This window comes from Nyctereutes procyonoides, unplaced genomic scaffold (assembly GCF_905146905.1).
Source record: "Nyctereutes procyonoides isolate TBG_1078 unplaced genomic scaffold, NYPRO_anot_genome, whole genome shotgun sequence".
Classification (NCBI taxonomy): Eukaryota; Metazoa; Chordata; class Mammalia; order Carnivora; family Canidae; genus Nyctereutes; species Nyctereutes procyonoides.
This window is the reverse complement of record NW_026575136.1, coordinates 16,586,148-16,730,326: the sequence shown is the minus strand read 5'-3', so window position 1 is coordinate 16,730,326 and position 144,179 is coordinate 16,586,148. Positions and strand designations below refer to the sequence as shown.

The window sequence follows — 144,179 nt, the reverse complement described above, 5'->3', positions numbered from 1 at the left end:
TGAGGAAGCGACATTTAGTCCTTCCAGGTTCAGCCTCTCGTGACAGCACAGACCAACTGAAGAAAATGCTGTTTTCACCACCTCCCAATAACGGGACCTGCACCACGTATCATTGGATTTTTAGAGCCCATTCATCTCGTTGTGGCAAGATTTTAGTCGATTCTGGCTGAGGAGTTGTCCCACCACTGTACTTGCAACTAAGAGAAGAATAAGGGGAATTTGACGTCCATCATCCTAAAAATATATATTGAATGGGGACTCTGTCGGGCGCAGGGCCGGGCACAGCCATGAGCAAGCCGGACTGCTTGCAGTCTGTAGTCTGGAGAGGAGACAAGCAGGAGACAAGCAGCAGGAATATGAATGTCAGGGAAGAAAAGCACAAGATGTACAGGGAAACATTTTGAAAGATGAATAATGTTCATCTACCTTTTGCTGTCCCATTTGTGCTAAAAGAAAGGGGAAAAAAAGATAAAAGGAAGGAAGGAAGAAGGATGGATTTAAAGCTAAGCATCAGGGTAAGTGGCAACTGGCTCCTGGCCTTAGGGACAGGGAGGTGATAGGGAGCGGTGAGGACTGTGGTCAACCGGGAGCGCGCCCCAGATCTAAAGAAAACTCCTCCAGCTCATTGCTTCCAAGTAATTGCAAGGCCGCTGTTTCCAAATCTTCTACTTCTTAAAGAGAAGCAAAAAAAAAAAAAAAAAAAATTCTGATGTGTTTTAAACTTTCCTGATTTTTAAATATTCAATCATATAAAAAATTAATGAATTCTATACTGGCCAAACCTGGCAGGTGGGAGACAACCCTTGAGGAGGCAATTTGCAGCCTGTGCTTTGGACGGTCTCATAAAAGGTCATAGACCTTCGGGGCAGGCCCAGACGGCCCCATTCCATCAGGCCAGGGGCTCTCGGCCAGCATGGCAGATGCCGCACCCCAACTTCACAGTCCTCCTGCGCTTCCGCCTCCGCAGGTACAGCATTTTACCGCAGCTTTCTGTAGGCCGAGGGCTGTCCTTCCAGCAGGACGCTGGACGGCGTGTCCTCACAGGTCACCCCTGACTCGAATTGACAACCCGCATCTTGAAATTATGGGAATGATGGCAGCACGCGGATGCTGCAGCCAACGATGCGTGAGCAGCTCATCTCCGGGGAGGGCCCCGAGCTGGCCTCAGGCTGCTGGAGCGGCCAGCCGGCCCCTGTGCAGGAGGCGTCGCCGCAGCAGGTGTTGTGAGAGGACGGAGCAGCCGCTAGGCCCGTCTGCCCACTGCCACCTGTGCGGGGACCGGGGCCATGTGCTGCGGGTAGGCTGGGACGCAGCTGAGGGCTTTCCACGCTTGCCAGACCCACTGCAGCCAGACCCCCCACATCGCGGGGGAGCAGGTGCAGGGGGCCCGGAGGAGGGGGACAGGTGCCGAGGGAGCCAGAACAGCATGGCTAGCAGAGGGACGTGGGGTTGGCCCCGGGGAGCAGGGTCATGCCAGAAAGCTCCGGGAGAAGGAGAAGGAGGCCACGCGAGCCAGTCCCCTCCTGGGGCCCACGGGTGGCCATGCAGGAAAGCAGAGCTGCCCGTGCCCACGGGGCCGTGGCGCCCTTGGGTGGGCCCAGGTGCAGAGCCCGGGTGCAGAGCCTTGGGGCCCACCCCCACCTCCGGCTCCGGGCTCCCCATGGCCCACCCAGGCTCCCCGGGCCCAGGCAGGAGCAGCAGCCAGAGCAGGGCTCCGAGGCCCGGAGGGAGACACCTGCACACCCGGGCCTAGAGGGGAGCGCGGGCCGAGGGGCCAGGGTGGTCGTCGCGGGTGGGGGCAGCGCGGGGCCAGGAGGCGGGAGGCAGTGGGGAAGGAAGACAAGGGGGAATCCTGCTTGGAAATCGGGAGAAGGAAGCCTACGACCTCGTAGACTTCCCCACCTGAGGCGAAGCCCCCGCTAGAGCAGCCCCAGCTGGGCGCCCGCGTCTGCCAAGAAAGGCCAGGGCTGGGATGGCAGCTCCTGTCCCAATGCCTTCACCCCAAGGGTCTGCTGGCCTCTGTTCCTAATCAGCTAGGCCCTCCCTCCCCCAACCTCCTCTTCCCCCTCACATCCCCTGTGGCTGCTGAGACATTCGCCATAATAACTCCCTTCCAGAGGTCTCTAAGGAACCCTCTGGAAGAAGTCTGCGTTTGGCCTTCCCCCTCCTCCATCTCGCCCCTTCTGGGCGGGGTGACAGCCCCTGGCTAATGGGGTTTGGGATCGGCCCATTCCCCAGGGGCCTTTGCAGTATCTGGCCCTCCTGGCCCCGCTGCCCTCCATCAACACAACATCTGTTCTCCCCTCGGTGAGACTCGAGGGGGCAGCAAGGGGGGGACGTGGGACAGGGCATCAGAAAGGAACGTCCCCATCAGCTCCATCATAACGGCTGATGTCATCCTCCTATGTGCCCATGGGCTGGAAATCACCGCAGTAACAGAAACATGGACACACGGCCCACAGAAAGTGTGGAGGACTCCTTTCCAACAATTACATTATTCATATCAATAATAGTGATAATAATATCATTTATTCTAGATACAAGAACATGAATGTCACCATGTGTGGCACGTACTGGGCGTTTTATTTATTTATTTTTTTGAAGACATGGACACAGCTTTGTCACCTACTTTATAAATGTTGTCTCTCAGGAAAACAAGCCATAAGAGATTCTTAATTTTTAAAAATATTTTATTTATTAGAGAGAAAGCGCACAAGCAGGAGGGAGGAGCAGAGGGAGACAGAGAAGCAGACTCCCCATGGAGCAGGGAGCCTGATTTGGGGCTCAATGTGGGGCTCAACCCCAGAACTCTGGGATCATGATCTGAGCTCAAGGCAGATACTTAACCAGCTGAGCCACCCGGGCAACCACCATAAAAGACTCTTAATGATAGAGAAAAACTGAGGATTGATGGAGGGAGGTGGGTGGGGGATCGGCCAGATGGGCGATGGGCATTAAGAAGGGCCCTATTAGGATGAGCACTGGGTGCTGTAGGTAAATGACAAACCACTGGATTCTACTCCTGAAACCAATACTGCACTGTATGTTAACTGCCCAAAATTTACGTAATAAATAAATAAATTTAAAAAAAAATAGAAGCCTCAATATCAGAGCACTCATGAGAGGCAGCTAGCATCCCCACCATTTTTTAAAAGATTTTATTTATTTATCAGACAGAGAGCACAAGGAAGGGAGTGGCAGGCAGAGGGAGAGGGAGAAGCAGGCTCTCCACCGAGCACGGAGCTCAACGTGGGGCTCGACCCCAGGACCCCGGGATGATGGCCTGAGCCGAAGGCAGACGCTTCCCACCCAGGTGCTCCTGTCACCTCCACTTTAAAGTCAAGGAAAATGAAGCGCAGAATGACCGAGTCACCTGCTCAAGGCCTCACAGGCAGTATGACACAAGGGCAGGATTTGAACACAGACCCCCGTAGCTGAGGCTGTGGCCTTCCACCGTGCGATGTTGCCGGGCCACGTCTGGGTGACACGTTACTCAGTCCCTATGGTCTACGGCGTCCTCAACAGACTGACCCCAGTTACGGCTCGAGCTTAAAGCCTCAGGGCAGATGCCCATTGATGTAAGAATCTTTCATTAGCAGGAATCACATTTTCTTTAATTCTGTACCATGGCTGTTTTTCACAAATATCAGTGAATACCTGTTGAATTGCTACGTCACAAGTAATGCTCCTGAGACTCGAAGATGGAACTCAGAGGCCCTACAGCCACAGACGCTAAGGACCACAGTCCGATGTCGAGCTTTGACTGTGAGTCCAGGGACCTGGGCACAAACACACCCGCCGCTGAGCTCCGCGGTACATCATCTCCTGCTGTATAACGACTGACGTTCCATGATTGTGGTTATTTCCATTTTTTTTTCTCTGACAGCTTAATATATATACTACCAACTAATAATCATAAACTTGAGTTATTTCAGTCTTTACTATAATCAAAGTAATGCAAGCTTATTATAGAATATTAGAAGAGAACAAAGAGAAAGGAGTGAAATCAGTAATTCCAGAACATTTAAAATGAATATTTTATCCCAATATGTTTATGCCTTTTTACGTAATCGAGATTATAGTCTTTATATAACTTGCAATTCTGGTTGTTTTAAATTTAATATTATAATATAAACATTTCCCTACTTAGTTCGGTAATTTCCCTGTTTACTATTTAAATGACTTAATATTGTCATTTTATATGCTCGATAATCATTTTTTAATGACTAAAAATGATCCATTGTAGAGACTATCAACTAAACATTCCCTCAATCCTGGATAACTTTTCACTATTAAAAAATATTAGTACGGTGAACCTTTTTTTTTTCCTTTCTGAATTTCAGAACAATTTTTAGTGTAGCTTTGAACATTTTCAAGCCTCTTGACATAGATTGCCAAATTGCTCTCCAAATGAGTTGTGCTAATTTTTTCCCATACTAACAGGGATTTGGATTTCCCCATCATTTTAAATTTAATAATTTCTTTAAAACACACACATGCAACCATAATGTTCTGAACTGAGATATGAAAGAAATGTTGGAAACGGTTTAGTTAGGCACCCCTCCTCCCTCTTTCATACATTAGGAAACAGGTGTGGCAAATTCCATGGCCTGCACCCAAATCAAGGCAATGTGGGGGGACGAGCTGGGCTGGAGCCAGGTCCGCTGCCCCCACCTCCTCACACTGTCTCCCAGGGATCTAAAAACAATTCTATGACGTGTTTATCTGTTCAACGGCAGCGTTGCACAGTTGCCATCCCTTGACAACTTAATCTTGCTTCTACCTTCAAGGGAAGGACCTTTGGAAATATCTGGTCCTGGCAAGTAACAAATTTCGCTCTATGGTGAGAAGAGGGTATTTCCTGACAACACTCTTCTACCTGCCAGGGTTCTACAGGGATCCTTGTATCTACTTATCACTTCCTCCTGGCTCAGGCTTCTGGAACTCAGTTAGTTCATCCTGCCTGATGTGCCCCTTGGCAGCTTTCACCGCATCCTTCCCGCGGGTCTCTGCTTTCCCATCCCTGCTCAGCATGAGGGCAGCCTACCTCATTGTCAACCTCGGGCCAAGCACAAGTGTTGCTCCTGCCCATCTGCCACGTTGGCCAAATTTCCCTGATTGCTAAACAATTCCAGGCTCTTCCCAGGAGGGCTGAGCGAGCTGCAAGTTAAAATTTCCCTCCAAGTCTCTGCCTGGCTCTCTGTCACTCCTGGAGCTACAGTGGGGTATGCACATGCACCTCTTCCACCAGGGCCCAGAAGGCCCATCTCTGGGCCCATCCGTCACTCAAGGGTGTGGCCTGTGCTGTGCTGTGGGAGGCAGAAGGTCCGTCCCCACCAAAGTCTCCGAGGTGACATCCCAAGTCCAGCCTCTTCCCTCCAATTCGTGTTGCATGATCACGGCCAGACTGCGATCTCCATTCCTCCGGTCATTCTGCAATACGTGCTTCTCTGCCCCGAAACCTTCCTGCGACCAAGAGCTGAAAGCGCTGGGCCCTCAAGCCCTTCCCTAGGCTCCAACAGCTAACCTCCTCTAGTTACTCGCTCAAGTTCACCGTATGCCAGCCTAGCTAGGAAAGGATTGGGAAGGAAGAGGAACAGCCGACGGAGGCAAGCCAGCTATGGGTGAAGTGAAGACATGATTGGGCCCCGATAGGAGAGTAGGGGGCTTGTCCTGTCTGCCCTGCCTGGAATATTCCTTCCCATTTTCTCTCCCTGGTGGACCACTCATCTTCCACACTCCAGTTTTCCATAACCTGCCTTGTCTCCAAACTCCAATCCCTTTTCATACCTCTGCTCTGCCATTTTTCACGCTGAACTAACATCTTAAAAAAAAAAAAAAAGCCTGACTCCCTCATGACTAAATGCAGATGGCATTTTTTTAAAGGGCCTTCATCTGTACATCTTTTTTTTTTATCCTCAATCTCCGATATTCCCCTCACACTTGATGCATGATCAAAATATCTGTTGAAAGAATGCATACAGTGTGTAAGATAGAATTAATGCTGAATGGGATGAATGAATGAATCATGGAAATGTGCCTGGAAAAGAACTGCTAAGCTCCCCGGCTGATTGTAATAACCATAATACCTGAGACAGGTGTGAGAGCATGCACTCACACATACACACACATTTGCGACACAACCTGGCACCTTTAAAATCAGGATGTAGGCATGCAGCCATCTAACCGGGTGTCCTGCACAACACAGAACACGGGACGTTAGCAACAAATATTGATCGATAATGAGCTCGGTAGTTTTTCTCAGAATAGCCTCAAGACTACAACTGCAAGGCCAAGCTCTATAGTCAGAATGTGGCCAGCCAGAAGCAATCCTACGTTTTTTTCCCATGGCAACACATACATCACGGGCCGCAGGTGATCGCTGCTGGGCACCCATGACATCCTCGCAACAGTCTCCTATCTATTAAGGAGAGGAAGGCTTGAGTGCAGAGTAAGCGTTTGGTGGCCCAGAGGAAATGCAAAGCTTAACTTCCCACACATCTCTTGATCACCAAATAATACGCCAACACTAAAAACATGCATGGAAGAATAATGTCTGGTTGGGCATCTGAAGAAGCCCCTGCACATTCTACTTTCAGGATATTTGGGAAAATGTGATGGTGTCGTTTACCCACAGTTCTTACTTAAATCAGATGGAGCATTCTTGCCAAGTAGCCTAAGAGCTGCTGGTGGAACATCAGTCACTTTTTCCCTTTCTCTTCTTCTCTATGCATGTCTGTGCTTTATAATTGAATCTAAATATGGCAGCGGGGTATTTTTAAAATCTAGAGATTGGAAATACTTATTGGAAGAGGCTGGTTTACAGGTTGGAGGCTTGGCATTGGCAGCAGCCAAGGGGCCTGGAGAATACGGTGGGATCGAGCTGGCCAGAAGCTGGGGGGTGGGGGGGAATGTGGAAAAGCTCAGGTTTGGCATAAGAGACTTAGTGTCAGCTGTTATAACCTGGCAAATGGTTAAGTAATTTTTTTCACAGCCAGCAGTAAAATGAAACTTATGGAAACAATAAAGTAAACGCTCTGTCTAGCCAGTGAGTCAAATTAGGGAAGAGTAGAGTTTTCCAACCAGGACTGAAAATCAGTGTGCCTTGGTGGTCTGAGGACGGCCAAGAACCTAATGGCATCTCAGATTCCGAGTTAATGATATAGAGTGCAGGTCGACAAAGCAGCCCACTGCCTGTTTTGGTAGGCTTACCAGAGAGGAAGAGTTTTTACATGCTTTATTGGATGGAGAAAAAATTCAAAAGAAGGATAATATTTCACGACACATGAACATCATATAACATTTGAATTTCAGGATCCATAAATAGACTTTTATTTACCCTGCCCTACTCATTCATTTACATGGTGTCTAAGGCTGCTTTCCTGCTACAACTGAACACAGAGTTGGGTCATAGCGGAAGAGACCACATAGCCTGCAAAGCCTAAAATATTTATTTCCTATGTGGCCCTTTTCAAAAGCTTTCTGACTTCTAATATGCATAGACAGGGAAAATTAACTCCAGGCCCGTTCCTCTCAAGACAGAGGCAACACATAGTACAGTACAAGGGTTGAAGTTGGAAGAGACTACGGAAGATTTATGGCCCAGCCTCCACCCCATTGACTGGCCTACGGAAGCCATCCAGGTATGAGGACCCATGATGTCCAAGAACCCAGCTGAATAAAGTTCAACATCACAAATTTACCAATTATGTTTTTGATGTTAAGATAAAACAATCCCCATCCCCACCCCAATATAGGCTTTCTTATCTATAAACTTTTTCTACAGGGAGAGGAAATTAGCCACAATCTTTCTTGATCAAAGAGTAGACTCCTACCACCCTCCACAGGCTAGGACTTTGTATGTCTTAGGGGATTTTCACATATATAGCCCTGTTTTACCTTCACAACATCTCCTAGAGAAACTATTTGTCTCTACACAGAAACCAGTGTAGAGGAAGTTTTTAGAGAGAAATCTAGAATTAAAGTTATGGACTGAATTGTGTGCTCCGCCAAGATGCATCTATTGAAGCCCTAAGGCCCAGTGTGACCGTATATAGAGATATCTTTAAGACAGGTAATTAAAGTTAAATAAGGTCATAAGAAGAGAGCTCTAATCCAAACAGATGGATGTCCTTATAAGAAGAGATACCAGAGATCTCCTCTTCTCCCTCACGTGCACAAACACCATGTAAGGACGCAGAAAGAAGGTGGCTGTCTGCAAGCCAGGAGGAGAGCCCTCACTAGAAACCAGCTTTGACAGCATCTTGATCTTAGACTCTCAGTCTCCACAACTGTGAGAAACGAAGTATCTGTTGTTTAAACCCCCTAGTCTGTGGAATGTTTTTATAGTAGCTCAACCAGATTAAGAAACTTAATAAGGTTAAATGACAGGTTCAAAATGAGGCAGCTTACCAGTGGCAGTGGTGACAGTGACAATGAACTTGTCACTCATTGCACAAATTTTTTATTAAGCACTTACCAAGCGTAAGGAGTCTTATGGAGGAGACAGGTATTCATCTAAGCATCACACCAATGCAAATACAACCACAACTATGAAAATAAGATAAAATAAATAAAATAATATAAAATAATATAAAATAAATAAATAAAATAAAAATTAAATTAAATTACCCACAACTATGATAAGTGCTACCATGGAAAGACGACTGTGCTATGAAGTACAAATAAGATGAGCTGACTTCTGGTGGCCAAAGGAGGCCAGCCCGAGACACAGCTGACATGAGAACTGAAAGGTGAGGAAGGGAGTGAACTTCCTGAGGGATGGCATGTGGTAAGACCCTGTGGTAACAGGAAGCATATGGTGTTCCAAGAAATGAGAGAAGGCCAATGTGGCTGGATCTGAAAAGTGGGGAATGACAGGAGATGAGACTAAAGAGGCAAGAACTGGTCAGACTTCTCATGGCCCTCTTGGCCATTTCAAGTAACTGAGGCTTTAGGAAGCATTACAGTACTTTGAACACGAGGATGTTTCTGTAGGTTTTCCAATTAGAAAGGATTACTCTGGCTGCAGTCTGAGATATGGATTGGAGAGAGTCAAGGGAGCAGCAGGAAGACTGCAGTTTAGAGACTGTTGGGGTCGGCACGGTGAGAGACGACTGTGACCCCGACACAGAGGTTGCTTTGACGGTATAGAGTAGGAGAGGGTTGTGAGCGCTATTACAAGGTAAAGTCATCAGGATCTATGGCTGATGCAGTATGGGGTTGAGAGGGAGATGGCGAGTGTGACTTCATGGTCCCTGTACACTGAGGTTAATGGATGAAATGAGGATGATGCTTACTGAGACATGAAATAGTGCAAGATGATGTCGATGCCCTTTAGCTAAAGACCGCCTGGAACACATCTGCAACTGAACCAAGTTGGGGTACAGAGTTGTTGCAACAAAAGAGAATTCACCCAATGGGGAGTAGTAGAATGGCTCAGTAAGAGGGCGTTGAAGGGGCATATGAAATTTGGGCTTCTCGTAGGTGATGTGCTGGTTTTACAGGAAAATGTCTATTCTACTTTGGATGCTGTCAGGAAGTGGGGTAATTCTATGATTGGGTAACTATCATTCTTCCCTAGAAAGATGCAGTGAGGTTGGGTCGGGTACCAGTAAAGACAAATCAGGCTTCTGTGATCCAGGATGGGATGAAGTCAGATCATTTTGTGGTAGAGACAATGTTTATGATTTTGTCTGTGTTCTGACGTGGTACAGAATGATCTTATTTGTGTCTTTTCTAAGTGGTCTTGCCTGGTGTTGGTGTTCTTTGAAATCATCTATTGTCAGAAGGGACACACCAAAGCCTCGCTCTAACTGACAGGAAGCACCTCACAACACTACTGCCCCCACTGACAAGGCCAAGTGAGCTCCTGGCTCTCAGGGTCACTTTCCTCCCTCAGTTACCCCTTTTGGCCAAGGACAGACAAAGCTGGACTGCAGTACATTCATCTAAGATATTCAGATGGCCACCATTGCTGAGCTTTTGCTCATTAAGAGGTTGAACAGACTATGGGAACTAGTCCACAGTGGGAATAGGGTTTGCGGCTGCTGTTCCTTTTGTTGCAGGACAAGTAACTTAACATCTGACAAGATAACGGCTGCACGGTGGCATTTATAACTCTGGACAGGATGCATCAGCCAACTGCAACACAGGCAATTTTACCAGGAACAGAAACAAAAATGGGTTTTAGTTCTTGTAATAGACCCTGAAGACAGGGACCTAGATTATCAAATCCAGGCAATGAAAACATGTCCCAAATTCCAAATGGTCTCTTCTTGAAATCCAAATGGTGCTTTCTTTTCTAGACTAATTATAGGCTTCTATTTAGGTGCAAAAAAAAAAAAAAAAAAAAGTGAAAGTGTTTGCTATAGCATAAATGTCCCCTTGACTAGTTAAGAAAAAATAAGGGTTATTTGATTAGCTATGAGAAACTTTAGCTAATGAATTTAAATTTAAGTTGGCTTGTTGGGTTTCCAAAGCAGAAGTTGTATCACTTATGATATCTGATAGGGTCAGAGGTAAGTTCCAGATCACCTTTTCTACTTGTGCGATTCTTGCCCTGGAAATTGCAGCTTGCATAGCAATGAAATGAGAGAGAGTCACTTCTTCCTCCTGGGAATTCTCCTGAGTGGACTGTATTTGTCTCTTTACCAAGGTTTCTGGGGATTCTTCTTATAAATCCATAGCCCAGCACCTCATCTCCTCTGGCTGGAAAGGAGGATGGGGAGAGTGTGGAGAGGGAATTGTCAGTGCCAAGAAGAGCAAGCAGTGACCCTCTCGTCAGAGAAGGGCTGACTGAAGCAGTTCCAATTCGGGGTGAATTTTGCTAAAATTATCCCCTTCAGAATTATGTATTCGAGTTTAATGTTTCAAATCCCTGATTGATTGCTCAAGTTAGAGCTGTGATAACAGTGGTTGGTGTTCTTCAAGAGGCTGAAAATGCCAGCTCTTGGGAAAATGACAGTTCTTTGAGAAATAATCAGGTTCACTGCACATCTCTCCTCAATAGGAGGATTATCACTGGGTTCACAAAATTGCCTGTGATGGTCTTCCCCTAGCTCTGAAGGTCCCTTACTCCTACCTAGAGACCCTGTGAGAAAAGAGGAGACATTTCCTTTTAATGCCCTGTTGATATCCATTATCCTTCCTGTAGTCATCTTATCACAGTCTGTTGCTTGAAAATAAATTCCTTCCATATAATTTGAACATGTCTTTGGAAAAGCAGAGGATTGGGTTGTATGACCTCCAGATGTCCCTTTGTGTCCTTGGAATTCTAGGATTCCTGACCTGGAAATAGTCAAAAATATATAATCTGATGCCATTTGGGCTACATATGAAATTAATTAATATCGATGGTAATAACCACAGAGCAGGAAGGCCAGGGAGATAAGGGAGATGTTGCTGATAACCGTGACGGTGAAGAAGTCTACATCGGCGGGGAGGCCACAGGGTAAAAGAATCATTTTAATTCAATTTCCAAAGAACTTGATGAACTTTGTTTCTTCCTAATAGATGTTGGAAATGAAAAATCACAAATTCGCAGGGGGAGCAGAGATAGCTTAATACAAGAACACTATGTGTCAATAGTTGTAAGGCAGAGATTACAGTCAGGACCTCTGGGCCTAAGATAAAGATAACATATTTGAAATCAATTAAAGGACCAATAATTTTTGGCCTTCAGAAAGGCTCACAGTATCCTCAGGAAAATGGTTCATAGGAGCCTAAAAGCTCAGAAGCCTACCATTTTCTCTAGGATAAGGTGAACATTCACTCCTTCCAAACATGAAAGCTGCATCTGTGTGACTGAGTTGACAATTACACATGGGACCATATGGATATATTTATAATTGGTATAATGAACAGCTCCTTGTTTCAGATATTAAAAGCAAGATGATTTGAGCACATGATAAGCAAGCACAAGGATATAGACCCTATCTAGCCAAACGATGGAAATAAACTTAATAATAAAACCCACCAGAAGAAGCAACTGCTCATCTGAATTTAAAGGAAATTTTCCTGCCATCTGCTGTTGTTAGCATTTTATATCACCATATTTGCCTGTTCTCTTCCAGAGCCCAGCTCTGCTAAGCTCTTCATACGGAATAAGCTACTAGGCAGGAGAACAGAGCGATCTGGAAGCATGCAAGTGAATACAAAAGGCACTTCACCATTTCCAGACCCACAGTGACATGTTTACCAGCAGCACAGGAATCAGTGTTGGATTTCTTCAGGAAAGCTTTCGTCACAGAAGGACAGAAAAGGGACCAAAGAAGTTGTGGGTTGGGTGGCTCAGAGATCACAAAGGATATCAGATTGAGCTGCCTGGCCACACCAGCATCTCACTGCCCTGCTCTGCATCCTGCTCCCCCTCCAGGACCACACAACATGAAATCCAGAGGTAATCAGCTCTGAGGATTGAGACAGAGAATGCTCAGAGGAAGAACACATGCAAGCATCACCAGAAAATAACCTGAGCCATTTATAGTACTTCCAAAGCCCAGGATAATGTCAAAGGCCATTAGAGGGGAAACAAGATTCTCATAAATGGCAAATTAGGCATTGGTGGCAATGGTAGTAGTAAAGAGATGATATTTGATGTTTCTCTATTAAGAGAAGAACTTAGGAGACAAGGTGCCTAAATGAATACTGATCCAGGTAGGTCTTACCCCACAAGCTTAGGGTAGAGAAAATGGAATTAAAGAGACAATGGGTACAAGCAGAGAGCAAGCTCTCCCTCCTCCCCCACCGCCCCCCGCCCCCTGCCCCAGGAACTGACTTGCTTGGACTGTGTTCTCAGGTAAGGAGAAAGGGAAGCCTTACCTTGGGTTAGGCTCAGTGCCCAATGGAGCTTCAGTGTGGCCAGGTTCCTCAGAGAGAATAGCCAGGTTGACACAGGGACTCAGACCTTCCCCAGTGTAGATGGTTTGGACCCCCGTAGAGACACCCCACGAGCAACCTGTGAAAATAGAACTCCTAACAGGGGACCTTGGCAGACAATTTTTCAATGTAAAGAAGGCCTGATGTGCTGCCTTCGTTGGGCACCCAGTAGGGCCCACACGGGGGCCATCACAGGGTTTCACTAAGACTTGTGCTCGGTAGCAGTGTAAACCAATTGGAGAGCCATTGAAGATAGGCCAGATAAGCCACATCTGCATGCTCTGCTCCTGCACATGGCATGCAACTGTGCCTAGCAAGGAAGAACCACCTGTTGGCCATAAAAAGCAATAGGTTCTGGTATGAGATCACTCCTGGAGGGGATGGGCTAACTGTTGGCACAGCTGCATCCAGTGGGGCTATTCTGGAGATAGGCAGACCCTGAGGGCTAGACGGAAGATGCCTGGAATGTGGAGATCTGGCTCTTAAGTGTTTTGTTTTGTTTTCTTTTGTTTTTGGTGAGATGGAGCTGTGGGTTAGAGTGTTTATGAACGTATATAAAATGAAAGCTAAAGTCAAACATCTCCCCAAACAAATGTATTTACATGCGACTTGCCTTCAATTTCAGGGAGCTGACAGGGGCCCTAAACTCTACGTATGCACCCCTGCCTTTTTGGATAGCACAGATGAGGAGTTTATTTCTAGGACCTAGAAACTTCACTAGCAATTTCTCAAAGTGTATTTCCTTCAGCATTTGCATGGGAATCACCTGGTGCCATCACTCAGTGCATGCTGAAAATGCAGATTCCTGAGCCCTTCTTGGCATTAAGGAATCAGGATCATCCAGGCTGGGGTCCTGGAATTTGCACTCTTCCTCAGCACTCGGGTAGTATTTATCACTATACACCTCAAGAACTGCTTAGAGTTGAGAATGGCCATGAAAGAGGTCTTGGGAGTCCAGCCAAAATCTAAGACTGATACAAAAAGCTCTTGGACACTGATCACTCATTTGGGCTGTCAAGTGATTAGGACACAGGGAGGTGGGTAGAACTCAAGGTTGTCTGATTGACCAACAGGAGGGGGTCCACTGACACTGGTTACGAGCCAACATTTGTCCAGAACCCACTATAGTCCAGGAACTTGAGTGTGTGCTTTATGCCATTTAGTTCCTCTCAATAATCTATTATTGAGAGGAAGAAATCAAGGTTCAGAGAGTTTAGAGAACTTACATTGTGTCACAGAGCAAAATAAGGGGAGCCAGACCTTCAACACAATCTGACCTCTTTTTTAATGATGATATCCATCTATTTATTTATTTATTTCCCAGAGGAAAGGGCAGAGGGAGAAGGGGAGTAAGAATCTTAAGCAGGCTCCATGCTCCACCCAGAGCCTAACTCAGGGTTCAATCCCACGACCCTGAGATCATGACCTGAGCAGGAATCAAGGATCGGACCCTTAACCGACTGAGCCACCCAGGTACCCCTGGATGATTATTTTAAAATGACTCCACCCAGTTTGCCCTTTGTATGCCAGACTTGGATTTCAAAAGAAAAATAAACTCACTCACTATATTCTTTAAAATGCTGAGCATATGCTGTCTTCAATTATCTGGGAATATGCTTCAGAACAAAAATTTACCCAGATGAAACAAGAGAAGGAAATGCAAAGTGTGATGTCAGCCAACTTGGAACATGTGAAGTTTGGGCCGCATGTGCAACGGGCAACCAGGAGTGGGACTCGGTATACAAGTGGCTGGAGAGGCTCCCTAGAGGAAATGGTGTTTTGAATCAACCCTAAGGAGTCAGTAGACTTTTGAATGAATTCACCCTTATATAGAGCTTGGATTTAAACAGACTAGAGTCTCCTAAAAATCCACCTTGAATTTTACTTTTGATAAACAAGAATATTTTATGGAAGATAGTGACAGGAATTCAAAGAAAAGTTTCTCACTTTATAACCACAGTTCCTTAATAGCTTTCAAAAGATAAAGCTAACCGGTTGGGTGCTTACTCTGTGCCAGGCACTGTATTAACTCTCTTAATCCTTATAAACACTTTTGGGATTAGGTGTTCCTATGACCCCACACAGTTTTCAAAGGACACACCCTTGGCCGAAGTGTAACAGGTGGGAAATGGTGGAAACAAGATTCAGTCTGATAGTTTAGGACCAGCCTGCTCCCTTTAACCAGAGGCTGCCCTGTTGAGCGGGCACCATTGCAGATTTGGGGAATCTGGCTCAGTCCACCGTGCTGAAAGGGAAACGTTGGAAAGATCATATGTGGCAGGGCCTTGGTATTCACTGGGGGGCATAAATGATTATGTTTTGAAAGGAAAGGACACGAGGTTATCAGGCTATGCCAACTATGAGATTGAAGGAGGAGGGATAAATGTTTATCTGTCTCTTTCTGTCTGGCAAACCACCTCATTCCCTGAGGAGAGTTTCTCCCACTTGGAAACATGTTTATTTTAGCTCTGAGCAGGGTTTTGTTCCCTTAGAGTCTAAGGAATAGTCCTGAAGAGCACTGGCCTTGTCTCCAGTGCTTTCTCCTTTTTGCCACTATCCCAGACTTTGATCCTACAACTTAGCCTTTGAGCACACATCTTTTTAAAAGTTGGTTTGACTGATGGCCAAAAAACGAAGGGGAGGAGGATTTATAAGGTGTGTAGCTGCCTACCCACGGGTTCACTGACAATCCATCTTGTCAGAGAATGGTGTACACCTCCAGTCCCCTAAAAGGGCAGGGGACACTTGGCTAGCCTGCTCAGATGGGGGCTCCGTGATTCAGCAAGATGTACCCCAAAACTGATGGTAAATGTTCAGCTGCCCTTATAAGCTCATCCCTTAGAGCATCATGACTCGAACCCATTCCCTCCAGATGTGTCTACCTGTTTCCCGATGGAAGGACTTCTCAACTGAAGCTTTCTCATGAACATTTTTCAGTGACTTTCTTTTGCTCATCTCCTTAGCCCAGTTTATCTGAGAGAGTTTCTCAGTGTTGTCTCAGATACTCTGGTTGGCATGGGAATGCTGGGGCCTCTGTCTTCATATAATGACGTGCTCAGTGATAATCATAAGGGCTAAACTAACATTATTAAGCACTATGTGCCAGGTAATAGTCTAAGCAATTACATGTATTTACTTGTTCAAATCTTTAGAACAAATCAATGAGTTAGGGCTGTTTTGTAGATAAAGAAATGGGAATGCAGCACATTCCAGCCCTTGGCTGAAGATCACAAAACTAATATGTGGCCCAGAAAAATTTTAAGGCATTCACTTTAGCTTTCAGAACCTGTGTGCTCAACTAGTTGCTCTTTGCCACCAGTATGTCTATGTTTCAACCCTACTGTTACCTCTTGTAGATTGACTTATCCACACTCCCAACTCGCGCATACATTTTTTTTAACAAGCTCTGGCCAGTTTTCTTAAAGAAAAATTTTGCATGATTTACTTTTCACCCGTCTGTTCTGGCAGGCTTCTCATGATATCAGAATCACCTGACCCAATGACAGCCAGTGTACATACTCTATAGTGTTTCCCACCTGCTGTGCCCAGTTCAATATTATTGCCACTGTAGTGATGGCCACTGTGGCGTAGTACTCTATTTCAGATTCCCTCCAGGCTGGGCAGTTGTTGGCCAGGATTGACCAATTTCGCTTTGCCATGTCTGACCATTTTCAAAGTCTGATTGTACCCCACTCCTCATAATGAATTGGAGCTTATAATTGTTAGACTCCAGCAACTTTTTCGTCTTCTTTGTAGCCTGCATCTTCCTGCCTTAGGTGTGGGACAGCCCCAACCAAGAGCAGCCTTTTAATGAGGCTTGCTTTCTCCAAGCGAGAAAGGAAAGAAAGCTCAGGCACATATGCTGGAGCAGGAAAGTATCCCTAAAGATCAAAAACATTATTCAGGCAATAATAATAGGTACCATTTATTGAGCTAATTTTACATTCTCAATGATTTTAAAAGCATCCCTGCAAAGTGATATGATTGACCCTAGGAGTCAAGACAGGTCAAGACTAAGATCATCAGCAGGTCTATGGAGATTTGAACTCAAATCTGCTAAATTCAGAGGCCCGTGATCTTTCAGCTACTACTTGAAGGCTTCTAACCTAACCCTTAGGCCCAAAAAGCCTAGTGTAGTCAAATAAATACTCATATAAAGTGACTATTGTGGAACTATTAACACCCAAAGAATGAAGAAAGTGGTGGAGTCCAAGAGGTCCGAGTGACCCCAAGATAGGCCACTGTAGCATGAAGATTGTTTTGAGTTAAAAAGCAGCCAAACCCAGCAGATTGAGGAAGAGCTCTTTACTTCTTCCTCATTTGCCTAAATAGAATTTACAGGAAGAGAATTACACCATAGACAACCATACTATGATATAAACTAGGTATGGTAGACAGAGAAGAACCTAACAAGGCCTGTTTGGTTAAAGTCCTCTATGTCCCATTGTTTCCAAGGGGCCCAGAAAATATTTGTCTACCAAACATTTATTTCTTATCTTCCCATGAACTACATTCCTTCCTTCAAAAGAAGTTCCAGACCCTTATCCCTTCTCCTTAGTCCAGAATGACACATACACCTTATTTTGCTTGCCTTTGGGATTTCCATGTCTGTGTGGATTCCCTGTATGAACACTATTAAATTTTATTTTCTCCTGTTAATCTGCCTCATGTCAATTTGATTCTCAGTCTGGCTAGAAGGATCATGAAAGGGACAGGACATTCTTGCTCCCCAACAGAAGCACTGGCCATAATGAGACATGAAAGCTAGATTTTAGGGGGGAAATAATTTGCAAAAGTTCAGAGAGAAGGTAGGTATGACCCTTGGCAAAGTTAGAGTGGCTAAAAAAAGAAAGAAGTTTCACAGGAAAGATTCCTACCTGAACAATAACAAATATCTTCATGCATTTGAGCTGCTGTAACAACGCGTCAGGGACTAGGTGGCTTGTAAACAACAGAAACCTCCTCCTCACAGTTCCAGAGGCTGGAAGTCAGAGGTCAGGGCACCAGCATTGTCTGGGTGGGCTTTTGGGGAAATCCCTGTTCTGAGCTGCAGATTGTCAGCTTCTCCTTGCATCCTTGGGTGGCACAGAGAGAGTGAGTGAGCTAACCACCCAGGTGATTTGGTCCCAAATCACCTCCCAAAGGCTGCATCTCCAAATTTGGGAATTAGATTTCAGCATATGAATTTTAAGGAAACACACATATCCAGTCCATAATAACAAATGACATCGCTCAAGAAGAAAAAGGGGAAGCATCCTTTAAAAAGCAAACCAAAAGCAAACAAACAACAACAAACCATGCAGACAGCTCTCTAATTATCCCAGATTTTAAAAGTAATTCCTGAAATATGAAAAGAAGCACTTATAACCAAGGAAGATTAGCCAGTCCTAATGGTCCCAGAGAAACAGAGGCCAAATTGGCCTGAGGCTTAAAATGGGTGTAAGGGGGCTTTGGACCGGGGTCAGAGCAGAAGGAATGAAGGGCCTGTTGCAGGCAAATGATGTCATGGTGAAAGCTAACAGAGAAACCAGGGCAATTTACCTCCTATATTGCTTTCTCTATCAAGGAATGTGATCTTCAAACTGGGAAGGCTGGAACAAATACCGTTAGTACGAAATTGAAACATGAGGGAAGTGAGGAGGCAGGAAAACATCTGGCCGCTCAGATGCATTCAGGCGAATGGCATCCCATTTCACAGAGGCAAGTGTGGGGTACAAGCAGCCATGTTTTGGAGAACAGGAACATGCTCCATTAAAAAAAAGAAATGGGTGGATTACAGAAAGGTGAAAGTTAAAATATCCAGACCACTAATATTTCTTTACAGATATATAGAGTTTTATTACTGCAAGTATTTACATAGCCATAAAGATCTCCTTAAAACAAAGAGATGTCCAAGTATCTTTGTTAAGTTGTGATTTAAATGAAGTTGAAAAAATAAAAGAAAAGGAAAATGAAGTTGAAACACCTCAGTAGCTCAGTTGGTTGAGAATCTGACTCTTGATTTCAGGTCAGGTCATGGTCTCAAGGTCATAGGATGGAGCCCCACATCTGGCTCAGCAGGGAGCCTGCTTGAGATTCCCTCTCTCCCTTTCCCCCTCCCCTTCCTGCCAACCCTTCCTCCCACTTTCTCTCTCTCTCTCTTTCTCTAAATACATAAACTTAAAAAAATAAAAATAAAATGAAGTAAAATAGGGAAATTAATTATAAATGAACACACTTCAGCATACGAACCAATACGTCTTCTAAAGTTTTTTAATACCAAGACCTAATTACATTATTTTCCAAGTTAGAATGACTAATAATTAATATGAAAACCATAACTAGTACAGATGGCACAGGTAATACTGTACTTTTCCAAAGTAAAGAAATATATTTGATCTAAATTTTTGTGAGTCTTATTTGGTATCACAAAATAAACTTAACTGGGCAAAGAAATTGTTTAAAAATACCAGAAAAACAGACATGATGAAAAGATAGACATTGTGTGCAAATAAGGTTAAAATATTGTCACAAGCATGGAAATGTGACATCATCATTTGAATATAATAAAATGTTATAAGGCAAAGGGTTGTCAAAATACAGAAGAAGAGATATTCTGAAACAAAAGAAAAATCAAGATCATGCAGTAGTGATAACAATTTCGAACAGATACGCAAATGTCATAGGGGAAATGAACAGAACTATCTCCTGAAGCGGTGCTGACAAAAGACAGAGGTGTCTTCCAAAAATGCAAGGGACGTAGTTAATTAACTTACCACCTCCTCGAAATAAAAGTGAGAATCTCTTGGGAGAACCGAACCCCCTAAAAGACACATTTTAGAGCAGTTAATGAAATGCTTCATATTTCAGTAGCAGACTATTTTAACGGTGAGGTGACATAGGAATCCGAAGAATCTTCTGCTGTAACACTTCGTAGTTGACATTTTCCCAAACAGCCACCATGAGTCTGAGGTTCTCATGAAACTGATGTCTCCCAGCTACACGACTATCCACACTCATTGCACCAAAGAACATGAGCTCTGCTGGTTGCTCCATATTCCGGGCAGAGAACATCAGTTGGTTTTATGTGTCTTCAATCTAAAGGGCAGCAACTTCCCTCTTACATGTGTCACCCCGCGGAGCTGGCCCGTCAGGTTTCATCTGGAAAATAACCAGTTCATGGACTCCTTTGGAGGCTTTTCTGTTTTGGACAATGGTACCACATAAGTAATCTCAAACTCTTGGTTAGCGAGGAGAGCCAAATTTGGGATGAGAAATTGTTCTGGGCATTCCTTATTTTTGATCAAGCCTTTCTGAACTTCAGTTTCATGAGCAAAACTATCACACTTCCAAACATGAAACACTTCATTTACTCTGCCTCCAAATTTTGCACTCCTGAAACCAACCAATGCAGAGTCAGCTGTTCAAAGATGAATGATTTTTGTAACATTTTCTGGAAACTCATTTATCTTTTAAAAGTTTAAGGCCATAAGTATGAAACTCACAGAGTATTCCATCATATTGTCTTCCTCCCCCCACCCCACCATAGCAAAGGCGGACACATCTGAGGGTGAATGGCTATGTGGCCAGACCCATCAGGAGACTATCATGCTGGCAGCTTCAAGTGTTGAGAACGGCAGCCGGTCAGCGGTCTTTCAAGGGTCCCTCTCTTACGGTTTCCCTATTAGAAACTAGGACCTGACCAATTTTTTTAAATGTTGATATCTTTTAATATTTAAATGAGAATGATTGAAATAATTATTTGTGCCACCATGATTTTTATGAAACAAGCTTTACCAAACTAACCTTGTTTCTGTGCTTAGAAGCTATAAGGGAAGCTAATATTTTCCTGGGTTGAGATTTCAAGAAGTTACTGTCAGACTCTCGCTGTGGACAATGTGGGTAAACGTGGACTGAATGAGTTACATGAAGAAGAGTTTTCTTAACTAGTTGAATTACTGAACATAAGTGCTCTTGATAAACTCAATTCTGTCCATCTGAAAAGTAGTGCATGATGATGGAAGGGATCCTCTTCTTGCAAAAAACCCATATTTTTGGCACATTTTTATGACTCAAATGTACATATAGAAATCAGATACATGATATTTTGATGCAACTGCTTTGAAGATATTTTGACATTTGTGTAAAGCAATTTAAAGAAATTTTTCTAAAAAAAATAGAAATTTTTCTAAAGTGCCACTAATATAATTATAACCACACTGACTTCCTGCTGTTCATCTTCATCTTCCATTTCTGAGTGAATTTTAGAGGTGCAGTAAGGTCAAACCCAAGAATAGGATGAGGCTTTGAGATGTTCATGGTTCACATTTCTAGGAGATGAAAAAGCTATTTTTATATTTTGATGTGCCCATTTTGATATGACCAAATCACAGTCATCACATAAAAGTGGTTTTTCCGGACCTGATTCCCATACACTCATTTGTATCACAGATTTTGAAACTGCATAGCAATCAAAATAGGTCCCTTCAGCACACCAAGAGGAGCTTACTTGCCAGGTTGGCAGTAATTCACTGTGCTTCCAATATTGTGAAGACACAAACATAGAGGGATAGCTGGTGTGCTGGCTTTAGAGTCAATATTTGATAGATTACCACCAAGCCAGGTGGTTTCCTCTCACTTTTAAGAAATACAGGTAAAGACTGCACATTGTTTTTTGGTTGTATGCAATTGAAATAGACCTTAGGTAACCTGAGCAAGAAAGGACTTTATGGGAGGGATTCTGGGAAGTGCTTGCAATAATAGTAAAAAGAGGAGGGTGAACAGCAGGGTCTTGGAAAACCCCAGAATCAGAGCAGCTGCAGGGATGTCAGCGGAGAACCTGAACACTGCCTCTGTAGGGAAGGGCCATCATCGGAGTCAGTTCCAGCAACCACGTGTCCCTCAGCAACTCTGCCCAAGTCGCCAATTTGTCTGATGTGCCCCCCTCTGGGAAAGGGGCTGTTGGGGTCATGGCACTGTCGGCCCAGCCACATGCATGCAGGAGGGCAATTTCCCAAGGAAAATAAGAAGAGCACAATCACCAGAGCAAAGGGGCAGCCTTCTGGGAAATGAGAGAGAGAGAGAAGAGAAGGAAGAAAGGAAGGAAGGAAGGAAGGAAGGAAGGAAGGAAGGAAGGAAGGAAGGAAGGAGAAAGAAAGAAAGAAAGAAAGAAAGAAAGAAAGAAAGAAAGAAAGAAAGAAAGAAAGAAAGAAAGAAGAAATAAAGAAGGAAAAGAAAGAAAGAAAAAAAAAGAAAAGAAAGAAAGAAGGAAGGAAGGAAGGAGAAGAAAGAAAGAAAGAAAGAAAGAAAGAAGAAAACAGAAAAAAGGAAAGAAGAAAGAAGAGAAAAAAGAAAGAGAAAGAAAGAAAAAAGGAAGGAAGAAACAAAGAAAGAAGACAGAAAAGAAAGAAGAAAGAAAAAAGGAAAACAAAAAAGGAAAGAAAGAAGAAAGAAAGAAAGAAAAACAGAAAGAAAGAAACAACGAAGGAAAGAAGGAAAGAAGGAAGGAAGGAAGAAGAAAGAAGAAAGAAAGAAAGAAAAGAAAAAGAAAGAAAGAAAGAAAGAAAGAAAGAAAGAAAGAAAGAAAGAAAGAAAGAAAGAAATCCACCCAACCCAGATCCCCTGGGGACCCGACTTCAGGCAAACACTCCTCTTCATTCACAGGCTCGGCCTCGCCTGCTTCCTGCACCAGGGGCCTGGGGAGCTCCCCGGGAGCGTGGGGTCCCGCAGCAGGCAGCGCCCCTCAGTGCCTGGCCCGTCCGGGGCCTCCCGTGGCTCTGGGCCCGGGGACACCCCTGCCCTTGGGGGCTGTGGCTGCTCCCTCACCTCGCCTCCCCCCCCCCCAGCTATGCAAGCACTCCTGAGTGGGGGGCGCCTGGGGGCTCAGGGGTGGAGCACCTGCCCTCGGCCCAGGCCGTGACCCCGGGTCCCGGGATCGAGTCCTGCACCGGGTCCCCACAGGGAGCCTGCTTCTCCCTCAGCCTGGGTCTCTGCCTCTGTCTCTCTCTCATGAATAAATAAATAAAATCTTAAAAAAAAAAAATAGCTCCTGGATGAAGCTGTTGTCCCGGCAGCGTGGCAAGGGTTCCTGCCTTCCTTGCGGGGTCCTTGGCGGCCGAGCTGAGGCCCCAGGGATGGGAGGCACTCCTCGCCAGCCCTGCTTGCGGTGGGGCCCCAGGTGATGGAGGCCTTGGGGACTGTGATAAGCACCCCCCACCCCCGGGCTGTCATCTGCAGAGGGGACGGGCAGTGTCCGTGCAGTTCCAGGGGGCAGGGCCAGAGCGGGGTCAGGTCAGGGAGGCAGTGCTCCGTTCAGAGCTAGGAGCGGTGCCCCACCCCGGGGCTGTCCACACCAGAGGGGCCAAGCCGGGATCCATCTCCCGGGCACCGGCTGGACACCCACCACAGAGATCAGCGCTCCAGGCCCCCAAGCCCCCGCAGGAGCCGCGGGCTCCAATTAAGGACTTGGCAGTTTTCTTTTTCCTTTTTTTTTTTTTTTTTGAGATTTTATTTATTTATTCATGAAAGACATAGATAGACACAGAGAGAGGCAGAGACCCAGGCAGAGGGGAAGCAGGCTCCATGCAGGGACCCCGTCACAGGACTCGATCCCAGGACCCCGGGTCCCGGCCTGGGCTGAGCCCCCCGCATGCCCCCGTCTTGTTCTCCCCGCGGCTCCCATGCCCTTGTGCACCTCTGCGCGGTCCCCCTTCTGAAGCCCGGGTTGTGGGGCCGGAGTCTGGGAAGGGCTGCCCCCCACTTGGCCACCCCTGAGCCAACAGCCTTGGGGAGAGGACGGAGGAAGCCGTCCCCTCTGAGCCCTGCTGACCCCAATGCAGAAAGCAAACCCCTAACTTCTGATGCCCCCAGAGACCTGGGGGAAAAAGGCAGCGCTGCCCTTGCCTCCCAGGGGAACCCGGCCCAGCCCCGAGCCCGCGGCCCTCCGACGGCTGCAACAGGCCCGAAGCCAAACCCCATGGCCTTCTGACCCAGGGACGCCCCCCGACGCTCCACAATCCCACTGCTTCAAACAGTCCTGCTCCACAAGGGGGGAGCCCATGGGACTCAGTGTCCCCGTGGCTCCACTCGGGTTCCTGGGAAGCGGGGTCCACGCTGGCGGCGCACTTCGGCGGGAGCGAGCGCCCTTCGCCAGCACGACCCCTCGAGGAGGATCCCACCTTCCGTGCAGCTTCCCCGTGGCTTTTGCCCAGGGCTCCTCCCGTTGGCCTCCTGTCACCACCGACCCCCAGACCAGGCCGGGATCATGCTGAGAAGGGGAGGGCGCCTGACACCTGCCACGGTTTGGGGGCCCCAGGGAGCTGGACACCTGCCGACACGGACCCACCTGCAGGCGTGACTTGGAGGCTGTCCCCAGTAGGGGAGCTCTGAGGCCCTGTTCTCCAGGGCAGGGGGTGTCGCCGGTCACTGGGCGGGAAGCACAGGGCAGGAGCATGGGGCACCCTGGGGAGCACAGGGGGTTCCCTCGGGCTGGGCCCCCGGTGGGAGCAGGGAGCTACTCCCCTGCTGCAGGTTAGGGACCCAGCTCCTCCGCCCGCCCGGGCCTCTGCACGGCGGCTCACACTCTGCGGGCTGCATCCTCCCTCTGCCGCCCTCGGACCCCGGTGCCTTGGTGCCCCTCGCCCCCCCACCCGCTTCCAGAGTGCGGCGGCCACCTGGGGACCCTGCGGTCCAATAACGAGCCGAGCAGCTGCTCGGAGCCCCGGGGACTCGCAGCTGGGGGAGCGGAGTCCTGCCTGGGGTCGGGAGCACAGGGTGGGGGGGCGGCCAGATGCGGCCTAATTAGGGCCCCGCTCGGGAGGCCTCAGCAGATGGCAAGGCCCGGAGCCTCAGGAGCCAGCAGGCCTCCGTGGGGACCTGCGGTGGTTCCTCTCCGGCTGCCCCCGAGCCCTGGGGCAAGGGGGGGGCTCTGGTCTGGGGCCTGGCTTTCCCTGCCAGGAGGGGAGAGGCTCTGCTCCCCGGGCCGCACCCCGACCCTGCACCCCCTGCAGCCCGCCTCTGGGCCCTGCTGGTGCCGACTGAAGAGGACTTTCTGTGAACCGTGCACCAGAGGGGTTGGCCTGGGGACGCTCTCCCAGGTGTAGGCGACACCGTGATACCCGGAGGGCAGGACAGGTGGGGGGGGTGGCAAGGCCACCGCCTCCCGGGATGGGCCACCACCTGGCCACCTGGCCACGGGCCACCGCTGGCCGGACAGGGCCCAGCGTGTGTGGAGACAAAGGTCCTGAGGGCTCGGCCAGAGCGGGAGCGGGGCCCCGTCCCCCGAGGCCCTGTCATCAGAGAGAAGTGTGCCCCGGGCGTAGCGGGGCGGCTGGTGACGAGGGCCGCACACCTGGGAGTGCAGGAAGCAGAGCGCAGTGCCCCGGGGACACGTGGGCCTCGCGGTGGAGGGACAGACCCCGGGGGCTCCCGGAGGCCGAGGAGCCCCCCACCACCTGCCTCCGCGACCCTGGGCCCTGTTCACCGGCCCCCCAAGCACCACAGGGATTTGGAGTGTGACCCACACGTGTGCAGCCTGTGGTGGCCCCTGCGACGTGGTGGGGACGCGAAGTCACCCCGGCCCGGCGGCGCCCGGTCCCGCTGCAGCCCCGCAGCCACCGCCCTCTGCTCCCTGGGCGAAGCCCTGCGAAACACGGTCATACGGCTGAGAGAGCGGCGTCCAAATCCACGACTGGGACGGATCCCACTAACCCTCTTAGGGTGCCTTGGTGTGGGACCAAGCAGCGGGGGGGACGGGCCATGCGCACACGACATTTTCGGCCAGGGGAGGACCGGGTGGCAGCGGAGTGTCTGAGCCACCTCCGGGCCCCAGGGCTGCTGGGGGATGACACATCCTCCGCCGGTCGCGGCCGGTACCGTGGACATTAATGGCTCAGCTCCTCCAGCAGCCTCTGCTGAGGGAGGCTCCCTGGAAATCTGGGGCAACAGTGCCATCTAGCCGTCCCTGCTCCAAGGTCTTCAAAGCCAGGTTTCCCTGTCCCTGACCGGCCGGGGAAAAGGCCACCATTGTTTTAAGGTTGACCAAGCTGGGGAGATGCTCCCCAGGGACCCACCTCGGCTATCAATGAGCACGATCGGTTTGCAGCAGCTTGGAGTCGAGTTGGCTTTAGAAAAAGAGCTCAGGGGGCGCCTGGGGGGCTCAGCCGTCGAGCGGCTGCCTTCAGCCCAGGGCGTGACCCCGGGGTCCTGGGATCGAGTGCTGCATCGGGCTCCCAGCATGGACCTTGCTTCTCCCTCTGCCTTCTCCTTCTGCCTCTGCCTCTCTCTCATGAATAATAATTTTTTTTTTTTTAAGTAGCTCAGCTTTGCATTCTGGGGGGACAAGCCAGGTTTCAGTAGAATTGCATTAGCGTGGAGCAGTTCCGGACACACGATGGGGACAAGGCAGTGTCTTCAATAAACGGTGCTGGGGAGACCAGACGGCCACATGCAAAATAATGAGCCTGGACCACTTTCTCATCTGATGCCCCACACGAAAGTAAAGTCGAAATGAATAAAGAGCTTCCTGTGAGATGCAAAATTATAGAACATTTCACCCAGAAGACACTTCGGGGCTGAGCCTTTAAAAGGTAAGGAAACAGAGAAGGAGGGGGGCCCAGGGAGAAGACGACGCCGGGGGAGCTTGTGGTTGCTTCAGGCTCAAGAACCACAACAAATATCCCGCTCGCGGGATAGGAGCAACTCTTTCGCAAAGGCTACCGGAGCCGAAGATAAGAACGCGACACGGAGGAGAGCGCCCCGAGGAAGCAGATCCGCATCGCAGCGTTGGGACGGCGAGGCCCGTATTAAACACAAGGACAGATGTGGGCCTGTGTCTAGGACACAGGCAGACGCAGTGGACGCGTCGTTGATCAGCCCTCCAAAATGTCATCGAAACGGCTGGGACAGATAGTCGAGCTAGTCCCTAGACCGACGTCTCCGTAGCCTGGCCAGTCAGACGTCTCCCTCAACACGGGAACGTTGCAGATTTTAATTTGGGGAGTAGGGGTTTTCAGGTTTCGTTCCTCCAAAGGCCCTTCGGAGCTTTTTTATTTATTTTATTTTATTTTATTTTATTTTATTTTATTATTTTATTTTATTTTATTTTATTTTATTTTATTTATTTATTTATTCGTGATAGACACACACACACACACACACACACAGAGGCAGAGACCCAGGCAGAGGGAGAAGCAGGCTCCATGCCAGGCCCGACGCAGGATTCAATTCCAGGACTCCAGGGTCATGCCCTGGGCCAAAAGCAGGTGCTAAACTGCTGAGCCACCCAGGGATCCCCCCCTTCAGAACTTTGACTTCAAATGTGTCAGAGCCTCTTTCTATCCCGGGGTGAGGAACATCGTGGGGAGGCTCGGCTGCTCGGCTGCTCGGAGCTGGTAAGAAGCTTCTGGATGCGCATTTGAACTGCCCGAGGATGTGTCAAAAACAACAGACGCCCCGAACCCGAAACGATTAAATCAAAATCTCTAGTGGAAAGCCTAGGTTATGAGCAATGTTGAGGTCCCCGGAGCGACTCCAACATGCAGCCAAGATTGAGAATCCCCGGCCTCCAGCCCAAAGTTTCTTCTGGAGGTTGAGAAAACCAAGGCTCAGAAGGACACAGCGACTTGTCCAGCAACGCACACGCAAGTCATGGCAAAACCGGGACCCGTTCCCTCCTCCCCGTCCTTCCCGGTCTGCTGCAGCACACGTGTCATGCTCAGCTCTGCAGCGTGCTCGGCTTCGTGAGCCACCAGCTAGGCAGCCAGAGTGGTCGCCCCCTGCAGACACCGCCCTGAGACACAGCCATCTGGGAGCGGCCTCTAGGTATTGGCGGTGCTCTGAGCGCTGGGTAAAATCAGCATTTAGGAACCTGAAAAAAAGAGATGCTTTTACCATCTAACCAATATGGGGTGCTGCTACTTGGTGATATATTTTTCTACAACTACGGTCTTTAGATTTGCAGAAATAACCACAGAGTGGGTCAGGGGGGACCCCCAGGGACAAACTCCATTGATCACCTGATTGGTGGACCATCGTGGCACTTTGTGTCTCCAGTGTTCACTACTTTCCAAAAGTCTGGGTCCATCCTTCTCCTCACATGTGCGATCACCCTGATGAGCTCTTGAGAAGTTAGGAGGAAGGCTGACAATGTAAACTGTTGGCTTCGCAGCAGATTTCCTCAATGGGACTTCTCTGCCCTATCATTCAAGGGCCTCCGGGTCTAAGAACTAGCTCAAGTCCAGATATCGTCTTAGGGCCCACGACCTTCTACCAACCTTCACCGCACCCAGAGCTTTTCCATCCATGCAAATCAGGTAAGCCTTTAGTAGCCTGCCCATCTGTTTCAGTTTTCGAGGAATATCCGGATCACCTCGCCGATGCCATGTCCTGGTGGCCATGCTATTCTGATTTCTACTTTGGCTCTACTAACCCTTTCAGGAGCCACACCCACCCGCCTTGTCTTTGACAGTTAAATACCACCTCCTGCTCCCAGGTTCCATCACCCCCACTTAAGTCAGGGAGCCCGGGTGATGATAGCAGTCCCCACTGTCACTCCCGGTGCAGAAACAAGAGCCACCATGGAGCTTTCCACGGAGGTTGGGCCTCCCCCCCACAAATGCATCTTGCCCAAGCTTGGTGAAGGGAGTGTCCCCCGGGCCCTTCGGGGCGGACACAGTCAGGAGATGGGTGAGCTGGTGTCATATGATGAATCTGCCCCAGCACATTCCCATTTCCTGAAGGCTTCAGATCCCTTCTTCCTCCGTCTCACTGAGGACACCCAAAATAGGTCATCCTGCCCCATCCCACTTGTCCGAAATGTCTGGCCAGGACTCATTACCTTTTTTCTTCATGACAAATCAAAAACCCCAGTGATTCCAACATCCACATTTTGCTTCCAAACATCTCCCAAGCTGATTCTCAATTCTTAAAATAGAAAAAAAAAATCCTGTTAAACAAAGTGCCCCTGGTTTTACAGAAATAGCAGATCGTGAACCATGAAATGAACAACTGCGGCAACACCAGAAGTTTAGGAGAGAAAAATGACTCAGGAAATCTTAGCAGAAGATTCTCTAGGCGAGGTTTGCCGTGACCAGGAATTTACCAGCAGGGCATTGGCGTGAAGGTCCTAGGCTGAGCTTCCCTGGCCCACGTCCGAGGCTCACCCTCTTCCTTCAAGCAGAGATGCAAAAGTGGGGGTGAAGAACCTTGACCTGGTGAAGCCAAAATTGTTCCTCTACTGCTCCTTTAGCATCGGCCTGGAGGCGGTTGGTCTTTAGCATTCCCAAGGTGAAACCCCGAGGCTTTAAAGGGTGGTGGCCCTTAGCAACATGCATAGGGACTCGCATCAGGTTCCCAGCTACACCTGAGGATGACTTGATCTCCAAGCCCCTCTTTTTGGATTCTGATGTTGTGACTAACATAACGTAGGCTGTCAAAGAACCCGGTTCAGGATTCCTTTCGCACTGTGGGCACGTCTTGTCACTCCTCAGTGAAACCCGGACTTCGGCTTTCACTCTGAACAAAGCACAAAGGTCCTTCCAAAGGGCACAGGCCCTGGGAGACAGGATCCCCCTTTCCTTTCCGACTCCCTCCCTAGCTCACTGTGGTCCAGATACAGCGATTTCCCTGCCGTTCTTCAAACATGCTTAGGGCCCCCACTGGCCGTTCTCTCTGCTCTGCAGGCCCCTCCACTAGCTAGCCCTCTGACCTCCTTTAATCTTTGTGCAAATGTCACCCAAGAACGACCCCGACAACCCCATTTTCCACGGCATCCTCCATCTCCCTGTTCTGCCTTTTTTTTTAATTTTTTTTAACCACAGTACGTGTTGTTTTCTGACATACCATATACTTTATTTGGCATTGCCTGTCTCCCCCACAAGAATGAAAGCTCCATGAAGGCAGACGTGTTTTTCTCTTTCGCCACTGCTAAATCCCCGAGAGAAGCTTGGCACGTGGTAGGTGCTCAGGAAGTATTTTGATGGCAATTGAATGAGCCCGACGTGCTTGGCTCTGTGGTTAAGCCAATCACAGCTTCATAAATGGGATCCATGAAAGAGCTAGACGTGGCCGGTTTGCCTGCTTTTTCTTTCCACCAAAGTGGAACAATCTCCCAATTCAATTAGTTAGAAATCGCCTAAGCCTGATAAGGCAAACAGACACAACAATTAATATTTCTACAGAATTTCTTTTTTAAGTTCCTTAAAACATACATGGGTGGTTAAAGCAAAAGGTTTCCACTCTACCTGAGCTTGCCCTGTGCCTGTAGTTTAAAAAGTGAATCCTGTCCCACTAATAGTGATCTTCATCATTTTGTTTGGAGAAGGAGGTTTCAAGTAGAAGGGAAATCATAACTTCAATTTCTTTCACACTAGATTAATCACTTTACAAAACAGCAGGCTGTATGTAACCCCACAGATATGGAGGATGTGAGAGGAAATCCTCAAACACCTGAAATAAATAGCATCAGTTCACGACAAGAGGCCACTCTTGTCGGGCCTCATCTGAGTATTATTCCTTTTGGCCAAATGAAACTTCGGCCAATGGATTGCTTGGTTATTACAGTTTATTCTTGTGGGGTTTTTGTTGTCGTTTTTATGGGGGAAGGGGGCAGAGGGAGAGAGAGAGAAAGAGAATCCTAAGCAGACTCCACACCAAGTGCAGAGCCTGATGTGAGGCTTGATCTCACAACCCCAAGATCATGACCTGAGACAAAAATCGAGAGTCAGATGCTCAACTGACTGAGCCGTCCAGCTGGCCCCTATTATGATTCATTCTGAACCCCGGTAGCTGTCGTATATCCTAGAAATTGATCGCCAATAAGATACATTTAGGAGTTGGGGAACTCCTGGTAAAATATTCTTTTTTTTTTGATTTGTCACATACTAACCTAGCGTCTCATAGGCTTGTTGAATATGCCAAGTAGAACACTTGGAGATAATATTACAACATAAGTAGAGAGAGGGGCTCCGGGATGGCCTCCCAGATAACGTGTCCTTTGGACAAGCGCTGAACGAAGCGAGGAAGAAGCCGTGGAGATTTAGGAGGGGGAACATTCCAAGGAGAGAACATGCAAAGTCTCTCAGATGGAAATGAGTCTGACATAGCAGGACACAGAAGATTCTGCTTTCGGCCTTTCTCCTTCCTCTCCTTGGGGAGAATCCCAACCCTTCATCCCGCCCCAGGGGACAGCCTCCCCTTCTCCGGTAGATCCAAGGCCTTCCCAGCCCTTAGTTTGAATCAGACATCTCGGAGTAACTGTGCCCTGGAACTTCTGTTGCCAGAGGCCCTAAGACTAGTTCTCCCAGGTAAACAAAACCCCTTTGTCCACCCAAGGACAGGAAGCTACAGATTCTTGGCCTTTCCACACGGGTTTTCCATTGCTGACAAACCCCATAATCAAGGAGAAGGGTTGGCAAGACTCCACCTTTCCCTGAGCAGTGCCCCCTCCCACCCCACTCCACATTCCCACAACGGAGCTCAAAACATGAGAAGTAAGACAGAGCTGAGCGGCATGAAGGGCAGGCGGACGGTGTGCTCATCCTGCCCCATTTCTCACAGGCCGGATATATGTCATCATCGTGGGTGAGCTGGATTCCCCACTTCCACCCAGACCCTCCAGCAAGGGGAGTCAGCAGTGAGGAAGAGGAGGAGGGAGCCACCCCCACCAGAGCCAGGCTGGGGTTACAGTTAGGGACACGCAGTCCGGATCAGACCCTGCTCCTGGAGGGAAATCACAACATGTAGAGGAAGAAAACACCCTGGCCATGGGTTCAAAGCTCCTCCAACCTGAGTGAATGGGGCCGCAAACAGTGTGCAGGCTGCAGGCTTTGCTAAGATGGGTCCCGGTTATAGAGGTATTAATGTTCCCACTCTTGTTTTCCATTTGTCTCAGCCTCATTTCCAGCAGTTCCCATTTCCAAGCTCAGAGGCAAGATGGGCCATTCATTTGAACAGAAATGTACACAGAATGAATTGCAAGGATTATAGAAAGACATGGGGAGCCAAGGTATCGTTGACCGTCTACTGCCTGCTTGCAACCATAGTTTTCTGCTGTGAAGTCCTTATGGTAGGTGCCTTCTGCACGTCACCCCATTGAACTACCCACTCAAAAATGTGAGATAGGTCCCCATGTTGCAGATGTCCCCCTTCTGAGTTGCAGATATCCCCTTTCTGAGGCTCAGAAAGGTAGAGATACCTGCCTAAGCTCACGCAGCTAGAAAAGAACCAGAGTGAGACAGAAATGTCCATGGTTCTAGAGTCCAAGGACACTGCTCCTCCTACAACTCCATGCAAAGACACTTGGAAGAGAAATAACTTTATGCTGAATACTTGTGAATACATTAATTTTTCTAACTCACCTTCACAGAATGAGAAAACAGGGCATCAGGATTCCATTAAGTTGCTGGTAGGAGGAGTGAGAGTAGAGGGGTAAGGCATAGAAAAGATGCAAAGCCAGAAGAGAGCATTGCTGACTTCGTGTTTGTTTGCTGCGTGGCTCGAGCTAGCCTTTCTTCCCAGGGGTAAAGGGAGAGAAGCCGGCAGTAGTCATCACCTGCCTGCAGTCCAGCTTCCCACCCTGCCTGGCAACAGGCTCCTCAGATACATGAACGAAGCAGCCAGCTGCCCAAGCGATGTGGAAGGGAGGGACCCAAGAGGCCTGTCACTGAAAATCTCCCTACCCCCCTTGGCCTGACATTTCCCTTCATCTCGCAAATACAAATATAGAGGCATGGAGGGTGAACAAAACTGGCAAAGAAGACATCACCAGTCACACAGAATCAGGGTGAGAAAGAAATGAGCAGCTCACCCACAGCTTGCATGTTCATTCATTCATTCTTTCATTCATTTATTCAGATTTATTACAACAGCAAAGCTCTTGCCCTTGTGGAACTGATGTTAAAGTGAAGAATGTAGACCAGATGTCTGGTCAATAGATGAATGGATAGAGAAGATGTGGGGTACACACACACACTGGCATTTTACTCAGCCACCAGAAGGAATAAAATCTTGCCATTTGCAATGACATGGATGGAACTAAAGGGTATTATGCTAAGCAAGACAAGTCAGTAAAAGAAAGACAAATACCATATGATTTCACTTACATGGGAAATTTAAGAAACAAACAGATGAACAAAGGGGAAGGGAAAGAAAAATAAAATAAAAACAAAGAGGAAGGCAAACCATAAGAGACTCTGAACTCTAGGAAACAGAGGGTTGCTGGAGGGGAGGTGGGTGGGAGGGATGGAGTAACAGGGTGATGGGCATTAAGGAGGGCACTTAATGTAATGATCACTGGATGTTATAAGCAACTGATGAATCACTAAATTCTACCCCTGAAACTAATCATATATGTTAACTAAATTGAATTTAAATAAAAAACTCCTTAAAAAGGAAGGTAGACCATAAATGAATAAATATTCAATACTGTATTGGTATAAAGAGGTAGAGAAGAAGTTGGGAGCGGGCCTCCCCGGGATGCCTTCGAGCAGAGACCTGAGTGAAGTGATACGTACATACGAGGTTACTGCAGGGACAAGGAACATAGGTGATGTGTGCAACAAGCTGGAATGGGGGCCAGAACACCTGGATGGGAGCAAATGAGGAGATGGCAGGGTGGAAATGGTGAGAGGGAACTCGTGCTCTGTTTTTTATTTTTTTTTATTTTTAAGATCTTATTTATTTATTCATGATAGACATAGAGAGAGAGAGAGAGAGGCAGAGACACGGGCAGAGGGAGAAGCAGACTCTATGCTGGGAGCCCGATGCAGGACTCGATCCCAGGTCTCCGGGATTGCACCCTGGGCCAAAGGCAGGCGCTAAACTGCTGAGCCACCCAGGGATCCCCTCTATTTAATAAAAAGAAAAAAGAATTATTTTTATTTTAGAGCAAGTGGGGTTGGGGGGAGAGGTAGAGGAAGAGAGAGAATCTCAAGCAGATTCTCTGCCGAGTGTGGAGCCCAACACAGGGCTCGAGCCCATGACCCTGAGATCAGACCTAAGCTGAAACCAAGAGTCAGATACCTAACCAACTGTGCCACTCAGGCACCCCAAGAATGTAGAAAAGTTTTTAACATATGCTAGAAGTAACATTTACATTTTTTTTTCTATGGAGCATGACATGGGCCATCTATTGCAGTAAATATCCATTATCTCTTTGTCTCTTGGGTCCTTAGGCCTTTCAAATGCTCTTCTATGTATGCCTCGAATTATTAGAGGTAACCTGTGCATGACTTCACTACCTAAATGTTTTCACTTTAGATTGTCTTAAACAGGTAACCGGAAAACTTAGAACTTTTACAAAGTCAGGTTTATATAATCATAATGTTGCATTTCTATTGCTATTATAATGCAGAATTCTTTTATGATAGATATGCCTCTAGAATAGGGGTCTTTCACTGGGGTGAATGTTTTCCCTAACATTCTCTGATGTTCTTTGCACAAGGATGCACTTAAGTGGGCTTGGGTCACATCTCATCATCAGATCAAAGCAGTTGGCATGGCTGGAAGAAGTACCATCTGTGTGTATTCCTATGTACAGGAATAATCGTGCTCTATCATAAAGCCTTCTGTGAGAAGAATAGCACTTTGGATTTATCTTAATAGTGATGTAAAGCTGGAGAGCTGAAAAGAAAGGAACATCATTATCTCCTTTATGTTAAAAAAAACATAATTCCTTACTCTTTGCTACCATGTAGAGAAGCAGCTGCAACCTGGAGAGCCGGAGAGGTGGAAGGTGTGGATGGCATGAGCTGGAGCAAGGAGGGCAGGAGTGAGAAGTGTGGGGAAGTCTTGGGGCCAGGAAGTGTTGCCAAGGTGAGGGAAAGGGGTCTGCTGATGCCTTGTATACAGAACATATGAGAAAGATGTGATTCAAGGGTGAGAGCCTAGTTTTCATCCAGAGCGTGTTCTCAAATCATGACACCACTGACCAAATCTTACACATGTCAGAGTTTGTGTCAAATTTAGCCTTGTATCTCCAGCCCCCAGAACAGTAGATCTCAAATAGAAGGGGCTTAATAAATCTATATGATCAGATGGAGGAGGTGATTAACACATGCACATTTGCACAAATGCCAACATTCAACTACCCTCCTTCCCTTAGGCTTTGGCTATGGTTTTCCAATGATTTTAGCTTGTTTTCAGGCAAAACCCTGATTACATACCAATAGGTAAAATCAGATAAATTGCCAAATTTTCTTAACGGACATTTATAATTTGAGTTCAACTATGAGATCTACTTAGGATAAAGGCGATCAAGGAGGCCAAATGGTTCTGATAAATACAGACATTTGAAATCAGACATTAGGGGTGACAACTGCAAGTTTTTATCTGCTCTACCGTCCGTTTTGTTTGGTTGCACCTTATGAAGAAATGCTTACAACTGGCAAATACTTTCAATGTGTTGTGTGCCAGTTAGCAATGCCTTTGGCTGCATGTAAGGAAAGAGTTAAATGCCAGAGGCTTACCCATCAGGATATTTATTGTTGATTAAGAAAAGCTAGGAATATAGAGGAGTGTAGTGGTTAGATATAGTGGCTTATAAGACCCCAAGTACCCCAAAGGTGGGCAACGCAGAACTAGTTCAATGGTTCAACAGTGTTATAAGGACCCAAATCTTTCCCTTCTTCCATTCTGCTAGCCCCAGGCTCACCTTTCACCTTCAGGAGGCCACTTCATAGTCATAAGCCATCAAAACAACACCAAAAAACTGGAACAGAGGGTAGTCAGGACAGAAAGAGACCTCTTTGTGACCCTCTCCCTCTGCCAGGGAAACATCTTTTCCAGATGCCACCAACAGAGTTCTCTCGCATCCAACTGGCCAGATCTGGGCCGCATGCCCAGTCTTAGACTGTCACTAAGTTACAGAAATTTCTGCCTAATAGCTAAACAAGACCAAGGAGTAATTTCAAGAAACCTTTCAATAACCAATCTGGAAGCTTGAAAGACAAGTGGCAGAAATATTTTGCATAAAGTGGAATAAATAATCATACAAATGTAAAACTGAACCATCTCCTGCTATTCTCGGTAACAAAAGGCAAATTTGATCAGATCTAGTCTGAAGATTTCTGAGTGTGGAAATAAAATGACACAAAGAAAAACGTGAAATATTACAATTTCCTATTTATCAGTGTCCCATCCACTGTGGCCTCTGCTCCCCAGAATCTCTCTCCTCTCCCATAAATACTCTTGAGGAACTTCATCCCCCCTGACTCCTCTCTGCCATCTCTCCTCATCTCTAGTCCCTGTGATCACCAGCCCAATCTCTTGACTTCTCCATTTGTACTTCTTCCCATTACACTGGTGAGCGCAGTCATGCAGACAAACGATTTCCCTAAAATTGAAGAAAGGAAAACATCATAGTGCCCACACTTTAGCAATTTCACCTCTGTCACATAATGATATTGAATAACAATTCTCATTTCCTCTCATATATAATAGAATCAGATCAGAAGTGCCTCAAATTTACAATAAGGGCAAGAAAGTTACTTATCATTCAACATTACAAATTTGCAGCATAAGTTGACTTGTTATTCCACTAATGACTCAGCGACATGACATGACAGGTTCTGAGCATCTACTTCAGAATGATCCATGTATACTTTAGGGCAGAACTCTTTTGTACCATTTTCCATGATTAGTTAGATGCAGGCCTGAATTTTTTGTAAAACCAATAGTATTTTTTTTCAAGTTAAAACATATGCTCAAAGATGGTAGGAAAAGCTTTCTTCTGAAAGCTACACTCCCTACACACACACACACACACACACACACACACACACACACTAAACCTAACAATGCAAAAATCTCTAATGTTAAATTGAAAATAGGAAAAATTTGGTGTGGGTCTTTTTCCTTAGTCTATAGTTTGTATTTTTATTTTTTAATAGTCTACACTTTTTAGTTTAAATTTAATTAGTTAACATGTAATGTATTATTGGTTTCAGAGGTAGAGGTCAGTGACTCATCCATCTTATAGAACACCCAGTGCTCACTCCATCATGTGCCTTCCTAAATGCCCATCACCCAGTTACCCAATCCCCTCACCCCTTGCTCTCTAGCAACCCTCAGTTTGTTTCCTATGATTAAAAGTCTCTTACAGAATGGGAGAAGATATTTGCAAATGACACATCAGATCAAGGGCTAGTATCCAAGATCTATAAAGAACTTATCAAACTCAACAGCAAAGAAACAAACAATCCAATCATGAAATGGGCAAAAGGAATGAACGGAAATCTCAGAGGAAGACCTAGACGTGGCCAACAAGCACATGAGAAAATGCCCCGCATCACTGGCCATAAGGGAAATACAAATCAAAACCACAATGAGATCCCACCTCACCCCAGTGAGAATGGGGAAAATTAACAAGGCGGGAGACCACAAATTTTGGAGAGGATGCGGAGAAAGGGGAACCCTCTTACACTGTTGGTGGGAATGGGAACTGGTGCAGCCACTCTGGAAAACTGTGTGGAGGTTCCTCAAGGAGTTAAAAATAGAGCTACCCTACGACACAGCAATTGCACTGCTGGGGATTTACTCCAAAGATACAGATGCAGTGAAATGCCAGGACACCTGCACCCCGATGTTTATAGCAGCAATGTCCACAACAGCCAAACTGTGGAAGGAGCCTCGGTGTCCATCGACAGATGATGGATAAAGAAGATGTGGTCTATGTACACAATGGAACTTTACTCAGCCATTAGAAACGACAAGTACCCACCATTTGCTTTGACGTGGATGGAACTGGAGGGTATTATGCCGAGTGAAGTAAGTCCATCGGAGAAGGACAATCATCTTGGTTCCAAATGGTTTCACTCATTTGGGGAAAATAAAAAAATAGTGAAAGGGATCATAGGGGAAAGAAGAGAAAATGAGTGGGAAATATCAGTGAGGGAGACAGAACATGAGAGACTCCTAACTCTGGGAAATGAACAAGGGGTCATGGAAGGGGAGGTGGGCAGGGGGTTAGGGTGACTGGGTGATGGGCACTGAGGGGGGTCCTTGACGGGATGAGCACTGGGTGTTATACTATATGTTGGCTAGTCGAACTCCAATAAAAATATACCAAAAAACCCATAAAAAAATAAAATAAAAGTCTCTCATGGTTTGTCTCCCTCTCTGATTTTGTCTTGTTTTATTTTTTCCTCTCTTCCCCTATGATCTTCTATTTTTGTTTCTTAAATTCCACATATGAATGAGATCATATAATTGTATTACTCTGATTGGCTTATTTTGCTTAATGAGCTACATTTCTTTTTTTAAAAAAACAATTCAATTCTTCCCATGGTAGGTAAACATAAGTTGTGAGAAAATAGTTTTTCACATTATTTTTACAGAGATTCTTACAAACATATAAATGCATTAATGAAGAGAAGTGTCATGTTAACATGTTAGAAAGAAAGACAGGGCCCCCAATAAATTCCTGACCCCACCTGTGTACAATAGTTAGAAGGAACCCAAGCAATTCAGTCTATGAATTCCATGCAACCATCCCCTCTATGACAGGTATTTATTTGACCTCTTCCTGTTGAAGGTATTTTAAAAATGTAAAAATTCAGCAAAAAAGGACACGAGTTACCATCTAGCATACTAGATGAAGTTTATCTCCCATTGTAAAGAGGTCCATAAATGCATTGGTATTATCTAAGGATAAGAACAAATAAATAAATACTCACTACATGATTTCAATACTTATTTCACAGGTACAGTAATTAAAACAGTAAATTATAAACATAAAAGTAAGTAATGAGATCAGTGAATAAAAAGTCCTTAATAGATGTTCACTACATATACGGCTGATTGATTTTCAATGATTTTCAACAGACAATGGCAAAGTAATTAAATAGAGAAAGAAAAGTTTTGACTTATTTTGTTGTTCAATAAATTGAGCTGGAACTTATAAACCATAATGAAAACAGAAGAACCTTGATCCCCACCTCATACTCTATGTGAAAATTAATTTGATATAGATCAAACACACAAACATAAAAGAAAAACAAAGTTTTTAAAAGGAAACTATCTTTATGACCTGGGGATAAACAAATATTTATAGACAGTACACATATTTCAAGAAAAATTTGTGCAAAAATGTTGACTGCAATTTAATTCATAAATAACTCCAAACTGGGAAAAACCCAGGAAACTATCTAAAACCAAGGAAATAGAAAAGGAAATAGTAGTATGTTAATAAAATAAAAATTAACTACTGGTACATTAAAAAATTTTAATGAATATCAAAAACATAATATTAAGTAAAGAAGCCAAACACAAGAATATATAAACTACCTTGTTCTATTTATAACAGGTTCAAAGATAAGCACAACTAACCTAATGTGCTATAATTAAGAATAGTTGCTCCCTCTGGGAATAGGACATGAGCTATTAACTGGAAAAAGCACAAGAAACTTGAAGTAGTGATGGAAATCTTCTGTTTATAGGGCTATAATTACCTTAATGTATATGTGCATCAAAATTTATTGAACTGTATGCTTAATATCTATGCATGTTTTGTTTGTAAATTATTCCTCAATAAAAACAATATATAAATGCTTGAATACATGCATTCTAGGGTTTCTATACATGCATTCTAGGGTTTCTATTCTATATTCTAGGGTTTCTGCAATTGTGATGTGTCTTTTAATTATGGACCATAGAAATTTTCCAACCATCTGGCATTAAATTCTTTTCTTTTTAAGATTTTATTTATTTATTCATGAGAGACGGAGAGAGAGAGAGGCAGAGACACAGGCAGAGGGAGAAGCAGACTCCATGCAGGGAGCCCGACGTGGGACCTGATCCCCGGACTCCAGGATCACACCCTGGGCCAAAGGCAGGCGCTAAACTACTGAGCAATCCAGGGATCCCCTGGCATTAAATTCTTTAACATGACTTTAATATTGGGGCACCTGGGTGGCTTACTTGGTTAAGCATCTGACTCTTGATTATTTCAGGTCAGATCGTGATCTCAGGGTCATGAGATCAAGCCCTGACTTGGACTTCATGCTGAGTGTGGAGCCTTCTTAACATTCCCTCCTCCCTCTGCCCTTCTCTGCTCACACTCTATCACTCTAAAAATATAAATAAATAAATAAATAAATAAATAAATAAATAAATAAATAATAACTTTGATATTTATTTAGTAAACTTTTCTACTGAAGTGCAAAATATATGCAAAGATCCTAAGTATACAGTTTCATAATTTTTCATAAAATAAATACTGCCGTATAACTGCGTCTAAGATCAGGATGTAAAATATTACCAACACCGTGGAAGTTTCCCACTGCCTCCTTATTGCTGTAGTGTTCCTGTGTATGAATACACCACAACTGATTCTGTTACCAATTTCTGGGTATTGTAAATAAAGCTGCCAAGAACATCCTTATACATTTTTGGTGCAAATATGTATATATTTATGGACCATAAGGTAGGCATATGTTTCTGCTTTCCCACGTATTGCCAAAATGACTGTGCTAATTTACATTCCCACCAGTAGTGTGTAAGAATTCCAGTTGTTCTACGTCATTACCAGAACTTGCTATTGCCAGATTTGTTTGTGGTTTTTGTTTGTTTGGTTGGTTTTTACTGTGTGAAAACTGAAAAGTTAACTGATCCCCATGATCACAGAGTTGGTTTAAGAAAAAGAGCCTGGGCCAGGATTGGAATCCGCTGCTCCCCCAGGACAGGTCATTATGACCATAATAGAGAAATTGGCCAAACATACCCATCTTTCATCGTCTATGTATCCCATCAAGCCTAGTACTGACAGAGTGGGTGGGTGGTGCATGGACGTCTTGGTCTTCTCCCAACCCCGTACTACATACTACATTCTCTTTTCTCAAACAGCTAGTGTAAGATACTCTGGAAAAGAATGTTCATTGTCCAGATTTTGTGTTTCAATCGATTATTCTTCCCCTGAATTTATAAATTTACAAAAGGGCATTGTTCACCCCTCTACCATCCAAAAGAGAGACGTCAAGGATATGAAATCCTCTTTAATGAGAGACTGAAGAAATATTTTAGAGGTGACAGTCTTTTGGGGGCTCATAAACCAGGTTCTTGGTTAGATCTAAAGATTCAAATGTCCAGCAACCCAGTAGAAACTACCTTGCATTGAAAGAACATCTCCATTTAGAGCTGAGACTTTCTTTCAACTACATCACTCATGATAAGGATAAAGACTTCCCAGTCCATTGACTATCGAAGATAAGCATGTAAGTGGCCTAATTATGCCTGAACTGGCAAATCAACCTTACAAGAAAGCTAATGCTTTTTCAACCCAGCAACAATCCAACTGTTCCTCTGTCTCTCATAATGATTGGATTAACAAGGCAGGAAACACCTTTAAAATCAAGTTCCTGTACATCTTGATTCATGGTAACGACCTCCAGTAGAAACCCTTTTCCCAACCAAGGGAAGAAAAGTCCCAGCAACTTGAACAGCTGGCAAAATAGAACATATTTTTCAGATGCATGATAAAAAAAAAATGCTATCCAAAGACTTATTTTCAATGGAGGATGATTATCTCCACAAGGCTCCACGCTGCAAGAAAGTCTAGAAAAATGAGCAAGGAGATTCTATTGGGAGCTTGTCTATCACCAACCAGGGTCCCCTGCTGGTAGGTAGGACCTCCCCGACCCAGGGAGCCCCGGGAGCGGGCCACTTGGCAGAGTGCGGGAGGCGGGCCATGTCAAGGTTAGACACGCTACGTCAGCCCGTTCTTGTCCGGCAGAGTGAGGGAAGGCAATCATGGTCTCAGTATGAAAGGAAGGATAAACAGAGGCATCAAGAAAGTACTTTTAAAGGTTAAGGTTACTAAAAAACTAGTAGATATTATAGAACTTAGAGAAGATTGTGAAAGCATTGGGTTTCCTGTGTCTGCACCTTTCTTTCTCTTTAATATAAACTCTGGGAAGAATCATTTTAAAAGTGAAGCATTCTTCCGGTGTATAAATAGTTTTTCTCTCATTTTTAATTATTCATATGTTCAGATTTTCATGTGGTGACTTTGACATTAGGTAGTAGTTCAGAAAATGGAGGGGGGAATCATTCTATGGGAGCAAGGGAGCCAAGAAAGTCAAGGAAACTTGCATCAATAATTTGGAAGCACTTTCTTTGATAATTCTCTTTTCAGTGGGTCGTAGACAATATTCTCTCCACTGAGAGGAGTAGAGAGTTCCTGTTGGAAAACAGTGAAATACAGAGTGGCTTCCCCAAAAATGTAGATCTTCACTGGGCCCCTAAGGGTACTGGTTTTAAAGGACATTCCAACCCTTCTCCTAAAATAATTAGGGCACTCTTTTATGATGGCCTTCATAAAGCTGAAAGAAGTTTGGTGAACACTAATGCCATGAGATGCTCCTCCACAAAACAAAACAAAACAATCATTTTCAAGTTAATTTGAGGAAAGCTTCATTTTAATTCCCTTGTTAGAGGATCAAAAGCACATCTCCATAGTAAAAACTAGCCGTAATTTTTTTTTTAATTTTAAAAAAAGCTGTTAACATTGTTTCATGCACCATTTGCCACTTAGCCATGGAAGCCTTTTTTCTGGTAATACCTTACAACCCTTCAAGTGTAACACTCTTTGGAAAATGTTGTTCTAGTTAGGAAAATGTTGAAATTCTCCTAAACTTCCTCATTTACTTGATGGGGAAACAAGCATACTCCCTTGGGCGCAGGCGTAAGAAGGGAGTTTTTCTAGTTGATCTATCAATTAGGACAAGGGACCTGATCTAACTTTCAGCCAGGGTCTCTCTTCTCTAGGGATCCTGAGGACCACGCTCATTAACAAAGCCTGCCTGGCCTTTTGTCATTCGTTAATGGTATCATGGAAGAAAATAGGGCAATGTTTCCTCCTCTGGGATGGGTACAAAGCTAATTTGCTGATTTATCTTCCAACATGGTGCATCTCCTCTGACCCCATTCCAGTGTCATCACAGGTCAAGTCGGTAAATGGGAAAGAATGAGAGCTGTCTGGCTGTCCTAGCCTTCAGTGTCACAGGAGGTAAATTCTGGAAGTTGATACCTAACCAATCAAGATTGAGAGCCAATCAAGGTACACAAAGGTCTGGAAGAGAGAACAGGTCCTTGACTGTCTGGCGTGCTTGAAGGAAGCCCTAATGACTCCACAGTCCCACCCCAATTAACCTGGCAAAGCATCATACGTCATCAGATAGTATCCAAGTCACAGGTTTGCAAAACCAGAAGGACGTATCCTAGATAAGAAGTTGTGTTCAACTAAAATTAAATTGAAGGACTAAGTAGGACTAAGTCTTTTTTCTTTTTTTTTTTTTAAGATTTTATTTATTCATTCATGGGAGACACAGAGAGAGACAGAGAGAGAGAGAGAGAGAGAGAGAGGCAGAGACACAGCCAGAGAGAGAAGCAGGCTCCATGCAGGGAGCCTGACGTGGGACTTGATCCCTGGTCTCCAGGATCAGGCCCTGGGCTGAAGGCAGCGCTAAACCGCTGAGCCACCCGGGCTGCCCAGTTTGTTTGTTTTTTTTTTTTTTCTTAAGCCTAAACTAAATTAAACATAATACCTTTGCAAAATTTATGTTGTTACTTTAAATCCAAAGTAAAAGGAATTTTCTGGATTTTTAGTATGCGAGATAAAAAAAGGGGATTCTTATGACCCTACAGTCCTGTTCCATCATTTCGAAAATAAAGAAGACTCAGATAAGATGATCACAGAGCTACTTAGGAAGGCATGACATAGCTAATGGACCTATAGCCTGGAATTCTTTTTCCCTGTAAACACTGCCTCTTGAGAGTCATTGAGAGTGAAAATACACCCTCACAACAGGACCCATGTTTAATATGTTAATGTCCCTTTTAAAATTTTGTTGACTTTTATTTTTAATTGTAGCTGACATACAATATTATATGAGTTTTAGGTGTACCACATAAGTGACTTGACAATTACACGCATTACGAAGTGCTCACCAGACCTGTAGTTTCCATCCGCCACCTTACAAAGTTTCTACAATATTACTGCCCTATGCTGTGCTTTTCATCCCCACGACTTATTTATAACTGGAATTTTGTACCTCTTAATCCCCTTCACCTATTTTGTCGTCACCCTTCATTCCCCACCCCCCATCCCTTTTTTTCTTGATCCTTAGTTTGTTCACTTTTTTCTTGGAACTAAACTTTCAGAAGCTCAAAATTAGTGAACTTTTTTGAGGCAAAAATGAGTTTTTTGCCTCTTGAGTTTGGAAACAAAAACTTTTGGAGTCTCACAAAATTGGTAAAAATGATGTTTAAGAATAGAATGTTACGTTTGCTGAGAAATTAAACAAAAGATGGTGTACAAGTAATTTTTCTGTTTATATTAGAGTTATTGTAGAATTCAAGTATTTACTGAGGCCATGGTGGCTTCTCCTCAGGCACCAAGGGAGAGAAGCTTCCTGGTGCAGGTTCAGAAAAGCACCAATATCCCTCCCATTAGCACCTCCTTTTCTCCAATCTGCCTTTACACCCCATGCATTCATCATGGACACCAGCCAACAGGAAGCTAGGCTCTGTTCCTTGCTCATCCCAGTCCCACCCACTCAGTCCATAATCTATGGAACCTCTGACTTCCCTAATGCACTGAGTCCTGGTTGTGGTTGACCAGGAAATGAATGGCATTGGATCCTGACTGCAAATTCTGAACAGGCCCAGCCCCCCTGATACCATCTAGGGTCTCTGCAGAAATCCTTTACCCCATCTGTGTTTTTCAAGACCGAATTCTCATCCCACTTCCGGATGGCTGAGGTCCTGCCTTCTTTCCCACAGGGAACTGAATAGACTGTGATGAAATGTCACCAATAGGAGTTAGGGCTCCTGATACTTTTTATGGGCTGGGCATCTTGGGGCCTGTGCTTTGGGGTGTCTGAGACTCTCACTATTGGTGTTTTCCCCTTGCATGTCCCCCTGGGAGGCCAAGCTGCGGAGCAGACCCAGCCTCAAATAGTTTCAGGAAATTTCGGCATAAAAATCATGTCCTATCGAAATCTATGAGACCTGGCAGATATTTTGATCCACTGGGATTGAAATAAAATCAATGCTTTGCTAGAAATCCTATTCCCAGGCTGAGATGCTGGAGAGAAATCAGAATTCACATCTTCATCACCCTCTGTCATGAATTCAAAAGGGGAAAAGCTTCTTTCTGAACCTACTGAGGGAATGAGAGAAGTTTTAAAGCTCTATCAATAATATTTTGAGGGGCTCATGCAATTTTACATTTGTGATGCAATTGTAGATAAAAGGCATCATGATAACTTGTAATAACAGTATCAAGAAGGCAGCAGTCAGGTTAATGGCCTCAGTCACTGCCTTTCTTCCTTCAAACCACTATAAAGAAAGGATAAAATACATTAATTCACACTGAGAAGTGAGTGATTGCTAAAACTTAAGAAGCTTCTCCAAAGTATCCAGGATATTTGTTAATCATTACCGCTGGGCCTGGTGTCTATGGGTTGCACTTTTGATTTAACTAAACTTTAAGCCACACTTGGAACAAAACAGAGATGAGATCAAGTCCAGTTTTATAATTTACTTTTGTGTAGAACTAAGGAATGAGAAAGGTAAAATATATTTTCACGAGTATTCTTAAAAAGAGCATTTGCCTGCCAAAACACCTGTCAGATTGAACAACTGTGAAATCATAGATTGATCAATCACACTCTAGGGGACTAGACTATAGAATGAGTCTTGAGTTATGACAATGGTATGATTCAACATAGAGAATATCATTTTTAATTCTTTTACAATAATTTTATTACTCAGAGATTATAACGTTTGGATCTCCAATACAGTCTCTTCCACAGTAGCTCTGGGTGTTTGGCTAATAATTTTGTTTTCTAAGTTTATTTTGGCATAAAACTGTTGGGCCTCTTTTAGGTTCCAAGATATCCCCTGTATGCAGGGAGTGTAACATTAGAATGTTGAGGTCGTTCACTGCTTCAGTCTCAACAGTTTGCCATAAATAGGGAAAGGGGACTGCTCTTTAGATATACAGCTTCCTAGTGGCCACCCAGCCCTAGACAAACGACAGCAGGGTGGGAGACCCTGCTTCCTTGACTCTGAGGCATCAAGGGGCCCCTACCCATACTATTAGTCCTATGGGCCATTGGGTGGATCTATGAATACGGAGGCCAGATGGTGCTGGGGAGAAAGGCAGCCTTGGAGTCTAGATGGTGCTGAACTCTGTTTCCTAGGATAGGACTGAAGAGGTAAAGGAGCCTTGGAGCCTGAAAGTAAGCTGCAAAGGGCAACTTCAGAAACCTCCATTTTGCAAACCTGTTGTCTTGTTTTGAGTATTTCCCTTGCATGGCCCCATTTATTTCATTTGTGAATGAATGGTCCATTTTGAAAACTGACTTCCTCCATCGTAAGGAAAGGAACAAAAGGGATGACATTTATCTCTGACTACAACTCTAAGTGATGTTGCCCACTTTGCAGGGGCCAGCAAGAGAAGGGAAACAGTAAAAGATCCAAGAGCCTTCCAAAGGGAAGTCCAAAACTCACGACAAACAGAGCTTTCGTCTCTGAAGTGTCCTTAGCAGGATGTCTTGGCTAAGGACCACCAACACTAAATAGAATCTGGGTGTGAAGCCTGGCCCCTGGAGATTGGCACTTGAGCTGTATCATTCTCTGTAGGTAAAAATGGAAATATTTTTGTGGGAGGATCCCAGTCAATCTCACTTGGAGACCTTACCTATTCTGGGCCAGAGATACTTCTCCAACCAGGAAAGGAAGGACCGGGGGACCCACTCCTGATGCCCCAGAGCTCTTTTACCTATTGATTGTCTGTATCCTGGAAACAAATTAGTACAGCTGAATACTGGGTAAGACCTCTGGTTGGTGTGAATCTGCCTTGACAGTCCCATCCTGTGCATCAGCTCACAGGCCATGGGCATTGTTGGGGCTCTGTAATGTGCAGAGTTTGGGAATCACTTTGGCTTGATCCTGAGGGCAGAGGCCTAGGCTGGTGTCTGGGCCATTCTATGAGAAATATAGATTCTAGAACTGAGTGGGAGCATGATAAAAGGTACAGTTGAGGAAGATGAATCTAAAAGTTTTCCTCTAATGGACAATTATTTCTTCCTGGAGTCCTATTATCTGTTCTTTCAAAGGAAGCTAGAAAATCACTATCACTCTTTCTCAGACACTAAATCAGCCCCTGCCATGACATGTGCAGTGGATTTTTTTTCCAGCCCCATCATTAGGAATGCACTAAGTGTCATCACCAGATACAGCTACTGTTTAGGAGAAGCGCACTGGAATGGAAGCCCTAAACTGGTAAAAATAAGGGAAAGGTTTACCATTTTCCCCAGGGAAATCTCTACACATATGGACTTTTAAATTCCAAATCGCAATGGCTGTAGCTTTTTAAATTGAATTTTGAAGTACCTCCCACCCACAGTAGAAAGAGCCTGCAAATATGTTCTCTCTTTCGATCTTTCCAGCTCACCTTACTGCCTCCCCAGCTTAATGATATTTCTGAATAGAGATCTGAGGTTTCTTGTGTTGAATCAAACATCGCTTACAAAGGACTTGTAAGGATGATTACTTGTAGGATGAATCTCCACACCATGCCCAAATTAATCATCCACTCCACCAACCCACATTAATTCTAGTCTTGAGAAGCTATTTTCTCTCCTCTCTTCAAATAGTCTAAATCAGCTCACCACCACCAGTGACATTTTTGGGGTCCAGGGAGAAAGGAGAAAACCAAAAGGGAATCAGTGGCTAGTAAAGAAATAGAAGTTCTCCTGGGGTGAAGGGAAAGAAAACAGAAAGCTACACAGATTTAAATTCCCAAAGAAATTGAGGGAAGGCTGATGAATTTCTTCTGTTTAGAAGAATCTCTTCCCCAATCAGTTGAAAAATCCATTTTCTTTGACTTGATCCCAATAGGGAGATACCACTGAGGCCACTTTCAAGAGATAGAAGCACTCCACCTGCCTGGAGGATGTACTGCAGCACAAATAGCTGCTGTTTCTCGGTGTCTTGTTAATGTTTTCTGTACACTGAAGTCCTGTGCAATTACATGGTATGTTGCCTTCTAGAGCTTAAGGCCCCTTACAGAGAGCTTAATCCTTTAGAAAGTGATTGCCTGGCCTCCTGCATGAAGTCCGGGTATTGAAAGAGCCATCACTACCTACACTGGCCTGTTCTTATTCCTCTCTCCTGGATCGGGTATCTTGTGCGCCACAATCTTTGGCTCCCTTCTGTTCCAGCTGTGGCTGGACACCGGCCCCCTGCCAATGTTCGTGGACGGGCCTTGCCTCAGCTGCTCTGAACTCCTTTTGCTTTCCACCACGGGCTTCTGGGACAGGTGGGGAGGAATGCACTAGTGCCTGAGCCACCTGGGAGTAGAAGGGCTTTAACTCCTCATCGTCCCATTACTAGGGGATGTGAGCCCATTGATAAAAGCTCTCTCTGTAGAGCAGACCTCTGGTTCTCAAATGTGAACATGCACGGTCACCTGATGGGTGTTTTAATACACTTCCTGGCCCCCTGCCCACCAGACATTCTGATTCAGAAGCCTGGGGGGCACGGGGCCATGACTTTGCACAAATAGCATAGTCAAGGTGATGCTAATGCAACTGGCTCAAGGGCACATACAGAACAATTCTGCTGTGTATTCCATTGTGGCGAGATACCTGATCTAGAGGCTCCGGCAAACCAAGGGCCACCCCCAACAGAAATGGCCAATGTTTACTGGGCTTTTGCATTGCCTTCCCCTGCTGCACTTCACTCTCCCCAGGGCCTCACTCCTTCCTGAGATCACTTCCCAAAACACTTCCTAAAATGTCCTTGCCTCAGGCCCTACTTCCTGAGGAGACCCAGTGGAAGGCCGTGGAGGGTGGAAGGCATGGAGCCGTAACTCCCACTTGCCCTCAGTGCTCCTGTTAGACCTCGGGCCTTGTTCCCCTGGACAATGCAGCGATGAATCCAGTCTTCCTACTAAAGCAATAAAATATGATCATAACTAACAACTTGATTCTGCCCTTCAAGCCAGTAGGGCTTCTCTGAGCTCAGATATTTAATAAGAGTTTGTATTGTTTTTGTTGCTGTTTTATGCATTTAAATCAAAAGAGTGGTTTTTCTAATTTCTTTTTCTGATGCTTCTATGTTGTCCAAAAGTTTACCAAGTTGTCTCAGAATTTTCCAAAGGATCCCCCACTAGAGCAGAGGGGAACATACAGCTTCGGGTGTTTTAGCATTGGCACAGCAGGTGCCCACTCAGCAGCTATTCTTCTCTCCCAGCTAAGGGCACCTGTGTTCATGCAATGCACCCAGCTCCAGGGCACAATCATGATGGGCTAATCCAGTCATAGCTCAAGGGTAATATACCATAGCCTCATGCTCATTTTCCAAGCCTTCCTGTTGTATGTATGTAGGATACCAAATTCCGGCCATTAAGAAATAAAAGGAATAAAAGAAATAAGAAATAAAAGGAAGTTTGAGAGCACTTCTGGGAAATAATTTCTACCTTCATCAGAAGAAGGAGCATCACTTCATATTGCCTCCCTGGATGCCCCCACTGCTCCTTACCTTCCAGTGCAGGAATAGTGCTTGAAGCAATGACAGCCAGCTTGCAACCATGATGTTACAAGCACCGGCACGAAGGCCCAGCATGCTGAGGCAGATCTGCTTAGTCAGCCATGGACGACCTGGCTCTAGACCTATTGTTTTATTAGATCACTGATATTGCTATTGCTGGAGTCCTCATTAGTCACATTCTGTATTTTATTATTTTATTTCATGTTATTTTATTTTGTCCTGTCTTGTTGTTTTTAAGTAGGCTCTACACCCAGCTGGAGCCCGACATGGGGCCTAAACTTATGACCCTAGCTAAAACCAAGAGTTGGACACTTAACTGACTGAGCCACCCAGGCACCCCCAACTACTGTTATTTGCATTCAGGAGTACTCCTGATTTACAGGTAGTGAAGGATGTGTATCCAGAATATATAAAGAGCCTCTCCAAATCAGTAGTAATAAGACAAACAACCCAATAAACAATAGACAAAAGATTTTCACAGGCACCTCACAAAACAAGCCATACAAATGACCAATAAGGCCATAAGAAGGTGCTCAATATAACAGCTCATCAGGGGTTGCAAATTAAAACCCAGTTAAGATACAGCTACACGTCTACCAGAATTACTAAAGTCGAGAATGACAATCCAAGTGGTGGGAAGGAGGTGGAATGAGTGCAACCCTCTCCTTTGCTGGTGGGGGTGTAAAGCGGTGCAGCCATTTTGGAGGACGATGGCGGAGTGTAACAAGGCTCATGCCTGCCTACGTTGCAGGACAGCTTTAACCAGACCACAGCCCTTGGATCAAAAGCACCCTAAGCTCTGCCTCTCCAGGGGACCCAGACTTTCCCAATGCCAAGTCCTCGCCAACCAAGGCCCAGCTGTCTCCCTGTGTTACGTCCTTTATTCTTAGCATGTCATGCATGATCCCCCTCCCCTCCCAAATGAATTCAAAGACAGAGGTAATTCTAATAGAATTTAACTATTTTTGAACCCGAAACTGGTTACTTACGCTGGCAGGGACAAACGTTCGTTAGGCAGATAGCAAACAAGTCTTTCATATCAGAACTTCTCCGGATAACCTAGCACTTGTGTTAAGCACCTATGTTGCTTTAAAGCCTCATTATTGCTTACTAGATATACGTGCATCTTACAGATTACAAATAAATACCTGTTGATTTTAAAGGGTTGTATATTCAGGGCTTTGGAGAATACATACTGAGATTCATAGACAGCTCTAGCCTGCACACACGCATGTGCACACACACCCCACACCATCATTCCAGCCCTCACATATCAAAGCAGAACGTGGAGCAAAAAAGGGCAGGAGTGATCCAGTAGAGGGAAAATGTTGATGGTGCAGGAGCAAGTGGGTGTAATCAGAGGAGCAATGGCTTCGAGGGGAGGTGAGGGCTCTCCCTGAATCCAGCGCAAACGTGAAGGCTCTGCACTAGGAGAGCGTTTGGACAGAGCGTTATAAAGGGGAGGACGGCTCAGGAAGCGGGCCACCTGCGAGTGGGCAGTGTGTTTGATGGTGGGAGCCTGAGGAACTTCCCAGGCCACCTGGGATGTGTGGTCGTCTAGCTTACAGCTAACAGTGACAGCTTTGCTACAGCTGGAGAGCACCGAAGCCACCTCGCCCCGCGTCGCCACTGCTCTTAGACCTGGAGCTGTCCCCACCCTTAGCTCTGGGGCCAGAATGGGTTCTCCACTGCCTCATTCTGTGCTTCATGAACCACAATTCAAAGTCTGGGGTGGGGGTGTCTGAGTGACGGAACCTTGGTCACACACCCACTCTAGCTTTAGGGGAGACCCAGAGAGCATCTGGCCTTTCAGCTTGCTGCCCTGCACCTGCCCCTGGAAAGGATGCTGCCTACGACCACCACCCATAGGTGGGGGTTTCCTCCAATCTAAGCAGGGTTTCAAACTCTAGGCAGCCTAAAAGAAGTGGCAAATGTCCTCTAGAATCACTCCTCCTCATCCTCGGTTGAAGCCTTGGAAAACAGCCAGCATCCTCTGGGCCTTTTTATTTAATCTTATAAGACATTAGTAGGAGTTCAATTTGGGAATATTTGATTGATGATAGAGATTCAGTCAGAGCGCATTTCCTGCGAATATGGTGATAATCTCACTTCGGAAGAGGTAACTGTGAGCAGTAAATCCACTTTCTAAAATGCCAATTTTACACAAATAAAATCAATTGAAATTGATTAACTCATATCCACTGATGTTTCCCAATAAAATATGAATGATTTAAATTACTCCTCATCAGTATTATAGAAGCCTCGAAGTTTTCATGGGTTTTCCCATAAAACATTTTACGACTCCGTGCCTCAGTGTCCATTTATAAACAGGGTTGCAAAGGCTTCTCAGAGCTCTGGGCACATCCTCTAATCAATACGCCCAGTTAGTGCACCAAGTCGCTGACGGCAAAGACACCGTAGGTCTGTTTTTCTTAAATACAAACAGATACTTGCCGGGGCCAAAGCTACACAGCAAGGTCCGTTTGGCCCAAGGTTTGCAAAGCACAATTCCTCTCAAAGTCATAACCAAATAGCAACAAGAGTATGTTCACCATGTGCCGGACACTATGTCATGTGCTTTGTATGGATTGTTTCGCTGCATCGTCACAACGACCTTATGAGGTCCATAGGATTATTAGCATTTTATAGATAAGGAAAAACGAATATCACAGAGGTCAGTTTTTTGTACAAAGTCATACTGCTACCGAATATCGGAGCTTAGCTGCAAACTCAGGCCTCCTTTAGAGCAACTCCAACTCCTTGGCATCCGCCATGTGCTAAGCTCACACACACACACACCACTTCTTTTCATTGTACAGCTAGATTCTCAAACCAGGCTCCCAAAGCAGATGAAATCTATACTTTTTCTGTTTTAAATTTAGGAAATTATTGTATACACTCAAATTTTCTTTACAAAACTCTTCAACAGAAACCTAACCTGAGAAGCACGATTAGATAGAGTGGGTCTGTGCTCCTTAGGGGACTACCAGTTGCCCCAACCTCCAAATGTCCTTCCATGTTTTATGGGGTGGGGTACATCCTAACAGGGAAACCACCCAGGATGGAACTCCCCAAATTCAAATTACTCTCTTGACAAAAATATAGGCAACTGGATGGACACTTGATGAACAACTATTCTCACATTCTAATTACCTTTTCATTATTACCCTGATCTAAGTCTTATTTCTCTGCCACCCCCTCAAGCTGTTGCTATTTTTCCTCCTATATCTTGTGTCCCACAGGCCTGAGCATTAGGGAGATGTCCTCCTGCTCCACATTGCTACTTTCAAATTATTTGCCTCCTTCTTCTTTCAAAAGCTTCAACCCCTTTGATGCATATACCATCAGCCATCGAGCCAGCTTCCCTTTTTCCTGCTGTCATCCACTTACCTCCAGGCAAGCACTGGATGGAGCGCTTTAATCACAAAGAAAAAAGACAGGACAAGATCAGCTTCAATAGTGGGCATCAGTCCCCATGGTCAGTGAGCCTTTCCCGGCAGCCAATGCTCTGTGTCTTCCTTGGTGATCCTGACTCTGAGATGCAGTGGTCAGGAGTGTTTAGGCTTCTTTTCCCAGTGGCTGGTTTTTTGGTGACCTTCACTATCCTCCATGTAGCTGGAGTCCTCCTCTGGACTGGGAACCAGTGTAATTTCCAATTACAGTTTAAGGTCTAGAATTCAGTCACATGATCACAGAAGAGCATGCTAGAGGGTAGACCTTGAGCAGCTACTTCCCAGGGACGCATCTATATTATAGAAGAGGAGCCGGCCACTTATATCTCACTCCCAGGGGAAAAATCAGCAAACATTTGTAGAGCGTTATTATAACTTGCACAGCTTCACATTCTATTTTCACAGAAAGCACACACGCATACACACACACACACCGCAGAAAATGAGATGGGACCCCTCCTAGAGGCATTTCAACAAAGACGGAAACATTAAGCCGCAGCGCATTGCAGCCGGTGGGGTGCCAGCTGTCAGCCCTTCACCTGGCAGCATGCACGGGCCGCCGAGCGACTTCCTTGCTGTTCTGATGCCGCAGCTAGAAAACTTCTGCCAAGACACAGGTCAGCCCTGCCAGGCACCGCCTAGGTGTCTGAACACACGAAGAGAGACGGTTGTGAAGAGCAAGAGCCAAGAACAAAATAGCACTAGACCGCAGGTCTGCAATCGGCGTGCACTGACTTCTGAGGAGACTGGGACACTTGCGGGAACTTTATGCAATTCGGCTTCTCACTTTCTGAAATGGGAAGAGCAACCCAAACCCCAGAGCAGGCATCAGATTGGAAGGAAGCCACGCGGACTCCAACAATCCCACAGAGAGAGGTTGTAGCCTTGCATTTCAGTCTGTTTTCAGATCCAAGAACACAGCTGTTGCCCCTTAGAAAGACACCTTCACTAAACATCTACAAGAGCTAGCATATGGGTTGGTTCTCTTTCCCAAGTGGTAGGTGAGCAGGTGCTGGCTCAGGCCCCGCTTTTTAGTTCAAAGAACATCTGGAACTAGAGGATGTGACTAATAAAGACTGAAGACGCATCACCATCCAAAAGGCAATCTGGAGTGAGAGTGCTCAGTCTAGACATGCCCCCCTGCCCTTTAGCTTTCCTGTGCCCTCCTCCCTCATACGCCCATGCCCAACGGTTTTCTTTCACAGCCTTGTTTTGCACCAAAGGAAAAATGAGTATGCTGGGAACATAAATCCAATATTCTTGATTGACCGACGGAAATAAAGAAAAGTTAACTGAAGACTCTCTGTACAGCAGACGGTAGATAGTACCTGAGCAGATGGCTAGTCAAGGTCTGACTTTTCCTCAATATCCATATTCGTGCATCCCTGAAAGATTTAAGCCAAAGGTTGTGATGCTATTTTCCATTGTGAACCACTGACCCAGTGAAAAATCAATGGAGGGCCGCAAACAAATAAAAAGCAACCTAGTTCCTTATTTCCCTTGGAGAAATATAAAGTATTGAATTCACCTGCTTCTTAAATTATAAATAAAGAGGCCATGGAACAATTCAACAAAAGAATAAGAGGAAAGACAATGAAGAAAGAGAGACTTCTAAGACTTAGTAAAAAAAAAAGGGGGGGGGAATTATCTCTTTTTAACACTTCCCTCCAAAGCTATTTAGCGTATGACTTTCTTGATTTTTAGGTCAAACTTAACCTTTTAGCACTATGGTTATTAATCAGACAGTGCACAGCAGCATTACCTATGGAAAGTAGCAAAAATGTATATTCTTGGGGCTTACCAGAAGGTTTTGATTCCCTAGGGCTCTGTTGTGTGTTTGGGTGATTCTCATACAACATCCTGGTTCAGACATTGATTTTAGCGTATGTTTTCAACAAGTCAGGTCCACCAACCACACAGGGATAAAGAATTCCACTTGTCTTACCAGCATCAACATCAAGCTTAGCCATTTTACTTGGTTTGGCCAATGAAATGTGGGCAAAATGTTGTGTGTCTCTCTGAGTCAAAGAGGTAGCTCGTAGGTCATTAGCCTCTTCCTTCTGCTGCCATGGTTAGCATCCCGGAGAGAGGCTGCTCCATCCTCCTGGAGCCCACGGTGAAGAATAAAGAGGCACCTCACCTTCAATGAAACTGCAGCATAAACAAAAAGGAAGCTTTTGCTTTTGTAAGTCACTGAGATTTGGAGATTGTTTGCTACTGAAGCATAATCTAGCCTGACTTGACTGGTACACTGCTCCCCGAAATAAAAGAAATGTTTTACCTCTTTCCTAAGTTGGAAGATTTCTGCCCTTGCTTTAAGTAAAGAAGGGAACTCATACTTCTTAAGGGACTGCTACCTGCCTGGTGGCTTTCTACGGGGTCTTTTCAGCTTTCTAACAGGTCCAGGAGGAAGGAAGTGTTATCTTCATCTTACAAATAAGGAGACTCTGACTCAGAAAATTTAAGGAAATGCACCCGATTTGAGCAGTAAGTGACTGACCTTGGAATAGAACCCACCACCCAAATCTGTTTCTCAAACCCACACTCTTGACCGCAGAAACCTGTTCAAAATAGACTTATTCCCATCCTTCTCCTTTTTCCCCTTCTACTCTACCAGGGTTTCTGTCTATGATGTTAGAAAGGAAGGCTAATAACAGGGACAACTGGAAATAAATGTCTTAGGAGGTGAGAATGGGGATATTAACTCTGAGTCGGCCTCAATGGAAAGCACTCCCTCTTGGGTAGCAGTGACAGACCTCACAGCAAGGCTTTGAAACAGATGACTACGAGGAGCGTGTTTTACATGCCAGCAAAGAAAATGCCGATAATTAAATGAAAATTAAATCATCAATGCAAATTGCATTAAAATGTAATCCAGCTTATTCCAGAAAGAAGGAGGATGCTAGTAACTAATTATAAAATACACTCGAAGAGCTTTGATTTCTCGCTGAAGGAATTACATATTTATAACTCCTTTAAAAATAAATTGTCATGCAAGTGTCATGCTGGGTTCCGGGTCTCCATTGCTCCCAAAATACACACGGGGGTGCAGCCCAGAGTAAGCCACAACCCCCCAGGAGTGGAGCCCTTCTCATGATCTACCCAAAGTAGGCCAGAGAGTCAACACTGTCCTTCTACCGCAGCACGTCTGCTTACTCCATTCACTTGACGAGCCATGTGCTGCGGACAAGAGTGAGAGCACACCCGTGAGACTGTGACACTCCTCTCCAAGCGCGACATGACTGAGAGCAAAAGGTCGCACGGTTCTTGAGATATCACAACACACACCCCCACCCCCACCCTCACCCACTCGCTCACAGCCTACAGCATGTGATGTGCCTCCAAATACATGTTTACGTTGCTTTCCAGAATAAGAGTTGCCAGAGGAGGAGTTTCTATCATATTACCAAGCAGTAGGCTATGGCTTTATCAGGCACCCAACACTCCTCCCCACACCACCAGGACCAGCCCACAGGTCTGTAAAGTGGGTAGCTTGTTTCTGACTAAGCCTTCCTCCTCTTCCTGAACTCACACTCCCACCCCCTGGGACCCTACCCTTCGTTTCTAGCATTTATTTAATTCCAGTCCTTTACTCACCTTATTATCACTATGACCTCCCAAGGTTCTGATCTCATTCAAAGCATCACAGAGAGAACTTGTCACAAGCCTCACTCTCCAGGAATGGTCACACAAATCATTGAATTATCTCCCAGATGCAATTTCCGGCACCCACCATCAGGTAAAGAAGAGGTCTGGGGGGAAAGAGACCTTCATTCCTCCCAGGATGTCCCTGCTTCACTGACAGAGAAGACTCGCCCTGTCTCTGCCTTCATCTCTAGGCATGAAAACCTCCCCGGTGGGTTGGATCTCCGATTCCCCAGACGCAATGAGTCAATGCTTTGACTCGGTTCTGGGGAAAGCCAAAGGAACACAGGGAAGTAAAGTATCATAGGTAAACTGGCTAAAAAAGAAACTCTAAAGGTGAGGAGCCCAGGTGTTAGACGATCCTTTGTTTAGGTGAGCCGTGCTGTCATCTTGACCTGAATTCTTGCTGTCCCAGACTTCCCCATTCTGTTTTCCTGCCTGTATCTCTACTTTCTTTATTAACCACTATGTGTCTAAAAGTTTTCACCGAAATCCAGGTCAAAGAACACCTCTGTGTGAAACACTCTCTGATTTCCCTCTTGTTAGGAGGTCCCTTCACCCTGCCCTAATGGATTCGGCAGATGGGTATTGAATTACAAACTGTTTGGTAAATTGTTTAATTACTTCCCATTAGAATGCCATACCTCCTAGAGGGGAAGTGTGAGATTTGTCATCTGCAAGGCATTCCTCCTTCCTGTGAGAAGCATCTTCTCTTCCATTCTAAGGTGATTCAGTTCCATCCCTGTGGTTGGGGTGGGGCAAACCCTATAGCCACCACCACGCAAGTGTGGACATTGGACCCAGATTTGACTAATCTGTGAAATTATCCCCCTTCTCAGCGAGTGGTTCTGGAATTAAAGGTACCCTAAGATGGGATCATTTCTGGGGCCACCGTCCAAGAGATTTGGGGAGTTGTAACACTAGTGTCACCCTGGGACTGCCAGCAGCCATGATGCTAACATGTGAAAAATGCCAAAATGAGGTGAGCAGAGCTGAGTTATGGGAAGAGAGAGAATATTGGTTGATACCTCTGGATCCAGCCATACCTGGAGCTAAAGGTATTCCCCCTGAACTCAACGTTTATACGAATTAATCCTTTGTTTCTTCTCAGCCTCAGTTGACTTTCTGTCACTTGCAACAGTAAGAATCATAACTCGCACATCTTTCCAATCCAATTACAAATTCATGTTATTATTCTTATACTTCTTTTTTATTCTTCTGCAGGAGAATGAAGTGGAAACAGCCTGGATAGTGATTCCCCCTATTTGAGGACATAAGTGGATTTGAATAGAAGAGAAGAGTTAGAAATAGCACTTCGTTTTCTGGAGAGCAACAAGAATACGCCAGACGTTTGTAGTATGTCACACACATGTGGAGGCCCTTGTAAAGCCAGCTGGGCATGGGAGGAAGTCAAAGTCTCCATAATGGTTGTTCTAGGACTCTTATTCCTTCACAAGATATTACACTGTGTTGTCTTTCAGACGACTCATCTTGGTCCAGGGTGCTTGTTCTGTAGGTGAACAATACTTATTGGGACCAGAACTCACTCTTCCCAAACTATTATGGCTAAGCTAAGGAGCACACTATTAATATCTGGCCAAAGAATAAAGCATTTTAATTTACAAGAAGCAAGGATCCCACCTTTGCTTCTGAGGGTAAAACAGGAGGAAAAAGGCCCTTCGTGAAGCTGAGGGTGGAGAGACCCCGATTAATGAATTTAAAAGGAGAGAATGCACGAAAACAGAGACGAGACAAAGGTAGGAGAGGGAACATTCATGGCGTACCCTTCATTCAAAGGTCTAGGCCTGACCTAGCCCTTGGAAGTGTGGTATAGAGGACTTCATCCTGCTGGAGACAGGTTCAGTCTCTGATATTCCGGACCATAGACCTCTACTGCTAGGAGTCCTTTGTGCCTCCCCATAGCCTAGAGATTGTGATCTGGTGAAGTCTGGCGAGGTGGGAAAGGACCCTCACCATGTAGGCATCTTCCTATCGGGGCTGCCCAAGACTACCCCTCAGACAAAACAGAAAGGGCCGTGCTGCAGCGGGCTCCCGTGTTGCACTGCCCAGCAAGAGCTCCTCGTTCTCCCTGTTAATATTTAACCCATGGCCAGACTCTCAGGGCTGGAGGCATGTATCTGTATTAGCGACGTTCATTAGAGCTTCACTTCTCTGAAAACAGTGTCTCTGGGTCGGTTGGTATCTTCACCATACAATGTTATATTTACTGAAGGGAAAACACTCCCCCTATACAGAAATATACAGGGAGTGTTATGTTGTTAATCGCCAGAAAACCACTGAAAGAAAGGAAGCCCAATGGCTTAGAAGGGGAGGCGTAAGAAGAAAAATATAGGTTTAAAATATGGTATTTTAGAGAGTCTATATTTTGTGTCCTCTTTTTCAAGAGAAAATGAACTGGGAGTCACAAACGAAAGACTGGATAGAAGGAACCTCTCTGGAAACAGACATATTCGATATTTGAAGGTAATTCTTGCATGGCAATACTAAAAATGGCAATTCGGGTAAGCGGCAGTTAGCCCAGACTTATGCCCAACCAAACCAGACCATTCTCAGGTCATTCAAAAGTTCCCACTTGGAGACTATAGGTCTGGTATGTTCAATTTTCAGTGAATTTAGTAGGAAGTCTTAGAGAGCACACAGAACTAGAAATGAAAAGAAGGTTTCATCTTATCTCTGCCACTAATTACCTCTGTGGCCTTGACTAAGCCAAAGTCCCCAGAAATCAAATCTGAGGATTGTACAGGGCCTTTGAACTCCAAACTTCTATGACTAAGTGGAAACTAATTTAGGTTACAGGAAAAAAATCTCAAACTTAGAAAAATTGTGAGTTTCACATTAACCTACCGACTGCAAAAATCCATTGGCAATGATTTTACTGAAATTAAAATAAAAGCCACCATTTAGTAAGCACTTGCGCTATACCAAGTCCTTTATATACGTCATCTCCAGTCATTAAACTTATAAAGATATATTTTTATCCCTATTTTACAAGTCTAGAAATTAAGGCTCAGAGAATTTTGGTAAATTGCCCAAGATTTACATAATTATTAAAAGTTGGAATCAGGATTAAACACAGACCTTCTTCAAAGACTTGTGCCTTTTTCTGACTGTAGCTAATGGCCAATTGTGTGATTTACTCTACAAAAAGTCAAGCAAAAAATAGAAGGAGACCTGAGATCCACGGTGTGAAATTTCTGAGAACTATGTGAGGGACCACAACAGGGATGGGTAGCTGAGCACCAAAAATTTGTGACCATCTATAGGAGTAAGAAGATAGACACGTAGCCAGGCACAACCCCAGTTGCTTTCAGGTGGGGTCACGTGGCTGCCTTTCCACCAGAAGATGAAGAAAGTGGTATTTTTCACTTACAGACCATCATTCTTGAGAAATACGTGGGACTTTCACAAACACCCTTTACCCAACACACTAGAGCAGAGCACTCCAAAGCCATGGAGAATGCGCCACAAGATGGAACTAGCGTGAATCCCTGAATCAATGTGTGACAAAGATCATTCGGCTGCCCAGAAACATCTAAATTAAATTATTACATTAGTGAGGAATGCACATTTACTATGTGAGACACTGACATTTTAGGGTTTGTTTCTTACATCACGTAGCATTTCCCTAATTAGACACGGTACCAGATAAGCTACGCGGTGATCTATGTCTTTGCCCCCTAGTGTATCCCGGCCACATAATGTTTCTCAAGCTGTGCTTTGAGGAGAGGTCTGGGAGTTGTGGAGGGCGCTTGAGGGGTTGCCATTCCATGCCCTAAAGGATAAAGAAAGAGGATAGAGAGAGGGTGTGTCCGATTGCTCCAGCCCACTCACAAACTTCCCACCTTGGTGATTCATGCAGCCGTACACATTTGGTGAGCACGTCTTGGCGATTACAATAGGTACCGACACACAAACTGCACCCAGCCCCACGCATCAGCTGAGAAACGCTGCCCTGACATCCGAAGATTATTATCACACTTTTTAGTTCACCCCTTTACCGATCTTTGAAACAAGCCTCATGCAGAAGCACATAAGAAGGAGCAGACCAGAGTTTCAGTGGTTCTACGTGGGCCTTGGTCACTATGTTTGTTTCCCAGGGACATCATGACAAGTCAGCACAAACTGGGTAGCTTCGAACAACACAAATTCATTCTCTCACAGTCCTATAGGCTGGAAATCTTTTTTTTTCTCAAGCTGGAAATCTGACATTAAAGTGAGTTGATGCTCTCCGAAGACCAGGAGAGACACTATGTTCTGTGGCTCCCCCCAGGTCCTAGAGATCTCTTACAACCCTTGGTGCTCCTTGGCTGCTGGGCACGTGACGCCCATAGCTACCTCTTCCCTGAGTCTGTGTCCAAATTCCTCTCTTGTTTTAAGGACATCGGTTGCGTTAATTGAAGGCCTACCCTTATCAAGTGGGACCACACCTCACCTTGTAGGGTCCATCTAAGAAGATGCTATTTGCAAACCAGGTCCCATTCACAGAGACCAGGGGTTAATCCTCAACAGCTGTTTTGGGGCGACAGGGTTCCATGTACTGCAGCTACCCCCGCAGCCCTCCACTCGCAGCCAGGCTCTCCCTGGGCGGCCACAGCCTCCTCTCCTCAAGTCAAGCCTTGTCCAGCAAGGCTCCTTGGGAGAAAGTCTTCATGTCACTCCCCTGCCCCCCCCCCGGTATTGTTACTGGACCTGGGGTCCCGCTGCAGTCGCCCTGGTCCCCAGGTGTCAGCTGCTGTCCCTGCAGTGTCCCTTGGAAGCAGGGCCCCCATTCTCTCACCCAGCCCCGGCCAGTGCACTGCGCTCCCTGGGCTCTGCGGTGTGTGCCCTGTGCCCGCAGCCACCCCCCCCCCCCACGGGCAGCAGGCCCAGGCCCAGAGGTGCACCGCGACCTGGGAGGTGGAATCCGTCACCTGCTCCTCGAAGCGTGTGACCTTCGCCCCTGAGGGCCCTTGGAGGAGGCGCAGGGGGCGCAGGGGAGGAAGGGGTTCTCTGGGCTCCTCCAGCCCCCTGCCCCCCTGCCCTCAGCACCCCCCGCCCCCTGTCCCCCAGCCCAGCCCCCCTGCCCCCTGCCCCCTGCCCCAACCCTGCTCCCTGCCCCTGCCCCCTGCCTAGACAGCCTCCCCCTGTCCCCCCTGCCCCCTACCCTGCAGCCCAGACCCCTGCCACCTACACCCCCCAGCCCCCCACCCAGCCCCCGGTCCCCCGCCCAGCCCAACCCCCTGCCCCCCTTGCCCCCGGCCCCCCAGCCCAGCAGCCTCCCCCGGCCCCAGCTGCCCTGGCCCCTCACGGGGGAGGACACCCGGTTGCAGGGAGGCCCGAACAAGGTCCCCGGGAGGGTCTGGTGTCTGGCTTGGCTTTAGGGGCCTCGTCCCAGGAGCCCGGGGGCAGGGGCGGGACCATGGTGGCTGCACTGGGGTGCAGCTGGGGCCCCTGGGGGTGGGGGTGGGCGCCTGAAGCCCATCCCCCGACCTGTCGGGGCCCACCCCGAGGCCTCCCTGCCGCACCCCGGGCCCTGGAGCGGGACAGCAGGGCGGCCTCCACGACCTGGCCAGGTACAGCGGCCATCCTCTGGGTCCCTGGGCCCAGGGCTGATGACCCCAACCTGCGCCCCGTGTGCCCGGGCTGTCCCCAAGCCTCCTGCTGTCGCTGCCCCTGTGGCCCTCTGGTCCCCTCTTCCTAGAAGGACCCGAATCCCCTTAGGTTGCTCAGGGGCCACCCTGGCCCAGTAGGAGGGGGCCTAACTCGGGGAAAGCCGCAGGGGCCAAGGGATGGGACTCCAGTGCCCGTGTGGGGACCCTGGGGACCCTCAGGGCCCAGACTCGCAGAAGCACCTTTCCTGACGACTTGCGCTTAAAGGGACAGATGCTAAAGGACCTTGGAAACCGTGCAGCTGGGGACACGTTTGCACGCAAGCCACTGGGTCTGAGGGAGCCTTCCCCGTGGAGTGTCCCCGGGAGGCAGGCTGGAGGAGCTGTGCCCCCAGTCGCCCTGCAGAAGCCCCGCCCGAGGGTAGGGCACAGGCCAGCCCCCCACTCGTGCTGGAGGCCAGCGCGTGGGCTGCCACCTGCTGCCACCAGTGAGGCCAAGGGGAAGGCGCTGGGAAGGGCCGGAGAGAAGGGGGAAGCTGAGGGCCGGCGCGGCCTCCCTGGACGGGGGAGCCATCACGGGGACCTGCCCTCAGCCCCGTGGCTCCCGGTGGCCTCCGGGGACGCTCCAGGTGCAGGCCGCGCACCTGCTCAGCCTGGCCAGCCTGACCCAGGCCGGCGCGTGGGGCAGAGTCAGGCCTCCGCTCCCCGGCCGTGCGGGTCCACAGGGAACTGAGATTTTCAGAGATGTAATTGCCAAGCCAGAGCCCGGGGGCGGGGAGGGTGGGGGGGCGGGATGTGGAGGTCAGGGAGGCACCCCGAAGTCCGGGGGGGCGCAGATAGACTCCATGACTGCCGGTGACCCCCAGCCATTCTAGAGGAGGCCTGGCCCTGCTTACCCCTCTCTGCCCACTCGGACAGAACTTTTCTTGGGAGGCAGCAGATTTTCACAGTCCACTCGCAACAGTTTCCTCAGAGTGAAACACGGTGGGGGCACCAGGTGCGACCCAAAGGGCAGGAGGCCATTCAGTCTCCCCCAGACACCCACACCCCCACCCCACCAGCCACCTGGGGTGAGCGCCCTGGGGCTCCCCTGAGCACTGCCGAAGTTGCAGGAGACCATGACCTGCCCTCAGCGGTCTAGGACATCGTGGGGACCTGCCCTCAGCCATGTAGGACATCACAGGGACCTGCCCTCAGCTGTCTAGGACATCATGGGGACCCTCACGGGGACCTGCCCTCAGCCATGTAGGACATCATGGGGACCTGCCCTCAGCCATCTAGGACATCACGGGGAGGCCGAGCCAAGTATCCCAACAAAGGGTCTTGGCAGTGGCAGAAGGCAGCGCTAGGTGAGACCCACAGGGGTCAGGCGTCCCCGGCCACCGTGCAGGGCGCCCGGACTCCACAGGCCCCCAGGGCAGGCACCCCCGGCCTCGGGCCTGCTCACCCTCCCCGGGCCCAGCGTCAGGAAAGCCCCAGCTCGCAGCTTCCCGACGATCCCGTGACCCAGTTTCCCTCCCCTTTTGCCCACAACACGCGGCACAGCAGATACTTTCTGGCGGGACCGGGCGGCACAGGCGGGCAGCAAGGGGCAGGAGCCTTCCGGAGCGGCTCCTGCCGTCCCAGACCTGCTCGTCCTTCTCCAGCAGATGCCGGCCCTCCCCGAGGCCCTGTCACCTCCAGCTGGCGGGGCCCACAGGTGGCAGGTGGGGGGGGTGGCATCTGTGGTCTGGCCCCCACCCGCGGCCTGGGGACACGGCCACGGGCCACCTCCGAGGCTCCCGGCTCCCCCGACGGTACGGGAACCGCTTCCTGCCTCTGTCTGCAGCCCAGGAATGTCCGAGAAAGTGTCCAGGCTGCTGTCAGGCCCAGACCCTGCACCCTCGTTTGCTGCTTTGCCTTTGCCGATAAATAGTCCTCGAGTCATTGAAGTGGAGCCTCCTCTACTTCCCGACAGCACCTCATTGACACGAACCCCTACCCCGACCACATGGGACGCCATCCAATGTTCTTTATTATTCCATCCTTTAAAAAAAATCCAAACAAACAATTGTCTCTCACTTAACTGATTTCACAATCAATGGGTAGTGAGCCATCGTTTGGGAAACATTCATTTTCATCAAAAATAACTTAGCCTGCTGTTCTCACATGTCCTGACTACATTCCCATGAGTGGAATGTTTGGAACCAGTCTTTGGGCTAGATGAGCTCCTGGCTCAGGTGTCTCCTCTACACCTGGTCCCCTTTTGAAGGTCTCACCCCTATAAGTGGGCTTCCTTCAGTCCTGATTCCTGCTTTCACCTGGTCCCCAGTTGGCCTGTAACGTAGCCTGAGTCTAAGGCCAGGGCCTGGCATATCGTTTTTTGACCACCGCTGTAACACATCCTGCAAACTGAGCGGCTTAAAACAACATAAATGCATTCTCTCACAGTTCTAGAACTCTGAAAACCAAGGTCTCTGAGGCTCTAGGGAAGTTTCTGTCCTTTGTGTCTTCCAGCTTTTAGTAGCTGCAGGCATCCGGGGCCTGTGGTTCTATCGCTGCAAACCCTGCCTGTGTCTTTACACGGCCTTCTCCTCTCTGCACCTTTCCCCTATGTGTCCCCTCTCGAAAGGACACTTGGCATTAGGTTTGGGGCCCACCTGGATAATCTAGAATGATCCTGTCTCAGGATCCTTAGTTATATCTATTAAAAATCCTTTTTCCAAAAAATAAAATAAAATATAAAATAAAATAAAATAAAATAAAATAAAATAAATAATAAAATAATTAAAAAATAAAAAATAAAAAGCCTTTTTCCAAATAAGGCCACTTTTCTAGGGTCTGTGGATTAAAAAAGTAGACAAATCTTTTGGGGTTATCATTCAACCCATCGTACCTGGGAGTGTGACAAACCTGCCAGTTTTTGTAAGCTCCCTTGCATTCAATTTGGATGGATTCTCAAACCAAGACAAGGGTATCCCACCTCTCTAGAAGGATCACCATGGTTCAGAGACTGCTGGGTATGGCCAAGCAGATCAGGACCTGAAATGACAGGTAGATCAGGCTTTGAGCCATTAAGTTTTGGACTGCCGGTCACACTGTCTGGCAGCTAACTACCTGCTTGGGTCTGTGCCTCTGCTCTGGAAATACCTAGCCACAATTTCATATTCTCCTGACTAGCTGACCCCAGGTAGCATGAATCATAAACCATAGAGCAAGGAACAGAAATTTAGAGCAAGCATAGAAATACTTTGAAAAGTGGGGGATCCCTGGGTGGCGCAGCGGTTTGGCGCCTGCCTTTGGCCCAGGGCGCAATCCTGGAGACCCGGGATCGAATCCCACATTGGGCTCCCGGTGCATGGAGCCTGCTTCTCCCTCTGTGTCTCTGCCTCTCTCTCTCTGTGACTATCATAAGTAAATTAAAAAAAAAAAATAAGTCTACATTAAAAAAAAAAAGAAAAGAAAAGTGAGAGGAAGGGTGGTAACACATGGAGAAAAGCATGAACAAAGACACAAGATAGCCCTACTCTTTAATCAAGCAACAGGTCCGATTTGAAGCTCAGAAACAACAATAGTATCTTTTTAAAATTTCTGTGAAAGCAAAAGGAGCATCTTTCCTGCGTGACTTGCAAAATTTCTGAGTACTGATTTCCTTTCGATGCTGAAAAAAATCTTCCTGTAAAAATAAAACAGTGCTCTGAGTTTCCTTCCGAGATTATTTTATTAGGTTGACGATTCATAGTGGTCCTCCTCCAACTTCAGGTCAGGAGCACTGGCATCCTCTGGGCTAGTCCAGGCCTTGGCAAGTCAGCATGCTGCCTTTTGCCATTGTGTCTGCTTCTATAAAGTGCAGACTGGTATACACGGAAATTGAGGTAAAATGATTGTATTTTCATGAGCTTTTATCCTATAACACATTGTTTAAATCTAAGACTCAATACATGAATTTAAGGTCTTATAATCCCAATAATCTCCTTTGCATTTGTTATACATCAAGCCCAGGAGCCTCTGATGACGAATACTGGCGGTGCCAAGTAATGACAATAAGAGATGGTTCTTACCTGAGCCTTTTGAGTGTTAGCAGTTCAAGAAAGCTGTGGTATCCATTTTGCTTATCCCAACAGAGAGGAGTAAATTGGCCAAGCCAGAGAAGAAAGGCTCTTCCTCTACCCTGTGGAATGGAGGCTACCAGTCCTGCCCCCAGTGGGAAACATCTCATAAGAAAACTGTTAAAGTCGGTGAACAGAATGTGGTCTTTTCCATGGAGACAATCATGGCCATCCCAGGTTTTTGAGCCACTTACATTGGGTTGGTGTAGCCCTCTACAAGAAGTAGAAGTTACCTGGGCCCTGCGTTATTTTCCTCTGAAATCCCTTTACCTGGCTCCCCATGACTGGCCAGTAGCAGCATTGTCAGGTGGTGCAAGTGATACAACAGGAATAAATAAATAAATGGGCTTGACATCTCCAGGTATGGATTTGAGTCTTGACTTTATTACCTACATCTAGTAAACCTGGGCTAGTCATTTATGAGCTCCTTGAGCCTCTATTTTCTCATTGTAATCTAGGAATAATAATAGTCCTTCACTTATGGGGTTGCTCTGAGAGTTAAATAAGAATACTCAACAAATATTTATTGAGCAACAATTATGTGCCAGGTACTGTCCTAGGAATTAGAGTATTTCAGACAAAGGAGATTACAAAGTCTTGTCTTCACTGAGATTACATCCTACTGATAGAAGTTAGACAACAAAGTATTAAGTTTTCTCCCATTTTACTATCAAGTAACATGCATTTTTTATTATTAATCAGAAGAGCTTTATTTTTTATTTATTTATTTTTATTGGAGTTCAATTTACCAACATAGAGCATAACACCTAGTGCTCATCCCACCAAGTGCCCCCCTCATTGCCCATCACCCAGTTACCCCCATCCCCCTGCCCACTTCCCCTTCCACTACCCCTTGTTCATTTCCCAGAGTTAGGTGTGAGGAGCTTTAAAATATACTCTAGATACAAGCCTTTATTTTTTTTTTTTTTATAAATGATTTTTATTTTTTTTTTAATTTTTATTTATTTTATGATAGTCACACACAGAGAGAGAGAAAGAGGCAGAGACATAGGCAGAGGGAGAAGCAGGCTCCATGCACCGGGAGCCCGACGTGGGATTCGATCCCGGGTCTCCAGAATCGCGCCCTGGGCCAAAGGCAGGCGCCAAACCGCTGCGCCACCCAGGGATCCCGTAGCCTTTATTTTGTTATATGTGTTCTGAAAATCTATAAATTTATAATCATCAATAATAAGCAGGCCAAGTTTTCCCAAGTTTTTTCCCCCTTCAAGAGTATGTTGACTATCCTCAGTCTTTTGATTTTAGCACAAATTTTAGAATAAGCATGTCAAGTTCTAGAAAATACCTGGCTGGTATTTTGATTGGGATTGCAATGAATCTCTAGATTCATTTGGAAGAATTGACATCTTTGATGTAAGTCTTTCCTAATGTATCTTTAGATCTATAAGTTTGTGATCAATTTCTATAAACATTCCATGTGGGTTTTAAAAATAACATACACTCTGCAGTTGTTAGGTGCAGGGTTCTATATATGGGCATTAAGTATTTTTGTTAGTTGTGCCACTCAAATCATCTCTCTTATTAATGAGCTGTGTCTGCTCTTCTGTCAATTATTGAGAGCTATTTTGTCATATTCATTATGATTGCAGATTTGTGTATTTTTCCTTGTAATGCTATCAATTTCTGATTTACATATTTTGAGCATGTTATTAAGAACACATGAATTTAAAATGTAGATACAGCACAATTTTTTAAAATTCATCAAGGGAATTGAGCCTTAAAAAATGACAATAGATTTGAAAGAAAAACCTAAAAACTCTAGAATTAAAAAATGAAGCAATAACAAAAATTAAGAATTCAATGGATGGCTTTAATCCCAAATTAGTTATAGAATTAGTGAAGTGAAAATTAGGTTAAAAGAAGCTATCAAGGGGCACCTGGGTGGCTCAGTGGTTGAGCATCTGCATTTGGCTCAGGGCGTGACCCCGGGGTCCCAGGATCGAGTCCCACATCGGGCTCCCTATGTGGAGCCTGCTTCCCCCTTTCCCTGTGTCTCTGCCTCTCTCTCTCTCTCTCTCTCTCATGAATAAATAAATAAAATCTTTTTTTAAAAAAAGAATCTATCAAGATTAAGCATGAACAAACAGAAAGATGGAAAATGCAGAGGAGTAGGTAAGAGACAGAAAATGTGAAATGAGAATATGTAACACACAATAAACTGCTACTTCTCAAAGAGAAGCAAAAGCAATGTTTGAGAATTTAAAACTGAAAACTGCCCAAAACTGGTCGATTTCAAAAGCCTAGGACATGTAAGTGGTCCAGAATCATCTTAATCCAATATCAAGACCTAAGGCTTTTGGTCTTCCCAGAGGACTGGGCGTCCAGCTGGGTGCGTGTGATAGCTGTTTTGTTTTGTTTCCTGATTAGCCTTACCTCCCAAGGTGAAATTCTGGACAGATCCTAGATTCCTAGTGTTTTTCTCTCTAGTCCCAGAAGACTGCCAAAGTGCAGCTCACAAGCTCAGCTATTTCATCAGCTAGTGACCAATAAGAAAAAAGGAACCGCTTTTTTCTAGCAGAGAGAAATTTAGTTGTTCATAACCAGAGAACTGGTTGTAAAAATATTATAAGAAATGAAAGAACAAAAGGAAGAGGGCAAGTCACCCAGAGATCAGGAAGTTACTTCATGCCGTGGTTTGGAGCCCATTGACCCACATGACATGCTCCTGCCACTGCCCTTGAAACCAAGCCACTGCTTCTCATCGGAAGCTCAGGAGTTAACCCCACTGATGCTGCGGGAACCCACACCAGGACTGTCAGGGCCCACGGTTGCTGTCAGAGTGGGGAAAGGCCTTCTTCCCCTACTAATCCATCAGCATAGGACCACCAGGAGCAAACCTGCAGTTCGGCGAACTCAGATTTATTGGCCGAGTGGGAGAAGGGAAACACCAGAGGAGCCACGGAGCATGTCTTCAAACAACAGAAACAATAGTGTTACTATCCCAGGATCGGGGGGGGGGGGGGGGGGGGGGCTTTAGGCGGTGGTTGGATAAACACAAGGCAAAGCAGAGCCTCAGGTAAAGGGATCAACATCAGGTCTGGACTGCAAGATAGACTCAGAGTCCTGTTTCCTTAGAAACTAAAAAGCTAGGATAGACGTGGACTGCTGTGAAGAGAAATCCCTTCTCTCAAAGTCTACAAAAGGACTGACAATCGGGGTTGCTTCTCTCTATCAAAGGAGCTAAGGTCCTTCAGGCAAAAGTGAGACATTTCATTCTTACTGATATAATTTCAAACAACAAATGATTTTAGGGACAAATATTTTTCACTGGGAAGGAAACAGTAGTCACTTAAAGAAAAAAGTCATTATGACACTTTACAACTGCAGCATGTCCTTGGAGTAATACCCCTCCCTGTTAACTCGGTAGTTGGCTTTATCTGTGGCTGTTTCGTCAGTGTGATGAATGGCAGGGGCAGATTTTTCCTTTGTAGGTCTGAGTTAATTTTTATTTTCTCATTCCTTTCCTCTATGCTCAGCTCTCTACTGCATTTCCCATTACCAGAGACTAACTGGAGACCCGCCCGAGAGGATGCCGGGATATGTAGCTTTCAGCCTCTGTGCCCCCGGAGATACAGAGCAGACTCCCAAAGAGAACTTGAGAGCCAGAAGGAAAATCAACCCACAGAACATCTCCAAGTTCAGCAAATGCCCTCGAGAACAACATGGTCTTGAACGATAATCTCCTTCTTCTGGTTTGTCATCTCTATCAGGATCTTAGCTCCTCGTCCCTAACGTTCTTGTTAGTTATCACTTTAAAGAAAATGATTTCTAGATTTTCTCCAGCTATTTTAGTTGTTTGGACACAATGGCTACTTCGGTGCAATTATCCAGTTTACCATTATCCGCCCCATGCACTTTTGGAATCTCGCACATTCCAATCAAAATAATCTTCCTAAACTCAACTCAGATCATGTCAAGAGACAGGCGCCACACAAGCAAATGAGAAATGATGCCAGCCAGTTTGTGGGGAAGAACATTTTGCCCGTGGATAAGCCCTGATGCTGACCTGAATAAGGGTATGTAAGCTCAGGACACAGGGCTCTTTTATTAGGTCATACTATTCAATGTTCTTACATTCAGTGCAACCCAAAATATATTTTTTCAAGCTGCGAATCTTTTCAGTAAAACTAAATCCATATTGTTTTTAATTCATGGACAATTGACTCATTAACAAATTATATGGTGAGAACAAGTTGATGTCCTCAAACTTTTCAAACCTTGCAGGGAGGCTTGCTTCTCATTATTTTCCTTAGAAATATAAAATTTATTAGGCCAAAAAAATTTTTTAGAACATGCTAAAACCAACCTCTATATGGATGTTCTCAATCTACCCACCCTAGAGGAAGCTAAGAGTGTCTGTCGTGAGGTGAAGGGTGTTTCAGCTTAAGATAGACCATGTTTTTCCCTTCGTTGGGATGGGAATTTATGCTGTCTTTGACTTTCAATCCTCACCTCCACATCCATGGCACCAAAGTCTTCATCAATACAGTTCACAGTTGACAAAGGGCTTTTTCATCCATCACTTCACTAGATCCTCAGTAAAACCCCACGTCGTCAGCACTTCTAACCAGTATTTTTATTCCACTTAATAGAGGGGAAGATGAGGCTCAGAGAAGTTAGCTGTTGTGCCCAAAATTTCACAGTATGATGGCCAGCCTCCAAAATGATCCCTCTTACATTGTACCAGGATTGGGCTGCTAACCAATAGAAGTCACCAAGAACTATAGTTTGTCACTTCCAAGACTAGGTGATTACAAAGGCCATAACTTCAGTCTTGGGGACTCTCTCCCTCTCTTTGTCATACACACATACACACACACACACACACACACACAATTCAATCTTGAGGAAGCAACCTGCCACATCATAAGGACATTTAGGGAACCTAGGAGAAGCTCATGAGATAAGGAACTGAAGTCTCCAGCCAACACCCTGTGAGGAAACGAGACCTGCCCAAAACCATGTGAGTAAACTTGGGAGTAGATCCTTCGGCCCCAGTCAAGCCTTCAGATAACTGCAACCCTGGCCAACAGCTTAACTGCAATGTCATTCAAGATCCTGAGCCAGAACTACTGAGCTGAGCCACTCCTGGATTCATCACTCACAGTAACTAGGAGACAATAAATGCTTGTTCTCTGAAGCTGCTAAATTTTAGAGTAATTTGTTTGACGGCAATGGATAATTGATACACAGCGCTACATGTGCCCAACAACAGCACAGCACAACAGTGATACTGTATATGTCTCTATCATCCCCAAAGTGGTGAAACCTATATTCACAAAGAAATATAAGCAGCTTCTAAATTCAAGATACAATAGTTTTAGGTGATGGAGAAACCTAGAGAAGAAATAAGTTTTGTATATGGCAACACAGGACACTATTGCCTTTATAATGCACTTTTTTCATTCTTAAAAGCTTTGAGGCAACACGATCCATTTGATTCCAACAAAATAGAGTCAGGCCAGCACCCATCCTTTGAAGTCCACTTTCTAGATCATAAATATACCCACTAGCCAGCTCTCAACTGCTACCAGAACTTCGACTGGCCATCAGAACTTCCTTCTTCTGGGACGCCCAGGTGGCTCAGCGGTTGAGTGTCTACCTTCGGCTCAGGGCGTGATCCTGGAGACTCAGGATCGAGTCCCGTGTCAGACTCCCCGTGTGGAGCCTGCTTCTCCCTCTGCCTGTGTCTCTGCCTCTCTCTTTCTCTCTCTCTCTCTCCCTCTTTCTCTCATGAATGAATAAATTAAAAATCTTTTAAAAAATAGTTAAAAAAAAAGAACTTCCTTCTTCTGAGAGGTAGGACTCTAAGTATAGTCGTCTTCTCAGTGTTTGCCTCGCCCGCCTCTATGTCACCTAAGCATCAGTTCATAAAGAACATCATCCCCTAGAGTTCATGGCAAACTGGGTTATTGGCAGAATTTCTGAGTCAAGGCCTGCTTGCTCACCATCTTAGACTCTGCTTAAGCAAGGTGTTGCTCTACCTTTTACCGAACCAAATGGGAGTCCCTGGAGGTTCTTAGATCCTTGATGCTTAAGGGCTTTGGCTACTCACTTGACAAACCTACCCTCACAAGGAATGCTCCACAAATCTCAGCGTCTGGCCTCTGTGTCTTTATATATCCCTGAAATCTGAGTGCATTCCCCATTCCTCCCTCTCTACATTCCATCTGGATTCTCTCCACCACTCAAAGTTCCACAGACACCTAAGGAGATTTCTCTGACCCCAATTCCAACCCCAAATGAGTTTTCTCTTCTTTGAAATCCAAGGATCCATCTCATTTTTTTTTCTGTATTTCACTGGATTAATGGTTACTTATTTTCCACAACATGACTGAAACTCTTTAGATGGGAAAGTCCTCAGTTAGGGAGCATGCACTCAGTGGTAGGTTCCATGCTAGGTATTCCTCACCGATTACTGAGTACATGGCTGCTGTCCCTCTGTGAGGGAACTGGATGAGTATTGCTGCATGCTTAATGGACTAGTGGGCTCACTAGTATCTACCCACCCCCAATCTTGTCAATGGGTTTCTAAAAGAGACAAAGGTCTATCTCAGCCTCCACAGTCCCTAGATTTTTCTCAGGCTTCTAGGAGATATGCTCATCAGTGTCACACGGCCTCCATCCTGTCATGGGTGCTGGAATGAGTGGCTCTGAGCCAAGGACCATGCTTGACCCCAAAATGGACCCTCTCTTTAGGTCTGTGGAAGAATGAGGTCTCTAAGGGTCTGGGGAGGTTTAGGATCATGGGAGGCTTTTTAGTTCAAGGTCCTATAGTTTAGTCAGCATTAGCATTGTCCCAAGACAACCCAGAATTATGATGGAGCAGAAAATCCAAACCTAATTAGAAGAAACCGGTCTGTAGGAAGCAGGGGAATGGAGCAACTGCCCAAAAGAAGCAGCAGGGAGAAACCTGGAAGTCTCCTGAGATGGGAATGGATCTGCTTAGTCCTGACTTCCTTCAGCCTCCTGTTGCCTGACAAAACTTCATTTCCCATCCTGGGTGTTCAGTATAGCCCCCCTCGGGTCCTTCAATAACCTCCCTTTATATCTGGGCTAGTCTGATGGGTCTCGGTTCCTTGCAATTAGCAAGGCTAGAATAAAACAATGCCTGAGCTTTTACAGTTAAATAGGGATAAAGAGTGAGCAATTCAGACTCATATTGATCCTGAAATATCAAAGTCATCTTTAGGCCATAAACTATACCCAGAAAAAGCTTTCCTAACAAAGCGTCTCATTTTATAGATGAGGAAGAGGATACCCAGAGAGAAGGGACTTACTCCAGGTCACACAGAAAATGGTAGAACCAAGATCAGGATTTGGGTCCCCTCATATTGCCCAGGGTTCTTCTATTACTTTGCCCTTTGCCATCGTCGAGGTAGCTCTTGCCAATGACTGTTCTCTGGGTAGGCAAAACAGGACAAAATTAAAGAGAAATAGCAGATCAGTAGTACCTCCCCACCTAGCCAATGGATTTGGGGAAATTTTGCTTAGATCTCAGGCAAGCTAAAGGAAAAGATGAGAGAGATGCTGATGTTGCATTTCTTTAAAGACCTGGGTCAGAGACACAGAAGAGAGACATGAAATGAGGTTACGGGCTACCCATTTTAAAATGCTGTCCATATGCATCTTAAGAGGACATCAAGAAGGAAAGTTTATCAATTTTCCCACAAAAATATGAAGTCAGTCTGTTAATAAGAAAAAAGTATCGCAACTCCTTGGAGCCGTTGTGCTGAGCACGCGGAACTGCCTGCAGAAGGGCCTTGTTACATACACCCTGACTGTGATGTGCCTGCTTGGTAATTTGGCGCTTGAAACAATCAACATTATTTTGTGTTGTAATGTATTAGATTTCTAGTAACAACAACAACAAAAATCTTCACTGGTCTTCATGCCTTTTGGTACCTTAAGTATTTTAATACTACTGCAATTAAATGAAATTATCTCAAAATATTTTATTAATATTTAACTTATTTGTTTGGGTTTTTTTTTTCTTTTAAAGGTCTTATTTATTCATGAGAGACACACAGAGAGAGAGAGAGAGAGGCAAAGACACAGGCAGAGGGAGAAGCAGGTGCCCCGCAGGGAGCCTGATGCAGGACTCGATCCCAGGACCCCAGGGGTCACGCCCTGGGCCGGAAGGCAGATGCTCAACCCCTGGGCCACCAAGGCGGCCCTAAGATTTAACTTATTTGAATGTCCCAAACAAGTGGAGTAAAAGTGCCTAAGATGCAGAATTTTTAAAATGGTAATTAGCCTGATAGGTGGGCTAAAAGGATACTAGAGAAAGGGAAACTGTCCCACAATTAGCCCACAGCCAGCGATGAATATGCATAAATACAAAAGAGAAACCCCAGGATCACTATGGCTGAGAAGGAAGGGGACCCTCCCTCCCACTCTTTGCAGTAACAGTCACCTCTGACATTGACTGAGTATTTATTCTATGCCAGGCATGATGTTGAGCACTGTATATGCATTATTTCATATAATCTTCATAAGAATCCTAGTAGATAGTAGTATTTTCATTTTCCTCATTTTGTAGATTAAAAAATATGGAGCTTAGGGAAGTTAATTAACTTTACCCAGGTCTACTGGCAGTTAAGGATAGATCTCAGAGGCCCAGTGTCCCCAGGGCTTTCTCTCTACCTCTCATTTCTGTTTCATTCTAAACATCAGCTTATTCTTCTGTGTGTTAGGAAGCATGGGCCATAGTGGTTCTGGTGCCACATTCATACAGTTATTTTGCACTGTCTTAAATATTTTAATATTATTAACAATATCATAATAGCAGCAGTAGCCGTGGAATCCAAGAGAAAACACTTTAGTTTGTATATGGAAAATCCCAGGGAAGACTTCGATTGGCCTGACCTGATCCACACGCCCACTCCGGGCCAATCATTATGTCCAAGAATGTTTCATGACTACCCACACCTGAGGTCACATTTCCACCCCTGTGATGAATAAAACAGATGCTGTGACTGGTAGTGACCCCACAATTCCATTAGTGTGGTAGGAAAGGAGATAGATGGATGGTAGGCAGCTGAAAGCGCTTAACCACTCAGCTCCTGTTGTGAGAGATAGGCACGGAGAGCCCAGAGGTACCCCCAGAAGACGAAATGGGGAGACAAGCGTGAAAATGTGAAATAACACGGTGTGTCCAGAAATGTGCAAGTATTTTAGGTAGGTCTGAAGGAAGAACAGGATGTGTATGACCAGGGAGTTAAGATCTGAGATTGAAAGTCTATGGAGGGATCCCTGGGTGGTGCAGCGGTTTGGCGCCTGCCTTTGGCCCAGGGCGCGATCCTGGAGACCCGGGATCGAATCCCACGTCGGGCTCCCGGTGCATGGAGCCTGCTTCTCCCTCTGCCTGTGTCTCTGCCTCTCTCTCTCTCTCTCTCTCTCTCTCTCTCTCTCTCTCTCTCCCCCTGTGTGACTATCATAAATAAATAAAATTAAAAAAAAAAAAAGTCTGTGGAGAACTTCCTGTGATATCCCAAAGAGCTGGTACTTTATCCAGAAAGCAAAAGTGAGTCATGGAAGGATCTTAGGCAGGGAGATAATATGAGGAGCTCTGGTTTTGAGAAAATGCAGTCTTAGGGTAAATCTACAAGAAAGCAAGCTTAGGAGTAGAACAATCAGTATGGAAACCAACAAGAGTTCGAGCAAGGGAGGATGGGTAGATGGTTAGAAGCAGTGGCAGTGGGATTGATGAGGAAGAGATGGGGAGCAGTGATCCTAAGGAGGCAGGACTCAGAACATCTGAATCCTTACTGCAAATTACGTCGTGCAAGCTGTCCGCTGATGCTCAGCCACCTTCACAGCTGCCCCAGGAGGGCCTCCAACACAGCAGTGAACCTAAAGTGTCCACGTAAGCAGAACCCAAATCTTGCTGGCCTCTGGGAAGCAGCAGAAGCAATAGCTGCCACATCCCCACCACCTACAAGCCCTAAATTGAAGCTGCTCATTCTGCAGGTCATAAAGGACACCTTCAGCCCATCGGCCTGGGAAATGGGATGAGGAGTTCAGAGACATGTGCTGTAGGTCTGGTGACCAATGAGCTGCAACGACTAGACCTCTCGGGGGCAGCTGGGCAGGGGGAAAGAGCGGGGCCATAAGGGCAGACCCTACTCGGGCTCCTGGCTCTGACGCCTTCTGTACTGCCTCGGACCAGGACTCGCGCCCTCAACCCTTCATTTTCACACGAGATTTTTCCCTGAAAATGATGCTTTTTTCTTTCTTAGGGGTTTTATGAGGACTACAAATAATAGCGTAAGCAAGAACAAAGCAAATTTCAAATGTGGTTAGAAATGAATCTGTTTGGATCACTAATTTGTTTTGCTCAAGGGGACAGAAGAAGAAAAGCCAAATTATGGGACATTTATGCTTTCTACCAACAAGTGAGTTCTCGCCATTTATACACTGAGGTAAAGGCAACCGTGGCACACATGCTGAGTTAATCATCGCAGTGTGTACATTACAATTGAGGCAAATTAATTCAATTTTATGACATTTTCTAATAAATTATATTTTCTTCTTGAACTTATAATGAATAAGATTTCTTACCAAAAAAAAAAAAAAAAGGAAAGTTTTGCAATAATCACAGACACATGGTTAAGGGTCACATTCCATAGGAGATAGCCATAAATATTTGCACTTAAATGGCAGATCGTCATAGGAGGGTATATCCTACTCATCAAATAAATAGTGAGAAATTTAATGTAGCAATTCAGAACATGCATAGATATATTTTCAAAAGAACATTTATCCCACCTGGCTAAAATTCTTGCTTATTGGCCATTTTATGGGAACTGATTTGTAAATATTCTTTAACCTCCTCTCCTATCTTCAAGACAAAGGATAATGAACTAGCCCGAGGCTTCCTGCTCCCCTAGTCACTTGGGCTGAGTCTCTTTCTTCAATCCTATTTTCTTTAAATCTGTTGAGATTTAGAGCGATAATTCAGTCACAACTGTGACCTAGAAAAATTGTGAATAGAAAAACATGGTTTTTAATTTTCCTGTTTCCATATATGAAAAGTGCCTAGCACAGCACCTCGCCTGAAGAAGGAGCTCGGGCACTGGCGAAACAGGGCTCACCCTCTGGTCTGTGCTCTCCCTTCACGCTGGAAAGGCTGGCAGAGGAAATCCAACCACTTAAGTCCTCCCTGAGGAATCCTCTGCCATGTTGTGGGGGCTCAGAGCAGATCTGGCTCTTTCTAAATCTTAACCAGAAGATGAAGATTGATTTGGGGCCAATATACTCAGTAATGTCTATTTCCGTTGGGTTGGGGTTCCTGAGACAGAAGCCAAAGGCATCTGGATGCTCATTGTGTGGCTCAGGCATCGCAGAGCCTCACCCCTGGCTCTCTCCTCCCTGGGCTGCGAGCGTTGGAAACGGTGCTACAGAGAACACGCCAATAACGGAATGGGTCACTCTGAGGCCAAAGGTCACAGGGACACCTCTCGCCCAAGGAGGGCCCAGCGCTGAGGGCAACACAGGACCTGCAGCCCATCTCTGCCTGTGCCTTTGCCCTGAGAACCCTAATTGATAGCAGGCCCATCTCCCTCGCCCTGTGGGGGGCTGGCCCAGCTGCTTGGCCACACACCCCCCATTTCCTGCCCAGACCCTTTCCTGAATAACCCTATTCATCCCACACAGGGGAGAATTTGGCTGATTCCTAGGCACTGGTTTCCTTCCAACACAGTAACCTGCTCTCCTCCAACAGACCAGCCCATGAGCTCGGAAGCGTACATGTGCGCACGCGTGCGTGTGTGTTCTAACACGGCGGCAAAAGCCAAGAATTTCCCATCTAATGACCTGTGTGGTGACTAGTTGGGCAGCTTCTTCCCTTTCTCTTTTTTTTTTCTTTTCAAGTTTTCCAAATCCATTTATTAATGTTTATTAGGCTGACGGCTGGCATCACGAATACTTTAACAAAACCACTTAAAATTAGCCAAATAATGGGGTACCTGGCTGGCTCAGTCAGTAAAGCATGTGACGCTTGATCTCAGGGTCATAAGTTCAAGCCTCATGTTGGGCACGGAGCCTACTTAAAAAAAAATCAGTCAAATATCTGAAATAGTCACACATACAAAAGCTATAGAAATTAAAACAATTTGTACTTGACCACAACTTCTGTATTCAGACATGATCATAAATTTAAGAACTTAGAAAAACTATGCGCCATATACTCTGAGTGATTTACAGCTTAGCGGGATAAAGACAGGCTTCCACTGCCACATGGTCAGTGTCCCTGGTGGGCTGAGGAGAGAGGCACCGTGGCGTTTGGAACTTCTGTTATTCTCTCTTACGGGCTGGGGTGCCCCGAGGCAGGGGTGCTGAAGGCCCTGAGACGGGGTTTCGGACTCTCCAGGGTGGACACAGTGCTCCGAGCTAAGGTTCGTGCCAGCTGGGTCCTGGGATCGTGTAGGAAGCTAAATGAGAAGCCATCGGGGAAGTAAGTGACGCCAAATACTGCAGGGGCGGGTCAGCGTCCATCAGATCCGCTCTCCCCAAAACGTCGCCCAGCTGTCAGCCCCGCACTTTGCAGGCTGCCCGTGAAGGAAGTGTTGCAAGACACCCCCCACCCCGGGCCGATGTGTGTAGGTGCAACTAGGTCCCAAGCAGAGCATTCTCAAAACCGGGTCCACGGCGGAGCCTCGGCGCTGCTCCCGGCACCTGCTGGTGTGGTTCACAGCCAAAGGCAGGGCCCCAGCCTGCGGTTCGCAGTCTTCTCCTACCTGGGCCAGGCCGCAGCAGGACCCTGCCCCCCCTCTCCCCCGGAGCCGGGCTCGTCCCCTGCATGGCAGGTGAGAGTCCTCGGGGCGGGGTCTGCGCTCCTCACCATGGCCAGGCCCCGCTGTCCTCTCGGGGCCCTAAAGTAACAGCGCAGCTAAGGCCAGGACATTTGCATGTCCTGTGTGTGTGTGTGTGTGTGTGTGTGTGTGTGTGTGTGTGTGCCTGGTGTTTGGATTTTTGGTTTCTTTAGACTGAGCTGGCCTCTTTGCCACTCTGCTTCATCCACGTGAATGATAAACGCAGGCTGTTTACTGTTTGCTCTCCAGGGAAGAGCAGGGACGTGCTCATCATTTCTAGAAGGTCCTTGAGAGGCACAGCCTGTCGGGCCTCTGATGCGATGCTGTGGGGCAGGCTGGTGCCCCCGGGCCCCCTCGGAGCACCCAGGGCTACAGCCCCCAGCCCCCAGCATCACCGCTCCCAGGGCTTCCACGGCACCTGTGTCCTGGGTCTCAGGGCCCCCCGACAGGTGCTGCCACCTGCCCCAGGACTGCGGGGCACCCGAGGTCGTGATGGTGAGGACAGGCACTGCTCGCCCTGGAGGGCTAAGGACAGCCCTCACATGCAGCCCCTTTCTCCCTTTTACTTGGAGGATGCACTGAACATTTTCCTCCTTACTGGGGTAAATTCAGGGTCTAATTGATTAAGAAGATTTTAGCTCATGTCTTTACCAAAAGATAAACCTTCTGGTCTAGACGGGCCTGTGGGTATAGTTGATTCCTGAAGGGATCCCAGCCTCTGAAAATGTGGGAAAGTCCCTTTTCCTATTGACGCCAGTGAAGATGGGTCACAGGGATGGCCACAGACTCAGGAAGACCACAGACTGGGAGGGGAGGGGGCATCAAAACGTTGGGTACTGAAAACCTACATAATTAGAGCTGTATTTGAGATATTTACTGATTTCCTAGAAATTTTCAGACACTGTGTTAGTTGCTGTTGAGAAACAAAAAATTGCCTCAATGCCTTTGTTATGGCCTCATAGTCTATGGTGGAGAAGAGAAACATCCACAAAGGCCTCCAGCTGATGGTAGAATGACATAAATGCTTTAAAAATACAAAATAAAAAGAGCTGTGGGTTTACAGGGAGGGAGAGAGGCAACGAGCAAATAGGGAGACCAAGGTTGATCTCATGAAGGAAGGCTTCAGCAAGCCCTTGGGGCAGAGTAGGGATTAAACAGGCAGAAACCTCTTTAGCCCCCACTATTTACCCTCATGACATAAATCATGATATTATACATCTACTTGTTCACCGGTGTCTCACGGTCTCCCCAGCCCAGCAGACATGAGCTCTGGGAGGACAGAGACTGCGTGAAGCCGACACTGTCCCAGCACCGAGAGCAGTGGGCACCACATCACAGGCACATGATGAGTCCTGGGGGATAAATAAAGGGATGATTGGAGAGTCAAAGCATTCTAGGTAGAAGAAACCATATAAGCAAAGGAAGATTGGGATAGGCAGCTCATTAACTGGCATCTACTCCGTGTTAGGAATTACTGAGGGCCTTCAACGTATTCTGCTAACGCGAGGATTGATGAATTTTTTCTAAGGGCCAGACAGGAAATATTATAGGCTTTGAGGGCCATACAGCCTCTATTACAGCCACCTCAGCTCCGCTGCTGTAGCATGAAAACAGCCATAGATAATATGTTAAAGAATAACTATTGCTGGGTCCCAGTAAAACTTTACCAAAACAGGCACCAGGCCAAATTTGACCTACAGGCTATCATTTACCAGTAACTGGCCCTTAGAAATCTGAGACAAAGAAATTCTTGCACCATATATGACTGATCAGCTCATGTCAATGTAGGAGAAAAAGATATATTATCAATATCGGCATCAGGAATTGATTACCTGATGGCACATGTTGTAGACACAGGTTAGCCTAAGAAAGCGTCTTTCTTTCTTTCTTTCTTTCTTTCTTTCTTTCTTTCTTTCTTTCTTTCTTTCTTTCTTTCTTCTTTCTTTCTTTCTTTCTTTCTTTCTCTTTCTTTCTTTCTTTTTTCTTTTTCTTTTTCTTTTTAAAATCTTATTTACTTGAGCAAGAGAGAGAGAGCAAGCACACAAGCATGGAGAGAGAAGCAGCCTCTTTGCTGAGCAAGGAGCCCAACATGGGGCTCGATCCCAGGACCCTGGGATCATCACCCGAGCCAAAGGCAGATGCTTAACCAACCAAGCCACCCAGTTGCCCCAGGAACAAAGTTTCTAGTCCGTCACATTGACCCTCCTAGGTCCGTGTCAAAAACTTGGCTCATTTCCCTCCAGAGCATTTTGATGAACAGTTCCCAAATATAATGAACAAATTCCTAAACATGTAGCAGAAACCCTGGAGCAAGTGTCCCCAGGAGAACTTCTTTTCATGATTCAAATTTAAATTTTTATTTGAAATATCTAGATAACTCAGCACTTTTCTCATCAAGGGCAAATATATGCTAGATAAAATATTAAGTTCTTTGGTGGGGATTTCACCTAGAAATCCCAACAATTAGTACAATCATGTTGAGGTGAAGAGAGCAACAAAAGAACACAAGCCAGGACTTAAATAACAACCCAGAACTATGTCTTAGCTACATCTTAGGAGACAGCTGATCGCTGACTCACACGAATTACAAGGAAAGTTCACACCAGCATAGCGTGTGTTGAAACAATTCGCCAGAGACCAGAGACACTCAAGCTGTCAAAAAATGGGGCCCAAGGAAATTAGCTAAGGCATAAAGGACAAGGCAGGTCTCAGAGATTGGGGCAGGTCAGGGTAAAATCTGAAAAATTTAACCAAGGCTAGAAGATTCAGACATCTATATACTGGCTCCAAGGAGTCAAAACAGGCAGCTGGAGGGCAGAGGGGTAACGCTGATCACCATCCCCATGCGGCATGTATCTGGAGTATGTCTTCAAGCGAAGGATTGCTAGACCTTCCAATTCATACCATCGTTCTGTCCGTGTGGCTTTCTTTATTTTATGGTCGGTGAATGTTGATGAGGAAGACTTTAAAGAGGCACAACCAGATTTTCGGTCCAACCTCTGGCGAAGCACATCAGATACATCAAGTGAACACCTCTTATGAATAAGAGATTGATGTAAATAAATAAGTAAATAAATAAATAAGAGTCCTCTGAGAGACCCATCTCCCCATGTACCTGAGCATACAAGTATATTTATTACTTTTCCAGCCTTCCTGTCAGCTCTCTAACTGAGCTCTAGCAGATGGGATGGGAATAAGTAGTAATGGAATGTTTCTTCCAATCCTGGACAATCAAAAATACCCAAACATAGTCTTGCATCTTCTCCTTTTCTAGCTGGCCGGAACAGTAAAGGCTCCCAGGGCAAATCGAATTCATGTGTCTAGAATGGCAAAGATTCAAGATTGAGGGAAACTGGGTTTCTGAATCACAGCATGGAGGAGAGCCACCGATCCGGAAGAGCCATCATTATATTGTGACCTCACTTTTAAGCCTCTGATGTTGGAGGCGTAGCTACTACAACTGTTAACGTTGCCTTCACTAATGTTTGATCGAGGAGCACACTTTGGTACTGGAGAATTTTGCAAGTGTTAACCTGCCCTCACAGAGCCTGAGCACTGTAAAAGTGGGTGAAGGGGAGTGGGAGACACAGGCTTCCAGTTATAGGACGAATAAGTCACGGAAATAAAAACCACAGCAAGAGGAATATAGTCAATGAGTATGATAACAGTGTTGACAGACAATAGCTACACTCGTGGTGAGCAGAGCATACTGTATAAACTTGTCCAGTCACTATGTTGTACACCTACCTGAAGCCAATGTAACATTATGTGTCCACTATCCTCAAATAAGTTTTTTTTTAAAAAAATCAGTGGAAAAATGAATAAGAAGAAATAAATGAACTTAGGTTGACATAACATTTTTCTCATTTCAGCAAAGTTCAATCATATCGCCTACACATACGGACAAGAATGAAGTAAACAAAATAGTCCTTGGGAACTGGGACAGGATTGGGAGATGGAGACTGATGTTAATTCCTATAGACCATTGAAAAAAATGAGGAAAATAAGGAACTTCCAAAGATGGCCATACTGTGGAACACATCTGAGGATTATCAGCAAACACCACGGAACATTTGTCTTTTCCCCTCTTTTTGCCTTAAACTTTTATCATTTTTTTTCTTTTTCCTCTCTATTCTCCAAGTTATCATAGTACTTCCTATTTAACACATGAGTATATAATGTCTTATTTATTTCACACATAGACTCCTACCAAATTGCATTTCCATAAGGGCAGATACCAAGTCTCTTAACATTTTTCCTTTTGTTCCTAAGAGACTCACCATTGAGTCCATCCCACTTCTCAATTCAAGATCCACAAACACCGTTGATCTGTGTGTGAAAAGGCGCTAGTCTGGTTTGGTTTGTTACTTTCCCCCTTTATCCTTCACCATCAATTTCAACTTCCCATCCTCCAACACAGACACTTGCTTGAGTCTTTTGAGTGCATTTATATCTACTATCACCTAGACATGTGTTCAACGTTGGAAAAAGGTAGCATTGTCTTGTGCCTGCATCTTCTATAAATGGCATTTCACTACCCCTTTCTGCACCTTATTTTTTTTTATTCAGTCTTTTGTTTTTGAGACCCATCTATGTTGCTACATGCAAATCTAGCTCATTCTTCTGACTCATGCATACTATTCTCTAGCAGGATAATTGATTTTGACTCCATCAGCATGTTACAACAGTGGATATAATATAAGAAATGATGAGAAAGTTTCTAGCTGGCCACCAATTGTCTGGATTAGTCTGGGATTTTATTAAATTTCCTCTCTTGGTTAATGACCTAGAGTCAGAATTGGCAGTGTGCTCATTTTATTCATAAATGATAATCGTTTTGGAGGTAAGAGAATGGCAGGATGACACCACCGCACACAAACACACTCCCTGCCTGCTGTCTCTGTCATAATGACCTCTGTCTTAATCTGATTATAAATTTGTGAGAAAGTAACCGCTGTAGCCTCCTGTTTTGTACAGCTTCTAAAGAACTGTGGTATTCTGTCGCAGTTTTTAGAAAGAGAGAAACTCCTCAAGGAGGTTTTTATTTCTTGATTTAGCTGTCAAGAATACAACCTTTACCTCTTCTCTACCCTATACCCTAATCTCTCCCTCCTTCCTTCAAAAAATCAGCAGTTACAATCTCCTCAAACAGAAAGCCCTAGTTTGTTGTTTCTTAAGGTACATAGTACAGAGTCACCTGGGCATCAGAATGCCTTAGGCATTTGCTAAAAATAAAGATTCCTGAGTCCTTCCCAGCTGAATCAGAGTCTCTAGGGGCAGGGCCCAAGATCTGGATCTTTCACAAGTGATCATAATGCACCCTAAGGCCTGAACCTCTCTGCCATAATCTTTGATTATCTAGCTCAAAAATTACCAGTAGTTAGTGTGCCCAGATAGTTAGAGTTCATGGTCATAGAACACTGAAATGGAGGCTGCTTGCATGACTTTCTCTGATAAAGCACCGGATCTTGATATTTATAGCAAAAAAAGAGTCTCTCCTGTCCACATTTTTATAGAAGACAATTCTGAAGAAGGTTATTTCACTTGGGATTTTAAAAATATGACAGAGTAGCTCAAGATATTCTTTGCAGAAAACCATATTCCATCTTCTGTACATGCGTATAGCTGAGTTTTGACCATAGTTTCCTAATTGCAAAAAAATGGTGACCATGTTTACAAAATACTAGAGCTCACCCAGTCTGCATTCTCTTCTCCTGGGACAGAGATACTCTCTCTACTGCTAGAATTTTGTGCATTTGTCCTTCTGCATATTTTTGCCAACATTTGACTTAAGAAAATCTGCGTGTGCCCAAGTACTCTCTTGCTACAGTTGGAAGTGTTGCAGGCAGAGGTCCTTCCTATTGAAATTATAGCAGAAATGGGAGCCCCCATTGCTCAGAAGATGGAAGCCCTGCCACTGTTATTTCTTGCATAACATCATTAACCACAACCCCAGTAATAATGAGGCTCTTACTGGCTGACTCACGTGGGGAAGCAAGCATTGTATGCACCTCCACTTCCTACCCAAGGGCTAACTTTGGTGGGCAGTGGTGAAGAGGGGAGGCAGAGCTGTCATAAGCCTACACACAGGACCTCCAGGTCCAGACCTCATGGAAAGCCCCGGCATTCAGGTGTCTACCAAGCCACAAAGCACAGCCCAAGCATCCAGTTGCCTCTGGCTGCACAAAGCTTCTGGGCACCAAGGACATAATGGCTTACAATTCAATGACGTAGTTTTGAAATAGCCGGATGCACCTTCCCTCATCAAATCAAGATCCAGACTGACAATAACGTTTGGACGACAGTCCCTCCAAGCAAAAGTTTACAATCACCATTTCTGATTAAATTACTCATCAAGGGGATCCCTGGGTGGCGCAGCGGTTTGGCGCCTGCCTTTGGCCCAGGGCGCGATCCTGGAGACCAGGGATCGAATCCCACGTCGGGCTCCCGGTGCATGGAGCCTGCTTCTCTCTCTGCCTATGTCTCTGCCTCTCTCTCTCTCTGTGTGACTATCATAAATAAATAAAAAAAATTATTAAATTACTCATCAATTTGCACCTCATTTAAATCACTCGATAAGCAATATTAGAATGCACGTATTTCATACGTTTATTATATAGGACATATGTATTCTATTTCCTTCTGAGCATTAAATATGTTGCATAGCACCTTTGAATGCCCATGTAAAAAAGTGTATTTGGTGGGAGAGCATGGTGAAGATTAGTGTTTAATTTCTTTATGCTCAGTTTTATATAAGAGAAACCTAACTAGATTATAGAGCCAAGCTCATATTTTGGTATAGAAAGGGTCTCAGTCTCGTCCAAGTTAAAAAAAAAATCAGCTGGGCTTCTAATCATTTTCCAGTCCAAAGGTTAAAAAGAGTAGTGCATCTTATTTCAGCTTGTAGCTCTTGGGAACCTGTCCGTCCATTCATCAAGATCTCACGAAGCCCTTAGTCTTTTGGCCATCATAACAAATGTTTGAAGACACCCAAAGATTCATCTAAGATTCCAGTTACCAAGGGAATGTAGATCAACTGCCTTGACCACTAACAGCCTCCATAATCAGGCTCAAATACTGCTCATGGCCCCAAAATCCATCAGCATACAGCTTCGCTCTGCTCTAACTAAACTCTACTACTCAGGGGCTCCAAACTGTGCTCCGTATTGTATGCCGTGTTGCCTCTTTCCTTTGTCATCCTATATACCGATTTTTCTATCTGGCTCCAAGCTAAATTACCTCCCCATCCCTTTCAGCTTTTCCAAATCCTGTCCGTTCTTCGGGATCCAAAAACCGTCCCGGCTGTATATGTATGATCTCCCCTCGGGTCCAGCCTTCAACAATCTCTGCTCCAAGCTCTTGTACCATGCCCCCATAGGCTTATTTCACATTTATCACTCACTATTGTGATGTCTCATATCTGTCTTGTGTTTTCTGTTTACCTCTTCTATTTCTCTTAACTTCAGATGTGTTATGCCTTCCATGACCGTGTGGATTGTAAGCTCCTGGGAACGGGACCTTTCCTCATTATTCTTGGAATCAACAGCAGCCCTGGGTGCAGGGCCCTGCACAGAAATGCAGCTCATCAAAATCTTCTTGTATTTCTCTTGAAAGGCTTCCTGCTGCTCTAGGTGCTGTCCTTGTCAGCAGGCTTTCAGGCTTGAATGAGTTGCCTGACTTTGCCATTCAAACCTTCCTACAGTGCTTAGCCTTGTCCCCTGGCAAATACCTTTCTTCTCATTCATGGCTTTTTTTAGTGGAAAAGATGTGAGCAACATCACTTAAAAATAAATTTAATATAGGCTTTTGGAGACAGGGGAAAACAGTTATTCTTGGTTAAAATATACTTTTAAAATGCTTATCTAGGGTCAAAGAGTCTGGGTTGTAAACTCTGCTAGGTATAGTGAGCATTTTGAAGATAAAAGGCACACTCCAAAGTGATACCTTTTAATTCATGATTCTTTTTTAGACTGGCTCTCACAGGCAAGATTCAATCTGTAGCAAAGGCACCTTAACTTTAAAAAGAGCAGCTTAGCAAATCATTCCCAAGGATGCTCAGACTCACTGGGTGTAGTTCAGGAATTCATGACAGCTTTAATCTGCTTTAGGAGGCATGTGTAGCTGAAATGCAAGATTCTCATTCAAATTTCTCTTCATGCAAACAGACTCAGAACAGAGTCTAAGGGATTGATCTAAGGGAAGGGAAGATTTGCTTCATTAAAATCTAGGTCCTTGGTGTAATTTCGCAGAACATTGTAATCTCGCCCAACTGCAATGGTAAGAAACTAGTGCAAATCAAGTTTTCCCATTCAGTTCTATTTTCATCACCTCTGTAGTAAACATCTAATATTATGTCTTTCTCATGGGGCTCTTGAGTGAATCCCCAAAGAGGTAAATATCATCAACAGCATCTGGGGAATCAGTTAGTGCTTCAGCTACTGAACACTGTTGTTTTGGAAATCACACTAGTTTGAAATCCACTTTCCCTTGAATTAAAATGTGTTTCCTTGAAAGTTTATCTCTCAGGAAAACTCCCCCAATACCAATGTAAACTCTCTTCCAAGTCCCAAATTAAATCACATCCTAGTGCAATTCAGATGCCATAAGAGCAGATAAGACTAAAATTGAGTGGATAAAGGATACCAGTTCTCCTTGGAGGGAAATACAGTTTGATATATATTTTTAACTCTAAGACTTCTGACGCTCAGTTCTTATCATCTCTAAGATGTGCAGCCTAAGGATTTCCAAGAATTGAAAAAAGAAAAACTTACAAAAAAAAAAAAAGAAGAAGAAGAAGAAGAAGAAGAAGAAGAAGAAGATGATGATGATGAAGAAAACACATTTTAAAATCTTAATCAGTAACTTGAGGGTCTGTAGGTAAAACACTATCTGATCTGATGTCTATTGCAGCATAGCAAACCATGCCAAAAACTTAGTAGTTGTAATTAACAGTCATTTTATTTGTTCATGATTCTGTGGGTCAACAATTCGAACTGAACTCAGAGGGATGGTTCTTCTGTTGGTCTCTTCTTAGGGTCACTTGTGTACCTGCAGGTGTCTGTATGTTCAACTGCAGCTGTTTGATTTCTGTGGCTCCCCTCACATGTCCAGGCCTTGGTGTGGCTATCAGTGGTATCACACAAGCCTTGCCAGCTGGACTGGGCCTCTTCACAGCACAGCTGATTACTAGGGGCTGAGAACCGAAGCCTAGGCCTATGCTTACAGCTCCATGGCATCCCTTCTGTTGTACTCTATTGGTCAAAGTGGCTACTGGGCCAGTCCAGATCCAAGGGTAGGAGAACAGAGTCCATTCTTGACAGCAAAAACTATAAACAGTCTGTGGCCCTTTTATATCAAGCATGTCATCTAATATCCAAAACACAGAATAGAGAGGACTGAATATTCCAACCTCAGCAGACTTCTGTTTTTCTCTTCTTCATACGAAAGGAATGTTTACTTTGTAAGAATAGCAAGAGCACTTCATATCTTCACTATTGAAAAGGCTCAAGGTTAAGGGAATACTCAATGTGGAATCAGAATATGATGAAAATCAATTATTCATTAACTGAAAAGTCCAAGAGCTATTATATATATATATATATAGATAGATAGATAGATAGATAGATATAGATATATATATAGTATAAATATTCTTGACTTTGTAAAATATTCACTTCTAAGACTTATCTTTTTTTTTATTTTTAAAGATTTTATTTATTTATTCATGAGAGACACAGAAAGAGAGAGAAAGAGAGAGAGAGAGAGAGAGAGAGAGAGAGAGAGAGAGATACAGGCAGAGGGAGAAGCAGGTTCCATGCAGGGAGCCCGACGTGGGCCTCGATCCCGGGCCTCCAGGACCACACCTCACGCTGCAGGCGGCGCTAAACTGCTGAGCCACCAGGGCTGCCCTAAGACTTATCTTAGATGTACAGAATAAGCACACCTTGCATCAGTGATTCTTCTTTTATTTTTTTTATGTTTTTTTGAAAGATTTCACTCATTTATTTGAGAGCGAGCACCAACAAGGGGAGGGGCAGAGGGAGAGGGAGAAGCAGACTCCCCCACTGTTCAGGGACCCAATCCAGGACTTGATCCCAGGACCCCGAGATCATGACCTGAGCTGAAGGCAGACATTTAACTGACTGAGCTGCCCAGGTGCTCCTATATTTTTTGTGATGGAAATGTACCCCAAAAGTAGAATAATATCATGAATTCCTATGTATTCATCACTCATCTCCAATAGTTGACAGCATTTTGCCAATTTTCCTTCAATCCTCATGTTTTCTTTGTAGTATATTAAAGCAAGTTTCAAACACTATGGCATTTTACTTGCTGTGTGTGCTTATTAAAGACTCCCTGGATGATTTACATGGGGACGGCTATGACAGAAACATTTAATGGTCACCATATCTTCCACAGGCTCCTCTAGAAACTCAGTCTTCCATGTAGTTTGGGTCAGGGCCGGTGACTTATTCTGACCAATAGCTTTGGGCAGAAATACCTGGTATCCTTCCAAGTTGAGGCATTAAGAGCTAGGGACGGTCTCCATTGATGACCTCTTACTTCGGTGACCTTGGCATTCTGATAATCCAAGGGACATAGATATAAGTAGAAGGAGGCTGCTCTTTCAGAGCAGGTTTGATGTGAGAAGTAAGCCTTTATTTTCTCAAACTACTAAAATAGGGGAGTTTCTCTTTTATCTCCGCCTATGCTGAAATAAAAGAACACCTGGTTTATGCAGCCATAAAAAAGGATGAGATTGTGCCATTTGAGACAACATGGAGGGATCTAGAGGGTATTATGCTAAGTGAAATATATCAGAAAGAGAAAGACAAACACCATATGATTCTACTCATAAGTGGACTCTTAAACAAAACAGTGAATAAACGAATAGAAGAGGAATCAGACCTATAAGTCGGAGCACAAACTGATGGTTGCCAGAAGGAAGGAGAGGTGAGGGGTGGGTTAAGTTGGTGAGGGGAGAGAAAGAGCCAGGCTTCCAATTATGGAATGAATAAGTCACGGAATAAAAGGCACAGGATAAGGAATATAGTCAATGATATTGCAATAGTGCCCTAACTCCACAGACGGTGGTAGCGATGCTTGTGGGGAACATAGCGTAATGTGCCAACTTGTCAACTTACTACATTCTGTGCCCAAAACTAATGTAACGTTGTGTGTCAGCTACACTCAAATAACAAATTAAAAAATAAAATAAAAAATAAGAACAGCTGTTTAGAGGGAAACACAACTAGGAGCTACTCGCTTACCATGTGATCAGAAGCCGATCAACAAGACTTCAAGCCTGTTTCTTCAACCACAGAATGGGTGACAGTGACACCTATCCTCTCTCTACCTCACAATGTCATCTTGAGCATGAGGGGGTGGAAATAAAATTGTTTGAGAAGTCGCACATTATTATAAAATGTGGTGGTTTGTTAGGTTACTGTCGGGGCTATCAGAACCCACTTCCCACCATCAGTAGCTAAACACATGCTCAAGACTATACACAATTTGCCACACGGAGAAGTTTTTATCAGTTCCCCTACAATGCTACTACTTTTTAAATTACTAACTTGGGGATTCTGTGGATCTGTATTCACAACTTCAAAACCTCAACAGGAGGATATATGGAAAAGGATCATTTTGAATTGATTCGCCCCTTCTCTGCCATTCTTTGGGGGATATAGTGTCAGGTGCTTGGAGGGGCCATGGGGTCACCACCCATGGATCAATGTTCCCAACTCCACCAACATATTTAGCAGGAACAGGTTCCCGGGACAGTGGGGCAGTGATATAAATCATCATGCAAACCCAGACATTTTCGAGAGTGAAAGGAGAAGTGCTGATAATTACGTCAGGAGGACTGGTGAACCTAGGACCCTGGAAAGTACAGTCATCCTAAACTTTAATGGGAATAGCAAATAGGAAAAAAAGGTGATAGGAATGATGATTTGTACTAATTTTTTCTGTAAAGAAGAAAAGAGGAAGAGAAAGAGCAGAAAGAAAAGAGGAAGCTGGGAAAGGAAAAGAGAAAGGAAGAAACAGCGCTGGTGCCCTGCCCTCTACCTGTGATGGGATTAAACAGTGGGAAACAGCTGTCCTTGCCCACTTGGCAGGCCTCCAGGGGTAGCAAACCACAGCCTTGAATATCCGGGGGCCGCCACCCTGGGGAGGTGTGATGGGCTGCCCGGCTACCCTGATGGCCCACTTCTGAGTAGGTGGGTTTAGAGAAGATAATTTCGTAGCCAGAAGTGCAGCTTGTCGGAGGCCCAGACAGCCAGGCAAAGAATTCTGGTTTTAATTCCCTAAGTCTAGCTTCTCAGGGTCACCACGTCCCTGGGAATACACCTTGGCAGGCCAGAGCATATGAGAAGCCACAGAAGAACTAGAGGCGTATTTCCAATGGATCAAATTTTCAAAAGGTATTGGTGGGGTATGTGCAGAGATTGAAATGAAAACTGGAACTGTAAATCGTTTTTTAAGATGATCACGTTAAATCCTCAGAAGCACGTCACGCAATGCAAAGCTTCATGCCTCTTACAGGCAAAACACAAGGATTCACTTAAAAAACGTTCGTTTGGCAATTTTGCAGAATTTGTCTATTCAAGTGTTATCCCCAGGCCACACAATTTTGCATTTAGTCTTTTCTTCAGAGAGGACACGTGGATGGGAAGCTTCAAAACAGCCTGTTTAAGCAGGAAGGTGACACAACTGCCATCTTAGGGACTGGTCTGGCGCCCGGACGGTGCAGGGGGCGGTGCAAGTGCTAGGGATGGGCCGGCAGGTGCGCCCAGGGCCTGGCTCGGAGCTACAGTGACTGGCCCTGCAGGGCGCCCCAGGCTCCCCGCCGGCCTTCCAGAAGCCAGTCACCGGCGCTGCTCTCTGCGGCTTCATCGGATCCTCCTAGGATGACGAAAGGCGGAGGAGACACAGGAGCTTCCCCTGCGGCCACAGCCCACGTGGGCCGGCAGGTGCAGGTATCCTCGCAGCAGCTGCGGGTCGGAAGGACAAGACTTGGTGACCCAGTGAATAATCACGTGGGAAGGGAACTCGAGGCCAGTGCTGGCCTGCGGCAGGAGGAGCGACATGTGACGTGTGTGCCACCATACAGCAAAGCCTGGGTGTTGGGCCAACCAGACATCCCCTTACATTTATAAAGAGCTGTAGGAGTTCGGGCCAGTGTTGGTGCCGGGGGCGTGATTGCATCCTGGCTAACGGCTCGTTCGCACCACAGGAACCGGCTCTGGGTGCAGGCCCAGGGCACCTGCCATCAGCCAACCAGCCTCAGAAAGTTCTGGAAGGATGTTTCCCTGTAAAAGGCCAGGCAGAGCACTGAGCACTCAGTGAGACCTCAGCAACACCCCAGCTCGGGGCTAATCCAGGTACAGACTCCCCCATCCGCATCTGGTTCCTCCACCACAGCCACCAGCTGCGTGAACTGTCAGCCCGAGCGCCGAGAGGGCAGCTGGGCACCTGCCGACCTGGCCCCGACCCCCCAGCTCCACACACAGCATCTGGGAAACGCTTGTCTTCGGAAGCGCTCCGTGTACAAGAATGTACACAGTCTCTCCTGATGGAAAATGACGTCATGTGTCTGTTTCCTATTAGTGGTAACAGCTTGACCCCGCTAAGTACAGCAGCTCGACTGCCGGAAGCGCTTACTCACTTTATTCCCATTTCACAAATTTGTTTACCTGTTTTAATCTACATTAGCTCCACGTGTGAAATTCGTACGCCAGGGAGTATTTTGTTCCCAGCACACATCCACTCTGTTTGGTTAGCTGAACCCTAAACATATCCCAGGAAACCACCCTCCCCTGTCTCAGGGGCAAACCCCTGCCCCCAGTGGGCAGGGCATGTGACTCAGGCACCACAACCTTCTGGCCACATGGCCCCAACCAGAGCCAATTTCCTGGAAGGCCTAATAAAAGATACAAATAAAATAAATTGGAGAGAAAATGGGCTCTATCCAACCACAGACACAGAAGTAATAAAGACCATAAAAGCATATATGGATAATTATATGCCCATCTTTTAAAAAAACAAGATGCAAAATTTGAATTACTAGACAAATGTAAAAATGCACAAATCAGCACAAAAAAGAAGTAGGATATTTGAAAAAAGACAATTTATAATTTAAAATTAGAATGAGAGAGAAGCACCTTGGGGGCACAGTTGGTTGAGCATCTGACTCCGGGTGTCGATCAGGTCGTGATCTCAGGGTCGTGAGATTGTATCCCACATTAGACCCCAAGCTCACTGCAGAGTTGGGTTAAGATTCTCTCTCCTTCTCCTTCTAACCCTTCCACTAGTGCTCTCTCTCTGTCTCTCAAATAAATAAATAAATCCTAAAATAATAATAATAATAATTAATAATAATAATGAGAGACACCTGGGTGGCTCAGTGGTTTAGCACCACCTTCAACTCAGGGCATGACCCCGGGGTCCTGGGATTGAGTCCCACATCGGGCTCCCTGCATGGAGCCTGCTTCTCCCTCTGCCTGTGTCTCTGCTTCTTTCCCTCTGTATCTCTCATGAATGAATAAATAAAATCTTAAAAAAAAGAAAAGAATGAGAAACAAAATTATTCCTTCTTGTCCCAGTACAAAAATCAAACAAAAGCCAAAAAAACCAGCAAAAATAAAAAGGTCTAAACCTACATGATTTTACAAGTATTAGCCATATTTTCAAGGAATAGATATTTTATATGTTATAGATATTTTATACAATTTACATGGACAATAGAAAAAGACAAGAAAATTGAATTTTCCAATGAGATTTAGGTTGACACGTAAACCAGTTATTCAGCAAAAGAGACTCCTACCTCCAGCCAAGATGAAGGGAAAGGGACTATATTTACTCTCCCGCCAGAAATAAACAAAGGGAGGACATGACACAGAAGTTTTCACACATTGGAGATCAGGCAACAAAGGACTGTGAGCCCTGAGCGAGGGTAAACAAACATGAGCTCTGTGTTTATATTTGTGCCCAGATCAATAATCAGTGCCCGGATTATTCCTGGAGAAAGGTTCTAGATGCTGGGTAAGAAGGAAGAACCTTGACGAAGTCTGGGTGGTCATCTCGAGTCCCTGAATGGGGGCTACCGAAACCCAATTGTTTTCTCTATCTGGAGGATAAACTAGAAAAATGTAGTGTAATGAACTGCAATTCGCTCTGTAGCCAGAGCTGTGACACTAGGATTGGCCTGGCCTTGGTCTAAACCTAGGAAATAAATGAATCAAAGTCAGAATCACACCTTCTTGGGTGAGTCCAGAGGTCCAGACAAATCATATCTTGAGATCTATCTAATTAGGAATTTAATCATGCAGTTGCTAGGAAGAAAGAGGTAAATGTATACCTATTAAAATGAAGAAATCTAAATAAATAAATAAATAAATAAATAAATAAATAAATAAATAAATAAAATGAAATAATGAAATGAAATGAAATAAAATAAAATAAAATAATAAAATAAAATAAAATAAAATGAAGAAATCTGCAAAGCATACGGCTGCCTTAGGGAAGTTCCGGAATGGCTAGTTCTGGATCTAGAGTAGAGTGGACACCTGCCATTGTTTTGTCTGCTCAGCAATAAGGACAAGAGCTTTCTCTTTGGGTGGACTTCCCTGACTTAGGGGGTAACCGGGAGGCCAGCTGCATGCTCTGCTGGTGTGCCGAGCAGGGCAGATATTCCCCTCTCCGGACCACCCAGGCGCTGGGCAATGAGCCCGGTCTGACCAACAGCAAATTCCCGCCCAGATGTTGGATCTCAAGGGGAGACTGCAGAGGTGGAGGGATACTCAAGGTCACCTGATCCGTCCCTCATCACACTATTGCCGGAGCTTAGTGACCGATCTCTCCTGGTCGCGCTCCCTGTTCCTTCAAATCGCTCCCCACAGTCGCCAGTGACCCACTGTGAGGGTGAGTCGGCTGCGCCCCCCATCGGGCCTGCAGGAGCTCCCCAACGCACGTGGCCACAGTGTGAGCCACAGTGGGTATTCTCTGGGGATCGGCTCCCTCCAACCTTCCAAGTCCCTCGCTTACTACTGCCCATTCCACCTTCACCTTAGGCTCCGCTCTCATTGAACTTTCTGGAATCTCTCCAGCTTTCTGGGCTCTTGTCTGACACTTAGTTTTCTGCTCTCGGCTCTCACTCAAATATTTTCTCCAGAAACACCCTCCCTAACCAATGCCAACACCTCCCAACACCCAGACCGCCTTTCCTTTCGACACCTCTCCTTCCTTCCACAGTCCACTCTGTTTTCTTCTATTTCTGCATTGATCACATTTCAATGATGTCCGATATTTATGGCCATGTCTCCAGTGAGCAACACTCGGGCAGCAAATAGGTCTCGTTCAGTGTGGCACAGAAGAGGGGGTGTCTGTACAAGTGAACGACAAGCAAAATGCTTGGGTGTTTGTTCCCTTACTGTCTCTGTATTGAGTTTTCTCTTCCATCCCCCACAAGGATTATTTTATTCCTTCTTCACATCTCTCATAATTCAGACGTTTACCCAGCTCTTCACTTTTCAGAGATCCTCATGTCTCCTTTCATAAGGAACCCACCAGAAGTCCACCAGAAGGAGATGCCTGCTCCTGCCCTTTGCCCGTCTGTCTCCACCCACCTTCTTGCTTCCTCCTGCCACATTTGCCCCAGCCTCCACAAGCTCCCTCCAGCCCCGTGTACCCTGGGTCACTCTCCTCACCACCTTGCAGGGAGCTGATTACGTCAATATTGCCTCTCATGCCTTCAAGTATCTTCAACCTGCTTTCTGTCAGCATCCAAATAGGCTCTACTTTTTTAATTTCCTGGTTGACCCTTTCATCTTTTAGCAGGATGGTCCTTAACCTCCACGTGTTTGAGGTCCTTCCAAACTTCTTGTTGTGATTTAGTTCTAATTTCAAGGCATTATGGTCTGAGAATATGCTGGGGACGATCCCAATCTTTTGGTGTCGGTTCAGACCCAATTTGTGACCCAGTATGTGGTCTATTCTGGAGAAAGTTCCATGCACTTGAGAAGAATGTGTATTCAGTTGAGTTTGGATGTAAAGTTCTGTAGATATCTGTGAAATCCATCTGGTCCAGTGTATCATTTAAAGCTCTCGTTTCTTTGGAGATGTTGTGCTTAGAAGACCTATCGAGGGTAGAAAGCACTAGATTGAAGTCACCAAGTATAAGTGTATTATTATCTAAGTATTTCTTCACTTTGGTTATTAATTGGTTTAAATATTTGGCAGCTCCCACATTCGGGGCATATATATTGAGGATTGTTAAGTCCTCTTGCTGGATAGATCCTTTAAGTATGATACAGTGTCCCTCTTCATCTCTCACTACAGTCTTCGGGGTAAATTTTAGTTTATCTGATATAAGGATGGCTACCCCTGCTTTCTTTTGAGAACCATTTGAATGGTAAATGGTTCTCCAACCTTTTATTTTCAGGCTGTAGGTGTCCTTTTGTCTAAAATGAGTCTCTTGTAGACAGCAAATAGATGGGTCCTGCTTTTTTATCCAGTCTGAAACCCTGCGCCTTTTGATGGGGTCATTAAGCCCGTTCACGTTCAGAGTTACTATTGACAGATATGAGTTTAGTGTCATCATGATATCTATTCAGTCCTTGTTTTTGTGGATTGTTCCACTGAACTTCTTCTTAAAGGGGAATTTTAAGAGTCCCCCTTAAAATTTCTTGCAGAGCTGGTTTGGAGGTCACAGATTCTTTCAGCTCCTGCCTGTCTTGGAAGCTCTTTATCTCTCCTTCCATTTTGAATGAGAGCCTTGCTGGATAAAGTATTCTTGGCTGCATGTTATTCTCATTTAGGACCCTGAATATATCCTTCCAGCCCTTTCTGGCCTGCCAGGTCTCTGTGGAGAGGTCTGCTGTTACCCTAATATTCCTCCCCATGAAAGTCAGGGATTTCTTGTCTCTTGCTGCTCTAAGGATCTTCTCTTTATCTTTGGAATTTGCAAGCTTCACTATTAAATGTCGAGGTGTTGAATGGTTTTTATTGATTTTAGGGGGGGATCTCTCTATTTCCTGGATCTGAATGCCTGTTTCCCTTCCCAGATTAGGAAAGTTTTCAGCTTGGATTTGTTCAAATACATATTCTGGCCCTCTGGCCCTTTCGGCGCCCTCAGGAACCCCAATTAAATGTAGGTTTTTCTTCCTCAGGCTGTCATTTATTTCCCTTAATCTATAAAGAACTTCTTAAACCCAACACCAAAGAAACAAACAATCCAATCATGAAATGGGCAAAAGACATGAAGAGAAATCTCACAGAGGAAGACATAGACATGGCCAACAAGCACATGAGAAAATGCTCCGCATCACTTGCCATCAGGGAAATACAAATCAGAACCACAATGAGATACCACCTCACCCCAGTGAGAATGGGGACAATTAACAAGGCAGGAAACCACAAATGCTGGAGAGGATGTGGAGAAAGGGGAACCCTCTTGCACTGTTGGTGGGAATGTGAACTGGTGCAGCCACTCTGGAAAACTGTGTGGAGGTTCCTCAAAGAGTTAAAAATAGACCTGCCCTACGACCCAGCAATTGCACTGCTGGGGATTTACTCCCCAAAACACAGATGTAGTGAAACTATGGGACACCTGCACCCTGATGTTTATAGCGTAACGTCCACAATAGCCAAACTGTGGAAGGAGCCTCGGTGTTCATTGAAAGATGAATGGATAAAGAAGCTGTGGTCTATGTATACAATGGAATATTCCTCAGCCATTAGAAATGACAAATACCCACCATTTGCTTCAACATGGATGGAACTGGAAGGTATTATGCTGAGTGAAGTAAGTCAATCGGAGAAGGACAAACAGTGTATGTTCTCATTCATTTGGGGAATATAAATAATAGTGAAAGGGAATATAAGGGAAGGGAGAAGAAATGTGTGGGAAATACCAGAAAGGGAGACAGAACATAAAGACTCCTAACTCTGGGAAACGAACTAGGGGTGGTGGAAGGGGAGGAGGGTGGGGGTTGGGGGGGAATGGGTGACAGGCACTGAGGGGGCACTTGACGGGATGAGCACTGGGTGTTATTCTGTATGTTGGTAAATTGAACACCAATAAAAAAATCATTTATTAAAAAAAAAACCAAATAGGCTCTACTTTCTCCAATCCTAATGAAGGAGCCAAAATTAAAACTAAGCTATGTTCCTTGACCCAGAGGTTGCTCTACTTCTCTACTCTCCCGGACCGCCAGCTACTCATAGGAATTGTCAATATAGCCCGTCTCCAGTTTCCCACTTTGCCTTAATTCTCCCACTTACCCCCGTTTAGCGCCTGCCTCCCCCAATCTACGAAAGCGGCTGTCACCAGGCACATCAAAAATCCTACTACTACCAAAATCTTAGTAACCTTCTCAGTAGCTGTGTTCTGTTTTAAAAAACTGTCTTCTTGTGGCTTCTGTGCCTCTACACCCCACTTTCCAGCTTTCATCCTGCTTTTCTGGCTATCCATTCCCAGCCTGCTTTGCTGGCTCTCCTCCTCTATTTGAACATTATCTAGAAATTAACTAGGACCTTGGACCTGGGCCTTCCTCACACCTCTCATCATTATCTGCCCTGGCAATCTTAAACCGTCCACAGCCCTTTATGTGCCAAAGACTCTAAATACCTATCTCCAGGAGGAACCTCTCTTCCGGCTCCGGTAGATGATCCAACTGCCTCTCTGCTCTCTGCTATGAGATGCTGTGCCGCAGGAACATCTTAAACTTACTCGGTCCAAAACCAACTCTTGATCCTGACCCCAAGCCCTCACTAGGCTCCTCCTCCAGCCCTTCCCATCTCACTAAATGGCCCTCTCCTCCATGCAGTGGCTCACGCCAGAAAACTAGGAGTCAACCTTGGGCCCTTCCTTTTCCTCAGCATTTATATTTGACCAATAACCAAATCCTACAGGTTCTACTTTTAATAAAAACCTCAAACCCATCTACTTGCACTGCCTCCACCCTAGCCTGACCACCATCAGCTCTCTCCAGGTTTACTAAAGCTCTCCTATCTGGCCTCCCTTCTCCAAATAGTCTCCAGAATGATCTTTTATTAACAAACAACTGACTCTTCACATTTCTCTACTTAAAACAGTCTAATTGCTTTCTATTGCACTTGAGATAAAATTTTAAAACCCTTAACAAGGGTTATAAGATGTTGTATGATCTGGCCCCTGCCTAATTCACCAGCCAAAACATATATCACCCACTTCTCTGTTCATGATGAACCGCCTACGATGCCCTTTTTTTCTTTCCTGGAATTTACAACCCACATTCCTATTCTTGCCATTGGATCTTCATGTGCTAATCCTATGTCCCTCCGTCCTTCCCCCTGGCTAGTGTCTGCTCACCCTTTAGGACCTGTCCTAAATGTTCCTTCACCAAAGAAGATTTCCCTCCTTACCCAAGTTAAATATGGTCTTAATGTTTTCACATGAGTTCCATAGTTTACCATTATTTATCTATTCATGTGATTACTTATCTAATGGTCATAAGCTTCATGAAAATAGGAACAAATGTTACAACATGGATAAGCCACATGCAAAAAAAAAAGCCACAAATTTTATGTTTCCATTTATTTGGCATGTCCGGAATAGGAAAATCCCTAGAGGCAGAAGATGGATTGGTCATTTTCAGGGGCTAAAGAAAAGAGGTAATTGGGAGTAACTGTTAATGGGTATGGTGTTTCTTTCTGGGGTGATGAAAATGTTCTGAAATTAACTAGTGGTGATAGTTGCCCAACTCTATGAATATACTAAATACCATGAACACGCACATGTGAAATAAGTGAATTACATGGTATATAAATTATACCTCAAAAAATAAAATGGAACACAGTGTCCTTGCCTTGTCCTCAAAAGCTTGCAGTGAAGATATTGCACAAACACAAAGCAAAATATGGTAAGTGTTTGAAGAGAGGGAACCACTAAGTCTTCCCAGGATGCTCTGACCCACGGGTTTAATCAGGGTCATCTGGACTGGATGCCAGAAAGGAGTTCTGACTTCATTTGATTGTCACTGTTGGCCTGACTCTGAGATAAACCTTTGCAAGTAAGATAGTGCACATTTTCCTTCCACACCCTCCATTCTTCCCCTAGTCACTCCACAAATCTAGGAACCCCCTTCCCTTGATAGATGTCCCCCTGCACACACACACACACATTCCAATGAAACATCAGCTCATGAAAAAGACTCACAGTCTAGTGTGCTGCCTCCAATCTTGATTTTCATCCCGAAGAGAAGACTGATGTATCAGGGAAGACTGCCAATATCACACAGCCAGGACTGGAAAGGCTTCACCTCTAATTAGTCTCTGCTTGATATAAAATTGGATATGCTCTGATTTCTTCATTATAACAATATATGTCATTCTAGCCATTTCCATGCAAGAATTTTATTTCAATATAATAATGCCTATAATTTAAAATTCTGTATGTCTACACAACATTATAGTATGAGTACTTAAGATGTTACTACCTAATTTCTTAAGCAATTGTACTCCATGAAATAGATATTAAGCAGTTATCTTTTTTTAAGATTTTATTTATTTATTCATGAGAGACACAGAGAGAGAGGCAGAGACACAGGCAGAAGGAGCCCCTGTGGGGAGCTGGATGTGGGAGTCGATCCCAGGACCCTGGGATCACGCCCTGGGCTGAAGGTGGCGGTAAACCGCTGAGTCACCCCGGGATCCCCAACAGTTATCTTAACTAATTCCTCATGGTAGGACATTTAAGTATCTCCCAATCTTTTGTTATTATGAAAATGCAGCAAGAAGCAAATTTGTACATAAAGTTATTTCCATACTTACCTTTGTTTCACTAGGATAGATTCCCCAAAGTAAAATTTCTATTCCAATTCCTTTAATTTTTTTTTTGTCCCTAGGCAGAGGCGCATTATTTTGCTTATGTTGGGTTAAGTTTGATCAGATCTTAAAACTGCCTGTTCCTCAAAGTGCAAATGTAAAAATTAAAACAGTGGAAGCAATATTCATATTTTTCTTGATACTCATAATACAACAAAGTGATAGAGAGGAATAACACCTCTTTGACACTTAATTGAACCTACTATGTGCCAAGTGTTTTGAAAATAGTAACTAATTTCATCCTTTCAACAACTCCAGGTGGTCACTATCATTACCCCTGTTTTACCAGTTAGGACACCAGGCAAAGCAGAAAATGATGGGTCCATGCTCATGGACACTGGCGGTCTGGATCCAGAATTGGAATTCTTGACTACCATGCTACACCCAAATTTGGAGTTGGAAGATCTGGGTTCAGAATCTAGCTGCACCACTTACTGACCCATGGGCAGGTCAGTAAACTGTGCCAGCGAGTTTTATTATCTCTCTTATTTGAACATAAGCACACATGATTTTATATAAATGCATAATTATATCATTAATTTTATCATTAATTTTAATGCAGTTTTTTCCTTCTTTTTAGTTTAACTCCATCCTTCTCTCACCTCTTCACCATGTAGGTCCTCACACCCGTCCTCTTATTCCATGTGAGCAATCTAGTATTTATCCTTTTATGGTTTCCCCAAAGTCACATAATCAGACACACACATATATATGACACACAGACTCATTTTGTATAGGTCGGCATTTTTTACATAGCAGGATCATATTTGTTTTAAATGGAATGCAGTCAAGAAAACAGAAACCATTCTAAGTCAGAGAGAATTCAATGCAGGATATTGGTTACACTGGAAACGGATGCACAAAGAAGCCAAGTACGGAATGGTGAGACAGCTCAGAAGTTGACAAGAGCAATGAACTGCTATCAACCTGAGGCTGAAGGCACACAGGACATAATGCTATCCCATCCCAGGAGCTATGGTCACCTGGTGGAGGCTGGCTCCACAGCGAAGCTGTCTAGGCAGTCAGAGCCATGGAGGACAGACACTGCTGCTGAAGATGATGCCCTCTCTTGCTTATAGTCCACAGCAATCCACCATGATTCCCATTGCCTAAACTCAGCTGGAAGCCAGCTGACATGGGAGCCTGGAAAACACGATCCATAGGCATCTGCCATTTTGTAATCCAGAAAGCAGAGGAAGAGTGAGGAACGGGCCAGGGAGCAAATGTCTAAAAAAACCAGTATAATGCTATGCACACTTCCCCACATCTGCTCCTCTCAATCAACATTACCTTGGGGGAATCCCTCCATTGATGAGTATTCATGCTCTTGCGCTTTCAAATTTGAGGGATTATTACTTTTCCTATGATTATTGTGAGCATCATGTAAGTGAATGGATATGAAGCTAGAAAGCCAAGGAGTAGAATATAAGTTTTATTAGAATTAGCCTGTCACCATAAGGTGGTATTTATATGAATTGCTACAAACGTGATGAAACACAGCTAGAAGTTGCAATCTAACCGGGGTGGGCTGATACTCCAGGCAGCAGGGAAATGCCCACTGACCAGTACTTTCCCCCTCAGCAAAGGCAGGTCCTAAGGCCTCCCTCTGACTTCTCATCTTGCTCTGCCTCCCAGTGGGCTGTTTCTTGACTTATAATAACACAATAAACAATATAGGATTCATGCTTTACAGCAGCACTGACCAAGAGAGATTTTGATAATGATGGAAATAGTCTACATCTGCATTGTTGAATATGCTAGCCACCAGCTACATGTGGCTACGAGTACTTAAAATCAGGCTAGTGTGACTAAGGAACTGAATTTTCAACTTTAATTTCAGTTAATTTAAATGTAAATTCCACATATGACAAGGGGCTACTGTGTTCTACAGTGCAGCTTTAGAGCTTCATAATTATTATCTCTTGAGAGAAGTATCTTGATCCACAGTGACGTTGGAGAATCAACTGAAGCTTTTCCAAATTCATGTACTTAACCCCACTTCAGATTTACTGACTCAGAACCTCTGAGGCTTGTACTACAATGGTCTGTTAAGTTCCCTGCAGCTCTAAATTTTCTATAAGAAAAAGAAGAAATGTTACCTTAGAAGTTTATACACTAGCTCAGCTACTCATTAGTGAAGATTAGAAATTTTTGGACTGATTTGTTGTCTCTTATGTTCACCTAGCTGAGAATAAGACCCTGCAGCAGCAGAGGGGGGAAAAGAGGGGTAGGTTTTAATAGAGAAGAAGGCAGCCAAGAAAGTCCCAAGAATTTGGCAATCAATGCCCATGCCTTTGTGGGCGTTGTGTGGGCATCTCTGGGCAGCCCAGGGTCAGCATGAAGTCATTAGAAAAAGGAGCATACTGTCGATAAGTTTTACCTACTTAAAATGTTTTCCAGGGTCACCCTGGCAGTTCAGGGGGCGATGCCAGGAGATCTGGAACTGAGCAGGCCCACAGCATGAAAAGGGAAGGTAAACTATGCCAAGATGGATTCGTGGCTAATGAGGCAGTCAGCTGCTTTAATTGCACAAGAGGATGGATAACAGTCCTGCTGAAAGACAAATGATGAAGGCATGCACTTATTAAATATAAACACCAGGGTGAAGGTGAGGTGTTAATCTTCAGGCAATAGATAGCCGTCGAGCCCTGTCCCATAATTCCATTTCACATTAAACTTATTGTGGGCAATAAGGTAATAATGTCAACGACTCACCTCTGTTCCTCAACAGCAAGGAAATTGATGGCGAGCTGAAAAATTTCCAGCCCCAAAGTGAGGACATTACTTGAGGGACTAAAACGAGAATGGGGAAGATAAGAAAAACTCAGAATGGATGCTTATAATGCTCTCTTGGCTACCATTGCTTGGTGCCGCTAAGAAAGCAGTAGCTAGCACGCCCTTCTCTCCCCTGGAATCTGCCAGCACCAAGTGGGAAAATGTCCTCACCCTCATTCTAACAGCTTGAGTAGGTGCAAGTGTGGATCAGTGGAGTTGTAGACACTCTCCCTGTCCCCGTTCCCCTTTGAGAATGGGTACAACCTAATAAACACATTAGGGCCAATGGGAACTAAAGTGGAAAGCTCGAATTTCAAAGATGGGCTGAGGAATTTATGGCTACCAGGTTAAAGCCTCCTAACTCACCTCCTTTCTCGTGTCATAAACCCCACCTCCCAAAGTCCCGAACTGAACACTTTGAATGCCTCTCCACTGTCTCTAAGATGAGCCTATCCTCCTCCTTAGCTGGACATCAAAGCCTTTTATAGAATAGCCCTAACCTCACTTCCTGTGTAATGTTGCTGAATTGGTTCCCTTTGTGAGCCTTTACAGAACAAGAGGTGGGAAGACACACTGGCTACGTGAGCAAGGGCAAGTCGAGCTGGATGCGCGGCTTCATTATCTGTAAAATGGACTGAGCATCAGGGATACAATGGAACTGTAGTTGACTTTGAACAACATGGGTTGGAGCTGCGTGGTTCCACTCGTATGTGAATTTTTTAATATACTATACAGTGTAAATGTCTTTTCTCTTTTTTATGATTTTCTTAATAACATTTTCTTTCCTCTAGCTGACTCTATTGTAAGAATACACTATATAAAACATATAACACACAAAATATGTGTTAATCGACTGTCGATGTTCTGGGTAAGGCTTCTGGCCAACAGTAGGCTATTAGCTGTTAAGTTTTGAGGGAGTCAAAACCTATACTCAGATTTTTGCTTGCATGGGGCATTGGTGCCCTAGTTCCACATTGTTCAAGGTCGACTGTACTGTGAACATTAAGTAAAGTGCTTGGCCCAGGGCCTGGTTTATGAAATGCAAGTTCCCTTCACTTCCCACCGTGCTTACAAGTCATACTTGTCTTCTCATTATTTCTAAAACACACCTAGTAGGTTTCTACTTCCCTTTATCCCCTCCTTCCATCCCCTTTCCCACCATCACCTCCACACTCCTTCTGGAGTCTACACCACCCACTTAGTCAATCCTCTCTGCTTAAGGTCCAGGCTCATCTACCCCCCACTTCCACAAAGCCAGACTCAAGTTTCTGCATCAGGAACATGATTCAAGGCAATCTTGGATAGCTTCTCCAACTCCTAACATTACATGGTACAAGGAATCCATAACCTTGGCTTTGAAGGTAGGACAGACAAATCAAACCTTTAAACTCTCCAAAGAATGTAAGATGACTTCCCCAATTGGTAAGCAATGGGTAGAGAGTGAAAATACTTTGTAAGCTATTTAAAAATCTGTATTCCTGTAAAGGGTTATTATCTTCAAGCCTTGTGTAACTGGGGAAGGGTTTCATGCCAGAAAATAGGCTGTACCATGTACAGAATCAATCTTCCCTACAAAGTAAGTTTGTAGGGAAGTCCCCCACAGTTTTAGGATGATCAGAGTCCTGATAGCCAATGCTATCCACCTAGGAAGTGGATGATGTGAGAGCTAGACAGTGGACTGTGTCTGTGGTCTTATAGAGAATTCTGGAATCTCTCTCTGCACTATGCTTAACTTCCACAAACACATCCATTTTTCAAGTGTTATTATTACATACAGGGCCCTCAGTTAGCTATCAGCAAAGATGGGCACGTGTATATGTATAAGATGAGCTTCTTTCCCTAAAAGAAGTTACAATCCAGAAAGAGAAATAGAATATAAATGGACTACAGGAGGAAGTCACAGGATGTGTCAAAGTGACATAGTGTTTGAAGGAAATGAAAGGATGTGCCAGTCCCTTTCAACTAATGTGATCAAAGAGCTGTGTCCAGTGATCCAACTTACCAAAACTGCATCTACCCTGCTCTAGAGAAAAGAATGAAGCTCTAAAATTCTACAAGCTCTTTAAAAAAAAAAGAAAAGAAAGAAGAAGGAAAGAAAGACAACCCAAAGCCTATTTTTTTATACTTCTTTCATGCTCACCCATTGGAAATCTTGAAATCTCCTTCCCAGCAATAATTCGTCTGTGATTTCTCTTTGGAAACATGCTTAAGTTAGAATATTAAATCACAGCAATAAAGTTGAGAAATGTGACATCAGATTGAGATGTAAAAGCTAATAATTCATCTTATAATGACTATTACATACAAGAGAAGATAAAACCTTTTCCCCAAATGGGCTACTGAAATTCCTGTTCATACTGAAAATTACTTTTGATCCTCTTTCTCCACACTCAGAAACTAAGATAGTAATAATTTTCCTTAAAATCCCTGAATTTATAATCCTTCTTTTATAAACCCAAAGTCCATCTTTCAGAATCCAACGTGACTTGTCAGAGTTCTGAATGAGCCACAATTACACACCAGCTTTGTCCCTTTGCCGTCACAGCTTCTATGCTAATGTCACCTCCATAGATCAGAATTGTCTATCACAGTTAACAGAAACTTTAGATTTATTCTTCAGCTTGTTACGAAATATATTCTTACAACCGGTCAACATCAAAACACTTGGGGAGCTGGGCCCACTTGACTTGAGCTTTCATTTTTGAAAAGAATACTAAAAATGTATAATAGTAAAAGTAATAATAGGTTATATTTACTGAGCATGTCCTGGGTCTCAGGCATCTTCTAAGCACTACTCACAAAGGATGCACACACCAGGTAACAAGAGGAAATCCAGTCCCTATCACTGGTAGGGCCTTGCTAAGGTGCTCTGCATCGTCTCGGGAAGTAGAGAAGTTCCAGAAAGATGGGAGCTAAAAACGTCATGGTACCTAGATTACAGCCAGGTTGACAGACATGGATGGGAATGAGAGGGACAGCGGAGTAAGGCTTGTATTTGCCACCTCTTTCTCCTGTTTTCTGTTGCTCAAACTTCCATGTTTGAGCACCTGGATTCCTTGGCTGACTCCTTTGCACCCATTTTGTTCCCCAGATTTTCTTGTGGTCAAGTGGTCTCTCTTCCTTCCCTACTACAGGCTTCGTTGGCAATCCCCTATAATTCAGACCCTAAGTGCCCGTTCCTGTAGGAGTTCGTGGAAGGGACCCAAGCCCTGCTCTTCAAGATCCCACAGTCTAGAGGCATAATAAGCAGAATGGAGGGTAGTTATATTGTACACCATTATATTATCCAGGATTCTTTCCACTGCAGGTGACAGAAACCCAATCAACATGGCCCAAACCTGGACTTCTGACACATAGAACTGTAAGATAAATACATTATTTTAAGCTGATAAATTTGTGGTAATGTGTTATGGCAGCAATAGAAAACTAAGTCATATACTAAGCCAGCTCTGGAGAGAGAAAAAAGTCATGCCACAAACTCCAGAAATTCTCTAAGAAATTGCAAGAAATCAAGAGGCAGCTAGGCCTATAGCTACAACAGTAACCCCAGCCACTACCACTGGTGGGGCCTCTCTGAATTGTCTCCAGGATAGAAGTTCCAGAAAAGCAGGAGCTAACAGTCTGGGGTGGTTCCTAGAAATTTTAGGTAGGTGTCCATTGCTGTTAGTTCAATCAAGAGCTGGCAAGGTTATAGGCCAAACTTGGCCTGCTATCTGTTTTTGTACATCCAAAGATCTAAGCATGGTTTTACCTTTTTTAATAGCTTTTTTCAAAGAAAAAGATGAATAATATTTTATGACACATGAAAATTACATGAAATTCACATTTCCTTGCCCATAAAGTTTTACGGGAACACAGCCCTGCTCATTCATTTCCACGTTACCTATGACTGCGTCTGTGTGACAATGGCAGAGCTGAACAGTTACAATAGAGGCCATATGGCCAGCAAAACCTCAAATCTTTATTACCTGGAGCTTTAAGGAAAAAGTGTGTCAAACCCTACACTAGAGAATGCTAATGTAGATACTCCTGAAACCCTTAAGGCACCCGCCTATGCATCTGTTCTGATTAGCTGGCATGGGAGAAGGTAAAGAGTTCACGAATGTCTGATTTCTAAGAAGGCTTGGGGGCCTTCTTGGTGGGGCTCTGAGGACAGCCAAACTCTAGGTCTTTGACTCCATATTTGTGTTCAAGGTAGACCCAGAGATGTCCCTTACCTTGAATTCCCCCCAGAGCTGAGCACAAAGCTTACACAGGGTACAACCTTCGCTTCTGGGTAGACAGGTGGGTATTTCTGATTTTTGCCACGTTACTCCCTATGCTGCCCTAGCTGGAGAGTGATGGCCTAGCAGGGCTCAGGTGGATCCAAGTATAGCCCATAAGTAGAGGGCTATACTTGGACACAACTTAGAGTAACCAGCGTGAAAGGAGGGAACGGGGCTCAAGACCTAAGGCTGAGAGGAGAGAAAGACACCCCCTCCTCTGTCACCACTGGGCAGTGAGAGCAGGATTATCGAGAGGAACCTCTGAGTTCCATTCTGACATGACCAAAGCTTTCCCGGGCTGCAGGCTTTCCTTCCCGGAGCTGTGGTCTAGGTGGCCAGGTCAGCGCCTGAATGTTCAAGGCATTAACCCTTTAAGACTCTGCTCCACTGAGAAGCAGGTTTATCTTTATCTGTGTGGGGCGGGAGCTTCTGGCACCTGTCAAATTGTGGGAAGGACTGAGAGGAAGCAAAAGCTGAAATAAGATGACTTACCAGGCAGAGCCTGAAACATTCCCTGAGTTTCCACGGGGTCAGATTGTCTAAATCTGCCTTCCCTTTCTACTGCTTCCTCTTCCCATTTCTTAGATGGTTTTGTTTTGTTTTGTTTTCACTCTTCCAAAGTAGGAGCAAAGCTAAAATGGAACTAGGTCCTTGTTAGTGATGAAAAGAAAGGATCTGTTTTTTTGTTTTTTGGTTGTTTTTTTTTTGTTTTGTTTTTTTTTTTTTTTTTTTTTTAAGGATCTGTTTTTTAAAGGGAGTTTTTGAAGAGATTAGAGAATCTGTCAAATTCACCACATTCCCCAGGCAGAGTTATAGCTCAATTCTGATGCTTCAGGGAAACAGAGGGGTTGAGTCTAAAAGAGCAACACAGGAGAATGTTTAAGCTCTTGAGGAAAACATAGGAAAAGGTGAATGGTGACAATTATTTTTAAAATCTATGGTATGAAAGACCAGAGTTGCAGAAACTAAACATATGAGAGATGGAAAGATACACAGTTTACCGAGGGTCCGGGAGGGGACATCTCCAGTGGCCTGGGAGAATCTAGGTCTCTGGACTCCCAGCCTCTGCACAGTGACACCAGCTCCACGGTGGCTTCTCCTGTTGAGCGTCTGAGCCTCTCCTGGGACCTCGTCCATGGAGAATGAAGCAGAGCTATTTCCTGGGCTGAATTCCAGCAGCCCCAATCATCCCTGTCAGGCTGACCCAGCAACTTGGCTTTCCAGGACCAGCTTGGGTAGGGAGGTCCCTCGGCCACTGTCTCCACCACAGGCCAAAACAATGCCAAACATGTAGCAGAACAAAGTTTTCGAATTAATCCACAAATCCCCTGCTGACGCTGTAGGGAGGTCAGGCAAGATGCTGGGGACTCCATGACTTTGTGCTAAGCATCCACACACCACCACCCACTGAAATCAGAGGGTCTCCCCTTTTGCTCGGGTTTTTTGAGAGTAAGGAAGTTTACACCTTTCATCCACAGAAAGTCAATGTCGCAGCTAGTCCTTAGAAAGAAGGTATTATGGAAACCACAGAAGAAGCAAGGCAGAAAAGCACGCGATTTGGGGAGGCAGGATGGTGCCGCAGAAAACTTGGAAGACTTCAAAGCAGAGAGACCTCGGTTAATATCCTGGCTCCTTTTATGAGCAGCGTGCTTGATCCTTCAAATCCTCTGCCCTCGTCTGCAAGGCAGGCTAGTGCCTGTACCCCAGGTTGGGAGAGTCAGGTGAGGCAAGGAGTTTGCAGCCCCAGAAAGCTGCTCGGTGAAGGACCATGAGCCATGTGTGAATACGAGCAGGTGGGTATGAGTAGGGAACACTTAGAGATTCCGGGGGCATTGACGGAATCTGGTGCTGCTTGCCCCTCTGCCCCCACCTCAACTTTGACAATGTCAGGAGTTGATCACTTGTGCCATATTATTGCCTCCTCCCCCCGCCGACTCCTCTGATGGAAGAGGGGGGTTGATTACAATGGGGACACGGCAAATAAATAGAGTACCAGTGGATGAATCAGCTAGGTTAACAGGCCTAACGCGGTGGTAGAGCTGAGCACAAATCGTTCACACCACCCACCGGATGACTTGAGTCACAGAATCCACCCAACCGCATAGCTGAGAGCTGCTCTCCTGGGGGGATTAGAATTTCGGACCCAAGACCCAAGGAGCAGAGGAAAAAATGGTGCTTTGGTATCTAAACTCTTCAAGGGAAAGAGCTGACCAGGTGGACGCAACCTCTGTGGCATTCAGACGCCAGGGGTAGCAGGACGTAGGAGGAAAGAAGAAGTGAAACAGGCGCTTAGAGAAAGCCGGTGAAAGAGCCCAGAGGAAACCACAACCCGGTCTGTGATGCTGCTCAGGGCCCTGCGGCCACCCTCAGAGCTCAGCATTGGCATTAGCGAAGGCTCGGACGGGCCTTGAGCCCCGAAACACCACGCCGAGGCTGTAGCAAGGCCGCTGTTGGCCGGAAACATCATGCCGTTTCAAACAGGAAGACGTGGTGTGGACGACTGGTTGCGCTTCTTGCCAGTGCCGTGACCGAGCAAGTCATGTTCGCTCCTTCCTTTGCACCTTCACGTCTTCGTTTGTAAGATGAGGGTTAGAGCAGGTGATCTCAGAGCTCTCTGCAGGCTCTGCTCCTCAGAGTCCCTGCAGAGGGCACAGGACAAGCGAGGAGAGCCTCCCTCTAACCCCGGACCTGCCATGCTCCTTGCTTGGATTTCTATTGGGGGGGAGACAATGGTTTTTCCCCCAAATTCCCATGGAGTCAAGTGGATGACGTATCTGGGTCCTGGTGGCCAATGGACTCAGGCTATGAATTCAGTCCCCAGACACCCTAGACTGTAAGTGTCTCTTCAGCTCTCTGTAGGCTTGCTTCGGCGGCTCTGGCGTGTAGACAAAGGGGCAGAGAGTCAGGAGAGAGGGAGGTGGCCAGCCCCCCACACGCTGCCTCGCGGCTCGGGACACCTGCGTCCCCGTGCAACGCCACATACCCCTGCTCTGTGCTTGCCAAGTTCCATGTGCCTCAGCACAAGCTCTTGGTTCCTGGACTGTCGCACATCCCAGCTGGTCTTCTCGTCTCCACAGGCTGCCTTGGCACACGCAGCCCCGATGTCTGGCCGCCCACCTCTCCCCAAGCCGCGTCCCTTCCTCAGCCGCGCCACGCCATCTGGCCGGGGGCCTGTGACCCCGCTGTTGCTGAGGCCCACAGAGCCTGGAGTCAATTCTGGTTCCCCTTCTCTCCTATTCTGTGCACACACTCACTCACTCACTCACTCACTCACTCACACACACACCCTCCAGGACATGGGTTCACACAGCTTCTGTCCCTGCTTTCTGTCCTTTGACACACTTTTGTTCATCTGGATTCTCCTTGCACATGGATGGTTCCGTTGTCTCCCTTGTAACTGGTAAGTCGGTGCATCAACTCAGCACAAAGTAGCGGCACGCCCACCACGTGTCACCCGTTGGGCTGGCTGGCACGAGTACGAACACGAGTCAGGCACGTGCTGGAGAGGGTTAGAGACCAAACCACTGATGAGTGAGGCATCCGGAAACTATCCCTTCAGTGGAGGCAACCGACACCTTCGAGGTGACGATGGTCTCCAGAGAGGCTGAGCAGTGACGGAGCTCAGCCGCCGTGCGGTCCCCACAGCCTGTCCCCAAGGCTCCCCATGCCGCCCTTGCTCTGCCGGCACAGCAGGAGGCGGGCGACGTGGGTGCCAGCCTGTGGGAAGAGCCCTGCGACGGGCGTGGGAACGAGCTGTGCAATGGGCCCATGTCCCTCTGCACACCACTAGGCCACCTGAGGACGCTGAGCCCCCCTTTCCAGCAACCTCTCCAGCTCTGCAAAGCGCTTATCCCGTCTTCTGCGCGCAGCTCATCAAACAGAGAAGGAAAGGCCGACCTGGAAGCCACCAGGATGAGGAAATGACATGGGAAGTGGCCGGCCCCAGGGAAGAGGGCCCAAGAGCAGTCTGTAGTGTTCAAAGGACCAAGGTGCCTGAGACTCCCCAGGGACAACGACCGGGGTGCAGACAAGGAGCATGTAAACCACCAGGGGAACTGTGCCTGGGAGCCTGGGTTCACGTCAGAAATGACATCATCTCTCCCTAAAAAGCCTACTGAGAATCTGGCTTTCTAAAGATAGCAGACTTGGTCATTAAGGCCGAGCGTGCGTGCGCGCGTGTCCCTGACAGAAGCCAGGGGCAGATACCCCATACCCAAGCCTGACCCCTCCTTGTAGGGCCCTTGTTTTTGCCATCTAGTTTTCGTCCAGCCTGAGCCCCCGTATTTCTCCAGGCCTCTTCCTTCCTCTTCCCTCCCCGTTCCTTCCTCCCTTCCTTTCTCTCTCCTACACACACGTGGTTAAACGAAAATCAGCATAAAATCCTACAAGGTGAAAAGTCCCCCTTTCTTCCCTCCCCCTGACTCTACGTCTGGGGTCCTCTCTCCAGAGACAGTCACCAGTGCCATGTTCCTAAATAAACGTCCAGGAGCTGTTCCCCGCGCTGAGCTGTGCAGATGCAGTCACGGCCCCCCTTTCAGAAGAAGGTCCCACTCTTGGTTTTTCTAAGTTCCATTCAGTCTCAGTCTAAGTAGATCTAGTTTTACAATGTGCAGACGTGCCCAGAAGGTCGTATAAATCAGATTGTATTGTGACAGATGTCAAGAGAAGGTGTTATTTAAAAAAACAAAAAAAACAAAAAAAAACACATGTCCTATGTCTTATTAGGGCAATTTAAAACAACCCCCCCCCAAAATATATCTGAGTTAATCAAAGAGTCTTGCTTCCCCCCTCCCCACCATTTGATCAGTTGTGTGCGTGTGTTGGTGTTGGGGCTCCCTGAGGCCGAGTAGCCTGCGTTTGGATTGTTCTCATGACAAAAAAAATTACATCGTGACTTTTTAGACGTGTGCTTTCTAGTTTTCTGTAACGAGCCAAGAGAGCCCATCAGCACTCAAGGCCCAGCAGGACGCTGGTGCCCCAGAAAAGCACGTTGTAAGTGACCTAAATGAGCGAACCCAGGAGAGGGCGCCCCGTAACCCGGGGTACGGTCCCTGGCGGCGTGGCTGGCCGGAGCAGAAGTCAGGGCCCGCTCCGCAGGTCGGGGAGAGCCTGAATCAGCTTGAAGGAGATTCCAAAGCAATAGGAAGCACCTGCCGAAGTCGGGCATGGTCCGGCCAGGTGTCGGGTCCAGAGGAGGGGGCAGGAGGTCCCCGCGACCCCACCCGGGGTGCCGCGTGCTGTGTGAGGGCGGCCAGGAGGGCCCAGGGCCACAGCCTGGGGGGCCTGCAACACCCGAGACACATGCTCGGTTGCCGGCCGCCTTGGCCCCCTGGCTGCTCTGTCATCCTGCCGCCCCTCCTTCCCCCGTGGCAGGCCGCACCTGGCTCTCTCCCATCCTGCAAGGACACTAGGACTGTGAGACGAAGGCCCCCACCGCAGCATGGCCTGCCTTGACTCATTACACCTGCAGGGACCCTGATTCCGAATAAGGTCACATCCTGAAGGACCGGGGTGATGGCTTCAACATGTCTCTTCAGGGAGGACGCGACTTGACCCATAGCGAGTGGCAAGGGTTCCCCAGCTGACTCCATCCTGGTCTGCCTCACCCTCCACCAGTTCTGGGCAAAGTCAGTGTTGCCGGAGCTCCGTCCCCTCTTCTCCAAGGACCCACCTCTCCCACCACACCCCTTTGCACAGTCTCCCTGTGGAGCTTCTCATCCCCCTGAACTCCTGCTCCTGCAAAACGGCAGCCGTGGGGTGCTCCCATCTGAGCCACTCCCTGTCCTCTCTCACCTTCGGCATAGCCGGAGCCCTCGGTTCCCCTCCTGGCCTGCTCCCCTCCTCCTGAACTCACATCCCTCTTCACTACCTTGGACCCCACTCATGGAGCTGCACCCTTGTTGGCACCACCAATGTCCCTGTCCCTGCAACAACCCAACCAGCACGAGGCCTGCCTCTTCCAGCACAGATCCATACTGCAGGAAAAATCTAGAAAAAAAAAAAGCATATGCCCTTACCTATCTATTTCTCTAAAAACCACTTGTCGCATCAGCCTTAGCTGTGTCTTAGCACGTGTATTCTCGTCCCCATGTGATTCATTTTCCGGTTTCCCCACATCAGCTTCCCAATCCGCGCCCCTCCAACCCTTGTCCCCATTTCCTCTCCTTCCTCCGGAAATGACATCGTTCTCTATTACACGGACTAGAGCGGTCATCAAATGCAAACCTGTCTAACACCCCCCTTCCATGGCTCACCGTGCTCCCCAGCTTCACCTGCCCAGCCATCCCTGCTCTGTGGTCCCCAGGCATTTTTCTTAAGAAGAGAATTCATGTTTATTGACTCCCTCCGAGTGCCAGGCGTGATGCTGGATGTTTTCACCTATTATCTCATTTATCATTGTCCCATGACACTTACATAGTTCTAATTTTGTGTACTTTTCTATCTGACCTTCTATCTACAAGCTTCCAAGAAAAATCTCTTGGACGTCTTCACTCATCACGCATTATACCACGTAATCCTCTAGAACTTTATGAGCCAAGTAGAGACCATCTCTAAATTACAGATGAGGAAGCCAAAGCTCCTTGAGATAAGCCACATGACCAACCCTGATACCAACTGGAAGTAGCTGAGCCCGGGTGCAGGGACAAGTCCACCGGAGCACACGGGCCACTACCCTTCACTGAACAAGCGAGGGACGTGGTGTTAACCGAGGCCCAGACGAGCAAGCGAGGGCCTGCTCCAGCTTGCCCGACTGGCGGTCTCCCTCCTCTAAAACCAGGAATCATTCTCAGAGTGTGGAGCAAGGACTTTTCTAAGAATTATTGAAGCTCAGTAGGGTGCCCTGTCATTCATCTGTTCAACAAATATTTAATAAGGGTCTTGTGTGTGTCAAACCGTGTGTTGGAAACTGTGGACACAATTATGAGCCAAGCAGCACAGGGGCCTTTGCGGGCTAAGGACCTGCCCGGGAACAGGAGGTGGCTGTTCCCAGAGCCACATACGGCCCGTCCACGGCCCTTCCATTCAGTTCAGGGCACCTGAGACCCAGGACAGAGGGACAGTTTCTCCTTCAGGGGTGCCTGGGGAAAATGAGAAGAGGGGAAGGTTCGATTCCAGTTTCCCTTCTGTAGCTTGCAGGGAAAATGGTGAACAAGGCTATTTCCCATCACTGAATTCATGGATGTCAGCTAGAGTTCAAAGCCGCTCCTGAAATCCCTGAATGAGCATGTGGAGTCCCACACCTGGCCCTAAATGCCGTTGCTCACCTGTCCCGCTGCCCATCGGAAAAGCGTCCTTTCGTCCTGACGAAAGTGGGAACGGGCTTCTCCACTTTACCCGCTGGCCTCTGGGTGGGACGGTCCCTGGCTGTCGGGAGCTGCTGGGCACAGTCAGATAGCGGCCAGTCTGTGGCCTCTGCGCACCGCATCCCGGTTGGCAGCGTCACCACCGCCCGATTGTGACAACTGAGAGTGGCTCGGGCCCTGCTGACATTACCTGGGTGCGGGCGGAATCAACCTCCATCAAAACCCATTGCCTCTGTGCTGAAGGATTGCTCAGACGATGTGTGGGCGCCAGCCGGAGGCCCACGTCACCTGAGTGCCACGGAGCAGCCCCTCTGCGGGAGGGAGCCCCCTGCAGCCCTCTATAGAGGAGGGAGTGACCCTCTAAAGAGGTCCGTGGACGGGAGCCCCGCACACCGCAGACTCACTCAGCTTGGAGGCCAGGCTCGCCCGGGCACTTGAGCAGTGCCCAGCCGCCAGGTGCGCCAGGTGCACCCGGAGCGCAGGACCTGTGCCAGGGCCCGCAGGTTCACCCCCCGCAAGGCCTCCCACCCGCAAAACTCAAATCACGCCTTCTGAGGTCGTGCCCCCCCCCCTACCGCCGCGTTGCCGGCACTTCCTGAAATGCTTTTGTTGGAGGGTTGCCTCTCTTCTGCCCAAGCTCTCCCCTTTAAAGCCTGGTCCCCCCAGGAGAGCGCGGAACATCACCAACACTATCTAGAGTGAGCTCACAACCCTTTGCCCTCAAAGCCCTGTGGAAATCAGACACACGGTGGCCACCTTGTCCCCGGCTCTGTCCCTGGATCTTCTCAGTAGGTGGCTTTGCAGTTCCATCACCCATGTGCCAGGATGGGACTGGCTGACCTGGGGCATCAGGTTGAGGGGAGCTTTCCCCGCGCTAGCCCCGCACACTCCAGGACATGCCAACCAGTGTGTGGATGCCTCAGGAGGGAAGCCCCAGGCTGGGGGAGGAAAGAAAAGCCGGTCCAGCACAGCAGAGGGCAGAAGAGAGGATGGAGGTCCTTGCCAGTTTGGCCTTTTCTGCTCTTTTGCTTGCCACAGAGGCTGCTGGGGGCTGCGACCTGCTGCACTGGGTTCTTTAGGAGAAATCACTCAATATGTATTTCTTGATGAATGACTTTGTTCCAGATCCAGGAGGATTGAGTTGAACTGTTTTTCCTTTCCAGGCTTCATTCTGGAACTGGCCCCCATGGCTCCTGGTTGGAGCCCATGGTTGGATTATGTGCCACTGAGGATGAGTTGCCAAGAAATGGGGTCATGTTTCCTGTCCAAGACCATTGCAGTTCTAACCAATTATCCTAGAGGAATTTGGAGCGGAGATAAATAGGGACAGGAAGTCCAAGAAAACCCTGACCCTACTGGCTGCCTTCTAGAATTTCCGACCTTAAGCAGACAACAGAGAAGTTCCAAGGGTCACCTGGGCTGTGAGGCGTCCCTTCAGCAGGCGAGAGGCCCAGGCTATTGGCATACACTTGGGCTAACCTGGGCCTGGAACCCAAACCACAGGGGAAGCTGAAGGCCACCCCTTGCGGTTGCCCATGACAAGGAAATTAACCCATCCGAATTAACCTTCCACCCGCGTGACACATTCTTCCATTCCTACGCGGCTACCGACACCAGAAAGGAAGCTCGCCACCCATGTAGCCGTACTCCACGGGCTCTCAAACTGTGGTGTCTCAGCACCTGCATCAAAATCACTCACGGAGTGTTGAAAATGCACATTTTTAAAAAGGGAGCCCTACTCTAAATAAATCAGAATCCCAAAGGGGTAAGAGCCAAGTGTCTGATTTTTTTTTTTTTTTTTTTTTTTGGATTACACTTGCAGGTGATTCTTATACATACTGACTTGGGAATAATTGGCAAGGTGAGAAGAGCACAGACCTTGAGGGTACGCTGTACTCGGTTCAAAGCCAGCCCTGCTACCTCTGGACTGCGTGACCTCTAGCCAGTTGCTTAGCCTCTTCTTCTTTTCTAAAATGGAGAAAGTCACAGCGTTTGGCGTAAGAATAAAAATGATAATATGTAAAAAAGGCTCAGGCCACTTTATGTATTTACACGGCACATGCTCAATATGTCACCTTTGTCTCCGTCACCCTAGGTTGGTGGAATTTAGCCACATGATCAAACCTACCGTTGGTCCTCGGAACTGCTAAATTTTTCTGGAACCTTTTAGCCAAAGCCTTGCCACAGCCCAAACTGGAAGGTCCTCCTTATCGTCAGGATCATCGTCACCCCCACGGGGACCTCCGAGGCAGGCTTTTCTGGGCCCTAAGGACCGAACAGAGCTATTTCACCCATCGGAGCTCCGGGAAGGCAAGGCGGGCAGCTTGCGGGGAGAAAGCTCCTGCTAACCCACCTGCTCCTTTATGAATGCCCAAGGGCCAGGACTCCTGAAGGGCCCGATCTCAACCCCACACACACACATTGCGCCCAGCCAGCCTTGCCCGCCGCTCCACTGCGCCGGGCCCAGCATCCACAACGCAACTGACAGGCACAGCGTGATAAGCAAGCTATTTTCTGAGTCTGCACAAGGGATGTTTAATATTCCAGAGCTCATACAAATAGAAGAGGCTGCAAAACAGTGCCGGAAAGTTCTGCAGAAGAGCATTATGCATTTCTCAAGGAAATTATTTTTAAAAGCTTTTGCGCTGACAGTTTCTTCAAAGGGAGACAATTGTTCCTTTAAAAATTCCTATGTTCTAACAGAGATAAGCAGCTTAGGCCCGCTTATGGGGTGACTAAGTGCTCCTTTACATTCTTATTTCTGCCCTGGATTATTCCAAACCCTCAGCCTCTCGGAGAAATCAAGTCCCAAGCCTAGGCGTTAGCAGGAGGTCTCCTGATCCCCTCGTTTTAAACCAAAAGAACAAGACTCCTTTATTAAAGGGAAGTTTCTCCAGTCGGGTATTCCTGGGACGAATCACCCTTATCTTCTTGCTGGATTCCCTCATCACAGTTCTGATTCTTCCAAGGCTGCATGCTCGGGACCCTGCCCGCCCTTCCATGCACGGAAACTTAACACCCCCCAAGGTGCTAGTATTTGGAGGTGAGGTCTTGAGGGGGGGTGATGAGGTCATGAAAGTACAGAGCCCTTAGGAATGCGGCTGATGCCTTCAGACACGAGGCCCAGAGAGCTCCCTCACATCCTCCCCCCGAGGCACCACATGAAGACAGCCGTTTGTGAGCTGCAGACAGGCCTCCCCAGACATCTCGATCTTGGACCTCCCAGCCTCTCAAACTATGAGAGCTAAGTCTCGGTTGCTTATAAGCCACCCAGTCTGCGACACAGTGTGACAGTAGCCCAAACTAAGACACGTCCCATAAGAAGTCCACCAGCTGGAATTTCAAAGATGAGACTTACCAAAATGTCTCATCTTTGAATAGTTACACAAGGCACTTCAGGTGTGTTTTTGATTTTTGTTTCTTAATTTGGGTGGTACATACTATCCATCATTTTATCCTTTATAAATTTTTGTGTATCTAAAATATTTCATTAAAAATACTATTTCTGGGGGACTTGGGTGGCTCAGTGAGTTAGGTAGGCATCCAACGCTTGGTTTGGGCCCAGGTCATGATCTCAGGGTCATGAGATCAAGCCCCACATGGGGCTCTGCACTCACTGTGGAGTCTGCTTAAAACTCTCTCTTCCTCTCTGCCTGTCCCCAACTCCCCTCCCCATCTCAAATAAATAAATAAATCCTTAAAAAAATTTAATAAAAATAATGTTTCTAGATATGCAATGAATATGCTCAGGAAAACGTCTTATGAATAGCCTTAATCAGTGCTGGTACCACCTGGCCTGTGACATGTAGTCCTGCCACGCCTCCTTTGAGCATCCTGGTACATGGTTGCTATGAACTTTACCAGAGAATAACACCTGAGAGCAGACGTTAGACTGTCCAGCATACTGCATAGGATGGACACTTGGTAAGTACTATTTATTGAATTTTTTGTTCATTAGGTTGAGACCTCTGCTCCTCTAAGAGCCCTCCTCTCGGTACCACAGCTCTTTCCCTTTCTTTTCTCCCCAGACACGTTCATTGCATGATGGCTGAGGTCGTTCCGGTGCACATATGCTTTGACGACAGCATGATGGAATCTCGAGTTTAATAAAATGGATCTTATGAATTATATGCATACATGCTTATATTTAATTAAGTCAGCTCAGCATGAGTTTAAAGCATAACTAGTTTTCCGAAGCTCATTCTGTTTTCATGCCTCTCCAGTAATCCCTCTAGTTTTTTTTTCTAGCCTAGATGGAGGCATTTTTTTTTTCAAGGTCAGCCCACTTCCATCTGCCATTTCAAAAAACACTCAAACTCTGACCAGAGAAGTGTCCTGCCTATGTTTCTTCCTGTTTGCGTCTTACAGCAGCCCAGGCTCTCCACATCAGCCGCTCTCCCCTAGCAATTCCTGAATTCCCATCTCTCCTTTGCTCTCTCCCCTCTTCTCAGCCCATAGATTCTTGGGAAGTTCGGTTTCCCTCAGTTTCATTCTCCAGACTTCTCTGCTCCTAGTCCTTCTCAACCAGAACCAGAGGTCACCCCCAAGGATCTTCCCTCCGGGCCACTGTTGTTCTGAGTACTTTGCTCCATCCACCTGAGTGAAAATGAGCTGAGCCAGAATCCTACAGGCGAGAGCGCCCTCTTGGCCTTCACAGATATGCCTGCAAACAGGACCATGGTGTTCCCACTGGCTTCCTCAAAATGTGTAAGGACAGGGATCCCTGGGTGGCACAGCAGTTTGGCGCTTGCCTTTGGCCCAGGGCGCCATCCTAGAGACCCGGGATTGAATCCCACGTCGGGCTCCCGGTGCATGGAGCCTGCTTCTCCCTCTGCCTGTGTCTCTGCCTCTCTCTCTCTCACTGTGTGACTATCATAAATAAAAAAAAAAAAATTAAAATGTGTAAGGACAGTGCTCTGACTTGTGCTGGATTTAAAATGGGGGAGGGGGGAGCACAGTGATCCTGCTGAACTCTCATAACCTGTGCACAGGGAGGGTCCATAGGTCCCACAAGGGTAGCTGGACAGGGAATCCGAGCAACTGCCCACCATAACCAACCACTGTCCCTCTCTGCCCCAAGGCCTTGTTGCAGGATCTGGCTTACTCTTCAGAACAAATTCTTACTTTGCAGGAAACCTTCTCTAGGGGACACCTTTTTTCCTCTCTGCCCTCTGGCTTACCCAGTATCTTTATCCCCCATACCTCTATTCTTCTCTCACACCAAACAGAAGGGTTCGTGTGTATCTTCACCCCAAATGGTAGACAGAGCATGTTGTTGTGCTCAGCGTTGCCGTTGTTTATCAAAGAAGCTACTCGGATAATGTGAACAGTTGCTTAGAACTGGGAAATGTCTCCTAACTCTGCACCCACATATACCTGCGCCCAGCAGAGATACCCTGTTATGCTAACACTGGCCCTACTAAGAGGTAATTGTACATCACCTGTTAATTATCTCTCAAGTTCTAGGACCTCAGCCAAGCTAGAGGTGTCCTCCAAGTCAAAACTCATCTAAGCAAATAGCTTTTCTGTAGAGTATAGATTAAAATCAACTTCAGAAAATATTACCCTTAATCATCCAACTCTCAGTTGGCCCTAGATTGGGTAGTGTTCTTCAAGGACTAGGAATCGGAACAAACAATTTTTCTGGAGATAAATTCACTAGTAGCTTTTCCTAATTTTGAGCAAAGTGCCGCACATCTGATCATTTTTCATCCCAAGGAGAGAAAGCAATCTCAGTAAGGGCTTAACTCAATTGCTTTGTATGCCCCCCACCCCCTCCAAGCTGCTCAGGAAGAGCCAGTGTACTTCTCAAGGCGAGGTGCCCATTACTAATACTGACTCCACATGGGAACACGTCCACCTCTACAAGCAGCAATCATTTCCTTTCTTAAAAGCCTTGTCACTGTCTCACTGGCCCTTCATTAAGGGTCACCTGATCTTAAGGACGAGTCAAATTCTGACAGAAAAGGTTCAGCATCTGAACAGACTGTATAATTGATAAGCTCTTGAAATAATTAAAACAAATTTGTGCCAAGTGTACAAGGAAGAAGGAAGAAACAACAGATTTATTCCGTCATTACTAAATCCATTTGCTAGGAATAAATGGTGCATGTGATATTTACCCCTTTCAGAGGTGAATATTCACCACATTCAGTGAGGTGCTGGCCTGCCAGCTCCTGAGTTTTCTTCTCTGCTGTTTCCAGATCTAGCTCTTAGAAGCTCTCCCCCCGCCCAAGCCCAGGCCTGCCCTTCTGCATTTCCTCACCCCCATATCTAGGTCCCCGTAGCCTTTGGAAAGGGGGAGCACCCAACTAGTACAATACAGAAGCTACACCCTCGATCTGAGCAGAGGCTGGGACCGACACCCTAAGAGTCACAGAAATGGTTTCCCAAGAGGCCTACTGCCTGCCTCCCTGCAAGAGCCCAGACCACTGCGTTCTTTGTTTCTCCTCCTCTGTACCTGTACAGGCCCCCCGGCCCCTTGTACCTTCACTTTGCTCTGGATTCAAGCCTGCTTTACAACTGGCACAAAGTTAAGGAAGCAAGAAAATCCACGGCTTCATCCACAAGGCTGGAGGTAGTTCAGAATAGTTGTGTATGTAGGAAAGGGAGTAGCAAGAGATGAGCTGGGGAAAGGAGCCAGAGCCAGATAGTCACAGCATGTGTACTGCAATGGAATCATAATTGCAGCCACAACCATCCACTGTTCACACTCCCTGTGCAGGGCCAAGACCCTTATTCTACTGGAGCCTCAGGGTGTTGGCTGCTGATAGAGCACAGCTGAGTCCCTCTATGAGCCTGAATTCAACTTAGCAAGGTGACAACAGACACAGTCAATATACAAAAATCAATATATTCTATATGCTAGCAATGAGCAATTGAAAATCACAATATAAAAACAATGCCATATACACTATCATACAAAAGCAAAATATTTAAGAACACAATTTAACACAACGTGTGCAAGATCTATAGCTAAAGTCAATAAAGCATTGTTGAAAGAAACTAAAAAGAACTGAAGTGAAGAGATATGCCACCCCTAGGGATCGGAAGACTCAGGATTCTTAAGACACAAATTATCCTCAAACTAATCTACAGATTCTATGTTTTCCAATCAGAATTCTAGCAGGCATTTTGTAAAAATTGACCACATTGATTCTAAAATGCAGGAGACCACAAATTGCAAAACAATCTTTGTAAAGGAAAAGAATTTTAGGGGCGCCTGGGTGGCTCAGCGGTTGAGCATCAGCCTTTGGCTCAGGGCATAATTCCAGAGTCCTGGGATCGAGTCCCACATCGGGCTCCCTGCATGGAGCCTGCTTCTCCCTCTGCCTGTGTCTCTGCCTCTGTTTCTCTGTGTGTCTCTCATGAATAAATAAACAAAATATTTTTTTAAAAAGTATTTTAAAGATTGGAATGACTTGCATCACCTGTTACCAAGACCTGCTATAAATAGACAGTTTGCAAGACAATGTGATATTGGTATAAGGTCAGATATACAGATCCATGGGTGAGAATAGAGTCCAGAAACAGACCTACACATATTCGATCACTTGATTTTCCCAAAGGCACCAAGGAAAGTCAATGAAGGGAAATGATAGCCTTTCAACAGCTGGTGCTGAAACAAGTGGATGTCCACATAGATAAATATGAATTTTAACCCTTACCTCACACCACATACAAAAGTTAATTCAAAATGTATTATAGGCCCACGCATAAAATATAAACATTCTAGAAGAAAGCATAAGAAAAATTTTGTGACCTTGAGGGAAGGTAAGATTTCTTAGATATAAGGTCATGAAAAGCACAAATCATAATATGAAAACAATTAATGAATTGGGCTTTATCAAACTTGAACACCTTTAATTGCTGAAAGATACCATGGATAAAATGCATATTTTCTCCACAGACTGGGAGAAACTCATGTATATGATGAAGGAATTGTATCCAGAGTATCTTTTGTTTAACTCTGTAGTTCAGTAGTAGTAAGTCAGGCAATACAAGTTAAAATGGGCAAAAGTCATTTCACAAAACAAGATATTTGACCAATGCACACATGAGAAGATGCTCCATATCAAGAGTCATCTGGAAGTGCTAATTAAAACCACATGAACTATCTCTGCACACCCACTACAATGGCTAAAATTTAAAAGACTAATAATACCAAGTATTTCCAACAATGTGGAGCAACTAAAATTCTCAGGCTTTGCAGGTGGGAATATAAAATGAGATGATCACTTTGGAAAAGTTTATTTTTAAGTTTATAAATTTAAAAATACAGATGCAGTGTGATCTAGCAATTCCATCCCAAGATATTTACTCAAGAAAAATGAAAATCTGTCCACACAAAGACTTTTACACACATGTCCATAACAGCTTTATTCACAATATTCAAAAAATTACTAATAGTGGACAAATAGTAATTATGGTAATTAGTAGTAATGACAGTTGATTATTTCAAATCTGAGCTTATAATTTTCACTAAGGGATGCAATCAGCATTTTTCCTTGCAACTCTAATGCATTAGAAAAGCTCAGGTCTCCCCAATTTCTGGTTGGATAAAGAAACTTTTTGAGGACAGGAATTGTGCCTTATTTAGTTTTGCATGCTTAGTACCTAGTGTATTGCCTGGCATATAGGAAATACTGAAAAAATGCTTGTTGGTCATGATATAATTTAGCACAATTATAGGCCCTTTAAAGGACATAATGCTGCTTTAGGGGCACCTGGGTGGCTCAGTCAGTTAAGCGCCCAACTCTTGATGTTGGCTCAGGTCACCGTCTCAGGGTTGTGAGATCAAGCCCTGAGTTGGGCTTGGAGCCTGGCTATGATTCTCTGTCTCCCACTCCCTCTGTCCCCCCAGTCCCTAAAAAAATAAAATCAATCAATCAGTCAATAAAGGGCATAATATTGCTTTAAGTCACAACATTGGTACAATTTGTAACAGACACGTTCCTCCTCCATCCTTAGTTAGAGACTCTACTGGAAGCTCTCAGAAAACACACCTTCCATAGTGGTTGACACCCCACTCTGCAGCATCTCTGGGGAGAGGCCCCGGCTCAGCATGGTGAAGGCAGCCGTTCCTTCCCTTGCTAGGCATAGACTCTGCAGTCATAACTGAGAAGAACACTAAGCACTATAACTCCCAAACGAGGGGGATTCTAATCACATCAGTTCTTTCCTCTGATTTAAGGGAAATTTTACTCCCAGATGTGAGAGCCCCCTGAAACAAGGTAAAAGATAGTGAACCAGGTTCCTAGGTCCCCCAGTCATATCGTTAATGTCAGATATAGAGGGATCCAATAACTAGTTCTACTAGGGTATGATTCTAAGATTAATTCCCAGCCACTATTGGGTCAGTAGACAATATAAAATTAAAGTAGCAATAGGAATTATACTTCACTCTGAATTTACATTGTTTTCAAGCACAGCTAAACTATATAGAGAGAGTTTATATATCAAAAGCACAACACTCCAAACAGCTTCCAGGAAAATAATACACCCCCCCACCCCCGCCAAAAAAAGGAAAGGAATGAAAACCCTAAGCCCCTTTACACATAAACACCAGGACTTTTTCACCCCTTTGTTTCCAATCAAGAAGTAGTTTGGGACGTCAGCGGGTAAACACATTTAATGGTTCTACTCACTGCAGCTAAGAGAGTCTTCCCTTCTTCTTGGAGGCCCTTGTAAAGGCATTGAAATGCCAAAGTTCAAAACATGTTTTAAGATAACATGTATGTTCCAAAACACCCTGGAAAGCTTAGGGGTCATTATTAAAACAGAAATATAAGATAGGCTATGGTTTTCCCAGGGCAATCACTACATTGTTCATTCCTTTTATTTCCTGGTCTCTTTTATCCTAATTGCTGTTCCTTGCCTTTGAGGAGACGGTGGTGCTTGGTAAAAAAAAAAACTCCAAAGGGCCCAGAAGTTCTTCCCTGCAGACTTTGCAAGTTTTAGCCACCGGTTTCTCAAATAATTGTATCTGTTGTAAAAGAAGACACAAACCATCTTAACTTTCTGGAGGTTGTCTGAAGCGTTTCAGGCACAGTTAATGAAAGAAAATTGCTCCGCAAGGAAGATGTATCTGCTGAAATGGGATATAGCAGACTCACCGGTTTATTCCTCTTGGAGCTCTGCCCCTTGTCGTGTGCCTTTGGCCAAATGACAGCATCCCTGAGCTTCGATGTCCTTTTCCATAAAAAATATTGTTAGGATTAAATAATGATCTAAGTAAATTAATGATCTGTACCTGGCACATAATTAACCCTTGGTGAAGGTGTCTATAAGAGGATGAGGGACCTAAACTGGTCAAAGAGTAGGAAAAATGGTGAGGGTGAGAAAATGGATAAAAATAAGAGAAGTCAGAGGAAGCTGAAGAGAAAGAGAAGTAGTGGTGCAGGGGAGGGTGGGGGAGTGTCAAACAAGGACACACGTCCTTAAAGTTTTTTGAAATCAACTGAATGCACATATATCTGTGGCCAGCTCCTCAAGAGAGCACTGGTATAGGGCACCTGGGGGGCACAGTTAAGTCTCCAACCCTTGGTTTCAACTCAGGTCATGATTTCAGGGTCTATGCTCTGTGAAGAGTCTGCTTAAGACTCTCTCTCCTTCTCCCTCTACCTCTCCCCTGCCCTCATGCTTTCTCTGCTTGTCGCTCTCTATACATATCAAGTTTTAAAAAAAATCTTTTAAAAAATAAAAGAGGGCACTGGTACTGGTAGCAGAACTTTATAAATCATCCTTTGCTTTTGTGTTTAATAAATTGACAATGAGTGATGTAACCTTCATACTCCCCTGACCTTATATTCCTTCAGATATTGGAGAATGAAAAAAAAAAAGATATTGGAGAATGATTATTTAATGGACCAGTAGGGGAAAAAACAGCAAATATTAAATATATAGGGCTTCACGTTTGAAAAAGTATTAAATGTCCATTTAATCAAACAACAAAATGCCAGTTGTTTATTTCATTTGCACAGATGTCCTACCAGTTGGACAGTGCTCCTTAAGGGAAAGTTATGTCTCTGTGTCCCCAGTATCTGATACCCATGAACTTTTGATGCAGATTTCTTGAAATGAATAAGCCTAAGATTCCATGAGGCTCAGTACTGAAAAGTAAGAGAAGGTTAAAAATAGGACTCCATCCTCCAGGAATCAGAGGAAGTTCTAGAATTTCTTCCAGAACTCCAGGAATTCCAGGGTTGGAAAGGGCAAGATTGATCCAGACTGGATCAGTCTGGAAAGACTTTGCAGATTGTTCTCAGCATAGATTATCTACAGAAGAATCTTTGTGGGGGGTAGAGGACCCCTGACAGTTTTAGTGGAAAGTACAATTGATTCCTAATACTGACTCTCAAGTGAGGCTCCGGAATGAAGCAGATGTTTAAGGGAGCTTGAAAATCGCTGGTTTAAAAAGTCATAGGATGAGCCAAATAAACCACAAAGGCTTTCTTGTCAGACCAATTCATTTTTCAGAGAGGATCTTAAGATCTAGAACAGTAAAATTATTTCCCAAGGTCACACAGCATATTTAGACCTTAGGAGCTCTCTCTTTGAGTTTTTGCAAATTCAAGTGTTTACTATTCCATGGTGACATTTTGTCTGTCAAGGACACTCCAGTGATCAACTGAGTATCCACCACCCAGGCTCCTCCAGTCAATCAAGGTGCTACCGCCAATGACTTGGTAACTCTACATCTGCTGCTATCTTTCCCAAATCCTTTCTCTCCCTTGGCATTGGCCTCAGCACTTTTGGTTCATCTACGGAAACAATGATAATTATGTTGCCACATTATTCATTTCAGCAGCAACAAATGAAACAGAGGAATGAGCATTACTTCTTTCTCTAAAAAAATAACCTTAATGCTTTGTTTTGTCATCCTTCCCATCTCCCAAATAACAGTGCCCTGACATCCCACTTCTGCCTGCTGGCCTTCCTATCTCTAAACTACGCATGCCCTCTTATCCATGGGTCTTTGTTCCAGCTCTTTCCTTCGCCCACAGCACTCTTCCCTTGCTCCTACCCCATCCCTTCCTTCATCTAGTCAACTATCAAGGCTTCATTTAAAAGCTCCCTCTTAAGCTCTTCAGATTACTCAAAATCATAACAAATGGATCTTGTCTCTAAGGTCCCAGATAGACAGGCTACCCCTATTTCAAGTCTCAATTTCTTGACTTTGATGTTTTTCCTACCACCTTCTAAATTGCAAACCTCCAGAAAGCAAGGATAAGATGCATCCTTTTTTTACTGCTTCGCTAAACATCACAGAGATGTTGAGTATATGTTTGTTAAATGAAGAGATACATGAAACATCTTCTTTGGATATTTCTAAGTATTTAGTACATCTGTGGAACTATGTAAATTATAATCCCTCAATAATTTCACCAGCGAATGGTTTATAGGGCAACCACAGAATCCAACTCAAAAATAAGTTTATTATTACTCTAGGAAATAATACTGGTGAGCTTTTTTAAAAGTAGGAAAATAAATTTTCTAGAAAGGTTAACTAGGCCAACAGAGCAGTTGGATTCAGGTTTTCAGACAAAATGTCCATGATACCATGTGGTGAAGAAGAAGGGTGCAAGAAGATGGTGTTATACAATTGTATAGCTATGGATCCATAGCAATAGGGAGAAAGAGAGGGAGGGAAATGACCATGGAAATCTTTGTTTCAGATTATATAGGTCAACAGTTTGAGAATACTGTTATTCAATATTTTTCTCCCCATTTATTTCCAAATAAAGCCTAAGGAAGCAGAAACCAACAACACAAGGAAGGTGTATGACAGAGCAATATTATTTTTTTAAAAGATTTTATTTATTTATTCATGAGAGACACACACACAGAGAGAGAGAGGCAGAGACACAGGCAGAAGGAGAAGCAGGCTCCATGCAGGGAGCCCGACGTGGTATTCAATCCCGGACTCCAGGATTATGCCCTGGGCCAAAGGCAGGCGCTAAACCACTGAGCGACCCAGGGATCCTCAATATTACTTTTTTTCAAATTTGTGTCTTTATGTATGATTGACAAAGAAAAAATGCACAATGGGCACTTTCCATGGAAACAATTTTTGCAAAGACATGGGTATTAGAGGAAGAACAACGGCATCAAAAATAATCCCAAACACCTACAATCCCTACAAATAATTATCAGCAGAAGTTAAAAAAATGTTCTATCAGAAGTGGAGGTCCCCAAAGTCTACACAGTTGATGAGCACCTAGAGATTTGAGGAGAAGCTAAAGACAAATGTCCTCTCTGAAAAGCCCAGAAGATTACAAATCATTCATTTGACAAATATTTTTTAAGCATTAAGTGAGTGTAAAGCACAAAAAAGATGAATTACAAAAAGATGTTTCCTTAAAGAGCTTATAGCCTAGAAGGGAAAAACCGCCTTTTCACACATCCTGGATTACTACTCGGCAACAGTAGATGAAGCATATACTGCCTCAGAATTCCCCTTTACACTAAAGTCAGATACATACTAGATGACCGCTGGCCCCAAAGCACTTACAATCTAGGTAGGGAGACAAGGAATGTATATGAAACCCTTTGCAAACCATACAAAACATTTATAAGCGAGTATCTTATTCTGGTAGTACAAAAAACAAATGCTCCTTGAATTTTAAGAATGAAGATTTACCTATAGCTTAAGATAATCAGGAGACACTTAGGGGAACAGAGGAAACCCAGAAACTGTGGTAAGTCTTGAAAGATGACTTAGACTCAAGACCCATGGGAAAATGAGGTGAGAGAGTTCCCAGGCAGACAATGCACAGAGAAGACAGCGTGCGGCTGACTGGAGGATAAGAAATCTGTTCATGATTAAGCAAAGAAGCTACAGGACAGGGTGAGGGGAGGGTGTTTTTTGTTTTGGTTTTTTTCTTTTCTTCTTTTTTTTTAGTGTCTGGAATTCTGTTACTCAACTATGTGTTTTCAAGAGGTGTTTGTCAAGCACCTATTGGCATCTGGCAGAATATCGACTCTGCACAAAAAAAAAAAAAAACACTGATCCTTTTAACCCCTGAGGCTAGAATTTGCCACCTCAGAAAAACACCACCAACCCGGACACGTGCTGAGCTTCTCTCCTCCCAGCCAGGGTTTCAAATCTTTTTAACTCCAGGAACCCAGGATTGCATGGACACAATCAAGACAGAGCAGAGGAAAATGTAAAGTGTAAACACTGGCAGAGTAGACGCTGAAATTATGAGCAGTCACATCTCCAGCACGCTTAGAAGTGATTCAGTAAAGCATTTTCCCCTCAACATTTCTCAGTGATTCTATACAGCCTTGAAAATGAGGTCTTACTGCCTCATTTTTCACAATTTCACGATACAGAGAAAAGAAACATTCGACTCTTTTGCAAACTGGAAAAGGAATATGCTTACATTTCTTCGCATTCAACAATAACTTAGAGGTAGCTAATGAGATTTTCCTTCCTTCCCTGTGCTCCCAGAAGTCATCCATCCTCCAGCAGGCAGAGTCTAGCCATGAAAATTTCTACCCAATTTGTGGTTTCTCAGACAGCGAGGAGAGGGATGAAAATGGTTCAGTAATGGGAGTTGCCATAAAATTTGTAATTACAGAATTTGCTACAGTGAACACTATAATGGACTGTTTGTTTATATCAAATATCCATTGACTCTCTGAAGATAAATGATGTATTCTATACCCTGTCTTCCCCGAATATACATGAAGGCATTTTTGCACAATGGTGGTGGTTCTGTTTTTCTACGGTCCACCAGCTGGCTGGCTCCCCCAGGTCCCGCCACTTCACTCAGGAACCACAGGCTGAACATAGTCCAATAGCTAAGCCTAGTGCTGGCCAGTGACACAGTCAATTCCTACTTTCTCATAAGACCTTCAAGATAAGCAGACACCTTATCTATCAGAGAAGCCGAGGGTGTGTCAATAAATAAACCAATCAGTTCTCTATCACCTTAAAATAATCTAACCTTCCTCTGCCTTAGTTTTTGCATTTATAAGGTCAAGTTTTTGCATTTATAAGGCCTTGTTGAATCTCCAAGGCCTGAACCCCCTAACATTCTATGATTCTAAATCAGAAGGAAAATGAGGATTAAGATTAAGCCCTTGCTCAAGTCCTTAGACAAAGCTAGCTCCACAAAGTTTACCCACTCAAGACCCTGCACCGAAACCTTTAATGGGGAATTTCATGAAGGTGGTAGAGGAATTTCCTCTCAAAATCTCTCCCTTCTCCTCTGTCTCCCATAGTCTGTATTCTAGCTATTGGCAGGAAATGTGCTTTGAAGGTTGAAGACCTTTATGAAAAGAGTAAGAATCGCTTCCCTTCTCCTTCCTATTGTTGGCCAACTATTAATTGTCCCCACAGGACAAGAGGTGTTGAGAGGATTAATTAGTTAACCTCTGTGAAGTGCTTTGCAGAGCAGAAATGCTACCCATAGTATTCAGGAGCGTTAATACTCAATCAACTTCACACCAAAGAATAAAAGCCCCAGAATAAGAACACATTTCAAGACTGTGAATAACTGAGAGCAGTAGACAAAAGTGGATGGGGATAGAGTGGGGTGATTCTATTTTGCTCAGTCCGGAAAGCAAGGAAGCCCTACCAAAAAAAGATAAGACACTAATCAAAAAGATTCACAACAAAGACCTTGAAAGTGCACATGCTCTGATAAAGGAAATGGGAAAGGTAAGGAGCCAGGTACCTGAAGCCTACAGATTAGAAACTCCATCCTATGAAGGAAAGATAGCTGGAAGGTCAACTCTCTGGTGGGGGCAGTGTGGAAGAACGACTTTGTGTTCCATTCTCCAAAGCCTTCTGTAAATCCCGCCTTCAAAGAGCAGTCTGCTCCTGCAAACCAGCAATGCTGTAACCAGCAGCAAGAAAGGACGTTTCTACAATAGAGTCATTACTCAAGCCTTAGAAGGAATTCCACACCGCTGGAAAGATCCCAGCCCCATTAAAACCAAGAAACGCGGGCTGGTCCCTTCTGCTAGAAGAGGACATCTTTTCTTCTCAACTCAAAGCTAATGCTTGGGCAAAGTGAAGTAGAGAACTGAAGCATTTATCCTCCCAATGGAGAACAGAAGCAATAAAATACTGACCTTCTTCCTGGAGATTCAGGGGAAAGCCTGGGGCTAGCACTGTTCCTTGGCATGGGAGCTATAGCAACCCTTTTTGCACCCCGTGGATTGTCACACACACCTACTTCCTGAACTAAGGTGCTGGTCAATGCTGCCATTAAATCGGTAGTGGGCAAGGTGTCAGAATCAGCTTTCATGGCAGCCTCTGCTATTCTGGACCTTTGTTGTGCAAAACAGGTTGTAAATCTCTACTTCCTCAATGCATTTCGTCCTGTAGGTATAGATGGTCCACAAAGAGTTCCTAACTAATTAAACGCTGTGTGAATGGGTAATATCTGTCAATCAACTAAAGTTCTTCCACAATGAGACAAAAGAGTCTTTATAGGCACCTAAGATGAGTTTCACAATTAAATGACTATCACCTTTATAAGACGTATATTGTAGGACTGTTGGTATTTGGAGTTGGAAGAAACAGAGCATAAACCCAAGTGCCCCCATCTTGACTCCTACCCTTTAGAACCTTGGAGAAGTTATTTAACCATCCTAAAACAAATGGTTCTCATCTACCAAGTGGAAATTATAATAACATTTACCTCACAGAGTTGTGATTAAATGGAATTAGGCATGGAAAACGTTTAGGCCAGTATCTGCACTCAATAAATGTTCATTTTTGATAGTATTTGGATTTTTAAAACTTATTGTTAATTCTATATGTACGAAGGAAAAAATATTATGAAAATTTAGTTACAATCCCATCCCATGAACACAACTGTTTTTGTTTCCATGTCCTCTTCCAGTTTTTATCCTTAAAAATGCATAGTTTACACATTCATACTTATTCTATGAATATAATTTTTATGTTTTAAATTATAAGTTAAATTATGCCATAAATACTTTCCATCACATTTCAGTCTCTGTAATTATAGTATAAAGAGCTCCACGATGTGCATTAAATTGGCACACCATAGTTAACAAGTTCCTCCATCGGGAAATGGGGATTGTATGATAAAGAGAAATTGCCCGGAAGACATAGATTTCCCATTTTCTCCCTTAAGGCACATTCAAATGCTTTGTCGTCTTTTTGACGAGTGTCCTATCCTCTTGGTTGAGTTTCCCTGCTTTCCAAACTAGGCAAAACTGTCCAAACTCTACCATTAGATCCAACTTCCAACCTTAAAGAAACCATATCACTTCTCTATGCCTGTTCCCTCATTTATAAAATGAGGAAAAACAAAACCACCTCCCCTAGAGCGTCACTGCGTACATGAAAGGAGATAATTCGTGTGAAAAGAATCTGTGAACTGTAAATTAAAATATCCCGTATGTTTAAAAAAAATACAACTATGTGTTTTATGACTTTCTCTTTATTTTTAAAGATTTACATGGTATCATTTCCCAAAGAGAAATTACTGTGTCCAAGAGTAGGTCCACGTTTGTGATTCATGAGACGTATGGCTAAATTGCTTAAATTGAAAACAAATGGATAAAAGTGTACTTAGTCCACTACTCCAGGACTCTCAGCAACCATATCCAAAATACGGAGATGAGTGTGTATACACATAAAGTGTGTATTCACATGTATGTGGATACACCCACATGCGTATGGATATACAAAATATATAAAGGTTTGTTTTGAGGCATTGCCAAGCCCAACACTAAAGCTGGAGATGAAAACAGGAATGCAAATAAAACCTTTCTGTTAAATCAATTCTTATTTGACCAGTACTATTAATATCCATTCGGAGTCATGGCATTAAGGAAAATATGGGAAAACCAGTGTTTGCCAACCACAAAGCCTTTGAATGTGGAGGGAACACATATATACTTACCCTGGAACATGTTCCTCCGCCCCATCTGCAATAACTCTGTACTGGAGGGGAGAGGCACCCACAAGAAAGAAGGGAAAGGAGAAACTTCCAAGGACAGGCTGTGGCGTGGGGTCCCTTAGGATGGAAATGAAGAAAAATGAGCTGTGCCACCCAAGCATATCTGTAGCCAAAAGTCCTGCTAAATGCACCTCTTTCTATACGTTTTCATCTTTTTTAACTCCCCTGCCACACACACACATACACACACACACACACACACACACACACACAGAGTAAAAGCTCTTTAGGAAATGTTCAGTGTCCTCTTGGGGGCCATGTCCTCCCTCCGGGAGGCCAGGTGGGTGGAGTCAGCACATCGCTAGTGCTCAGGTATGTAACGGTGGCTGCAGAATAAGGGCATGCCTTCGTCCACCGAGACACCAGCCCAGGACCAGGTGCGTATACAAAAGGACAAACGTTTGAGGTGGAGTCCTCTTGGTGTTGAGGAGCAGAGCCAGACAGCACCCACATCCACATTAACACTGAGCTCATAAATCCTCGTTTAAATCACTGTATCACATACACACGCTAAATCACAAGGGCAGAACCAACACCAAACTCCATGACCTCGGGCCTACAAAACAACCTTTTCAATCAGGGCCTCACTTCTTTACCTACTTACACCTGATTTTACTCACTTTGTGGAGCTTAGTAGTAGCTTAGGGTGTCCTCCTAATGAAGAGGAAGGTCCATGGATCAGACAAGAAGCATTTTGAATCTCGGCTCTATTTGAGAAACTTCAGGCAACTTCTTTAACTCTCCTGACCCTTGATTTCCACATTTATAAAAGGGGGCTAATTAAAACCTCCCTCCTCAGATGCTCAAAGTCCCCTTAAACAATCAGAGTTGTGTTACTAAACACATTTTCTAAAACCCACGCTTAGAACCCAAGAATGCTGGGCCTGTTTCATATTACCACTTAAAAGATCTGCATGCTCATACATGAATTTGGGCTCTCATTGTTCTTCCCATAAAGTCCCTAATTCAATTTAGTAGCATTGCGGACACAAGGAGTCAAGCTCTGGTCTCAATTACAGAAATACAGCTTTCAAATGGAGAAGGGTGATCTCCTGAACCCTACTTGGGCTCCCAGATGCAACAGCCCAGAACATCATCCCACCATGTTTACAACTAAAAACAGAGAGTCTATGAAGAAATTTCTCTAAGTTGATATTTTGCCAGAGAAGAGCTGCAGGAAAATCTCAAGAAGAGCTTTTATGACCAACTTCATTTCATCCCCCACAGATGATTTCAGTTCAGTGGAGAATTATCAAAATCCTTATTGCCCTACTTCCTTTCTCTTAATTCCAGACATAAGTGAGTACATAACAGAATTCTACAAATAAATATCAAGCTAAGCCTCTGAGATTAATAGTCCATCCTCACAGGTTAATGTCTTTAAACCATGTGCACATTACGGAAAACTCTCCGTCCCCCTCTCTTGGTTCCTCTCCTGTTATTAAAGCTTGTACAAATCTCTCTGTCGAATTGTGTGACTCAAAACTGTGGGGAGAAGGAAAAATTCTGGCCAGTAAGATATGAGAGAAGGCTTTGGGGAAGACATTTGCATTTCCTGAAATGGTTGATGGCAACCCTTTCTGTTTCCTTTCCTCCTTTCTCTTTCTCTCTTCTTCCTCCCTTGAATATAGACATGTTGCCTAGAGCTGCAGCAGCCCTCTTGCAACCATGAGGAATAGTGAGGAAAACTGAAGAGACTCAGCCCTAACATGACAGAGCCACTGAACTAGACTGGGCAACTGCTACCTTTCACCTTCTTGTCATGTAAAAAATAAATAAATCTCCATGTGCTTAAGTCCCTGTATTTGAGTATTCTATTATATTCAACTGGACGAAATCCAAACCAATACACCTGATACCTTTCCTCTCCCTCAAGATGCCTTCAGAGCAGATACTCTCCTTTACAGCTTCTGTCCTCTGAGCATGACAGCAGCCACCTCTCTCAGAAACCTCCAGGTTCCCTGGATCCTTGCCATCTACAAACATGTGACATATAGAACTGTAAACTCACCAGTCAGGAATCTAGGTCTGCTCAAGTTAGATTAGGAAAAAAAGCAGTCAAAGCAGTATCAGGAGCCTATAAAATATGGCATTCTTTGGGTTAAAACATGCATCATCATGTTTTCTTTAAAAAGAAAAACAGAAAGGCAAAGGAGAGAGAATGACAAGTAGTTACAAAAAGACCCCTCAAAACTTCTCTGTATCTTCATAATTAACAGGTGCCATAGCTGAATACAATCATTATTCTTTACAGAGTTGATGGGAAAGCATTTAAGATATATCTTCATAACTGCTTTTATTTATTTCTTTACCAATGTGTGCCACTAGGACACCAGAACTTCCTCTATCTCTTCTCGCTGCTTTTCCTCCCTCTCCTCTTCCTTCCCCAGTCTGGAATAGAAAGCAAAACCTACCCTCTCAAACATCCCCGGCTCCTTTAGGATATTCGTTGGTATTTATCCATCATCAATTCTTATAATTGCCTCCAATCTCTCTTAACAGACACTGTCATGACATATAAGCCTACCTCTTTTGTTGCATGACAGGCCTTCATAGAACCTTTTTTTAAAAATTGTATTTATTTATTAATGAGAAGCACAAAGTGGGAGAGAGAGGCAGAGACACAGGCAGAGGGAGAAGCAGGCTCCACGCAGGGAGCCCCATGTGGGACTCGATCCCAGGTCTCCAGGATCATGCCCGGGGCCGAAGGCAGGCGCTAAACTGCTGAGCCACCCGGGCTGCCCATCATAGAATCTTTTTTAAATGTTGCTAAAAGTCCCATTTCTCTTTAATTCTATTGTTTTTCAATATACAGCTTCATTATGGCCCTGGGAATGCAAATATAGCACAGTCATGGAACCACGGGAGTATTTATGCAAGTTCACCTCCAGGTATACTTTTATCCAGGGTATCTCACTTACATAAAATTCCAAGCTTGATTTATCTGAAATAAAGGAACAAATTTTTTCTACATATAAGTCCATTCTTACTTTTTTTACCAATTAAAAACTGTTAAGAATGCATGAGTCTGAGGGCACCTGGGTGACTCAGTGGGTTAAGTGTCTGCCTTCAGCTCAGGTCAAGATCCTGAGGTCCTAGGATCCAGCCCCAAGTCTGGGCTCCCTGCCCAGCAGGGAGTCTGCTTCACCTCTCCCTCTGCCCCTTCACCCAGTTGTGCTCTCTCTATTGCTCTCTCGCTCTCTCTCTCTCAAATAAATAAATAAAATCTTTAAAAAAATATATGAGTCAGTAGTTGTGATAAAATTCCATGGAACTACACACACACATGCAGAGTAAGTGTAAAAACTAGTAAAAAAATAATAATAATAAGGTTATAGAGTGTACAAATGTCAATTTTCTGGTTTTAATAGTGGTACTATAATTATGTAGAATGTTACCATTGGGAAAATCTAGATGAAAATCTACATAGAACCTCTCTGTACTCTTCTTAGAGTGTCTGTAAGCCTCGATTTCAGAATTAAGGAGTTTATTTGTTTAAATTGTTACATAGTCCAGAGAGCACCTAAGACCACACTAGCTTTCTTGGAATTCCTAGCACATCATTAATTCATACTGAGCTCCATTTTTGTTGTGATGATGTGACTTCCATGAATATCTGTATCTCAGGCCTTCCCATTCGTCCTTACATACTTGGACTTTCAGAAAAATACGAGTTGTTGATTTAACTCTTTTAAATGGTCTCATTGGTTTTAAATTCATTGTTCCGGCCTGTCAAGATCTTCTTGAATCTTGGTCCTGTTACCCAGGAAACTATCTTGACCTTTCTTCTGTCTGAAAATATGAGAATTATGTCTTCTATTTTCATCAAGGCCAAAGGAATCCAGGTTGATATGGACTCATTAATCAGCATTCTTCATGTACATTCACTGAGTCAACTGTAAAGCCACTTTGATATATATCATTCAACATTTATTTCTTCATTTTGTCTACAAAGATACGGGAAACTTTATAAAACATGTGGATGAAATTCTTAAGAGAGTTTTGTGGCATTTCCCAAATCAAGCAATCTAGAAACCCCATTTAGATTTTAAAAACCATGAGCTCAGAAGCCATAAAAGAAAAGAACAATAAATTTAACTACAATTAAAAAAAATCAATGTGACAAAACAAAAAGCCATAAGCAAAGTCAGAGGAATAATCACAAACTAGAAAAACATTTGCAACACATGATGCACAAAGGACAATTTAGTTTCTAAGTATCATTCAAATCAATAATAAAAAGTTAAGCAACATATTAAAAATGGACAAAGGATTTAAGGGGGGGTTCATTAAAAAATATGAATGGCAAATAAGCTTTTGAAATAATGCTAAGCTTTCTAATGAACAAATGCAAATCAAAACACGAGAATATGATGGATTTTTCCCCCCCACTAGATTGGCAATTTTTTTTAAATGCTAAAACCTAGTAGTGTCAATGATGTGGAAAAACAAGCATTCTCGTGTTCTGCTCATGTGAGTACAGAACAACAGAACCATACTGGAGAGTACTTTGCAATTCTAAAATGCATGTACATTTTTACTGAGAACTATGCCTAAAGGAATTTATCTCATGGATACACTTGGAAATTGATACCAAATATGTGTACAGCATTGTTTACTGCACCACTGCTTGCAATAGCAAAACAAATATAAATAATAGCAATGCTCTAAAATACCGATAGAACAGTAGAGGATATGAGGTGCCTGGGTGGCTCTGTCAAGAGCGTCTGATTCTTGATTTCAGCTCAGGTCATGATCTCATTATGTGGGCATCCTGGGATGGAGCCCCTGAGTTGGGCTCTGTGCTCAATGGGGGTCTGCTCGTTCTCTCTCGCTCTCTCTCTCTCCACCTTTTCCTCTGCCCCTCCCCTCGCTCACACATACTTTCTCTCTTTCTCTCTAATAAATAAATAAATCTTTTAAAAAAAAAAGAACGGTAGGGGATCCCTGGGTGGCGCAGCGGTTTGGCGCCTGCCTTTGGCCCAGGGCCCGATCCTGGAGACCCGGGATCGAGTCCCACATCGGGCTCCTGGTGCTTGGAGCCTGCTTCTCCCTCTGCCTGTGTCTCTCTCTGTGTGTGACTATCATAAATAAATAAAAATTAAAAAAAAAAAGAACGGTAAAAGATATGAAGGAAAGGTATTCAATCATTAAAGACAATGGAGTAACTTTATGGATGTGAACATGGTCTCTAAAATATACAATTAATTTATTTGTAAAGGCAAAGTGCAGAACGTGTACTTGAAGAGAGAGAAAACAATCCTTTTATCTGTAAATTTCCTTTTCCAGAAGAATGCAGGGAACTCTAAGAAAGCTCTGATGGATAAGAGATGGAAGCTTAGTTATCTTGCAGTGGGAATATGACCCAACTTTGCTTTCTTCTTTGTATTTTCTGTATTTAAACATAAGGAACGTTCTTTAATGGCAGAAATAAAACTTCCTAGAGTCTATTTGGCATATTTTGATGTTAGTGTATCTCTTTTGGCTCTTGATACTCAAATGTTTTCTTTTTTAAGTGTTCATAACCCAACCACCTAATGAAGCATTCTAGATTTTTGTCAGAGATCAAGGTCAAGTTAACCAAACTATAGTTTTCAGGGTCCATCTAATTCTAGCTTTAAAAAACCAGGAAGACTTGGGAGCCTGGGTGGCTCAGCAGTTGAGCACCTGCCTTTGGCCCAGGGTGTGACCCCGGAGTCCTAGGATCAAGTCCCACATCGGGCCTCCCTGCATGTAGCCTGCTTCTCCCTCTCTCTGTCTCTCTCATGAATAAATTAAAAAAATCTTTAAAAAAAAAAAAACAGGAAAATTTTATTTGCCAAACTATGGGTCTCTATGATTCATTGGAGTACCATCAGCAGTTTTATAAAGTCAGGAATAAGTTTCAATTTCAATATGTTGGAAGAATAATTCTTTTTTTTTTTCTTTATTAAAAGATTTTATTTATTTATTCATGAGAGACACAGGGAGCGAGAGAGGCAGAGACACAGGCAGAGGGAGAAGCAGGCTCCATGCAGGGAGCCCAACTTGGGACTCGATCCCAGGTCTCCAGGATCACACCCTGGGCTGAAGGCTGCACCAAACTGCTGAGCCACCCAGGCTGCCCTGGAAGAATAATTCTAAAACTTTTGGGGTCTCAAATCTTTTTCAGAATCTGATAAAAGCCATGGATTATATTTTCCCTTCAAAACATGTACATTGACAAAAATATTTGTGTCTTATTCCAGAGAGGTCACTGACCCACTGAAGTCCATCTATGGAATCCAGATTATGAATTCCCACACATTAGAATCATTTGGAAGACTTGTTACATCATCTGGGCCCTCGGCTCAGCATGCCAGATTCAGTAGGTCTAGAGTGGACCCCAAAATTTGCAGGTCTAAGACATTTCCAGGCAATTCTGACACTGCTTGTCTAGGAACCAGACTTTGGAACCACTACTTGAGGATATAATCCATCTGGCCCTGGAGATCTGAGTATATTTGAAAAGCATGAGGTATCTTCTTACTACTTTCTCCCTTGGCTTTCACTTCTCTTTAATCATATTTGTCCCTCCCTTTACAATGTGACCACTATTTGCCATGATAGGGCCACACTGGATGTTAATTATTATGTTACCTGGTCCAACACCAGGCCATCACCTTCAATTCTTCTTCAGGCTTTACAAAATATCTCATAAACTGTTCTTATTCTCAGCATTTTTCAGATGCTCCAGTTTATTTTCCTCATCACCATTCCTGACACTTAACTCACACACATTCTTTTGTACTTATCTTTGGTGTGTATTTACCTCCATATTGTATATGTATGGGGGATGTATTTCCATCAGAACTCACCAGAGAACTCCCCACACAGCCTATGTTTATCCTTACTGAGATAGCTTTTTAACTGGAACTGCTGCCCTTTTAGGGTCTCAAAGCCTTGGGCTATTTCCACCTTTCCTCTTAGACTCTCCTTTTCAAAAAGCTAGAGTATGTGCACAGCTTGAGAGTTGCAGGCTTCACAATGATGCTTCTTCCCCTCTCTCTCACTAATGAACCTCCTTCTCTTTGGTGAAAACTGCAGCCAGTCCAGCATTTCCTTCACTGCCTTCTTTCTCTTTTCAGAGATGACACTGTCCTTAATGAGGACCAGCCAAAAACTGGTTGTGGAAAATTTGGGGGAAACGTCTGACAAACATGAATTCCTCATCATGCCTCTGTGGCCCTGGATGGTTTTATGACCTGCTTTAAGAAAACACCCCCATATCCTCTGCGGCCCACTTATGTGGGCCCTCTAGAAAACGCTCCAAAGAATGCCTCAGAGTGAGGCCAGGCTTTCCTAGATTTAAGAAGAGAGGAAGCTGGAAGGAAAAGTGTAAGTCAGCTGGAAACTATGTGGGTCCAGGACCTAAAACATTCCACAGAATCCTCCTGAGCCTGTGAGGACAGTCAGTCTACAGACAGAACCACAGGCTTTTTGTTCATCCAAGTGTGCATAGTGTCCAACTGCTACAGTGACAAGTGACCACAAACAGGGGCTTCCAACAACACAAATTAATTATCTTATAATCCTAGAAGTCAGACGTTTAAATCAAAGCATCAGCAGGGCTGCATTCCTTCTGGAGGTTTCAGGGGGAATCCATTTCCTTATTTTTTCTAGTTTCTAGAGGCCTCCCACATTTGCAGGCTCATGGCCCCCTCCCATGATGGCTCTGCCCCTGCTTCCACCATCATATGCCCCCCTCTGCCTCTGAGCCCCTCTTCCCTCTTCTAAGACAAAATGGGGGCACATTCAGGATGGTGTGGCTGTAGGCCTCTTATAAGGACCTTTAAGACTATACCAGGCCTACATGGAAAAACCCAAGCTATCAATGAGGGTGACAAACCATGAGAGACACCTAACTCTGGGAAACGAACAAGGGGTAGTAGAAGGGGAGGTGGGCGGGGAGTTGGGGTGACTGGGTGACGGGCACTGAGAGGGGCACTTGGCAGGGTGAGCACTGGGTAATATACTGTATGTTGGCAAATTGAACTCCAATTAAAAAAAATTAAAAAAAAAAAAAAGAAAAACCCAAGCTACTCTTCCTAAAGATCCTTAATTACATCTGCAAAGTCTCTTTTGTCATCTAAATTAACACATTCACAGGGACAGGGATTAGGACATGGACACCTTTGAAGGACCATTATTCAGCCTACCACAAGGCCCCAAAGTGAAATGCAGACGTGAATTCAAATATAATGAATTTTGGTTTCCCCAGAGTCTTTAAGTCATTGCAAAAATGTTGCCTGAGCGGTCCGAATTCTGCATACTATCATTATTGTTGGTGGTTTTTACTAAACGAGAAAAATCATCCATATCAGAGAGGAGAAATACAAGAGTCACATCTGCTCCCACCACAAAAAAAGAAAAAATGAACTAAATTTACTGTACCAAACAGCCCCGCACCACCACAGCCCTGACGTCCTGTTGATGCGCAATCTCTGCTTAAATTGAGAATGGAATGGACTGGGGAAACAGAAGTGGCGAGGGGAGAGAATTCTCTTCTCTGACAACACCCACTGCTCTCAATGATGCACAATTGATGTGAGAAATAATAATGATAATAGTAATTAGTATCATCCATAGTAATTATTATCATGTGTCCCGCACACCATGTTCAGTACGGGACACGCCATCATCCAGAATGGAATAATAAGCAGACACGCAACCCCACACCGGAATATGCAGTCCTCAGAAAAGCTGCTTGGAGCCAGAAGAAGAGACTAGAAGGGGAGCTCCTAGTGGGTTTTTCAAGCCTGCGGAGCCCTACCAGCCCTGCCAAGAATTGCTGCTGTCGGCCGCGGCTGGGAAGGGGGTGAAGAGGGGCAGCTCTCAGGCCCCCACCCCGTGCCCCCGCAGGTGTTACGGGGATCCGCCACAGGAGCACCTGGGAACCCCTGGCAGCCCAAGCCATCTGGGCAAGGCTGCCAACCGGCCGTGAGGACGCCTGCCCACCCCCACCCCCCCCCCGCCCAGGACAACCACTAGCTCCAGTCTGTGGGGTTTAACTCAGCAGCTCCCAGGATGGCTCAGGAAGGGGATTCCGCCCAGAATGGGCCCCTGTGGGTGGCCTGGACTTGCGGGGCGGCTCCCACGAGGATGTGAAGGGAAAGAACAGAAGCAGGCACGTGAAACCCAACGGCCGCATAGGTCAGGGGAGCTTCTGGAAAGATCTCCTGAGCACAGGTCAGAGGCAGGAGGCTTGCTGGGGAGACATCTCTCCTCCTCCCTTGGTGTCCCCACAGCAGAGAGGGCCCGCAGACGTGCCCTGCAGCCAGGCGGCCAGGGCCCACATCCCTGCCCTCGGTGCCTAAGCCTGAGGGGGAGGCCTGACACCCACCTCGGTGGGATTGCAAGTCCTCCCTTCAGCATAAGGTCAGCCGGCACCTCAAAGGCCTTGTGAAGACGGCCAGAACCTTGGCTCGTGCGTGCAGTGGATCGTGTGCGCAGCACGCTCAGTAACAGGAGGTGATAAGAGAGACCTTATCTGTGGGCAAGAGAGACCTTCTGTCTCTACTACGGTTCTTATCCCCCCATCTTCGAATTTTCTGGCAGGTTTCTACTCGGCCCACTCGTGTTCTTTTAAATAAAATGTGAGTTCCCCAGCCCCCAGAGCTTCATTTCACTAAGGGATACATCCCCCGGTGCCTAGCACAGTAGAAGGCCTTCAAATGGCAAGAAGCAGATATTTGGTGAATTAATGAGTGATCAAAATAAGTGGGAATGATTAGCCCGAAAAAGAGGAAATAGATTGGAAATAATGATCTATTTCACAAATCAAAAAAGGAAGGGCTCTTATTTGAAGGGGGAGGGCCAGCTAATTCTGGGACGTACAGAGAGGAAAACCAAGATGGGAGATGGCGAGTTACAAGGAAGTTAGTGTGGGATCCACAGAAGGAAGAATTTTCTTTGAATTGGGCAGGTGGAGAGCCGGAAGGGCAGCGGCCCCAGGAGGAGGGATGGGGTTCTGCTGGGAGTCCTGCTCATCAGGGCTGGGGGTCCTGCTTCTGGAGGCTAGCTAGGCCAAACAGGTGCCGTCCAAGCTGAGACCTAAGGAGTCTGTAACAGAGGAGTAGCAGCAAGGGGGACACTTGTGTCCACTGTCTAGGGGTGTAAAGGAAAAGATCAAACACTCTACCTTTTCCCTCCTAAATTCCAAACTAACAGAGAGAGAGAGAGAGAGAGACAGAGAGAGAGAGAGAGAGGGGAGGGGAGGGGAGGGGGGAGGGGAGGGGAGGGGAGAAGAGAGCTTCTAGGTTTCCTCTCTACTTCACTGCAAAGATCAAAAAAAAAAAAAAGAAAAAAGAAAAAGAAAAAAAAGGATGTTCCCATGTGGGCAATGAGCAATAAAGCCAGAGACGGGCCGCGTCGTGGGGGGGGGGGCGGCGGGGGGGAACAGCACGGATGTTAGAAAGAAATACTTAGAAAGAAATACTCTCCAGGGAGAGAGGCCCGGGCAGCAGAGGCCCTGCAGCGGCCCAGCCAGGCCCCCATGCCAGCCCCCCCTCTCTGGCTGGGGCACCCCAGGAGCCAGGGCAAGCCAGCCCCAGGGCCTGGCCAGCCGCAGGGCCGCCCCCCCACCCAGTCCGGCCGGCAGGGAGCTCAGGGGCCAGAGGCCAGCCTCCAGAGGGGGTTTCCACGGCCGTTTGCAGGCCCCGGTTTTCACACCCTGGCTCTGAACTCAGCGACCTCAGAGCAGGCGGCTTTCCGGGCTGCCCAGGGCGCTAATTATAGCCAGGCCCCATCACTGCATTTCCTTTCTCACGGCCAGAGCGGAGCCAGCCGTGTTGTCACACCTGTGCTGGCTGCAGTGGCTTCCTAGGACTCTGGGGCCCTTGGTGGCAGTTAGGGGCAGAGCCGTGTGTGTGCTGGGCCGCCTCCAACACGAGTTTGCCTTCTGCCTCCATGACTCCACTTTCTTCCTCTCTGCTCTCACTCCAGCCTCCCTACTCTCCAACC

General features: G+C 45.4%; 1 long non-coding RNA gene and 2 pseudogenes across 1 annotated transcript; all 3 read right to left on the bottom strand.

Moving 5' to 3' along the window:
- Nucleotides 1-16,320: 16,320 nt before the first annotated feature.
- Nucleotides 16,321-16,642, bottom strand: LOC129495582 (60S ribosomal protein L30-like; annotated as a pseudogene).
- A 2,816-nt stretch (nucleotides 16,643-19,458) lies between these two features.
- On the bottom strand, nucleotides 19,459-21,177 carry LOC129495454 (protein NipSnap homolog 3A-like; annotated as a pseudogene).
- A 71,095-nt stretch (nucleotides 21,178-92,272) lies between these two features.
- Nucleotides 92,273-133,913, bottom strand: LOC129495583 (uncharacterized). Its single transcript, XR_008661556.1, has 4 exons — nucleotides 133,820-133,913; nucleotides 133,143-133,256; nucleotides 100,237-100,352; nucleotides 92,273-92,350 (listed from the first exon to the last, which is right to left on the bottom strand). It is a non-coding gene; the product is annotated as an uncharacterized LOC129495583 (long non-coding RNA).
- Nucleotides 133,914-144,179: the final 10,266 nt, after the last annotated feature.